Below are 144,179 nucleotides of genomic sequence, written 5' to 3' on the forward strand. Positions count from 1 at the left end.
CGGTGGACAGCATTGCAGGCATCTCTATACGAGTGAATCCCGAGACAAGAACTGCAAGAAGGACAAACGGACGTATAGGTGGATGGAAAGAAAATCATACTATATGTGCTTTTCGATTTTAAAATGTGTTTTGAAATATTTTTAAACTTTAGAGGGGTGCCGGGGTGGCTCAGTTGGTTAAGCGTCAGCCTTCAGCTCTGGTCGTGATCCTGGGGTCCCTGGATCAAGCCCCACATTGGGCTCCCTGCTCAGCGGGGAGTCTGCTTCTCCCTCTCCCACTCCCCCTGCTCATGCTCTGTCTCTCTCTCTGTCAAATAAATAAATAAATATTTTTAAAATTTTAGAATAGTTTTAGATGTACAGAAAAGTTGCAAGGGTAATACAGAGGGTTCCCTTATACCCAGCGTCCAGCTGTCCCCACTGTCAATATCTCCCGTGGGTATGTACATTTGCCAAAACTAACAAACCACTACATTATTACTAACTAAACTCCACACTTCATTCGAATTTCCTCAGTTTTTACCTGACATCCTCTTCTGTCCCAGGATCCCATCCAGCATACGTTACATTAAAACATCCTTTCTCCTTAGGCTCCTCTGGCCTGTGACGGTTTCTCGGAGTTGGCTTATTCTTGATGACCTTGGCCGTTTTGAAGAGTATGGGTCAGGACACTTTCTAGACTGGCCCTCAGCTTGGGTTTGTCTGATGTTTTGCTCACGATTGAGTTCAGGGTTCTTGAAAGGAAGAGGAAAAGGTAAAGTACCGTTTCCTCCCCACAGCATATCTGGGGTACATGCTGCCAACTGACCGCCCACTGAGGATGTTAAGCTTGATTGCACACCCTTGTCCCCCTTTCCATGCTTGCACTCTGGATGGAGGTGGCTACGCACAGCCCGTGCTTAAAGGATAGGACATTTTGAGAGGATTAAGAGTACGGGACCGGGGGCGGAGCAAGATGGCGGAGGAGTAGGAGACCTGGATTTCCTCTGGTCTCAGGCATTCAGCTAGATAGGGATCAAACCATTCTGAACACCTACGAACTCAACAGGAGATCGAAGAAAAGAATAGCAGCAACTCTCTGAACAGAAAAGGGACCACTTTCTAGAAGGTAGGACGTGCGGAGAAGTGAATCCGAGGCGATATTTGGGAGGATAGACAGTGGGGGAGGAGCCTCCATTGGCCGCTTCTGGCAAGTGATAGAGCCATGGAGCACAAAATCGGAACTTTTAGAGTCGGCTCCACTGAGGGACGTCACTCCAGTGGCTAAGCGGGGGGTGGAACCCTCCCGGGACAGTGTGGTCTCAGGACCCTCGGGGTCACAGAAAGACCGGGGGTGCCTGAGTGCGGCAGAGCTCCCAGGTATTGGAGCAGGGAAGCCGGCTGCAGAGACGGAGCCGAGGCGCGGGCTCTCAGCTCAGGGTTGTCATAGACCGTGATCCGCGGCACAGTCGGGCCACTGCTCCTCCAGCAGGGACCCAACAAGCAGCAGATCTGGGGAGACTCCCCTTCCTCCCCCCGGAGGAGAGGTGCAGGAGCACACCGCAGGGATCTGCTGGGTTTGGAGACTCCACACGGGGTCAGGTGCCAGAGATAGAAACGCTCGGTCACAGGCCGGGTGAGCACGGAGTGCGGCCAGAGACCGGGGAGACGGGAGTGACTGATGGCTTTTCTCTGGGGGCTCACTGAGGAGCGGGGCCCCGAGTTCTCGGCTCCTCCGAGGCGGAGATTGGGAGGCCGCCATTTTCACTCTCCGCCTCCAAAGCTGTTCGGAAAGCTTGCAGGGAACAAAAGCTCCCAAGAGCAAACCCGAGCAGATTACTTAGCCCGGACCGGGCAAGGGCGGGGCAATTCCGCCTCCGGCAAAGACATTTAGGACGGCAACAGGCCCCTCCCCCAGAAGATCAGTGAGAACAGCCAGCCAAGACCAAGTTTACCGATCAATGAGAACGGCAGAACTCCAGCGCTAGGGGAATACTGCACATAGAATCCATGGCTTTTTTACCATGATTCTTTAGTCTTTCAAAGTTGATTTTTTTTAACTGTCTTTTTTTTTTGAATTTTTCTTTTTCCCTTTTTCAACCAACATCTTATCAATCCCTTTTTTAAAAAACATTTTTATTTTTCATTTTTAGAGTCATATTCTATCCCTTCATAGTAGTTACCCGTATTTTTGGCATATATATATAAGTTGTTCTCTCTTTAAAATTATGAGACAGTTTCTTCTAACAGATCAAAATATACCCTAAATCTCTAGTGTATGGTTTTTTCCTACTTCCCTGCCTGATCACATTCTCTCCCTTTTTTTTTTCTTAAATCCTCTTCTTTCTTTTTTCAAACAACTTCTTATCAATTCCTTTTATAAAATGTCTTATAATTTTCATCTTTACAGTCATATTCCATCCCTTCATCATATCAACCCTTATTTTTGTACATATATAAGTTTTTCTTTCGTTAAAATTTTGGGAGGCACTTTCTTCTAACAGACCAAAATACACCCAAAATCTAGTGTGTGTCACTGATCTATGTACCAGCCTGATCATATGTGATCATAACCTTTCTTTTTGTTTTGTTTTGTATTGTTCTGTTTTTGTTTGTTTTTATCTTTATCTTTATCTTTTTCTTTTTTTTTTCTTCTCTCTTTCCCTTTCTTTTCCCCCTGCTTCAGGTCTTTTCTGATTTGTTTAAAGTATATTTTCTGGGGACGTTGTTACCCTGTTAGCATTTTGTTCTCTCATTCATCTATTCTACTCTGGACAAAATGACAAGATAGAAAAAATCACCTCAACAAAAAGAACAAGAGGCAGTACCGACTGCCAGGGACCTACTCAATATGGACATTAGTACGATGTCGGATCTAGAGTTCAGAATCATCACTTTAAAGATACTAGCTGGGCTTGAAAAAAGCATGGAAGTTATTAGAGAAACCCTTTCTGGAGAAGTAAAAGAACTAAAATCTAACCAAGTCAAAATCAAAAAGGCTATTAATGAGGTGCAATCAAAAATGGGGGCGCTAACTGCTAGGATAAATGAGGCAGAAGAGAGAATCAGTGATATAGAAGACCGAATGATGGAAAATAAAGAAGCTGAGAAAAAGAGAGATAAAACTACTGGATCACGAGGGCAGAATTCGAGAGATAAGCGATACCATAAGACGAAACAACATTAGAATAATTGGGATCCCAGAAGAAGAAGAAAGAGAGAGAGGGGCAGAAGGTATACTGGAGCAAATTATAGCAGAGAACTTCCCTAATTTGGGGAAGGAAACAGGCATCAAAATCCAGGAAGCACAGAGAACCCCTCTCAAAATCAATAAAAATAGGTCAACACCCCGACATCTAATAGTAAAACTTACGAGTCTCAGAGACAAAGAGAAAATCCTGAAAGCAGCCCGGGAGAAGAGATCTGTAACCTACAATGGTGGAAACATTAGATTGGCAACAGACCTATCCACAGAGACCTGGCAGGCCAGAAAGGACTGGCAGGATATATTCAGAGCACTAAATGAGAAAAATATGCAGCCAAGAATACTATATCCAGCTGGGCTGTCATTGAAAATAGAAGGAGAGATAAAAAGCTTCCAGGACAAACAAAAACTAAAGGAATTTGCAAACACAAAACCAGCCCTACAAGAAATATTGAAAGGGGTCCTCTAAGCAAAGAGAGAGCCTAAAAGCAACATAGACCAGAAAGGAACACAGACAATATACAGTAACAGTCACCTTACAGGCAATACAATGGCACTAAATTCCTATCTTTCAATAGTTACCCTGAATGTAAATGGGCTAAATGCCCCAATCAAAAGACACAAGCTATCAGATTGAATTAAAAAACAAGACCCATCGATATGCTGTCTGCAAGAGACTCATTTTAGACCAAAAGACACCTCCAGATTGAAAGTGAGGGGGTGGAAAACCATTTACCATGCTAATGGACACCAAAAGAAAGCTGGGGTGGCAATCCTTATATCAGACAAATTAGATTTTAAACCAAAGACTGTAATAAGAGATGAGGAAGGACACTATATCCTACTTAAAGGGTCTATCCAACAAGAAGATCTCACAATTGTAAATATCTGCCTCTAACATGGGAGCAGCCACTTATATAAGCCAATTAATAACAAAAGCAAAGAAACACATTGACAACAATACAATAATAGTGGGGGACTTTAACACCCCCCTCACTGAAATGGACAGATCATCTAAGCAAAAGATCAACAAGGAAATAAAGACTTTAAATGACACACTGGACCAAATGGACTTCACAGACATATTCAGAACATTCCATCCCAAAGCAACGGAATACACATTCTTCTCTAGTGCCCATGGAACATTCTCCAGAATCGATCACATCCTAGGTCATAAATCAGGTCTCAACTGGTACCAAAAGATTGGGATCATTCCCTGCCTATTTTCAGACCACAATGCTTTGAAACTAGAACTCAATCACAAGAGGAAAGTTGGAAAGAACTCAAATACATGGAGGCTAAAGAGCATCCTACTAAAGAATGAATGGGTCAAACAGGAAATTAAAGAATAATTTAAAAAATTCATGGAAACCAATGAAAATGAAAACACAACTGTTCAAAATCTTTGGGATGCAGCAAAGGCAGTCCTAAGAGGAAAGTATATAGCAATACAAGCCTTTCTCAAGAAACAAGAAAGGTCTCAAGTACACAACCTAACCCTCCACCTAAAGGAGGTGGAGAAATAACAGCAAATAAAGCCTAAACCCAGCAGGAGAAGAGAAATAATGAAGATCCGAGCAGAAATCAATGAAATAGAAACCAAAAGAACAGTAGAACAGATCAACGAAACTAGGAGCTGGTTCTTTGAAAGAATTAACAAGATTGATAAACCCCTGGCCAGACTTATCAAAAAGAAAAGAGAAAGGACCCAAATCAACAAAATCATGAATGAAAGAGGAGAGATCACAACCAACACCAAAGAAATACAAACAATTATAAGAACATATTATGAGCAACTCTATGCCAGCAAATTAGATAACCTGGAAGAAATGGATGCATTCCTAGAGATGTATCATCTACCAAAACTGAGCCAGGAAGAAATAGAAAACCTGAACAGACCTATAACCATTAAGGAAATTGAAGCAGTCATCAAAAATCTCCCAACAAACAAGAGCCCAGGGCCAGATGGCTTCCGAGGGGAATTCTACCAAACATTTAAAGAAGAATTAATACCTATTCTTCTGAAACTGTTCCAAAAAATAGAAATGGAAGGAAAACTTCCAAATTCATTTTATGAAGCCACCATTACCTTGATCCCAAAACCAGACAAAGACCCCATCAAAAAGGAGAATTACAGACCAATATCCCTGATGAACATGGATGCAAAAATTCTCACCAAAATACTAGCCAATAGGATCCAACAGTACATTAAAAGGATTATTCACCACGACCAAGTGGGATTTATCCTTGGGCTGCAAGGTTGGTTCAACATCTGCAAATCAATCAACGTGATACAATACATTAACAAAAGAAAGAACAAGAATCATATGATCCTCTCAATAGATGCAGAAAAAGCATTTGACAAAGTACAGCATCCTTTCTTGATCAAAACTCTTCAGAGTATAGGCATAGAGGGTACATACCTCAATATCATAAAAGCCATCTATGAAAAACCTACAGCAAATATCATTCTCAATGGGGAAAAACTGAGAGCTTTCCCCTTAAGGTCAGGAACGCGGCAGGGATGTCCACTATCACCACTGCTATTCAACATAGTATTAGAAGTCCTAGCCACAGCAATCAGACAACAAAAAGAAATCAAAGGCATCCAAATCGGCAAAGAAGAAGTCAAACTCTCACTCTTTGCAGATGATATGATACTTTATGTGGAAAACCCAAAAGACTCCACCCCAAAACTGCTAGAACTCATTCAGGAATTCAGTCAAGTGGCAGGATATAAAATCAATGCACAGAAATCAGTGGCATTCCTATACACCAACAACAAGACAGAAGAAAGAGAAATTAAGGAGTTGATCCCATTTACAATTGCACCCAAAACCATAAGATACCTAGGAATAAATCTAACCAAAGAGGCAAAGGATCTGTACTCAGAAAACTATAAAATACTCATGAAAGAAATTGAGGAAGACACAAAGAAATGGAAAAACGTTCCATGCTCATGGATTGGAAGAACAAATATTGTGAAGATGTCAATGCAACCTAGAGCAATCTACACATTCAATGCAATCCCCATCAAAATACCATCCACTTTTTTCAAAGAAATGGAACAAAGAATCCTAAAATTTGTATGGAACCAGAAAAGACCCCGAATAGCCAGAGGAATGTTGAAGGGGAAAAGCAAAGCTGGCGGCATCACAATTCCGGACTTCAAACTCTATTACAAAGCTGTCATCATCAAGACGGTATGGTACTGGCACAAAAAACAGACACATAGATCAATGGAACAGAATAGAGAGCCCAGAAATGGACCCTCAACTCTATGGTCAACTAATCTTCGACAAAGCAGGAAAGAATGTCCAATGGAAAAAAGACAGTCTCTTCAACAAATGGTGTTGGGAAAATTGGACAGCCACATGCACAAGAATGAAACTGGACCATTTCCTTACACCACACACAAAAATAGACTCCAAATGGTTGAAAGACCTCAATGTGAGACAGGAGTCCATCAAAATCCTAAAGGAGAACACAGGCAGCAACCTCTTCGACCTCAGCTGCAGCAACTTCTTCCTAGAAACATCGCCAAAGGCAAGGGAAGCAAGGGCAAAAATGAACTATTGGGACTTCATCAAGATAAAAAGCTTTTGCACAGCAAAGGAAACAGTCAGCAAAACCAAAAGACAACCGACAGAATGAGAAGATATTTACAAATGACATATCAGATAAAGGGCTAGTATCCAAAATCTATAAAGAACTTATCAAACTCAACACCCAAAGAACAAAGAATCCCATCAAGAAATGGGCAGAAGACATGAACAGACATTTTTCCAAAGAACACATCCAAATGGCCAACAGACACATGAAAAAGTGCTCAACATCGCTCGGCATCAGGGAAATCCAAATCAAAACCTCAATGAGATACCACCTCACACCAGTCAGAATGGCTAAAATTAACAAGTCAGGAAATGACAGATGTTGGCGGGGATGTGGAGAAAGGGGAACCCTCCTACACTGTTGGTGGGAATGCAAGCTGGTGCAACCACTCTGGAAAACAGTATGGAGGTTCCTCAAAAAGTTGAAAATAGAGCTACCATATGATCCAGCAATTGCACTACTGGGTATTTACCCCAAAGATACAAATGTAGGGATCCAAAGGGGTACGTGCACCCCGATGTTTATAGAAGCAATGTCCACAATAGCCAAACTGTGGAAAGAGCCAAGATGTCCATCGACAGATGAATGGATAAAGAAGATGTGGTATATATATACAATGGAATATTATACAGCCATCAAAAGGAATGAGATCTTGCCATTTGCAACGACGTGGATGGAACTGGAGGGTATTATGCTGAGTGAAATAAGTCAAACAGAGAAAGACATGTATCATATGACCTCACTGATATGAGGAATTCTTAATCTCAGGAAACAAACTGAGGGTTGCTGGAGTGGGGGGTGGGGTGGGAGGAATGGGGTGACTGGGTGATAGACACTGGGGAGGGTATGTGCTCTGGTAAGTGCTGTGAATTGTGCAAGACTGTTGAATCTCAGATCTGTACCTCTGAAACAAATAATGCAATATATGTTAAGGAAAAAAAACAAAGAAGAAGATAGCAGGAGGGGAAGAATGAAGGGGGGGAAATCGGAGGGGTAGACGAACCATGAGAGACGATGGACTCTGAAAAACAAACAGGGTTCTAGAGGGAGGGGGGTGGGAGGATGGGTTAGCCTGGTGATGGGTATTAAAGAGGGCACGTTCTGCATGGAGCACTGGGTGTTATGCACAAACAATGAATCATGGAACACTACATCTAAAACTAATGATGTAATGTATGGTGATTAACATAACAATAAAAAAAAAAAAAGAGTACCGGACCTTCGTTAATTATGTGAATTTCTTTGGTAACAGAGAATTCTCTATTCTTATTTATTTATGTACCCACTCATTTGGGTTGGAGACAGACTCAGAGATATTTATTTTATACTTTGGGGTTATAATCCAATACTCTGTTATTTATTTTGTTGCTCAAGCTGTTTCAGGTTTGGCCATTTGGAGTTATTTCAGTTGGCTCTTGAGTCCCCTTGACTCACACCCACCATCTTGTTTTTTGAGCACTTGCTTACTTCCTGGCCCCACAAGATGCTCCGGGAGCCCCACCCCTAGGACCAGCCATTTCTCCAATGGCCCTAGGACCAGCCGTTTCTCCAACATTCTTCATTATTGAAGAATGGTGTTTAGAATCCACGGTCTGGGTGCTGGGTATGCTCACTGCCACCAGCATGTGGCACTTCTTTCCTTTTGCTTCTTCTGGACCCTCTTGGCTGATAAAGAAGTATGTAGGTATGCCAACCAGTGTATACACAGGCCTATAAATAGTACTATATGCATCCATCTTTATGAAGCTAAATGTTCATACTAAAGTCTCGGAATTCTAATCCACTGTCACACGTTTTATAGATATTGCAACTTTGGAGAAATATAAAGCCAGCCTGATTTTCCCCTCTCCACAGAATTCACTTTGCCTAACAATTTTGCTTATCTTTGAAATTCAATAAATTCACCAGGCCATATATTGGAGTTCATCATTTTCACTGGACTCTGACTCCACGAGACGGACAGATGTGTTCAGAGGACAAGCCCAGAGAGCCACCTAAATGTCATATAAGTGAACTCACACAGTCTGCAGGCTTTTGGGTCTGGCTTATGTCACTTAGCAAAAATACATTTGAGATTCTCAATCTAAGAAATTGAGATTCAATCCCTTGAATGCCTGGATTAGTTTCCTGTGGATACGATAACAAGTTACCACAATCTTAGGGACTGAAGACAACACCGATCAATGAACTCACAGTTTCCAAGGGTCTGGAGTTGAGGCACATCTTGACTAAGTCTCCTGTTCAGAGTCTCACAAGGCCACAATCAACATCTCATCTGCTATCTCCTCTGAGGCTTACGATCCTCTCGGAAGCTCATGGGTTGTTGGTAGAACTCAGTTCCTTGCAGCTAGCTATAGGACTGAGGTCCTTGCCCTGTCAACACTTTGACTTCAGGGCAGTGAAACTGATTTCGGATTCTGACCTCCAGAACCGTAAGAGAATAAAGTGGTGTGTTTTAAGTCACTAAGTTTGGGGTAATTTGTTACAGCAGTAATGAAAAATGAATACATTGCACATTAGGAGTGAAGTAAACGTTCATAGGTTATGTTAAAATAGAATAGGGATTCTCAAACTCTTTAATTGCCAACTCTTGGTAAGAAAAACATTTTATATCAATATCCAGTATGAACAAGCATACACAGTTGTATGCACAGGAATACATAATTGAAAGTTTTGCAAATCATTTATTTTACAAAGTATACTGTGATATTTTTTATAATGTTCTATTCCATTCTTTCTTTTTAAACAGAAAATGCTGGTTAGGACCCACTAAATTGATTTCATATAATCTCCTAATAAGTATTCTGAAAAACACTAGAGCTCAGGGAAGAGTCTAGACCCAAAGGTGGATAGATGTGGATACATTTGAGGTGGGATTTAAATGTCTAACTGTTTTTTTTTTTAAAGATTTCTTTCTTTTTTTAAAAAAGGATTTTATTTATTTATTTGAGAGAGAGAGAGGGAGAGGGAGCATGAACAGGTGGAGGGGCAGAGGGAGAAGCAGACTCCCCGCTGAGCAGGGAGCCTGACTCTGGGCTCAATCCCAGGACCCTGGGATCATGACCTGAGCCAAACAAAGGCAGACGCTTAACCGACCGAGCCACCCAGGCGCCCCTAAAGATTTATTTCTTTATTTGAGAGAGAGACAAAGAGAGAGAGTGTGCCGTGTGCCGGGTCGGGGGGGTGGGGAGGGTGCAGAGAGAAACCTAAGCAGACTCCACACTGAGTGCAGAACCCGACACGGGGCTCAATCTCACAACCCGAGCCAAAACCCAGAGTCAGACGCTCATCGGACTGCGCCAGCCAGGCACCCCTAAATGTCAAACTCTCGGCAGCGTATGACAAATACTTCTTAGTTGCTCATAGTTGTGGCAGTGCCACCAGGGACCTAAACAAATAACAGACAGTGCAAAGTTTTTCTCCGAAACTCAATTTTCTACTTCAGTGGTTCTCAATTGAAGGTGATTTTGCAGCCCAGGGGTTGTTAAGCAATATCTGGAAACAGTTCTGCTGTTACAACTGGGACACAGGCTGCTACCGGGACCAGACCAAATGCGTAGAGGCCGGAGATACATTCTACAACGCAGAGGACAATCCCTACGATGCTCAATTATCCAGCCCCTAATGTCAACAGTGCCCAGGGTGGACAAACCAAGCTCTGACTTCATCTTCTCTTCGTCAGCCATATCCAGACTGACTGGGTCGGTCTCTCCGGCTTCCCCGGGCTTGTCCTCCCTTACTGTGTCCCGTGGTCCAGAATTAAGCTTTTCCTGCATAGCATAGAACATTCACAGGCTCTTGTGAGTTAGGTTTGTGTTCCAGTCCGTTCCGGCTGCTGTAACAAATACCACAGATTGGGTGGTTTAGAAAGAACAAAAATTTCTTTCTGGAGGCTGGAAGTCCAAGATCAGGGTGCTGGCGGGCGCAGGCACGTGGGGGCCCTCCTCTGGGCTGCAGACTTCTCGTGTCCTCCCATGGAGGAAGAGGCTAGCAAGCTCTCTGGGGTCTCTTCTATAAAAGCACTAATCCCGTGCATGAGGGCTCGCCCCTTGGGGATCACATCTCCTAATGACATCGCTGTGGGGGTTTGGTTTCAACATAGGACTTGGGGGGAGGACACAAACGTTCAGACCACAGCAGCTTCTGATTAGTGACAGCTACCTTTTTCAAAGTCTGTTAATGGATCTGAGAGCGATGACTGGTGGAGGCATGCAGGAGAGCTTCTCGGCACACAGTGTCTCCAGCGTCTGCTTCCAGGGAGCGAACTAACCAGACCTGTGGATTGTTTCAAATTTCCAAAACTACCAAGTACCTCCTCTAGTCATCTGAAATCTACGGCTTTAGGTGATCAGAGTTTACCACAGTCCGATCTGAAGGACGTTTGGCGATCGCAGGTAGCACCGGTCCCTTTGAAAACTGAAATGATGTTGATTTCCACATGACAAAGCTGCTTAGGAGCCTTCTTCACACTAAAAGTAATGTTACCGGCGTCCCTGATCCTCTGTGTTCCCTCGGAGGGCACTAGAGAACTGAAGGAATAGTCAGTAACCAGCTTCTGCTGTTTCTACAAATAACTGGTATAAAAGATACCATATATTTAGGAAATGACATCTAATTAAAGCCAACACAGGACAACTTTCTGAGGGAGGCCCAGGCCACATTCACCGGGCCAGCAGACTAGGGTACGGGTGGGTGGTGGTTCCCTGAGGGAACGGAGTGCGCTTAGTGTCCAAGGGTGGAGTGTGAAAATAATCTAGTTTAGCCCCCATATTTGGTGGTGGTGGTGGTGGGGGATGTGTTTGGAAAAGAAAAGTCACATGTATTGTTGTTAATTCCAGAATGAATGGTTTTGTGGTTTGGGTATTATTATCTCTTCTAGTTTCACAGGAACATGAAAGCACCTATAAATAAACTCCAGGAAGTGAAAGATACATTACATCTTTGTAGGTTTTCAACATAATAATTAGAATTCCTGCCTCCTGAAACTAAGACAACTTGACAGTGGAAAGCACTCTGATCTTAATTTCTGTGTTGCAATGTGTAGTCCCTCCCCAAGCCCAGGGGTTGGGGGTTTGGTTGGAGTAGTGGTGACAGGAGGTTTTAGCAAAACCAGAACTCAGGAGCTTGAAGAGTGAAGGAGGGTTGTCTGAGTGAAGGAGGGTTGTCTGAGAGAGAAAGGTTCCAGAACGGCAACGTTCCAAGCAGAGCAAACCCTTGCAAGTGAAAAACATTCTTGACTAACCAGTCCGGCTCCTTCCGGATTTGTACGTAGCTCCCTCTGGAGCAAGGGCACATAAATAAAAAAAAGAAAAAAAGAAAAAAGGCTTGATTTCATTAAATGCTGACCTTGGGTTTGGCACTGTGTTAGGCACACCTCATAGATTAGTTCATGTGGTCATCACGGTAATTCAATGAGGTAAATACCATTGGTATTCCCACTTACACAAGAGAAAACTGAGGCTTAGAGAGAGTGAGTATTTGGATTAACAAGGGGCCTCGCGGGAATTAGGAATCAGACCATTTGACTCTAGAGGCCGTGCAGTTAATCATTCTGGAACATGCAGTGCATGTGATTCTTTCGAGCACTGCCCAAAGTTTATTTTGCAGTGGGCTCCAAGGGGAGGCAATGGCTAGTTGCAATAATGGACGGTTGAAATGCGAGGGGTCTGTGAGTTGCTTTTTCCTTTTTCCAACCCTATCCATTTCTTAAAAATTGAAATATATTTGACATATATTTGCTATTGTGCAAATTTAAGGTGTACTTGTTGACTTCATGCATTTACATAATGCAATATGATTGCCAAGGCTGTTAGCACCTCTGTCTCATCACATAGCATTTGTTTTCTGTGGTGGGATTAACTAAAATCTTGTCTCTTAGCAAGGTCGATTTTTATAATACAACCTTGTTCTCTGCAATCATTACACTGGTACATTAGATCTCTAGGACTTCTTCTGTTTTCTTTTTTTCTCCACCACCCAAGTGTCCTTCTTCCTATTAATTTATTTAATTTTTAAATTTAAGTAAAGTTGACAAAATGTTACATTAGTTTTGGGTGCACAACCGTGAGTCAACCTCTCTATACATTAAGCTGTGCTCACCCCAAGTGTAGCCGCCATCTGTCACCATGCAGTGCCATTACAAGATCACTGACTCTATTCACTATGCTGTGCCTTTTATTTCCATGACTTATTCATTCCATTCTGGAAGCCTGTATCTGCCACTCCCCTTCACCCATTTTGTCCATCCCCCCATGCCTCTCCTCTCTGGCAACCGTCAGCTTGATCTCTGCATTTATAGGTCTGATTCTGCTTTTTGTTTATTCATTTGTTTTGCTTTTTAGTTTCCACATATAAGTGAAGCCATATGGTATCTTTCTTTCTCAGGCTGACTTTTTACTTAGCATAATACCCTGTATGTTCATCCATGTAGTCACATATGAAAAAAAAAAAAAAAAAATCTCATCCCTTTTTATGGCTGTGTAATATTCCAGTGTGTATGTATCTATATCATTTATATCTATGTCTATACACACACACACACACACACACACTCATACAGTTGGGTTGTTTCCATATCTAGCTACTATAAATAATGCTGCAATAACAGGGGTGCATATTACACAGTAGTGGAATTATTGGGTCATACGGTATTACTATTTTTAATATTTTGAGGAACTGCATATTGTTTTCCATGGTGGCTGCACGAATTTACATTCCAACAGCACACTAGGGTTCCTTTTTTCCCACATCCTTGTCAACATTTGCTATTTCTTGTCCTTTTTATTTTAGCCATTCTGACAAGCATGAAGTGATATCTCATTGTAGTTTGGATTTGCATTTCCCTGATAATGGGTGATGTTGAGCATCTTTTCATGTGTATGTGGGCCATCTGTATATGTCTTCTTTGGAAAAATGTCTATTTGCGTCCACTGCACATTTTTTAATTGGATTGTTTGGTTTTCCTGGTGTTGAGTTGTATAAGTTCTCTATATATTTTGGGTATTAACCCCTTATTGGATAGATCATTTGCAAACATCTTCTCCCATTTGGTAGGTTGCTTTTTAGTTTTGTTGATGATTTCGTTCACTGTGCAAAAGCACTTTTAATTTTGATGTAGTCCCAATGGTTTATTTTTGTTTTTGCTTCCTTGCCTAAGGAGACATGTCTAGAAAAATGTTGCTATATAGTCAATGCTAAAGAAATTACTACCTGTGCTCTCTTCTAGGATTTTTATGGTTTTAGGTTTCACATTTAGGTCTTTAATCCATTTTGAGTTTATTTTTGTGTATGGTGTTAGAAAGTGGTAGAGTTGCATTGTTTTGCACATAGCTGTCCAGGTTTTTCCAGCACCATTGACTGAAGAGACTGTGTTTTCCCCATAGTATATTCTTGACTCCTTTGTCATAGATTAATTGACCATGTGTTTATTTCTGGGCTCTATTCTGTTTCATTGATCTATGTGTCTTTTTTTGTGCCAGTACCGTACTATTTTGATTACTACAGCTTTGTAGTGTATCTTGATATCTCAAATTGTGATACCTCCAATTTTGTTTTTCTTTCTCAAGATTGCTTTGGCTATTTGGATTCTGTACAAATTTAGTATTATTTGTTCTAGTTCTGTGAGTTGGTACTTCGATAGGGATATCACTGAATTTATAGATTGCTTTGAGCAGTATGGACATCTTAATGACATAAATTCTTCCAATCCATGAACATGGACTATCTTTCCATTTGTTTGTGTTGTCTTCAATTTCTTTTATCAGTGTTTTATAGTTTTCAGAGTACAGCTCTTTCACTTCCTTGGTTTAATCCTAGGTATTTTATTGTTTTTGGTGCAATTATAAATGGAATTATTTTCTTAATTTATCTTCCTGCTACTTCATCATTAATGTATAGAAATGCCACTGATTCCTGGGTACTAATTTTGTACGGGATTTATTTTTCTACTAGTTTCAAGTTTGTATCATTAAACATCTCTCCTATTCCCTCACCATTCAGCCCCTTATAACCACCACTCTACTCTCTGTATTCATGAGTTCAGCTTTTTTAGATTCCATATATAAGTAATGTCATACAGAATTCTCTGACTTATCACACTTAACATAATGTCAATGTCCATCCATATTGTCACAAATGGCAGGATTTCCTTTTTCTCATGGCTGCAAATATTTCACTATATATATATATATATATATATATATATATATATATATATATATTATCCATTCTTCCTTTTATGGGCACTTAAGTTGTTTCCATATATTGGCTGTGGTGCGTAATACTGCAATAAACATTGTAGTGCATATGTTTCTTAAATATCCTGTTTTCATTTCCTTTACATATATACCCAGAAGCGGAATTGCTAGATCATATGATAGGTTTGTTTTTAATGTTTTGAGGAACCTCCATACTGTTTTTTGTAGTGGTGGGGCAATTGTATATTCCCACCAACAGTGCACAGGTTTCCTTTTTCTCTACATCCTCAGCAACACTTGTTATCTTCTGTCTTCTTGATGATGGCCATTTTAACAAGTGTAAGGTGAGATCGCATTGTGGTTTTGATTTACATTTCCCTAATGGTTAGTAATGTGGAGCATCTTTTCATGTTAGTCATTTGGATGTCTTCTTTAGAAAAATGTCTATTTAGTTCCAATGCCCATTTTTAAATCATTTTTTATTGTTATTGAGTTGTGAGTTCTTTATATATTTTGAATATTAGCCCCTTGTCTGACACACGGTTTGCAAATGTTTCACTCTGTAGGTTGCCTTTTTCATTTTGTTGATTGCTTCTTTTGCTATGGAGAAGCTTTTAAGTTTCATGTAGTCCTACTTGTTGATTTTTACCTTTGTTGTTTGTGCTTTTGGAATCATATCCAAAAAATCATTGCCAGTAAATGTCAAGGAGCTTCATCCCTGTGTCTTCTTCTAGGAATTTTATGGTATCAGGTCATATGTTTAAGTCTATGATCCACTTCAAGTTAATATTTTTTAAGTTTTTGTGTAAATTCCAGTTATTTAACATGCAGTGTAATATTAGTTTCAGGTGTACAATATAGTGACTCAACACTTCCATACAGTCCTGGGTGCTCATCACAAGTGCACTGCTTAATCCCATCACCTGTTTCATCCATCCCCCCCACCGACCTCTCCCCTGGTAGCCATCAGTTTGTTCGCTATAGTTAAGAGTCTGTTTCTTGTCTTGCCTTGCTCTCTTTTTTTCCCCTTTGCTCATTTGTTTTGTTTCTTAAATTCCACATATGAGTGAAATCATATGGTATTGTCTTTCTCTGACTAACTTATTTCGCTTAGCATAATACACTCTAGATGCATCCACATCATTGCAAATGGCAAGATTTCATTCTCTTTGATGGCTGAGTAATATTCCATTGTATATATATACACCACATCTTCTTTATCTATTCATCTGTTGATGGATACTTGGGCTGTTTCTATAATTTGGCTATTGTAGATAATGCTTCTATAAACAATGGGTTGCATATATCCCTTTGAATTAGTATTTTTGTATTCTTTGAGTAGTGCAATTGCTGGATCATAAGGTAGTTCTATTTTTCAAAATTTCTGAGGAAATTCCATACTGTTTTCCAGAGTCACTTCAAGTTGATTTTTGTGAGTGGTGTAAGCTACAGGTCCAATTTCATTTTTCTGCATGCATTTATCCAGTTTTCCCAGCACCATTTGTTGAAAAGACAATCCTATCCCCATTAGGGGTTCTTGGCTCCTAGTCAAATATCAGTTGACTATATATGTAGGGGTTTAATTCTGAGCTCTCTATGCTGTTCCATTGGTCCATGTGTCTATTTTTATGCCAGTGCCATACTGTTTTAATTACTATAGCTTTGTAGTACAGTTTGAAACCTGAAAGTGTAATACCTCTGGCTTTGTTTTCTTTCTCATGATCGTTTTGGATATGTGGGGTCTTCTGTGGTTCTATACAAATTTTAGGATTTTTTTTGTCTTTCTGCGAAAAATGCCATTGGAATTTTGCCAGGGATTGTGTCGAATCTATAGATGGCTTTGGGTGGGATGATGTCAGCATCATGGCAACATGAGTTATTCCTTTTTCCTTTCCCCTTTTATTTGCAACTGATTGGTCATTCATAATGAAACAAAAGTGCCTCTGCACTTTAAACCAGAGCACACAGATTTCTACCAACTGTGATTCAGAAAGTAGAAGCACTGAAACCTGAAGGGTACTGTGGATTTAAGGGAGTCAGTGAGTCTGCCCCATCCTCACTTGACACAATAAGGGGGGTGGGGGGGCGGGAAGCAAAAAATGGAGAGTACCAAACAGTGCAGACATGCAAGGGACATAAAAAATGTGTGGCGGTCTAGCCAGCCTGATGGAGAAGCAGGCATGCCATCGGAGCAGAACAGAGATGAGTTTGGAGACAGAGGAGGAGGAGGATCTCAAGGAGTCAGTCCGATTGCCCAGGGTGACACTGCAGTGCCCTTGGATTTTGCCAGCAGCAACAACAGTGACCTCCCACACAAAGGAAGTAGAAAGCAAAACAGGTGTGGCTGACTGACCACCTGGCTGAGTAGGTCACAGATGGAGGAACCTCTTTCTTTCCAGCAGTGTAGATTTCTGAAAATGGACCTCCATTACTGGGGGGTAAGGAGAAGAGTGAAAAGGGAAAGACACAAACAAGATTAACCAAGACTTTGAAGGAGGGAGTTACCCATTGCCTGCTTCAAGGTTTCAGCAGAAGGTCTACCCATAAAACTCTGGCAGTACCCCTGCTGGAGGATCCCCCTTTCAGGCAGTGGGCACCCACAAAGCCCCAGCGGCTACGTCCACACCCTTCCCCACCCCACCCCCCTCCACCACTTTTCTCTCTACCAGCTTTTTTTAAGTGTGCCCTCCTCAGTGCAGCCCCAGAGCCAATCAGGTAAAGAGATACCAAAAACTTGAGATATACTGCCATCTCGTGGAAAACAAGAGTTTCGAGCTGCTAGTCTGTTGAATCGGAATGTCAAAGTGAACGAAGACAAGTGTGTGCTATATCAGAGGCAACAGCAGAGGCACATTTCATCAAACACTATGAAAAATCACGGTAGTATGGTATAACAAAAAGAAAATGATAATTCTCCAGCAGCCAAACCCAAAGACACAGAATATTGCAATCTAACTGTTAAAGAATTCAAAATAGCAGTTATGAAGAGATCCAACAACTCACAAGAAAATGCAGACAGGCAATTAAATAAACTCAGGATTACAAGCAATGAGTTCTTCGGAGGAGTTCTGCACCAAAGAAACTGAAAATTTAAAAAGAACCAGACAGAAATTCTGGAGCTGAAGAATTCAATGAATCCAGTGAAGAATGCATTAGAGCTTAAGAAATAGGGCAGATCAGACTGAAGAAAGAATTAGTGATCTGGAGGATAAGAATTTAGAAACAATTCAGTTAGAAGAGGAGAGAGAACTAAGAGTTTAAAAAAGTGAAGACACCCTATGAGAGCTATTAGATATGATAAGAAATACAAATAAAACAACAACTGGTCTACGAGATGGAGAAGAGAGGGAAAAGGAAGCAGAGAGTATATTTAGAGAAATAATAGCAGAGAACTTCCCAACCCTGGGGAAGGAATTGGACATACAAGTCCAGGAACCTAATAGAACACCTTATATCAATGCAGAAAAGACCTTCTCCATTACAATGAAATGGTCAAAAATCAATGATAGAAAATCATAAAGGCAGCAATAGGTAAAAAGAAAACAACCTACAAAGAAACCCCCCCCATTAGACTGTCAGCAGATTTCTCAGCAGAAATGCTACAATCCAGGAGAGAACAGAATGACATTCAAAATGTGATGAAAAATAAAAATTGCCAGCCAAGAATACTTTTATGGCAAAGTTATCCTTCAGACACGAAGGAGAAATAAAGGTTTTCCCAGATAAAAACTGAGGGAGTTCACCACCACTAGACCTGCCTTGCAAGAAATGCTCAAAGATGTTCCTCAAGCTGAAATGAAAAGATGCTAATTACTTATATAAAAGTAAATGAAAGTGCACAATACTCTAGCAAAGGTGAAAATAAACAATAGGGTAGTATGGGTAATGGGACTTTGAGTAGTTTGGACATTTTAACTATATTAATTCTTCCAATCCATGAACACAAAATGTCTTTCCATTTGTTTGAGTCTTCTTTGATTTCTTTCAACAAAGTCCTATGGTTTTCATTGTATAGATTTTTCACTTCCTTAGTTAAATTTATTCTTAGGTATTTTGTTGGTTTGGAGTGAATGGGATATTTTTCTTTGTTTGCTTTTCCAAACATTTTAATCCAACTGATTTCTATGTTGATCTTATATCCTTCAACCTTACTAAATTTGTTGATTAGTACCAGTAGTTTTTTCGTTGAGTCTTTGGGATTTTCTCTATGGAAAATCGTATCATCTGCAAATAATATCAATTTATCAATAATACCAATTTTACTTCTTCCTTTTCAATTTGGATGCCTTTTATTTATTTATTTATTTATTTATTTATTTATTTAGTCTTGCCTGATTACCCTTGCTTATGCCTAATTACCCTGGCTAGGACTTTCTGGTACTATGTTGAATAAGAATGGTGAGAGTGGGCATCATTTTCTAGTTCTCGATCTTGGGGAACAGCTTTCAACTTTTCTCCATTGAGTATAATGTTAGCTATGAGGTTGTCATACATGGCCTTTATGTATGTTACTTCTATACCCAATCTATTGAGGGTTTTTCTCATGAAAGAATATTGTATTTTGTCAAATGCTTTTTCCGCATCTATTGAGATGAGCATGAGATTTTTATCTTTCATTCTATTAATGTGGTGTAAAACGCTTACTGATTTGTGTATGTTGAACCCTCCTCACATCCTACGGACAAATCCCACTCGATCATGATGCATAATATTCCTAAATTAAGTTTGTTTATATTTTGTTGAGAATTTTTGCATCTACATTCATCAGGGATACCGATCTATAGTTTGTATAGTTCTCTTTTCTTGTAGTGTCCTTACCTGACTTTGGTATCAGGGTAAGGCTGGCTTTGCCTAACGGGTTTGTAAGTGTTCCCTCCTCTTCAGTTTTTTGGAAGATTTTTGAGAACGATTGGCATTCATCCTTCTTTAAATGTTTGCTGTTATTCACCAGGAAAGCTGTCTAGTCCTCTGTGTTGGAAAGTTTTTGATTACTGATTCCATCTCTTTTACTTACTGGTCTGTTCATACTTTCTGTTTCTTCCTGACTCAGTGTTGTGTGTTTCTAGGAATTTATCTAGGTTGTTTAATTTGTTGGCATATAATTGTTTATAGTAGTCTCTTATGGTTCTGTATGTTTTTGCAGTATGAGTTGTAATGTGCCCTCTTTTGTTTCTGATTTGAGTGTTCTATGTTTTTCCTTGGTTAGTCTAACTAAAAGTTTGGACATTTTTATCTTTTCAAAAAGCCAACTCAGTTTTGTTGGTCTTCTCTATTGTTTCTCTTTTCTCTATTTCACTTATTTCTTCTCTGGTCTTTTTTAAAAAGATTTTATTTATTTACTTGAGAGAGAGAGAGGGCATGGTGGGGGGGGGAGGGTCAGGGGGAGAGGGAGAAGCAGACTCCCCGCTGAGCAGGGAGCCTGACTCTGGGCTCAATCCCAGGACCTCGAATCATGACCTGAGCCGCAGGCAGTCACTTAACCAACTGAGCCACCCAGTCGCCCCTTCTCTGGTCTTTATTATTTCCTTTTTTCTACTAATTTTGGGCTTAATTCTTCTTTTTCTAGTTCCTTGAGATGTAAATTAGGTTGTTTGAAATCTAATTTTTTAATGGATGCATTTAACACTGTGAACTTCCTTCTTAGAACTGCTTTGCCAGCATCCCATAAATTTTGGTATGTTGTGTTTCCATTTCCATTTGTTTTAAGACATTTCTTCTTTGACCCACTAGTTGTTCAGAAGCGTGTTTAGTTTACACATATTTGTAGATTTTCCAGCTTTCCTCTTGTTATTTACTAGTGTCTAGTTTCATATCATTGTGGTTGGAAAAGATAGCTAGTATGATTTCAGTCTTCTTAAATTTGGTACAACTTGTCTTTTGCCTTATCATATGATCTATTATGATGAATGTTCCACGTGCACTTGAGAAGAATGTGTATTCTGCTGCCAATATTGGATAGAATGTTCTACATAGGACTGTTAGGTCCATTTGGTCTAAAGTATGATTCAATTCCAATGTTTCCTTGTTGATTTTCTATCTGAATGAATAATTTATCAATAATTTATCATTGCTGAAAGTAGGGTATTGAAGTCCCCAACTCTTATTATATTGTTGTCTATTTCTCCCTTCAGATCTATTAGTATTTGCTTGATAGATTTAGGTGCACCAATGTTGTGTGAGTACATATTTATGATTGTTAGATCTTCTTGGTGTATTGACACTTTCATCATTATATAATGACTTTGTTTCTTGTTTCCATGTTTGGTTTAAAGTCTGTTTTGTCTGACATAAGTATAACTACCCCACTTTCTTTTGATTTCTACTTGCATGGAATATCTTTTTCATAAATTCATAAATTCAATCCATTTAAAGTAACTATAGATAGGTAAGGACTTACTATTGCCATCTTATCTATTGCTTTCTGGTTGTTTTGTCTATCCATTGTTTATTTTTCCCTCTGTTTATGCCTACCTTTTGTTCATGGATGGATGTCTAATTAGTTATTGTTATGTAAATTGGTGATCTATTAGGTTCATGAACTTGGATGCCCAAGTCTTTTCCCAGGTTTAGAAAGTTTTCAGCTATTATTTATTTTTTAAAATATATTTTTAAGGATTTTATTTATTTGTCAGAGAGAGAGAGAGCACAAACAGGGGGAACAGCAGGCAGAGGGAGAGGGAGAAGCAGGCTCCCCGCTGAGCAAGGAGCCCGATGTGGGACTTGATCCCAGGACCCTGCGATCATGACCTGAGTTGAAGGCAGACGCTTAACCGACTGAGCCACCCAGGCATCCCTATTATTTCTTTAAATAAACATTTTGTCTCCTTCTCCCTCTCTTCTTCTAGCATCCCAATTATTCTCATATTTGTCCTTTTGACTGAGTCCCATAGATCACTCAGGCTTTGCTCTTTTTTATTCCTTTTTTCTTTGTTCACTTCTGAATTATTTCTAAATTCCTATCCTCTAACTCTAACTCACTAATTCTAGCTTCCATTTGCATGACTCTGCTGCCATGCTACTATATTCTTCGTCTCACTCATTGAATTCTCCAGCTCCAGACTTTGATTCTTTCCTATAATTTCTATCTCTTTGGTGAAGAGTTCATTTTAGTTGTTCAGTTGTTTAGCTGTTTTTTTCCCTATTATCATTGAACTGAGTTTTCTTGTAGTTCACTGAATTTCTTCAAAATAACTATCCTGAATTCTTCCTTTACCAGTCAAATCACAGTATTCTGCAGCTATGCACTGAGCTGTTGGGAAATTATTTATATCTTCTTGGGTTGACATATTTTCTTGATTTTTCATGTTCCTTATATTTTTGCATTGCTGTTTTCCCACTTGAAACCCACACCTTCTTAAATCTTTATTGATTGCTTCAGATTGGGTAGTGATCATTGGAGTTGCTATAACTGGGGTTTCCTCAGTTTTTTTTTTTTTAGGTTTTATTTAAATTCAAATAAGTTAACATATAGTGTATTATTAGTTTCAGGTGGGGTTTCCTCAGCTTTTGAATGGGTTGACCTGGCTCCACTATCCTTCCTCCCTCTTGTGGCAGAATTCTTAAGCTTTTGCATCGTTTCTTAGGCTTATAACTCAACAAGCCTCTCTTTCGTTTTCCAGAAGATGACTTTACAGTTCCAGTTTGTGGTATCGCCCTTGCCCACAGATCCATTTTTTCTGAGAGCACTGCGAATACTGGACCTGCTCTCACCAACCCTGACTTGGAAGCACTAACAAGGATCAGGCCACAGAGTGGGGGTGGGGTGGGGAGGTTAAGCGGGATGCTCCAAAAGGTTGTGGACCAACTTCCTGGTGAAGTCCCAAAGCAGTCAGTAGGAACCATGTTCCTTCAATGCCCTTTGATATTCTTACCTGTTTCCTTCCCTTTCTCCTCCCTCCCCCCACTCGTGGATGTCCTGCCTCTGGGTGCTACTGGAGGGAAATGCGCGCCATGACCCGCAAAACTGGGGTAGTCAGGCACTTACAGCTTTCTGTCTTCTCCACAGGAAAGGCCGCCAACACTTGACAGCTTAGCCCCATGTGGGCTCTGGTGGAGCTTCTCCCTCTCCGCTGTGTCCAAACTCATCCTTCCTGTTCCAAAGGTGTGCTGTAATTTCCCCACAAGCAGGCTGGATTTCTACAAATTCTTTCTTGCCTGTGTGTATCTGAATAGGCCAGCACACTCCAGGTTTTTTCCCTTGCTGGGGCAAACAGGGGTCCACAGGACTACCTTGGATCCACAGCCTTTACCAGGTGTTTGTCCATCTTTGGAAGCATAGGTAGGTTGAGAGTCATCTCTTGGTGTAGGGTGCTGGGTCCAATAGCACCCAGCGAGGCACTTTTGTTCGTGCACAATTTTCTAATTGTTTAAAAAAAGGGTTGGTGGCGGTGGCGGCAGAGGTGGCGGGGAGAGAACAAGGAGGAACATCCCACCCCCCTCCATGATGCTGACATCTCTCCCCACTTATTTTTAGGGAGCAACCTATCAAAGGTAATTCTGACACAGAAATTCTGTGATCAGGCATGGGTGGGAGCCTGATAGGTACCCTCACCTCTTCACCTGCAATAATCAATTTCTCTCTCTTCAATTTGATATCTCCCCCTCTCTCTCCACACCCCTCCCCCTAGTATATTTTAACATCTGGGTTTGGAGTTGCATTGAGTGAGCTGTGCTGTCAGCAGCTGGAAAGCCAGCAGCTGGGTCCTAATGAAATCCAACAATCTCCCAAAATAGTTGTGATTTTCACTGGTTGAGTCATGACAGTTATTACTTTTGGTGCTCTGAAAGACTCTTTTGGTCAGACGTCAATGAGCTGTGGAGGAGTGGTGGACAGGGACTCTTTTCTTTGCCAACTGGTTGTTTGATATGAGGAGCCTGGAATGAATGGGAGGCAGCTGTAGATTGAAGTTTAAAAGACTCTCGTTGTGCCCCTGGAGGAAGGGTTTCCTTTTTGGGAGCCAACGAGACCTCTATATCCATAGATCCTAGAGTTGTGAGAAGAGGAAGCAGAAATTCCCCTGGTGGGTCACTGGGAGTGCTATGCTTACTTCCACCCCTTGGTACCTGGACCCATGTGGTATACCTATTGAGAGCAGAGTACCATATAATGATCGTTGATTCAGAGTATATGTTACATCCTGGAGAACGTCGTCCCATCTTTGCAGGATTATCTCCAACCTGTTGCCTCCTGTGTGCCTTTGAAAAAAGCTGTTCCATCATTCTATCAGTCCAGTGGCTTCTGAGTTTGGTAGCAAATGACAGGATCAGTCCGTCTCATTGTTCTGTGCTTAACTGCTGTGCCTCCTTTGCTGTAAAGTGGATTCTTGGGTTCTTTACCATGGTACGTAGGATCCTATGTAGTGGACCAATCAAACCCTTTGTAAGTCCTTGGATAGTGATGTTGGTGGAGGCCATGGGGCCGGGAAAGGTAAACTCATAGCCAGAATGTGTGTCAATTCTAGTCAGGATTAATTCACTCCCTTTTCTAAGATGGAAGGGTTCCAACGTTACCTGCCACCAAGTGTCTGCCTGGTTTCCACAAAGGAAGGTGCTGTTATCAGGGGCTCAGTGTTGGTCTGTTACTGGCAGGTAGAGAATTTGACACAAACGGTAGCTAAATCAGCCTTGGTGAGAAGGAGCCCACACTGTTGGACCCATGTGTAACCTCCACCCTTCCACTACTCTGTTCAAGCTCCCATTGTACCAACACTGTAGTGGCCAGGAACAGAGGCACACCAACACTTTGCTGAGTCAATCTGTTTGGTAGTACAGTGTCTCTTCTGTGACAGATGATCTCTGATGGCTAACAGGATTCAACAATCTTCGTGTTTTCATGCTCATTCCTATGGAGCTATTCACACGCCTTTTCCCCAAACGTCCTCATCCCTCATCTTCCAAGCTTTCTCTTTCCAGGCCTTTGGCTAATCAGCCAAACCATCAGCTACTGCCGGTGAATCCTGGGCCACTTTTCACATAGTGGATGTCCATGTATACAACCCAAAGCTTTGAGCATGGGAAGGATTTCTCCTCACCATTATCTTTCCCTGGAGCTGATGGAGAGGCACTGGTCAATAGCGGAAAATGAAATTGGGGCCAGGACTTGTGCAGCTTATCTGTGCCCTCTGACCCCATCCTTTCCCACGTACCACTTGCATCTTCCTACACATTGTTGCTGGGTCCACCTAACCAGACTTCTGTGAGTCTGGCGGATCCTAGCTCCATTCTGGATGTATGATCATTTCCCAGATCAGATGCTTATCTCAACCAGGGCCCAGTAGCACCCAAGGAACTGTGTTTCAAATGATGTGTAATTTTCCAATGCAGGGGGCAAGGTATGGTTGCAGACTCATAGGAAGTTTATGTTGTAATTCTCCAACTGGGTCATGTCACAGACACCACACGGCATCTTTTTCCATCGCTGACACCTCCTCTATCATTGGGTCTGTCAGGCAATGTGGTCCAAGAGGAAGGATCACTTGCATTGCAACCTATGGCAGATCCCTCTTCTGTTCTGGGCCTCACTCAAAGCTAGAAGTTATTTGTGTAAATTTGCTGGAACAGTGTTTCCAATATGAAATATGCTGCCTCCAGAGTCTGAAGAGGCCTACCAACCACTGTGCTTGCCTCAGAGTGGGGGAGTTGTTAAATACTTTTTTACTTTGAAAGGGGTATCCTGGAATATCCTAGATTACTGGATCCCTAAAAATGTTCCTGATATGGTAGGCCCCTGATTCTTCATAGGGCTCATTACCAGGGAGGGCATGTATCTTCAAGGCCTTCAATGTGCTTGCAACTCCTTGTTCATCCAGCTCAAGTAACACAATGTCATTGGTATGTGAACCAATGTGATATAAGGTCAGCTGATGATCCAGATCCTTTGTGACTGTATTATTATTGAGGGCAGGTGAGTTAACATTTATGGTACACTGTTGTGTATCCATAACATCAACTTTCTGTCCCTCCTAACAGGGGTGAAAAAGAAGGCATTTACCAGATTGGTGGCCATATTCCACCAACATGAGGCTGTGTTAACCTCCCCTAACAAAGTTACCACATCTGGTACAGCAGTGACAACTTGGTCAAGTTTGCAGTGGCCTCGTCATCCTCCAAGATCCATTTGTAGGGAACAGACTAGACAATTCAGGCGGTATGCAGTGGAGACCACCATTCTTGCCCCATTGAGGTCTTTCTCTTCTAGATCTTTCTCTTCTACCCAAGATATAATATTTCTATTTCCTGTCATGGCTGAGAGTATGGAGGCAATTTCAAAGCTTCCACTTAGTCTTCCTTTCTACAGTAGCTCTTACTCCACAGACTAAGGAACCACTAGGAGCATTTTTTCCCCAAACATTGTGTCGATGCCAGTCAGATATAGTCAGGGATTGGGAAAATGACTGCTAGGTGGATTTTTGAATCCAGTAGACTAGGAGCTAGACCTGGGCCAGGGCTGAATTTATTACCTAGCCCCTATATGATCCCATTGTAATGGGGGCAAGGGCATGTGATGTCTGATCCCGAGTTATCACTGTCACCTTGGAAACTGTGCCCAATACTACTCAGAATATTCGGTATATTTTCCATTTCCCAGGGTATGGTTACCACTAAGTTCCTTTGGGGAAGCACACCATAGGCACATGCCATGGTAATCAAGGTCTTTTCCTCCTGGAGATTTGGTGTTTCTGTCAGGGAGTGAGCTCTGGGTCTGAGAACCGGCTTAGGATCAGAACCTGGATAAGAGTTCATGGCTTTTTATTGTGGTGGGTGCTCCCGGCCTCCCGATCATTTTTTTTTTTATTTCTTTTGGCTATACAGATTGGCCAATGCCCTTACCAAGCTGACCATCTATCTTGTACCTACTGAAGCTGTGCCCCGCTAACTATCTCTACAGAGAGGTAGATCTGCTCCCTGCAAATCAGGACCTTTGGCTGCCAGCCACCCTGACCTTGCAGTTAAGATAATTTACCCACGTTGCTCCTGATGGTTAAGTGCCACAACCTGGAATCTATTATTGCAGGATCTCATCATCCTCATTGCTATCAGGGCTCAACTCTGTAACAGCATTTCCCACCATCAGCCCTGGCCTTCAGAAGACAGCCTGTACTGAGCTTCTAAATGATAGCGTTCCTTTAAACAGAACATTCCTTGTTGCTATGGTAAATGGAGAACCTCTGTGTTGTCTTACATTACAGTATATTCAGTCTAATGCACATACCTCCTCAAGCTTCTTGATCCCTTTTTCCCTTTTCTGCCTTGGAAGTTCTGTGATACTTAGCTGGGCCAAGCTAGGTGGCTAAGGCTCTCTCCAAGTTTCCAAGAACTACCCTAGCCATGTATGGGCACTGTCTCCTTGGGTCTCTGCCAGAGCTAAATCTTTTATAATTGGAAAGTGCTTACATATAAATAAACTCTCTCTCATCCAACTTTATGTTCCTTCCCCCCCTTGACCCAGAATGCTCAGGATCCAGGCTCATATGTACTCTCTCTTGGCTCCTCTGAGTTTATTTGGGCAAAGTTTTACAGCAACTTTGGCAGGCCCAGCACCGGACTGAGCCTTGTGTTGGGTCTTCTGCACCCTAGTTATTGGCTTAGTGTCAGAGCAGGTGAGGCAATCCTGAGGAGGGTACATGTTATCCTGCGAGGTAGAAGTTAATGCATCCTCTTCAAGCAAAGAAGAGGAAGGCAGTGCGTAGAAGCTTAACAGGAAGAAGGGGGCTACTTTCTGCAGGTCCATATCCAAGATTTTCAGGTGCATTAACCCAGATGTCCTCATCCCAAGTTTCAGGTCCTACTTCTTTCCAACCATGTCCCTGACCTTGGCTTAGCAGATATGATGGTGCTGGAATCCAGTCTTCTCTTGAAGACTGCCAGTCTTCAAGTCCTGGCCCTGATCCTCAGCATTTTCCATCCTCCAGCTGCAGGAGATGAGAGTCTTTGTATGCTGTCAAGGAGACCCTCTGGCTTTCATACACAGCCTTTAATTGGTGATTAATCACCCTCAGCATTTCTCGAATGCACTGACTGCCCCCAACAACCAACATCCAAATCCACACTCTTTGTAATTACTACTTCTCTTGAACTTCTCCGAGGCCTGAGACATTGTCCCTACCAGAGCATTCCCAGTATCCCATGCCAGTTAAGCACCAGTGAAAGTTTCAACAATTACATTGCTATGGCATGCTGATGGTGATCCATGCTCCATGTGCCACCGGTAACGGGAACCTCCACTGCCAGCCTGCCAGTGGGTGATCCAGCTCCAAAATTTTAGAATCTGCTTCCTGAGACCATTCTTGGCTATTGCTGCCTTAGATGGGCTTCCCTGAAAAAACAGACTGAGATGGAGATTTGCATGCAGGACATCCACTGCGGTATGCCACCGGGATCAAAACCTGTGAGTGTCTGCAGGAAGTACGATGAGGCAGACAAAAAGAGTTAAGTAGCAATGCAGTCACAACAAAGGCCTCAGCTGATTGCATGGGTAGCACTGAAGCTGGGATGGCCTTTCAGAGTTGTCCCGCCTTAGGCAAGGGGTCTGGGCTTTTATAACTTGGATGTGGGATGTCTTCGGAGAAGAGTCAGGACTTAGGTGAGTGAGCTCTCTTCAGTTGGTGGATATTCTAATGGCAACTCTGCTGAATGTGCTCAGCCACGCACTCCACCAGGCGTGGAGGGAATGAGTGCTTCGGCCCTAAAGGATGCACCCGAGAACCTTCTGAGAAGTCCAGTTTCCATCCCCAAATGGCTGCCCTGTTTCCTCCCTCTCACCATAGATAATATTTTTAAAAATATATAGTGTATCCTTCCACTTAAAAATATAAACAATACATGCACACACCACATACACACACACACTCATTCTTTTTCTTAGGTAACTGGTAGCCTATTGTGATGGTTAATTTTATGTGTCCACTTGACTGGGCCACAGGGGTGCCCAGACATTTGCTTAAACATTGTGGGTGCTTCTGTGAGGGATTTTGGTTGAAATTAACATTTAAGTCAGTATACTGAGTGAAACAGAAAGCTCTCCCCAATGTGGGTGGGCCTTACCTAAAGACATGAATCAAATAAAAAGGCTGACCCTCATCCAAGTAAGAGAGAGTTCCTCCTGCCTGTCTTCAAACTGGGACATTGGCTTTTTCTGCCTTCAGAATCAAACTTTTATAATACATTTCTTATGTTATTTAAAAAATATCACCAACACCATGATTTTATTTAAAGAGATTTATTAAAAGCAATTGGCCTATATGATTACAAGGGCTGACAAAAGCCCCAAGATCCTCCGAGTGAGTCAGCAATCTGAGATTTAAGAGAGCTGAAGATGAAGTTCCAGTCCAAGTTTGAGGGCCTGAGAACCAGGAGAGCCAAATGGTGTAATTCCAGTCTAAAGGCTGGCAGGCTTGAGACCCAGGATAAGCTGATGTCAGTTTTTCTGAAGGCAGGAAAAAGCTGATACTCCAATTTGAAGACAGTTAGGTAGAAGGAAATCTCTCTTATTTGGATGTGAATCAGCCCTTTTATTCTATTCAGGCCTTCAACTGATTGGACGAGGCCCACCCACATTAGGAAGAACAATCTGCTTTACTCAGCCTATTGATTTAAAGGATGTTAATCTTATTATACAGAAAGTCGCCAAATTATAATGGCACAACTTACAAATTTTCGACTTTATGATGGTGCAAAAGCAATATACATTCAGTAGAAACTATACTTCAAATTTTGAATGTTTATCTTTCCCCTGGCTAGTGATAGGCAGTACAATACTCTCTTGTGATGCTGGGCAGCAGCAGCGAGCCCCAGCTCCCAGTCAGCCACGCAATCACGAAAGTAAAACAACCAATACACTTAGGACCATTCTACCCATATAACCATTCTGTCTTTCACACTCAGTACAGTATTCAATAAACTACATGAGACATTCAACAGTTTATTATAAAATCACCTTCGTGTGAGCTGATTTTGCCCAACAGTAAGCTAATGTAAACACGCTGAGCACATTTAAGGTAGGGTGAGCTAAGCTTTGATGCTCAGTAGGTTAGGTTTATAAAATGCATTTTTGACTTAGGATATCCTCAATTTATGACTGGTTTATTGAGGAAGATCTACAAATACACAGTCATCCTATTGACTCGATTTCTCTGGAAAACCTCGACTACTAAAATAATACCATACGTAAGTTTTTCCATCTTGCTTTTTTCACTTAACAGTCTATTCTAGGGGTCAATTTGTGGCAATGTACACAGCTATTTCTCATTTGGATTGTTCCATAAGATTCTGCAGTGTGGATGTAACCTAGCTTTCCAACCAATCTCCTTCCAAAGGATATCTGGGCCATTCCAGTCTTCTGCTATTACAACTAGTGTGGTAGTTACTACAATTTTACCAATTCCTTACTGGTAGGTATTTAAGGTATCTCCAGTTTACTTTTTGCTTTATAAAAACTGATGCAATAAATACTTTGTATGTAAAGATACCAAGGATGCTGTATAAGTAGAGTCCTGAGAGTGGGTCATGGGTATGTGAGAAATGTATATTTTTAATTTTTAAAAATTTTCACAAAGTTGGGGTGCCTGGGTGGCTCAGTTGATTGAGCGTCCAACTCTTGCTTTCGGCTCAGGTCAGGATCTCATGGGTCATGAGACTGAGCCCCACACTGGGGTCCGTGCTCAGCGAGGAATCTGCTTGGGATTCTTTCCCTCTTCCTCTCCCTCCCCCTTTACCCCTCCCTGTGCTCGTGTGCTCTCTCTCCCTCAAAAATAAACTTAAAAAAAATTTTTTTTCACAAAGCTTGGCATATGCTTTTTATTTTTATGTATTTTTTTAAAGATTTTATTTATTTATTTGACAGAGAGAGAGACAGCTAGAGAGGGAACACAAGCAGGGGGAGGGGGAGAAGGAGAAGCAGGCTTCCCGCTGAGCAGGGAGCCCGATGCAGGGCTCGATCCCAGGACCGTGGGATCATGACCTGAGCCGAAGGCAGACGCTTAACGACTGAGCCACCCAGGCACCCCAGCTTGGCATATGCTTTTTTTAAAAAAAAGTTAATGATACGTTACATTCCCACCAGCAACATATGACCATTCTCATTCCTCACATCCTCTTCAGCATTGGATATTGTCACCTGTTTTAATTTTTGCTCATATGATATGAGTGAAAATAAAATCTAATTGTCCTTTTAACTTGCATTCTCTGACTACTCGTGAAATTAAGCATCTCTACCTATTCCTTGGCTACGGAGATATAGTTTTCCATGACTTGCCTATTTTTGTAATTTGTACAATGTTTTCTTTTTCTTACTAGAATATATTGAGAGACAAAAAACCTTTTAATTATTTCTTGAGGTAAAACCAATAACTGGCCCAGAAGTTTTCCTAATTTTGGCACATCTTAGTCAAACCCAAACTTAATCTTCTCACAATTGTCCCCCGTAAAACAAAGGGAAGAGAAAAAAAGTAGAAATACTGCCAGGCACTCTGTGTGGTACTGTTTACAGCTCCACAGGAGCTGCCACAGTAGGCACTCAAAACACATTTGTCAAATGACCGAAGACCAGGGACCCCCCTGAATGCTCCGCTTTGCAGAACTTTTACACATCTCTGAACTGATGGAAATCCTAATAATCACAGACTGGATTTCTGTGGCCTCAACAGAAGGAAGCTCAGAGTTAGATAAATATTATTTAGAAAAAATAAAGTGACTTTTCTTACCTCCCAGAGCCCATGGAGTAAAATTCATAAATGCCACAAATCTAAGGAAATGTGTCAAAGAGAACATTTGGGGAGGACTAGAACCGTAAAACAACAACAACAACAACAGAAATACCCACCTTGGTCTAACTGGAAGAGGAACCTCGTTCATGGTTCAGAAGGTAAGACCAAATAAGAAAATGTGGGCCAATAATGGGAAATCAGAATAGGAGATTGTTAAAACTTAAGCAAACACTTTAGTTTTGACTTTGGGATGGAACAGTCAGGTGGAGCCCCACAGGGTTTTGTGTTCAAAAGCAACTAGGTATTTGCCAAAATTATTTTTCATCAACTGAGCAAGAAGGGACCAGATGAAAAACTTACACCTATCTGTGTGTAAAGTAGGCGTTGTAATTTCTCAATATGGATTTTAGAAAAAGATCTGTCATCTCCCACCTCACATCTGTACACAACACTACCCGATACACTCCTCTTGACTTGTGAAATAACTGAGTTTTAGAATAATTTAGTAAGTTTTTGAATATTAAAAACATAAGTACGAATTAAATAAATCAACATCAACAGCTGTTTAACAGTGATAAAATATACTTTTATTTACTTTGTTGAGTCAGAAGGTCGTAAAAAAATTATTGCTAAAGTAGATATCAGGCAAACAGAAAGGTGCTTTAGAAGTCCAGTTACCTTGGAGTTTATTTAAACTAAGAGGAAAAGGTCATAATGTTTTCATGCAATACATACTTGGTTCTTTAAATAACAATTGTGACAAATAACAAAGAATTATGGAATGCTGCACTTGAGATCCATACAAAACACCAACATTTTGGATTGTACATAATTTAAAGAAATGTCTCAAACACTTTTTGAAATACTGTAGCAGCCAATACATAGAGGCATGCCTTAGGTGGGCATAGAAATGCAGTTTAGAAAAGAAAAAGAAATATCACACTGGAACTACCCAATTTCTTCAAAATCACTGAGCAAGAAAAGCAACATTGAACTTCCATACCGATTTTACACAACTTTTATACAGTACCTTGACTTAAATCCAAGAGCAAAAGTTAAGACTCTCCTCCTCTATTTTTGGTAAACAACTGCATGGTAAACTTAGATGACTTTTCCCCCTGGATTTTACCTGGGAGTGGCCTTTTTAATTTTTTATTTAAAAGAGGGCAGGTTTGGCACTTTTATACTGATGTCACCAATGTTAATATTTCTTGGGATCTCAGGAAGATTCATATTCTTTACAGCTGATACAGCACGGGCTGGAGCTCCCGCTAAGCCAGCCTGTATACAGAAGCAAATAAAAGAAAAGAAAATGTACAACTCAGGTGTAGCTCATCAAAAAACACTAAAAATGGAGGACAATGATAAAAGATTTTCATATAACAAGCTTAGAGACCAGATGGTAGTTTGAATTGGTATGGGATGGGTACTTTGAAATTCTAATCTATAAAGAGAAAACAGTTGGCACATTAAAAAATACAGTGAATACATGCAATGATAAGAATGTAAAAATTAGACACAAATTAGCCTGCACTACTTAGATGTCACATCCAATATTCAAATGACAAAAACTAGATCTTCACCTATATCTTCACTTACTGACTTATGATATAAGCACGAAGCATAGTTTACATTAGTTTCCTTTTAAACATCTCTTGCAACAATCATGATAGATTTGGGGGTTTTTTTTGCTTTTAAAACAGCATTGATTATCAAAATGTGCTGTGAAATAAAAACTGAAAGTAATAGATCATACTTGTTTAGTTTCTTTACGTAGGGCCAAACCCTTAAAACATTTCAAAACAACAAATTTTTAATATTATTTTAAATTGTGGAGGCTCTTCTAAACTTTTCTAGGGAAGTTCTAAAACACCGGTGGGCGGGGAGGGGGGCGGGAATCAGGCTTTTAAAGTAAAGCCTCAGTCCAAAGAGAAAAGTTCTGCCTAAAAATTAAACTGCAACAAAAGGATCTTTCCAACCTTCGATGTGTTAGAAAAAATACAATGAATGATTAAAAATACTGTCACATAAAGTAGATCCAACAACATTGGTTCAGTTTACAATATGCAAATTTGGAGAAAGAACAGCATAAATGCAAAAGATAGTATTTATATAAATAAATGAATTTTAAAACTTCTAGTAGCATTAGTGTACAATATTTCACTTTCATCTTAGTAGGGATATTTATATTTTGTGAAACAATTTTGAAAGAAAATATGATTAAAAATAAAAGAAAAAGGGATATATATCATCTTTCTCAAATAGCTACAAGAGTCTTCATACTTTTACGGTTTAAGTTAGATTTAGATTTCATCAATTTTTATTCAGGTGATATAATAAAGTCAACAAACACATCTGAATTCAGTGGCATACATCATCTTGACAAAAGCAGACAATTAGGTAACAAAAACAAATCTTCCACTTTGCTTAAATCACATATATGAGACAATGTCTGTGTAATTAGAATTACTAGTTTTAATGTCCCTTTTTGAAATTTTAGGTTTTTTTCTCTTATGTAATCCTACCTCTTTTGTTAATTAAAATAATAATAATAATAAAGCTGTTACCTGAGAAAAATCTTGACTGATACAAAATAGGCCAGTGTAAACTATTTGCTGAATAAAGGATACAAACATTGTTAAGCAATGAAATAAAAGCCACGGATTATCAACTCAGAATTGGAAATAATAGAAAAATCAGTAAAATATTATTAATAATAGATATGGTCCACACAGGCAATGACATAAATGAAACACTCCATATCCAATTAAAGAATGAATAGGGCTGGAGTATTCAATTTTTATAATTTAATGGAAGTAAGTTGTTTTTGATTGACCCCTACATTTATACCTACCTGAAGCAATGCAGTTATTTTTATACCCCCCAAAGATGTTGGAGATACGAATAAGTATTGTTTAGGGTAGCATGAATCATATTCAAAAGGGTCTTTAACCTGATTATTTCAAGTTCAACATCTAGCTACCGAAATTTAGAATGGTTTAGGATCAAAGAAAGATCCAGTTTAAAGAGGTTTACCATCTTGTCAAGGCTCTCTTCCTTTTACCCAAAAGTATGTTGTCGGCCAAGGAACAAAAATTATTTTACAAAATTATAGACATCCTGGAGCTAGTATCAGTTTTCCAGATAGAAGGATTTTGTAATTTTTCTAATTAAAAAACCAATTTGCCACGATTTTTACTTGGATGTGTCTCTACAGGGTACAAATGATGAGTAGACTATAAAAAAAGTATTTATAAGATATTTGAATATAAATATTTTAAAAGGCATGAACTATTAGAGGATTTTTATTATTGAGATAGAGAGAGAGAGAGAGAAGGTAGATATGTGTGTATGTTTTACTGGATGCTATGATTTTACTTTTATAAATAGTAAAAATAATTTTTTTAGTATTAAATTAAATGTCATTGTCAAGAAGCCTTCTTTTCCATAATACCCTGTACCATGAACAGCTAAACTGAACTTGAGTAAAGAAAATGAGAATAAAAGTGCATCCTGTTAAATTTCTTTAGATTAATTCGTTTCTTTGTGACCAAAGATGGTGTCGACTGTTGGCTGCTAATGAGAATACATAAAGTCAATATAGCAATTGATTTAAATAGCATTTATGTGCCAAGTTCTTATTACGTAAAACCAAAAGAAGTTTCTAAGTACAACAAACTACAATTCCTCTAAACATAAGCAGCAAGCCATAGACATGCAAAGGATGGCCACTATTCAGAACACGCAAATGAATTAAGAGAATCAAATTATTTCTCAAGCATGTTCAATACTTCTGTGTAGTATGTCATGAATTAAAATGGTAGGAAATAAAAAAATTGTAATGCGTACTTCAATTTTTAACTAAACTAACATTTTAAGAAATCAGATTTTGCAGAATATAAAACATAAAAAAATATAAAAAGAACTGTTGATCAGTAACTAGGTGCTAAAATGAGTTTTATATAAAAACGTAGGGCTTAAAAATAAAAGACTTCTCAGGTAGTCAACACCAGAACTGCTATAAAACAAATTTCATTTTCAGACTTCCATGAAAGTTAAGTCTGAAACATTTTTATGAAAGAATAAAATGTAAAAGAGGTAATTTGCCATTAGGAGATCAGTTTGCCAACAGAAAGGTATAAAATAATTTTCATCTTAGTTAAGATTTTTTTTTCAGTAAGATATATTCAAAGCAACAAGATAACTTTTACTAATTTTTTTGAACACTAAAATTTACAGAAATTAAGCTTGCCTGACTTGTTAGTATTATGTACAATTTAAAATGTAAAATTAAGATATTTCTGACAGTACAACATAGCTCTTAAAGATTTAAGATTACACAGCTGACACAAAGCAGAAATAAAAAGAATGAAACCCTACTGGAGAAATAACTTGCTTCCATCTATGTTGTTATATTCGAGCACCACCATGGCAGGTAAACTGCAGCAACTCCACTAACAAAAATAAATATATGAATCCAAAGCAGTTAAGAGTATGAACTGGATGAAAGAATGAAGTACAGTATATAAAAGAATGGTCATGTTTTCTCTCCCATGAGATTAAATAAATTAACAGAATTAAGAGAAAGAAAACAAAATGAAGTCTGCAAGTATACCAAAATGAGGCCAAACAGATAGAAGACTTATACAGACATACTCTCAGAAATTTCAAGCACTTGAATCACAAAGATAATAATGGATGGATATGATTTGTTTTTGATTTTGTTTTTAAATTGCCAGACCCAAAAATAAACAAAATATGTGCAAGCAAAAGTGAAAAAGCAGCATTACTAAAATATATTTCAAAGAATCGGAAGGCTCCCTTTTCCTTATCATGCAATAAGCAATTAACTTTCTCGAGGGGAAAAGGAAAGAATCTAAATATTTATTTAATCTAAGACATAAATTAGTATCCTACCATCTTAAAATATTTTTTCAAGCTTGAAATGCAGAGTAAGATGGTAGTGGGAATAATTTGTACATACTAAAACTTTACCCACCCTTCCTGCTGGAAGGTGCTATATGCACATTCATAATTTTGACCTAACAGCAAAGTGAAAGAACATCAACATTAATAAACACAGTATTAAATGGTTTCAGACTCAAAATCATTAACAAAATAATGGCAGCTTTTGAATTCATGTTTTGAGCAAAATAGAAAATTCACTATTTTAATTTATGAATGTAAGGTAGAATAGCTTTTAATCTGGGAATTTGTAATAGGCTTGCTCTTTGCTTTAAAGGCAGTGCTTTAATATTTCAATTCCAAGGTTAGAAATGCTAATGACAACCCTCTAGTAAGTAAGAACTATAACATTTTATAAAAAATTATATCAAAATTAGAATATTTAAAAATTTAAAAGCCTTCCAAATTATATAATCCATTTAATATAATCTTCAGTTATAGTTTTAATTTCTAGCACAGCATTTGCCTGTGTGAAATAAATACAGCAGACTAATGCCCAATTCATGGATTTAATGTAACTAATTCCAACCATTACAAGTGGAACTCAGGGGTCCTCACCATAATTTTGTAGAAGAACAGACTAAACAGCATGTCAAGGTAAGAAGCAGAACCAATTCACAAGCTGACTTTCCAGTATCATTGTATTAGGGCCACTTTTCTTATTCTCTGCTCTTTGAAAATAGATATTTGATTTAAAGAAAGAAGAAGAAAGCTAACTACTAGTTCTAGTGATGGAAGTTAAAGACCCAAGTGGTTCTTTGCTAGAAAATGACAATTTAACATAAATTAAAGACTAGACCACAGAAATTGGCAGTGATTTGGATCAGTGGAATAAAGGAAACAATTATGTATTTTCTATTCCAGGGATAAAGTAACACAGACCTAAGGACCACAAGTGGTACTCCCAGCTTCATGAGAGAGCCTACCATCTTGGGATAAGAAATTAAAAAGCCACCTGTATGTTGCCACTTCTCAAACACATCCAGAAAGATACTTTTAGTGGCTAAAAAGCAATGCCAAATTCTCAGTGGCATTTTTCTAATTAGTGAAGTGGGTAATCCAACTTGTTGAATTTACAGAATTTTTTTTCCGCTTTGGGACTCAATAAAGTATTTTCACTTTGAAATTTTTTGTTTGTTTTATTGATTTTATTTATTTATTTATTTATTTATTTGTTATGTTATGTTAGTCACCATACAGTAGTACATCATTAGTTTTTGATGTAACGTTCCACGACTCATTGTTTGCGTCACTTTGAAATTTTTAAATGGAGGCCTATAAGCATTTTCATTTTTCATTTTGGTACAATATTGTACAAAAAAAAGCTGTTCATCACCATTTAGATTGAAATTTTTAAATAAAAATTTACACAATTAACTTAGGGTGTAAAAAACACATAGGAAATGCCAGAGAAAATTTAGTTTTATAAAGCTAGGAGTCTATTAAAAACATTTTCAGTAAGAGGCAGTATGCTTTGTAAAAATGTCCAAGGTTAACAATATTTTACTGAGTCTCACTTATTATGGTGTTTGGATGTCAGAAGGTTGCTACCCTGGAAATCCGTTTTATTTTGGTCAAAATATTTAATTCCAATTTTTAGAACTTTTAATTCAATTTTAGAAGATTTGTTATCTTACACTTTTTGTTGGCCACTTTTAATATGCCCTTGTTAGTCAAAACCATAAAAGCAATTCTGTTAAGACTTTGGACCTGAAAACCATTATGTGGGGAAAAAAGCACTATTTAAAAGTCACTATTCTAAGCCTTCATTGTTTCTCACTTTGTATGCAAAACTCTAAAGGTTCAGCTTTTGGTTTTCAAATGCACAGCTTCCAAAACCCACCAGGGATTTTATGTTAGAATCCTAATTTAGAAAGACAGAAAAAGAACTGTGAGAGTTAAATTAAGATTAATTCTAACATATGATTTTTGAAATAAACTCTACATTTTTATATACAAAGTAAACCTGCATTTTTACAAATGTAATTTGTCAGTTAAATGACAATGTTTAAAAAAAGAACAAAAAATTTAAACTTTCCTTTTACAATGCAGGCAGACAAAACAGAACAAACATGACATCAATGAAACACTAGTAAAATACACTAAGTCCAATAAAAGATGAAGAAACTACAAGGAGAAACTAGAATGAAAAATAGGCTACAGGGACTACATGGGTTCATTAACACAAAGAATTTTTGAGTCTGGCCTAAATAATTAATTGCCTTTGACATCATTTTGCTTTCCCTTTGTTAAAGTACAGTTTTCTCAAAGTCAGCAATACCTTGTCTACCTGTCCTGTCTGGGAGATTGAAAGATAAAGGTCTGTAAGAGAGAAGAATGGAAAGAGCTAGAAAGATCAGGATGTTCGGAAAAAAAGAAGACTGACTTTTAAAAAAGTAGTGACTATATTCAGACCCATTTATGCATCTTAAAAATAACATGACATACACAAAAGCTAACAAGTCTCCCCAACCCCACCCCTCTACCTCCACCCCCAGGGAGTCCTTTTATTCCTTGGAAGATTCCTGAGTGCCTCTTACACTTCCCCCAAATCCCACCATCCTCCCACCCAGCTTAAACCCTCCTTTGCCCAGACCCCCATGTCACAGCAAACCAGTTTTCTGTCAAATCAGGATAGATGGGACATACATTCAGAGCATATCTTTGTTTGTCCTCTCTTTAAAGATCTGGGAGATCTTTGCTTCTACCTGTCTAGGTTATTGGGAATTAAACTGGTTCACTTTCCATTGTCACTGGAAATATACTATCTTTAAACCAAAATAATAAAGTCTTTGATTTCTGACAAAGTAAAGGCAACTAGATATATCCATGCTATATCTTAAAAGTGGTATCTTCATTATACCCAGACTGATTTTTAAAAGATAAATGCTATTCTAAATACCACTTAATCTTAAAAGTATGATAACCAGGTCTTTTCATCAATCATGATATTCTGGATTTTAATTATTTCTTGACAAGTTTTTGCTTGCATAATAAATTTTAACTAAAATTTAAGGAAGAGTCAGATTAATTAAAGCTTATAGTGTGTTCTCAAATAATTTTGGATTATTCTGCAGTCATATATTTGATACATATATCCAGTTTAAGTAACATGGAAACGGAATCCATATGAAAACTGACATTTCAATGTGTCTGGAATAAAGGTGGTAGTCTTCCAGATTATGAAAATTACTGAAGAATTACACAAAGTCAACATTTTTGGCATAATTTCTTAAAATATGATCAGGACTAAATGGCTTCATTTTGACTCAAAATCCTACTTTATAACTAAAATATTAGCAGACATCACATATGGAGAAACACTTGATGAAAAACATAATGTTGTGGTCTACTCCCAGATTTAAAACCTATTTTCTAGTAAAGGAGAAAAACTAATTTGTAGCAGATAACTGCTGACTGTACAAGTTAAGAGATGATCAGCAGATGAAAAATAGCAGTACCTCTTTCACCAGTATTTAAAACCATTTTAAATAGAAATGTTTCTGTGAAGAGATTTTAAGTTACAGTATTCTATTTCCATTGAAAATGTAAATTTTGTATTTTACTGCTCTTTCTTTACAGATAAGGAAAAATTGCCTCATTAACAAAGTTATACTGGACAATCAGAAAGCAAATATCCATTATGCAATTATTATAGGTCCTTCATGACTTTTATCAGTATTATAAATAGCAAACCAAGGACAAAAAGAAAAAAAATTAAAAAGAGGACACCATCAATGAAGTTAAAGAACCTGGAATATGAACATTCCAGACAAAAGGTCAATATATTTTTTACACATGATTACACAGAAGTCATATATTACCACATATCCATTCATTTTTGACATATTATTAATGGATTATGTCATGTCTCTTGGCATTTAGAATCTATATCCATAGAGTTTTGTAAAGCAAGTTTTAACAGATTACATAAAATTTGAGTTATCACTTAAGACTGTATAGCTCAGAGGTTATAGTAAATCTTTTACCATACTAAATAATATAAGGCAAACCAACTATACTAAATAATATTCTGAGTTCTTTTCCTTGTCCTAAAACAAAACCTTCTGTATTAATCGTTTGTTTTTCCTTTTCAAAAACCAGTATTTTAAAAATTGGCTGTAGAACACATAAAATATAAGTAGTTATTTAAAAGAGTCATAACTATAAGCTCTTCACCATTACAAGCCTCTCCTTTGGGCAACTCATAGGGATGGTAAATTGAGATATAGAGAAATGCAGGGCTATTTTACTTTAAAATAGAACACTGGAAAATGCTTTTATATAAAGCTTTAACTGTTTCTAACCCTCAGATTTTGGATTTATCCATCATCCTGTGTTTCATTCAATTCCAGTGAGCATAGCATTCCATTAAACCGATCCTTTAAAGTGCCAACAAGATAAAAATTCTTTAGAACTCACCTGTTGTAAATTAATGCCAGCATATTTTTAATACTTTGCTGCTTTTATAGTAATGATTACTTTAAATCAACCAAACACCTGAGCTTGTATTAATAATTATAAATAAAATTTATTTTTCTAATCTTAGTTATGACTATAAATACCAAAGGTAACAAGTATAGTGTTGAATGACATGTCAAAACTATTCATCTTTCTAAACTTCTGCCAGAGTAATAAGAAACCACCAAAACAATGTGAACTTCAGTGGCTCAGCTACAGTGCTTGTTATTGATATTCAGCCTAATACTTGAGGAAAGAGTCATGAAAATTCTAAAGTAGGATTTTATACAATGCTAAAGTGCTGGTTGATCCTCATGCACCTAATCTAACAGCACAAAGCTAAGCATGTGTAACTAACCAAATCTTTCTCCTATAGAATGCAGAAAAAGCCATGAATTCATGTATCATTGTATAAAATATGTGACTTAGCCAACTTGTCAGTGACCTCTGGGAAGGATCCAGAATTAAAAGATTAAGGCAACGAATTTCTTTTTTCAGTGTTCACTCAGGCTTGCAAAGCACCAATTATAACTTACAACATTACTTCCTCATGAGAATTCCATTTCCTCTCCTCTCCTTTTTCAGAAATAGTTCTGTGACACTAAATTTATATATCTTTAAAATATCAGGTCTAAGATTTCCTTGATGATTACTAAGGTTTTGTAAAGCAAATACTGATTTCATTATTCAAACATATAATTTCTTTTTTAAGCTGTTAAGAATCTGAAATTGTCTTTATTACCCAAGGCAGTTAACAACCATGGCTAAAAAAAGAGAACATGAAACTATCAGATAGATAGCAGTCACAAAACATTGAACATACTAAGATATGTATATTCCATTTTTAAAAAACTGAATAAGCTATCAGCTGTACTTAAAGGGTGATACTGAAGGACAAACAGTGAAAGCTACACATCATGCAAATTTATGATCATGCTTACTACCTCCATTAACCAGAGCGCTTTCCATTCTTACCTCAGATTTCTCCAGTTTATTTTGTGCATCAATTTGAGTAACAATCTCATTCATGTTGGTCTCCAATACCATTCCCCCCATCACCATTTCTGCAAGAATATTGTGAACCTAAAGGGAAAAATAATACACGTCCATAAAGAAAATTCACTACAAAAATGTTTCATCATTCCAGTAGCTTTCGTTTCAAACACTGCTGTGACTATTTCGTAAGTATGAAGTTTAAAATAAAAATAATCTGGAGGGCCCCTAATCCACGTTTGCTATTACAATGCAGCCTGAGACAGAGAGCCTCTTCAAATCTTAGTTTAATGGGCTGTAAAACAGGTATTAATAGTGTCTCCTTCCTAGACTGTTGAAAAGATTAAATGAGGTCATCCATGGAAGTGCTCAGAACAAAGTAAATGATCAATAAACACTACCTCTTACTGTAACCAGTTTAATGCTAAAAAAAAATTATCTACAATGGCCTTTTATGACAGATTCTTAGCCAATAATTATTAAGTTGTTTTATGCTCAAGGCATTTAATGAAGCTATGTGGCACTGTAACAAGCTCCTGATTGAAATAGAGTAAAATTTCTTTTTATTGTAGGTACTTTAATAATGTTTTTGTCCCAAACACATCCATATATGTAATACTTAGATTTTTTTAATTATCAAATATACATCTTACAATCACTAAAGTAGCATCTTCCACTGGGGAGAAAAAATATAATCCAGGTGTTTTTTTCATAGGTAGTTACTGAATCAAAAATCACCAACTCAAAGCTGAATTAGGGTATCACAGAATAGCATACTTTGCTATAATTTTTAAAAAAACAATGTGGTGGTATAAAGAATGGAGACTCTGAAATTAGGTATGAATACTGACTCTAGCACGTATTGTATGTCCTTTAGCACACACGCACCTGTTACCTTATCTGTAAAATAGAGATAAAAACAGTATAGACACCTCATACGGTCATCAGAAGAATTAAATATTTCATGCCAAGTATGTAGCATAGTACCTAAAAGATACTATAAAGTAATTTTAAGATTTATTTATTTTAGAGAAAGAGTGTGTGAACATGGGGGTAGGAGCAGAGGGAGAGAGAGAATTCCAAGCAGACTCCCTGCTGAGCGTAGAGCCAGACATGGGCTCCATCCCATGACCCTGAGATCATGACCCGAGCCAAAATCAAGAGTTGGCTGCTTAACCAACTGAGACACCCAGGCACCCCAAGTAATTTTATTTTAAACAAAAACTGGTCTTGGTTAAATATGTAATTATATGATTCAATTTTCATTCCTTTATAAGACTGCACACAAATGTATTCATGATTTTTAAATCCTATCATTTACTAATTTTTCATTTTGGAAAGATGGACATCTCATGTTACAACTCTTGAAGAAAAAGGATTAATAGAAATTACTTTTCCTAGAAAACAAAACAAAATCAGAAGCCACAACTGTTTTAAAAACTAGTGCTAAAAAAATAAAAACTAGTGCTAAATATCATCACTCCTAACTGCTATCCCTTTTGTGACTAAACACCACTTATTGAAATGATGTTTTGGTGCTGCACTTATGGTATGTATTTAATTCTCACATTAACCTTTGTTACAGTTGAGAAAATAAACCAGCTTGCTCAAGACCACATAAATGAATATGTAGCAAACGATTAAATTAAAACCTAAGTCTGAGTGACCCAAGTCCTATTCCTTGCTTTCTTCTGTTAACAACACATGAAATTGGGCGCCTGGGTGGCTCAGTTGGTTAAGCGACTGCCTTCGGCTCAGGTCATGATCCCGGAGTCCCTGGATCGAGTCCCACATTGGGCTCCCTGCTCAGCGGGGAGTCTGCTTCTCTCTCTGACCCTCTCTCCTCTCGTGCTCTCTCTCACTCTCTCAAATAAATAAAATCTTTAAAAAAAAAAAACCAACACATGAAATTGATACAGCAAATTAATTTTTAGTCATAATCTATGAAGGTTCAATTAAAGGTCAAGAAGGTGATTGGATGATAAAATATAATTACCCTACAACAGCTAACAGGTATCATATGGAGGAAAAGTGTTCAGAAAGAAAGGCCATGGCCAGTGGACGGATTCGTTAAGACTTGTTTTAGCAATGGAACCTCCCCTCTTCTTTTTAAAACAAATTCTCATGAGAAAGCACAATTTGTAATGCTGATAAAAATTCAGCAACTCCACCAGCCCCACTTTGCTCAGGCTTATTCATTTACTACTGCCTTTCCAGAAATATCTCAGAAACACATGCAGATTAGTGGAAGACATAGATTTCAGTATTATAGAAATGTCTACCAAGGTTAGAGGTATTAAAATATGAGTAGTCTGCAGATATGCAAGAAATTCTAAGGACATATGTCAACTTAATAAGGACCTGGATGTAAATTTGTCTTCAAAGTAAAAATAACTCCTATGAAAGCAAATTCAGAAATCTTGAGAAGATAAAAATACAAATGAGAGCCTGTGAGCTAAATCCTTAAGCATAACCTCATTAGAAATATAATAAATGCCTGAAGAATATATTCTAGGTGAGGAGGTACTATACATTATGTAGAAATTCCAGGAGGTAAACAGTATGGGAATGAGAATTACTAGCTGGGAGAGGAGTCCAACATTATCAAGGTCATAGTGTTCAAATAAGGTATGGAGGGATCATTTAGAAGCTGTCTAGTGACAGAAAATTTCATGTTCCAAGAACTGGGAGGAATTTTCGGCAGACTTAGTAAGAGAGAGATGATAAAAGCTTTGTTTTTAGCTTAGCCTTAACACATATGGCTGACATGTTCTAGTATTTTGTTTTACAAATTTTACCTAAAACAACTTTTTTTTTTTTTTTTTAAGAGAGAGAGTACGCAGGAGGGGGGTAGGCAGAGGGAGAGGGAGAGAGAGAATCTCAAGCAGGCTCCACACGCAGCACAGAGCCCAACATGGGGCTGGATCTCACAACCCTGATCATGACCTGAGCTGAAATCAGGAGTCGGACGCTTAACCAACTGAGCCACCCAGGCACCCCTTACCTAAAACAGATTTTAATGGAAATAAAAGGGTGACATTATGTTTGAAATATAACTCATCTACTAAACTGCTTTGATGTCCACCTAACATAAAGGTTCAATGAGTTTTTAATCCCCTTTTCTTGAATTTTTATAGGTATTTAAGTGTTTTTTTAAAAAAATAGCAAATACCACATTATTAATGTATTTTTGCTTGTTTGTTTTTAACTATATATGCCCTATCTACCCAACCACATAGCTTCTTCTATGTCCCTCTATTCAAAGATAATCACAATTAGATCTTAAACAGGTTTCCCCCACTATCCAAAAGTTCCCCTTACACCCTTCACTTTTAAAAAAGACCTATGTTCATACCTGCTTTTTGCCAACTGAAAGAAATCCAAAAAGAATTTTCACATCTATGAAAGGGTAATTGCTTCTTTGCTTTAAGCCATTTTGGCTTACAAAATGTTTCAAAGGAACACTCTGCTTTTGGACAGCAAGGGAAACCTGCATAGCCTTCATGAAAACTTCTTACGCATATACTTGTTATGTGTGCGTAAATGTATGTCTAATTTACACAAATGAGATCATGTAACAAACACATAAAGTCACAGTTCTGCAAGAGACTTATGGACTGAAAGAGGCTGCAGAAAATAAGGGTGTGAGTTAAGAAAATAATAAAAGATACTGGTGCCAGGTCTATGTACAAGAATGATCAACAAAACTTTGTTGGTAAGAGTAAAGAAACAAAAACACAAAACTGTAAAATGGTGAATCTACACTACTTGTTTTACGTTTTTATTCAAATTCCAGTTAGCATACAGTATATTAGTTTCAGGTATACAGTATAGTGATTCAACACTTACTTAAAACAGCCGGTGCTCATCACAAGTGTACTCCAATCCCCATCACCTGTTTCCCCCATCCCCCCATTCACTTCCCCTTTGGTGACCATTGGCTTGTTCTTTATAGGTAAGAGTCTGTTTGGGGCACCTCGCTCAGCATTCAGCAGGGAGTCTGCTTCTCTCCCTCTCTCTCTCCCTCTGCCCCCACCCCAAATAAATAAATCTTTTAAAAAAAAAAGAAAAAAGTGTGTTTCTTAGAATGTACACTATTAATTACCACACACTTAAAAATGAGACATCTACAGTTTCCTCAGTCACATAGATTATTAGATGAAAAATGAATGGGACAGAATAATATCTATAATATGGTCCCACTGAGATTTACAAAAAAAAAAAGAATTACATACACATACACACTTAGATATACCTAGAAAGTTCCTGGAAAGAAATGCAAATACTTTTCAGCCATTTACCTACTGAAGAACATCTTGGTTGTCTCCAAGTATGTGCAATTATGAAAAAAGCTGCTATAAACATCTGTGTGCAGGTTTTTTTGTAGACTTGTTTTCAACTCCTTTGGGTAAACACCAAGGAGCATGACTGCTGGCTTGTATAGTAAGAACATGTTTAGTTTTGTCAGAAACTACAATACTGTCTTCCAAAGTGGCTGTACCGTTCTGCATTCCCACCAGCAATGAATCAGAGTTCCTTGCCAGCACTAGATGTTGTCAGTGTTCAGGATCTTCGCCATTCTAATAGGTGTAGAGTGGTATTTCACCGTTGTTTTAATTTTCTGCAAATATTTTTAAAGTATAGTAGTTACCTAAAGAATGGAACTGGAGGACTGAGGAAGAATAGAGATGTGTCTTTCACTTTATAGTTTTTGTTTGTCTAGGTTTTGAAAACTTTTAGCATGAGTATATATTAAAAAAAAAAAAAAAAAAGCTTGGTAAAAATAAAAGAGTGACCATGCAGTAATTCAGAGGAATAGTATTAAAGGCTATAGTTATGCGTATACTGAAGTTATTTAAGAGGTAGCACAAAGGTGAATATTTGTTAGTGATAAGACAAGCATGCCACTTTTTTCATGCTTTTTTTTTCTTAAAGATTTTATTTATTTGAGAGAGAGAGAGCACACAAGTGGGAGGGGCAGAGGGAGAGGGAGAAACAGACTCCCGGCTGAGCATGGAGCACGAGGCAGGGCTCGATCCCAGGACCCTGAGATCATGACCTGAGACGAAGGCAGATACTTAACTGACTGAGCCACCCAGGCGTTTTATTTTTTTTAACGTTTCAAGTTTTTATTTAAGTTCTAGTTGGTTAACATACAGTGTAATACTGGTTTCGAGAGTAGAATTTAGTGGTTCATCACTTACATGTAACACCCAGTGCTCATCACAAGTGCCCTCCTTAATGCCCATCCTCCACTCAGCCCATCCCCCAGCCACCTCTCCTCCAGCAACCCTGTTTGTTCTCTATAGTTCAGAGTCTCTTACGGTTTGCCTCCCTCTTTCTCTTTCCCCTATGTCCATCTGTTTTGTTTCTTAAATTTCACACATGGGTGAAATCCTATGGTATTTTTCTTTCTCTGAATGACTTATTTCCCTTAGCATAATACTCTCTAGCTGCATCCACATCGTTGTAAATGGCAAGATTTCATTCTCTTTGATGGCTGAGTAATATTCCACTGTATATATATACCACATCTTCTTTACCCACATGGACACGGGCTCTTTCCATAGTTCGGCTATTGTTGATAATGCTGCTATAAACACCGGGGTACATGTGGCCCTTGGAATCAGTATTCTTGTATCCTTTGGGTAAATACCTAGTAGTGCAATTGTTGGGTCATAGGGTAGTTCTTTTTTAACTTTTTGGGGAACCTCCATACTGTTTTCCAGAGTGCTGCACTTTGATGCATTTAAATAGTAAAAATTCTATCTCATATACGTGTCAGTGCAGAACTTGGAGACTTTTGCTTAGTACTACTCTAACTTATTTAAGATTAAATGGTCTCTGTATTATTTTATTATTATTTATAAAATATATTGCACACTGTGGGTATCTAATAAATATTATATGCAATTTTTTCTTCAAAATTATTTATCTCAATAATCTCAAAGTTCAAAAGTTAAAGAACAAACCACGTGTTTTTTTTAGCAATTTTCACTACCCCATTAGTAAACCATATTTATTAAATATTTTTTTAAGTTTTTATTTAAATTCCAACTAGTTAACATGCAGTGTAATATTAGCTTCAGGGGTGCAATATAGTGATTCAGCACTTTCAGACATTACCCGGGGCTTAGCACGCGTCTATTAAATACTTATGTAACGTGCTTACAGAGAGCCGCATCCTGGTGTGAGTGAAGCAAACATAATCATTGAAGAGGAAAAGGAAGACTAAATCAAACACATTTCACCTTTTAACAATAACAAGCCCTCTATGAGACTGAAGCAAATATAAAAAAGGATAAAGGAAGGAAAGGTCAAATTATACAGATTCCTTTCTACAGTCACTTGTTTGCAAAAAATAAAAGTTACTTTGCTGTAACTTATGTTAGAAATGAAGTTCTCTGCACCAAGTATTTTTTACTTTGACTATATTAATATCTGACTATAGGGGTGGTCAAGTAAAATATGGCATAGCATTCTGTTTAATTCTTCACCTAAGAATAAAGCTAGCATGTATGTATTGATATGGTTCATCTAAAGACCGATGAAGTTAATAAAGCCAGGCATAGCACACTGTACGAAATAAAAACAAACTCGCCTGCGTGGCTGAGTCGTTAAGCATCTGGTCATGATCCCAGGGTCCTGGGACGGAGCCCCGAGTCAGGCTCCCTGCTCAGCGGGGAGCCTGCTTCTCCCTCTCCAGCTCCCCCCTGCTTGTGTTCCCTCTCTCGCTGTCTAAAAAATAAATAAAATATTTTAAAACAAACAAACAAACTCGATCACTCACTAAACCAAGAGAACTATGCATATCTCTGAAAATATATAGGAAAAAAGTCTAGAAGCCTACCTAGTGAAATTATTAAAAGAAATTACTTTAGGGAAACAGTGTAGGATGGGGCTGAGTGGGTATAAGGAGGGGGACAAGGTAAGAAGAACTTTAATGTTTAATCATACAGTCTTTAGTATTGTTTGACTTCTCTGTTTCTAAAGAAAGATAAGTATTATTATTGTAATTTTAAAATAATAAAATATTTTACTATGGATAACAGTGTAATGTCCTTTAATGGTTGTACGTCTGTCAGACGGAGACACAGATATCACATATCCTCCTAAAATAACTATAAACTTCTGGAGGAATGGGATAAGGGCCTATTCTTCATATAACCCTGCAGAGTGTTAAGCACTCAATAAATATTTTGTAAAATGTGTTTTGCAAGGAACACCTCCTTCCCCTCTGCTTGCAGAAAAAGATACCATAAGACATGATTTTTTAAAAAGATTTATTTATTTATCTTAGGGATATATATATATATATATATAGAGAGAGAGAGAGAGAGAGAGAGAGAGAGAGTGTGTGTGTGTGTGTGTGTGTGTGTGTGTGTGTGTGTGAGCGCACGCACAAGCAGGACAGGGAGAGGAAGAGAAATCCCAAGCAGACTCTGCACTGAGTGCAGAGCCCCACACCGGGCTGGATCCCACAACCCTGAGATCCTACCCCAGCCGAAACCAACAGTGAGATGCTCAATCAACAGCACCATCCAGGTGCCCAAGACACCATTTAAAAAAAAAATATTTTATTTATTTATTTGACAAAGAGAGAGAGAGATAGCGAGAGCAGGAACGCAAGCAGGGGGAGTGGGAGAGGGAGAAGCAGGCTTCCTGCTGAGCAGGGAGCCTGACGCGGGGCTTGATCCCAGGACCCCGGGACCATGACCCTAGCCGAAGGCAGACACTTAACCGAATGAGCCACCCAGGCGCCCCTAAGACAACATTTTTTAATTATTAAGGATAGCCACTTACGATGAAATGATCAACTATTTTCTTTTCTTGAACACAGGTTCTTGCTGGCTGTTTTGTGTGTGTGTGTGTGTGTTTTTAGATTTATTTGAGAGAGAAAGTGAGTGAGCCAGAGTGAAGGGAGAGAGAGAGGGAGATGGGAGAGAATCTCAAGCAGACTCTCTGCTGAGCATGGCTGTGGAGCTCCATCTCACGACCCTGAGATCACGACCTGAGCCGAAATCAAGAGTTGGACACTTAACTGACTGAGCCATCCAGTTCCCCCAATGATCAACTATTTTAAATTATGTTAGAAAATTTCAATTTATATACTTCTGTTGGTCATGTTGTTGTTACTAATTTGATAATAAAATTTTAATACATATATTTGCTAATAAAAATTTTAAACAATGTACCTAAAGTAATCTATTAATACCTGTATTTATAATTCTAATTGTTGTAAATAGATCTCTCTTCACATTTTGGTATTTCTTCAAATCTAAACTAAAACTGATTATTTAAAAAACTATTATTTTACATACTACTGAAAAGGAAAAACACTGCCAATTAAATTATGACAAGCTATAGAATGTAACTTGAATCCCAATCTCAAAAGTGTTACAATGTGAGAGAAAGCTGTAATTTTAGAGTCAGTGAAATATGGTATTTTCTCATCATTTTTAGCCCCACACAGGTTGCTAAATAAAATAAAAGCTATAATGAAAAAACTTTAGTAAAAAAATGAATGTTTGGGGGGTTTACTGGTGTCACTGCCAACAGTAAAAAAAAAAAAGCTTAGCTTCAGAAATATATCCTCTCAAAAGATACTTATCACAATTTCATTAAATCAAAAAATGTTTTTAAATTTTGCTGTAATTATTCTCCAAATAGGATATCTGACATATCAAAGTGTTATACAAATCAAAACTTTGAGTTGCTAATGTTATTAACCTTAAGAAAGTGTTTGCTAAGAAAATAATCAGTTTTAGAGTCATCTGGTTAATATTATCTTGAGACTGAGTCAGTTGAGCAGGTTCTGCTGCTTAAGTACTATTCCCCCCAAACTACTGATTTCTTTCCTAGTATGTTGTCAAAATGACATATAATTATAATGTACCAATATATCAATATAATATATATATCATGAAAGAAAATCCTAAAGAATGACAATTTTGAAAATAATTCTGAAAGGAATTAGTAGTATATTTTGTTACCCTATCAAAATTTTGATACAATTTTCAAGACAAAAATAGAAAGGGGAAGTATATAACATATTAATAATAATGAAGTCATTTGTTAATTGCTGATCAATGAAAAGCAACAGGGATATAGTAATTCAAAGTAATAAGTAAGAGTAAATCATTGGCTTTTGGTACACAATGCATTTTATACGAACATTGAATACGAATGTCTCAAAATCTGAAAATTCAAAATATTCAAGTCTGATTAAAAAATTACAAAGCTGTTCTACTTTCTATTCTATATTCCAGGCTGAGTGTCAAGAAATCCCTTTTAAAAGCTGCTTATTATAAAAGTCAGAGCTGCTCATTAGAAGATCCGAGAATACTCCAACTTTCTTTTATCCTTATCCACAAATTTACATCTTTATTTGTTCTTCTTCCTTCTTTAACTCATTCCTTCTTATATCTCATATTTCCTTCTGTGTAATGTACCTTCCTTTAGAATTTCCTTTAGTAAAGGCTTGCTGGTAGCAAATTCTCACATTATTTTTCTCTGACAATTCTTGTAAGATATTTTTTTGACTTGAGATTTACAGTTGGACAGTTATTTTCTTCCAACACTAGGTTTTCTAATTTCTGTGATTGCTGTTGAGAAATCATTTCCCAATTTAATCACTGCTCTTGTGAAGGTAATGTTTCCTTTATTTCTGGATGATTTTAAGAGCTCTTTCTCTGCTCTTCAATTGTACTATCATTAGTCTAAATGTAGATTTATTTTTATTTATTTCGCTTGTGATTCTTTAATCTGATTGGTATCTTTCTTTAATTCTGGCAAATTCCCAGACATTAGATACCCAGATATTATGAATATGCCTTGTTCTTTCTCTCCTCTTCTTCTGAAACTAAGAATAAATGTTCATTAGACCTTTCTTGCTCTATCCTCCCGAGTGACCTGTAAACCATCTTCCATATTTTCACTCTTTCTTGTCTTTCTATGCTCCATTATGGACAACATGTTCTACCTTTCCTTTTACTCAGATATTTGTAATCTACGTTTATATACATATTCATCCACTGGAATTTTCCATTTTGACATTTTTTTGCCTCTTCTAGAAATCCTACTGAGTTGTTTTTCAGATCATCTGGAATGTTTTTTGTAATACTTTATTCATTGCAAATTTTTATCAGAATTGACTTTCTAACAACTTGCTCAGTTGATGGGGACAGGGGCTGGTATGTCTGGGGCCAAGATTTTGACTGGTGCTGACAGGCAAAGTAGAGACTGGCATGTCTGGGGTTTAGCTTTCCAATGGCCCAGCTAGGAGTTTGGTTAAAGAAAGGAAGAACTGAGCAAAAAAATAAATGCATCAGGAATAATGAGAACAGTAAGAGTGAGAATAATCAGAATAATCTTTCACTGTCAGAGTAGCAAGTTGCAAATACGGAAAAGGAGAAGGCTAGAATAAATTCTGTAGTGTTACACTACACTCTGAGGTATTATGAAGAACTCAATGATTTTTGAAATATATACAGATATAGAAATAGGTTAGAGGGTGTGTGTGTGCACACACATACACACATACCTACATCTATTTCCCAGTTTAGTTCAGAGAACCAGGAAAAATATAACCCTGGTAGCAATGAGCAAAAATGGTACTGAGATTGTCATTTCTAAACATCATTGTCCGAGAAAAAGAACCAGGGTTCCTTGAAGAAATAGCTGACTCAGGGCTGGACAGAAAACATGTAAGATGCTCTGTCCATAGAAAAGGCCTAGAAACAATGACCAGCCTCATAATTATAAGCACCTCCAGACTGTGGTTTCCATATACCATTTCCCACTAAAAGGAATCAGGGCTCTTAGAAAAAGTGGCTGATAACATGCCTAGAGTAGGAAATGAAGACAATGGGTCTGCAACATCTAGTTGTACCAGAACACAAAACGGCTGTAATAGCCCACGGAGGGGAGGGAATGGCAAAAGGACTCAGAAGACAACCTGAAGGGGCTCCCCCCTGGCAAACACAGGGCAATGTGAGCATCCAAAACAAATCAAAGTATGTTAAAATTCCTATGTCACAGGGAACTAAAACAAAACCAAACCAAAAAACAACAATAATCATTTTTGGTGAGTATTAGGGAACTGAACTGTTAGGAAAACTGACAATATAGGAAATAATCTAGAATTTATCCTGCCTTTCCTATATAAACTGTACTTTTAAACCCATCATCTCTGTCTTTTAATAGATTGTTTCATTCAATTCACACTTAGTGTCCTGAATAATAACAGATCTACTTTAAACTGGTACTTTCACTTTTCATCATGAAGTTGGTTGATCAAATTTTATTGATATTATATCCACCATCTTTTAAATTAGAGATTCTACTGTTTATAATTTCATTAGTGATTATGATCTCTTTCCTTGCTCTTTTTTTTTTTTTTAAAGATTTTATTTATTTATTTGACAGAGAGAGACACAGCGAGAGAGGGAACACAAGCAGGGGAAGTGGGAGAGGGAGAAGCAGGCTTCCCGCGGAGCAGAGAGCCCGATGCGGGGCTCGATCCCAGGACCCTGGGATCATGACCTGAGCCAAAGGCAGATGCTTAACAACTGAGCCACCCAGGCGCCCCTCTTTCCTTGCTCTCTTAATCAAATAAATATGACTTTACTATTACTTATGAAACCTTTTTATGTGAGTGAGAAACCTTTCAGATCATATTTTCTTGGTGTATGTGCGCCATCTTCAGTCTCCACATCCAAACCAATTTTGCATAGGTAGGCTGTCCCACTACTTCAGGGTGACTTTGGGACTAATCTAGTCCATGAGCAGGCTGAGGGTTGTGGGCAAAATTCTATACCAGACCCTAAGGAAAAGTGAGCTGAGCCAGTTAAGAGATTCCTGACTGCTGGAAGGTCCAGGGCGGCTTAAGGGTTGAAAATAATCCTACTTTCCTAGAAGGGCTTAAAGTAAGACTAGTATTGTCCTGGACAGAGAATGTAGGCATAGGAAGGTCTATTTGACTGGTCTCTGACTCCTGCTATCCTAAAGCTTTTTGCCTCATTGCATTGGAAAAAATTAAAACAAGTACTTAGCCCAGAAAGAAGAGATATAGTTAATTTTCGCAGGTTTTATTTTTTTTTATTTTTTTTTAAAGATTTTATTTATTTATTTGACAGAGAAAGACACAGCGAGAGCAGGAACACAAGCAGGGGGAGTGGGAGAGGGAGAAGCGGAGCAGGGAGCCCGAGGTAGGGCTCGATCCCAGGACCCTGGGATCATGATCTGAGCTGAAGGCAGACGCTTAACGACTGAGCTACCAGGCGCCCTAATTTTGGCAGGTTTTAAAACAATGATGCACTATTGTGTAAAAGGAACAGGCTATACATACTCATACTGTATGATCCCATTTCTGTTTCTCTTAAAGACTTACTTGTTTCTGCACTTACTTGTACAAAAAAATCTAGAAATACACATACTCTAAAATGTTAACACTAGTGTTAATTAAACAGTTAGACTGAGGTGGTTCTAATACCTTAGCAGCTTAAGTAAGCAAACCAGAACATGCCTATAAGAAATCAAAACCTAAAGACAACCCATCAGAGCCAACTCAGCTTTCCCAAATAATACAACTGCTTAAATTGTAATCAATCAGAAAATCCCCTTGCTTTGCTTCTGCATCTTTTTTATAAAAGCCTCTCCCCTAGCTCCTGTTGGTGAAGTACTCCTAACTGCTTCTGGTTTGGCGTGGCCCGATTTGAATCAATTTCTGTTCAAATAAACGTAGAAATTTTTAATATACCTCAGTTTTTCCACTAACATTAGGCAATCTCTACAATTGAGATGACTTCCATTTATTTTCCACTTATGTGCATTTTCTGATTTTTCTAAAATGAATGCATATCAATGTAAAATAGAAGTCTTAAAATAACTGTGTGTCATGTACAGAAGCTGTACATGAGTGGAGCTTAATTTCTCTATTAAGGAAATCTTTTATTCTCTAGGAAAAATGTGAGAACTTTACTCTTACTACAACATTTACAAGAGATTCCTCAATTTTCTTAAGAAATTGCATGATTACATAAGCTAATGATCTCTGAACAGTCATTTTATTTTTTTTTTAAAGATTTCATTTATTTACTTGGGAGAGAGAGAGAGAGCACGCAAGTGGGGGGAGGAGCAGAGGGAGAAGCGGGTTCCCTGGGAGGGGCTCGATCCCAGGACCCTGGGATCATGACCTGAGCCGAAGGCAGACACTTAACCGACTGAGCCACCCAGGTGCCTTGAACAGTCATTTTAAAAAGACCTTTTTTAAGTATTTTAATCCTGTACCAAAACATAATTTTGAATACTGCAAACCCTAATGCCTAAAAATAACAGAAGTTTTTCTAAGTATGAAAAAGCATAAGATACAGTGATTAGAGAAAAGCAGTAGAAAACTAAAAATAGACTCTTAAAAATATCAAGTTTAAGTTCTCTGTCTAAAATGAGTTAATACATAAAATCAAATCATTTAGTAAATGAGAAATATAATCTAGAGGATTGGCTAATAACAAAAGTATTCTTTTGATGGTTCACAAACAATAAAATGCATTCCTTCCTTGTGCTGCACCTTGATTGTGGTAGCAGTTACATAACTCTATACATCTGCAAGACTTAGTTAACTGTATGCTCAAAACTGCTGAATTTTAATGTGTGTAAATTACACCTCAATAAAGCTGATTTTTAAAAATCACATTTTCAGCTAAAATTTTCAGCATATTATTTCAGACTATTTTATTCAATGGCTTAATCATTCCAAAACAATCCGTTATGTTATATAAACTTAATACAGAAAACAATCTGTATATGGTAAAAGTGGACTCTCTTCCAAAATTCCTTATCACCAGCACCCAGTAATAGTGGCTGGAAAGTTCAGTCATCCTTCCCTCCTCTCAACTCCAGCTTTCAGCAGACCATCACGTCCTGCCAATTCACTTTTTTTCATCTCTACTGTATTGCCTTAGTTCACTTCTTTCCAGACTCCTGCAACAGACCCCTAATTGATATCCCTGTCTTTAATCTCCTACTTACCAATCCACAATCTTTGTAGTGTAGAAAAAAATGATCTGGCAAAAAACAAAAACCAAAACAACCCACCAGTGTTCAACAAAGCAACAATAAATGCCAATAAACACTTGATTAAAAATATTAAAGTGCTTCAGAACGAAGTCTAAAATCCAAGGCACTGGGCGCCTGGGTGACTCAGTCGGTTGAGTGTCTGACTCTTGATTTCAGCTCAGGTCGTGATCTCAGGGTCCTGAGATCGAGCCCCACATCGGGCTCCATGCCCAGTGTGGAGTCTGCTTGTCCCTCTCCCTCCCCCTACTTGTGTGCGCACGCTCACTCGCTCGCTCGCTCTCACATGTGCTCTCTCACTCTCCCCCTCTAAAATAAATAAATAAGGGGCGCCTGGGCGGCTCAGTGGGTTAAGCATCTGCCTTCGGCTCAGGCTGATCTCCGGGTCCTGGGATGGAGTCCCACGTTGGGCTCCTTGGAGCCTGCTTCTCCCTCTCCCTCTGCCTGCCACCCTGCCTATTTGTGTTCTCTATCTTTCTGTCAAAGAAATAAAAACCATAATAAATAAATAAATAAATAAAATCTTAAAACTAATCCGTGCCACTAAAGGCACTTTAAACCTAGGCCGCCCGGATCTATACCAACCCCCCTCCAAAGTCTGTACCCTATTTCACTGCCTCTACAGCCATCCCTCTCCATTTCTGTCAGTGAGATACCTATAATCCCTAAAAAATCCAAGTTCAATGTAATTCCTCCACTCACAGCCTCCTAGACAAAGGCAGACAGAGCAGCTGTGTCCCCATTAACACTGAACACACGGCTACGTGTTAATGCCATGGTTTCCTCCTCTAGATGCGGGTCGTCTGGGCAGGGTCTGAACTTCACCAAGGGCAGTGCCTGGCTCATATGGAAATAAGCTATGAGTTATACTAAATAAATAAAGGAATAAAAATAGTTTTACTCACTAAATCCATTTTTACTTTGAGAAATAGAAATACAAATTACCATTTTTCCTCAGATAAAAAGTTTAGAAGATTTGACAATATAGAAAGTACCTTGTCTACATGGAAAATTAAATCCAGTTCACAGACATTTTCAAAACACTTGTCTAATGTTTCCACAAATACCTGAAGAAAAAGAAAAGAAAAAAAGGTTAAATGCTCTTGAGAACTGTATAAATTCATTCAAACCTATCATCTACAAAGGAGACAATTCTTAATTGTGAACTAACACTTTTCTAAACTCTTATTATCACATTTCTCTGTTTTAAATTAAATATTGTATTAAGTGTAACAGGAGTAATTACAGACTATTCTTCATGATAACTACATTTCAATACATTAACATACAAAACAAAATAAACTTTGCTGAAAATAACTAAGAACTAGAAATTCTTAGCACCACTACTTTAAAAAACACTGAAAAATACTCAAATCAGGCTCCTTATCTTCACGTGAGGAAAAAGAAAGCTTATTGGAAATATTTACCAGGATAGATGGGCATAGTCCAAGTATGTACCACATCTAATGCAGCCAGAATTTTTAATTAGCAATTCAGTATAAAAGATCACTCAAAATTAATTATGGAAAGAGCAAAGACTCTGGAATCAGACCTACCTGGGTTCAAACTTTGGCTTCAATACCTTGTAGGGCCTTGTGTGGGAAAGGGTTAACTCAGCAGGCCTGGGATGCTCAAAACCTACACATTCCCCCAAAACTGCCTGTTTACAGACTAGCCCTTGGCTAGCTCCTGAGAACTGAGCTCCTGGGAACTAGCTCCGAGCCCTTGCAAAGTTCTGTCCTTGGGTGGCACCAAATACCAGTCTGAGCAAACAGTTTATGCTAACAATGTAATTTATGATGAACATCTCCTTTTCTCTGAGGTTCTAGAGATTATGTACATAAGCAAGGTCAGTCACAATGGTGCTACGTGCCTATATGACTGACCACAACAAAAGTCCTGGGCATGCAGGCTAGGGTGAGTGTCCCTGATTGTGAACACACTGCACATCTCTCCACAAGTCATTTCTGGGGGAATTAAATACCTCCTGTGTGACTACACTGGGCAGGAACGCTTTGAAGCCTGCACCTGGTTTTCTCCAGACATCCCCTCATGTGCTTTTGCTTCTCTTACTGTTTCTTATCACTGTAATAAACCAAAACCATGAGCACAGCAACTTCTGAGCCCTTGAATCCTAGTGAATCAGTGAGACCGTCTTGAAGACCCCTGACACAAGCTTTCAAAACTTCATCTCTTACATTCCACCTTGCATAGGCTGTCACTGTCTCTTCTATTCCCACCACCCTTCTCAAAGTTAACTGTCACAGACAGAATGACCCCACAATTTATCCTACAAACTGGGGGCATGAAGAGTAAAAGGGAGCAGCTAAAATTGTGTGATTATTGTAATAGTATGCAATGGTATCAGAATTTCATAACAGCCTGGAACAAAAGATGCAAAGCAGGACTGTTCCTAGCAAAATGAAAATACGTTTACTCTATTCTAGGTGATCCTACAGGACCAAGAGTAAAATGGAAACAACAAGCTTCTTGCTAAACTGGTCCTACCTCAGGCCAATTTACACAGATCCCCAATCCAAGGTTCCTTCCACCAGTGCAGTTGGGGAAGAGGTGAAGGTGAAACAACGTAAACACAGAACTATATGGCCATAATCAATATTGTCTTAGACCAGGGGTTGGCAAACTTTCTCTGCAAAGGGCCAGAGAGTAAATATTTTAGCTTTGTGGGCCATACAGTGCAACAAAAAGCAGCTACAGATAATAAACAAGGAGCATAGCTCTGTTCCAATAAAACTTAACAAAAAGGTGTAGCAGGCTGGATTTGAGCTGTTGTAGTCTGTTGCTCCCTGGCTTAGACCAAAATCACTAGGAGAAATAAGAGCTCTGTAAGTAACCAAGAATATACAGTTTTACTCCAGAATTTCATTCATGAGAAGGCAAGTTCTTCAGATGACCAACTGTGGAGCATACACAGGTCAGCCTCAAGTGAGTTTCTAGTTTTTCAACTTTGAGGTAGGTAGAAAGTAAATAATATCCACTCAAACTCCCAACTTTATCTATTTCTCCTGAAGGTCTTGGTGACATGGACCCTGGAATGACTCCATTCAGTCTACTTGAAACTAAATCAGATCATTTTCCTTCTTGTTTTAAGATTCTTGTTGTAAGCACTGAATGGGATAATGCTGTTTGAACACAGAGTTGAACAAGCTTAACAAATAATAACTTCTTAGGGAAAGTAAGAATGTGAGAAGAAGAAAAAACCTTTCCCATTGAAAACAAAGAAAATACTTTTGAAACAGGGTGTTTAAGTTGGACATGGTCTGATTTCCAATTTATAACATCATAGTTAAATAAGTTACAGGAAATAATGCCATTTAAGTTCTGCCTCCCCTTCAGAAAATTTTTACTGAAGTATAACCTACATACAAAGAAGTACACAAATCACAACAATGTATAATCTGATGAATTTCACAAAGTAAACACATCTGTGTAACCAACACCCAAATCAAGTGTCGGAATGTCACCAGCACACAAGAAGCCCCTCAGACTCCATGAGCCACCACCACCGTCACAGGTAACCACTACCCTGCTTTCTAACACTACAGGTATGTTCTACCTATTTCTGAACTACATTAGATGAGATCATACAGTGTATAACCTTTTGTGAGTTGCATCTTTTATTCATCATTATTTTTGTGAGATTCATTTATTACATAATACAAAAACTGATTCATTCTCTTTTACAGTATGCTATTGTATGAATATGCCACAATGTATTTACCCACGTGCTGCTGAAAGGAGTTTGGGTTGCTTCCAGCACAGGGCCATTACAATCAGCACTGCTAAGAACACTCGTATCCATACCTACTATTGACTGTACGCACATATACCTACTGAGTGTATGCAGAGAACTGTGGAGTCACAGAGTCGCACATACTCAGCCTGAGTAGAAAGCACCAAACAGATTTTCTCTCTCTCTCTTTTTTAAAGATTTATTTATTTACCTTAGAGAGAGCAAGTGAGTTGGGGGAGGGGCAGAGGGAGAGAATCCTCAAGCAGACTCCCTGCTGAGCAGGGAGCTGGGGGACACAGGGCTCAATCCCACGATCCTATGACCCTCAGATCATGACCTGAGCCGAAACCAAGAGTCAGACACCCAACCAACCGAGCCACCCAGGCGCCCCTACCAACAGATTTTCAAAGCAATTATAAAACTTTATACTCCAAACAGCAGTATATGAGAATTCCCACAATTACACATCCTTGTTAGCACTTAATGTTGTCAATCTTTTCATTTTAACCATTCTTATTTGTGTGTGGTGGTATATCATTATAATATCAATTTGATTTTCCCTGATGGCTAATAAAACTGAGCACTGTTTCAAATTTATCAGCCATTTAGACAGCTTTCTTCGGGGTGTCTGTTCAAAACTTCTGCTCATTTATGTACCAGTCTGTCTTTTCCTTCTAGTGTCTAGAACTTCTTCACATATTCTAGACACAATCCTGCCATTTATACATATTACAGATATCTTCTCCTGCTCTGTGGCTTGTCTTTTTATTCTCCTAGCAATGTTCTTCGAAGTTTTCATTTTCAGTATTTTCCAATTAACACCGTTTTTCTTTAAGGTTAATCTTTTTTTAATGTCCAATTTAAGAAATCTTTGCCTACAGCAATGCTAGGAAGATATTCTCCCAGAAGAAAACAAAAGCTTTGTCGTCTTATTTCTCATGTTTGGACTGAATCTAGTGGAACGGATTTTTGTGTATGGTGTGAGTTGGTCTTCTTTAATTTAAAATCATTATTAGGGGTGCTCGGCTGGCTCAGTTGGTAGGGCACGCGACTCTTACTCTCGGGGTCATGAGTTCAAGCACCACGTGGGCATGGAGCCTACTTAAAATAAAAAAATAAAGTCATTACTATACTTACTCATCAGAATAAAGTTTCTAGTATGCCTTTACTTTTCCAAGCTTACTTTTTCCAAATCCACTAGTTTGATTATCCATATATGATAGCTATACATTCTTTTTTAACCATCAGAAGATAACTATCTTGGTGAAAATGCTGTCTAAATAGTTTCCTGCCACTTATGAATACTTATAAAAGATCAGGAGAACCCACTGAATCAATGTGCAGATGATGCTGGGCAAAGCAAAAAAGAATTTTCTTGATAGCTTTAAGTGTACCACTGGTGAACCATGGAGTGGCAAAAAAATATGGGTTGCCAAAAAGAAAGTATGGTCTAGTGGTGAGGAAACCAGAAAGACCTAGCTTCAAATTCCTACTCAGCTGCTACCTAGCTATGTGAACTTGAGCATCTACTCCTCCAAATCTTAGAACTATAACACAGTGATAAAACTACCTACCTTTCTGGATTATCTTACAGATTTAGTTAAATAATTTAGGGGCACCTCGGTGGCTTAGTAAGTTAAGCGTCTGCCTTCAGCTCAGGTCATGATCTCAGGGTCCTGGGATGGAGCCCCAAGTTGAGTCGGGCTCCCTGCTCAGTGGGGAGTCTGCTTGTCTCTCTGCCAGTCCCCCTCCCTCTGCTCGTTCGCACGTGCATCCGCGTGCCTCTCTCGCTCTCTCAAAAAAAAAAAAAATTAGATAAAGTGCCCAAAACACATCTAATAAAAGGGAACCAGTATTGTTTGTCCGGCTGTTCAAAACATGCAAGGTTTACAAAATTAAAATAGAAATAGAAAATTCTAATTCTGCTGATAAACACTGATAGAAAAGCAAGGTAACTACCTACTGAGGCTGCCAGGCCTTCATGATGTCCTCATTAATATAGAAAGGGGGGTGCCTGGGTGGCTCAGTTGGTTAAACGTCTGACTCTTGGTTTCAGCTCAGGTCATGATCTCATGGGTCTTGGGAGCAAGCTGTGTAGGGCTTCATGCTCAGCAGGGAGTCTGCCTGACAGATTCTCTCCCTCTGCCCCCCACCCCACTAACGCACATGTGCACACTCTCTCAAATAAATAAATCTTTAAAAATATATATATAGAAATTAAACTCTAAAATAAATATATCAATCTAAATCTATATATATATCTTTACCTACACACACACACACACATACACACACATATATAAATTAAAATGTTGCCTATATTTAAACCACAATAATATCTTTGGAAAACGTAAATACTAAAAAAAAAGGGGGGGGGTCCTGCAGCAAAATGTCATAACTACATGTTCTTAATTTAGGAAAAGAATTCTTAAGATTTAAGACATTCAAATGCTAAGTTTGGCCTAAAAAAACCAAAAACCCTCTTCAAAAAACGTTTTCATTGGGTGCCTGGCTGGCTCAGTCATAGAGCATGCAACTCTTGATCTCAGGGTTATGAGTTCAAGCCCCATGTTTGGTGTAGAGACTCCTTAAAAAATAGAAAATAAATCTTTAAAAACAAGTTTTCATTAGTTTTCTTTTGATTTAGCAAAAATTCTTAATATAATTAAAAATCCAGAGCTTTGTAGGTAGATACACACACTGATGTGCATATGGACAAGGCCAAGACTAATAATCTACAAACTGAAATAAGGAAATTAAGAAAACCAAATTAATGGGCCTTTGGGGTTCTAGCCAGAACAAAAAATAATAATAATAAAGTTGCTGTTATATTTCACAAAAAGAAAGATAAAAAGAGCAAAATACTAAAAGTGACATGGTAAATAGCACTCTCTTACGTTTCACTTTAAAAATGATATAAATTTCAGGGGCACCTGGGTGGCTCAATCAATTAGGTGTCTGACTCTTGATTTCACTCAGGGCATGATCTCAGAGTCCTGAGATCCAACCCCACATTGGGCTCCGAGCTCAGCAGGGAGTCTGGTTGAGATTCTCTCCCTCTTGTACTCCCTCTGCCCTTCCTCCCTACTCATGAGCACACACACACACTCTCTCTGTCTCTCTAAAATAAATAAATCTTTAAAAGAAGAAAGATATAAAGTTTAAAGTCAATTTCAATGTAACAGTTATCTACTAAGGAGCAACTCATTAACCTCTGGCCTCCAGAAATTCAAAAGTTAATGGGAAAAAATTAATTTCCTAAGAAAATCGTATTTTAAGTTTTCCTTTTTTTTTTTTAAATTAATTAATTTATTGGGGAGCCTAGGCTCAGTCGTTAAGCGTCTGCCTTCGGCTCAGGTCATGATCCCAGGTCCTGGGATCGAGCCCCGTATCAGGCTCCCTGCTCAGCAGGAAGCCTGCTTCTCTCTCTCCCACTCCCCCTGCTTGTGTTCCCTCTCTAGCTGTCTCTCTCTCTGTGTCAAATAAATAAAATCTTTCTTAAAAAATTAATTAAATTTTTTTATTTGACAGAGAGAGAGAGAGCGCAAGCACACAAGCAGGGGAAACAGCAGAGAGAGAGAGAGAAGCAGGCTCTCCTCTGAGCAGTGAGCCCGATGTGGGGACTTGATCCCAGGACCCCGGGATCATGACCTGAGCCGAAGGTGGCCGCCTAACCGACTGAGCCACCCAGGTGCCCCAAGTTTTCTTTTATTTCAATAATTATCTAGTTTTCCAAAAAGAAATAAAAAAGAGCAATATTCCGGGGGGGGGGGGGGAAGCCACATCCACATATAAACAGTCTCCCTTCCCAGTGCCCTTCTAACAACAAAACTTTGTGTTTCCTTTATCATTAATTACAGATCTGTGCATCTGGGCCAGAAAGGTAACAGGAATGTGTCATGAGGCAGCTCAGTATTTAACAGTGCTTAATACTTAAGAGCACAGGCTTTAGTAAGCATATCTCTATAAAATTCCAGCTTAGCCTCTATGAAATCTAGGGCAAGTTCTTCCACTCTAAGCCTTAGTTTCTTCATTTGGGCATAATAATAATGGTACCTTTACCATAGAGTTGTTTTACTGATTAAATGAATAAATATAAAGGGCTTAAAACAATGTCTCCCCCCCCCAAAATATATATGTTAGCTAGTATTATAAGTAGAAATAATTTTTGGTTTCCCACATATATATATAATATATATGTTGGCTAGTATTATAAGGAGAAATAAAAATATGCACTAGGTAAAACAGATGCCACAAAATATCCTTAAGCAGTATCATCTATATGGCAGACCCACCCCCCCTTTAGAGTTTCTATGTAAAAATATAATTTTTTTCTGGGTTTGGGGATTCCTATTAAATTTTAGGAGGAAATCTATAACATTAAATGAAATACATACATGCTAAATTGACATGGTTTTTTTTTTTAAGATTTTATTTATTTATTTGTCAGAGAGAGAGAGAGCACAAGCAGGGGGAGTGGCAGGCAGAGGGAGAAGCAGAGTTCCCGCGGAGCAGGGAGCCCGATGCGGGACTCGATCCCAGGACCCTGGGATCATGACTTGAGCTGAAGGCAGATGCTTAACTGACTGAGCCACCCAGGCATCCCTTAAACTGACATGTTTTAGGATAGAAAAAATTATAAGCCCCAAAATAGAAGGCATAAATTTAAAAACACTAATAATACACCAAGAGATCTAAAAAAAAATTGTTTTTAGTCAGCAGCAAGATGTTCTAGAGAGATACTGGTTTAGCTCAAGCCAAGACTCAAAAAATACCACTAAAAATGTACCAGAAGAACTAGGGAAGGTAAACTAAACTTAACATCAGATCAGCTACCTTTGAAGAACAATGTAGATTGTTCCAGACCAAATTTGGATTCCAGACCAAATTTCCACAAAACCTGACATGGAAACTAACAAGTCAATGATAACAGTCTTAGGAAAAACAGAGACATTTATTGTGCATTTATCAAGTACCAGGTACTTTACACACATTAAACTTTCAACTTCAGCATGAAGAAACTAAGAGTTGATGAGAGAACAATCTGTCTTCTATACTCATGTCAAAATGATTCAGAAAGAGTTCACATCAATGATTCTTTTTATGTGATTTCTAATTTTTTAAAAAAGGTCAATGATGATAATACCAGAATCTATTGAGTATATATTATTATAGCATTGCTATTGTTCCAAGTGCTTTAAATATATTATTTTATTTAATCCTTCATGGTAATCTCATAAGGCAGGTACTTTTATTATCAACCACCTGCAGAAGGGTAATCAAAAGCAAAAAGTCAACTAACTACTAACACAGTGAGGTAGGAGAAAGTCTCACTGCAGAACCCAAATTCTTATTCACTAGGCACACTGCCTCCAACAAAAGAAAATAGTACTTGATTTTTAATGTAGTAAGAAGTGGTTATTTAGAAATTTGGAAAATACAGGATATAAAGCAAAAATTTTAACTTTCCATACTTCCACCACCCACATGAAGACAGTAATTGTGCAAAGCAGACTACTTGTACTGTAAGAAATTTAATTACGTTGGAGCCCCTCCATCAAACGGACTTAGTATGATTTGTACGTTGGATTTAGAAGTCTAAGGAGGAATCAGGATTTTTAATGTACAAGGCTACTAAAACAAACATTAATTTTGAAAATGAAAGTAGCCTCCAAATTATTTCTGTGCACAAAAGCCACTTGTGAGATTTTTAAAAACTTGTATTGACACAAATTGCTAAAAATTATATTTCAACTTCCAAGCAAAAGCTAATTTTAAAAATCACATTTGGTCTTGAAAAATATTCTTCTATGTGTAACTGAAAAATATTCTTCTATGTATATGGTACAATTAATATTTTGAGCACTGACTTAAAACAAAAGAAAATAAATGCAAAACCCAGAAAGATTTTCCTTACATAATTATAACCAATCAATACAGAGGGCATAATGGAAAATCACCATTTGGCAAATACCACAATGGTAATTCCTTCAGGTAAGAATCATCGAGAGATGCTAAAATTAATGACCAAAATATGACTAGAAAAAGGATATGTACATGGCCTCAAAAATTATTCCCCATGAGATACTTTTAAGTAAAAAGAGATAACGTAAGTTCAGAGTATGCAGACCTGACAGGCACCGTCTTAACCAAGGGATCAGAATAAATATTACTAGTAACAAGACAAAATGAGATCACGTCCCTCCTGATATGTTGCACTGCGAAGGACATAAAAGCACTCCTGTGGTACACTCAAACAGAGGAATATTCTACAAAATAACTGGCTAGTACTCTTCAAGGATCATGGTTTGAAGGACATAGAATGCATGAAAGACAAAGATGAACTATTACAGAGTAAAGGAGACTCAGGAGACATGAAAACTGAATGCAAATGTGACCTGGATTAAACCCTCAACAAGAAAAACGACATCAATGGGACAACTGGCAAATTTTGAATTTTTTTTTTTTTTTTTAAGATTTTATTTATTTGCGAGAGAGACAATGAGAGACAGACAGCATGAGAGGGAGGAGGGTCAGAGGGAGAAGCAGACTCCCCGCTGAGCAGGGAGCCCGACGCGGGACTTGATCCCGGGACTCCAGGATCATGTCCTGAGCCAAAGGCAGTCGCTTAACCAACTGAGCCACCCAGGCGCCCCACAACTGGCAAATTTTGAATAAGGTCTGCAGATTATAGTATTATATCAATGCTGATTTCCTAATTTTAATCATTGTACTGTGGTTACATAAGTTAAATTTAGGGAATATGGGTGAAGGTATGAAATGCAAGAATTCTTTGTATTGTATTGCTGCTCTTTTGTAAGTCTGAAATAATTTCAACATAAGTCTTAAAAAATTTTAAAGAAAAAGAAAATCTGAAAAACCAAGCTCAAAGGGTCCTCGTCTCCTCTATGCCCAATTCCTCCCTAAAAACTTATCATTCTATACTGGGAAATAAGGAATTCGTCTTAAATCAAAGAAAAATACCAACATAAGTTGAGTTTTTCTCTCAAACCTGCTTTAAAGGAGGAACAATAGGGGCACCTGGGTGGCTCAGGTGGTTAAGCATCTGACTCTTGTTTTCAGCTCAGGTCATGATCTCAGGGTTGTGGGATGAGGACCCATGTTGGGCTCCACACTCAGTGTGGAGTCTGCTTGAGATTCTCCCTCTCCCTTGGGGCGCCTGGGTGGCTCAGTCCTTAAGCGCCTGCCTTCGGCTCAAGTCATGATCCCAGGGTCCTGGGATCGAGCCCCGCATCGGGCTCCCCGCTCAGCGGAGAGCCTGCTTTTCTCCCTCTCCCACTCCCCCTGCTTGTGTTCCCTCTCTCGCTGTGTTTCTCTCTGTCAAATAAATGAATAAAATCTTTAAAAAAGAAAAAAAAGATTCTCTCTCTCCCTCTGCCCATCTCCCCCCTACTCCCACAAGCACGTGCACTGCACGCTCTCTCTCTAAAAATAAATAAATAAAATCTTTTTTTAAAAAGGGAGAAAAAATAAATTTTAAGTTACTTCCAACTCCAAAATTCTGACTTTAAGTACCTGAGTTCCAAAATACTTCATTTCACCACTACCAATTAAATAATACCATGTCTCCTGTATTCTAGGCCCTATGCTAACTATATACATTAGCGCTAATTCTTACGACAGTGTTGATAAGGTAGCTATGCGTATCAGCACCTACAGACCAGATATTGGGAATGGACGTGGGTAAGTAGTTTTCTCAAAGTAACTATCAGGCGACGGAGCCAGCATTCAAACCCACCCCATCTGACTCCAAACACCAACTGGGCTCTATGCCGCCTCCCAAGAGGGCAGCTGAGATGTGAACAAACATGTAAATTAGAACAGTATCATCAAATTCAATACCAGGATTTATCAAGAAGTAGCAATGTAAATAAGTGAAAAGTGAATATTAAATTTGCAGTTATTGGAAAACAGACTTCTCAACGAAAATAAGACAGGAAAAGAATTTTAGGAATGCTGAATCACTCTTAACAGTGTCTGACTCAAATTGTAGAAATAATTTTTGGTTTCCCACATATATATATAAGAAGTGAATCTTACTGAAAACAGAAAGTTGTAATACTCTGGTAACAGTATGGTGTAGCAGGTAGAAGTTTCCTGAAATGACCCTGAGCATTCACCCTGGACTGCCTGGAAAATGAGCCAACTGGGCCAGGGCTCCCTCTTTCTCCAGCAAGAGGAACTGCACCAGAACTCACCCTCCCATGGGACCGGGGGTTATTCCCCATGGTCCCCCAGTGCCAGTCAGCTGGTCCTCAGCGAGATAATTCTTAAAAATAACCTATATAGCCCAAATTTTAAGCAGTGCCCTACTTAACAAGGCACTTTCAAGCCTACCCTTCTAACAAAAGAGAACAATGACACAGAGTGGAAGGCAGTGAGGCACCAGTCCACATCCCGCAGCACCCACCTAGCATAACTTCCTCTGCAATAAAGGGAAGATCACCGGATCTTTCTTCACTTACGAATTCTTGGCTTACAAGTTCCTCCAATTAGGTCACTCTCTTAGCAGATATCTCTATCATCATACAAAATTCATCTTAAGCCATTACACAACATAGAGGATAAAAAGATTAACAAATTCTCATAAAAATGAAAAAGAAAGATAAAAGGACTTCTTTATCCAATTAAATTTGCATACTAATGAAATAATACTTTTATGTGCCTTCCTTATAACATGCTTTAATGATAATGTTAGCTAAAAACCACTGACAACTACATGTCAGTCATTTAGCCATGAGCTTCATGTACAGTAACTTTTTTAATGCTTGCACCTACTCTATGAGCGGGTTTTATTACTGTCACTCCCATTTTGCAGGTGAGGAAAATGAGAGACAAAGATGTAAAATAACTTGCCCAAAAGTACAAAGCAGAGGCTGAATGGTTTTAACCATGACTAGCTTGCTTTGATTCACTGATCTTTCTAACAACCCCATGAGGTTTATAGGCAGCATATTAAAACAGGCATAACTTGGAGCGCCTGGTTGGCTCAGTTGGTTAAGCGACTGCCTTCGACTCGGGTCATGATCCCAGAGTCCTGGGATCAAGCCCCACATAGGGCTCCTTGCTCAGCAGGGAGCCTGCTTCTCCCTCTCCCTCTGCCTGCTACACTACCTGCTAGTGCTTTCTCTCTCTCTGTCAAATAAATAAATAAAATCTTTTTAAAAAATTTAAAAAATAGGCATACTTTACACAGGTGAAAAAATTCAAGGTCTATAAAGATTAAATGACATGCTCAATATCATACTAAATTAGCATTCGCAGCCATTAAGTAAAAGTTTCATAAAAGCCAGTCTAATGTTCAGGACCGTAGGAACAACAGATGCCATGCGTGGAGCTCTAGTTTACATACATATGGGAACACCATGGTCAAACATCTTTTTAAACCTAACGAAAAGTTCAGCTGTTGGCTCTCCATTTTTTCCTGACTGCAACTGAACAAAACATGCTGATGTAACTGCTACATGTGGTACAGAAAACTGTAACAGAATTTGGAATTATCTAGTGAACTTCTATGCCTCCCTTTATTATTAGCTTGGCATAATAAATTAATGGAGGACAATATGACTGCTTATAAATAACTCAAACAACCAACGTTAATATTCAATGAACTTTTCGTTCTCACTCTGTAAATATTTTAACACTTCCAACAAAGACATGCTACAGCAGAAAGACTAAAAAAAGCCAGCCACCAGCTCTGAAATACACTTACATGGCAGTTGATATCACATTAAAATAGTACATATCAGAAACAAAAAAGGATCACTTTTTTTTCCAACTTACAAAGAATTAAAAAAAGAAACAAAAGAAAACAAGCTGATTACTCACTTTGGTGACAGAGTGGTACAAATTCCACATGGAATTTACTAATGATGCCTTCTCTCAGATTTCACACAAGATATAAAGTCAAATCTGGGACAACATATGCATACCTTAGAAACATAAAACCTTTGCATAAAAATACATGCTTTCAATGATCATCTAAATGGTATTTCAATATTCAAAAAAAGCAAACTTAACATATGTTTATTAATTATATACTGATGTTTAAGTTTTCTTGATCCATTCTTTAAAGAAATGCAAGGCCAAGAGGTTTTGATCTAAACTCTCTTGCTTTATAATTTTCCATTTCTACTTCTTACATTATACTTGCCTTCCTCAAAGCTAGAAGATGGACAAAGCAAGAAAATCAGTTCTAAATAAGCTCTGATTAGCTGTTTCATGAAACCAAAGCAGAAATAATGAGCTAGTCCCTTCCATCTTTGTTCATTCGACCAGTATTTTTAGAGTGACTGACTCAGGCATGCTCAGCACTCCCTTGTAAGTACTGAATGATCTACGGTGGTCGCACGGGAGACAGCAACTACAGAACTTCCAACATGTTTGTGAGAGTGGTAGAATTAGTCCGTGCAAGGTCAATTACAGAACTTTCTTTATGACATGATATATCAACATGTGATAACTCTATTTCATCTTCTCATAAAAATACTTCTAGCCTACATTAGTAATGGAAGATGACACAATTCTCCTGAAAGCCTCTTTTCTGTGTCTTACCTAACATCAAGACCAGTTATCAACACTTGAACAGCAACGGCGAACACGTTTTACAAAACACAAGACCTAGTTTCCACTTTCCACAAACACCTGATGAAATCTACTTCAGATACAATGTAGGATATTTGTTCTTTGACAACTCCCCATGTAATTCTCTTCCGAGATGTAACAACTACACTATCTGCTATCATAACCATTAAGATCACCCACAGCATCAAAAAATAATCAACGATGGCTTAAATCCCAGGATACAAGCATAAAATACTGCCAATTTGTCTTGAGGAAAATTCACATTTGTTTTAGTCTTTCTTAAATGAAATCTTTCTCTTCAATGCAGAGTGCATTTTGAACAGATTACTTTTCTTTTTTCCTCCTGTAACATTAGTAGCTAGCTCAGAAAATAAAGTATATGCCCACCACTCTCCTCAGTAGTTGATAACTGAGAGAGAAACAGAAAGCAGTTTCATATTAAAAAACCATTTTCTAAAGAATACAAAGCTTCTATGAAATAACGGTGCAATGAATTAACTACTACTTACATGGGATAAACCAAGAAATGTGTTAATGAACAAAGATAAAAGGATGCAATATAGGGTTCTGATCAACCCTTAACTGTTACTAATCCATACTTAAGTAAAAGTTTGCTTCTCTTTTTTACTAGAAAAGCCTTTGGGAAAACAAAACACAGCTTAGCAGTGTTTCTCAAGGAGGCCTCAGGAAGAGAGTATCTATCCATGGGATCGTGAGGCATATTCATTTCAAACTCAAAATTTCTTTGATGGCTCCTCTTACAGGTGTAAATATTATAAAAATTTCTCTTCTACTTCATAATAAATACATATTTATCTTAGTATATATATATGTTTATCTTAAAGGTATTATTTTCTCACCACCAATTAAACAATGAAAAACATAGCAAGAATGTCTGCCATGATTACTTTGTGGTTTCTTTTTTTTTTTTTTAATTTATTCACGGGGTTCATGCATGTGGATTTCCAGTCATGTGACTCATTTTTTTTTTTTTAAGATTTTATTTATTTATTTGAGAGAGACAGACAGCAAGAGAGAGAACACAACAGGGGAAGTGGGCGAGGGAGAAGCAGGCTCCCCGCTGAGCAGGGAGCCCAATGTGGGGCTCGATCCCAGGACCCTGGGGTCATGACCTGAGCCGAAGGCAGATGCCCAACGACTGAGCCACACAGGTGCCCCATATGACTCAGTTTTAGGGAAGTTTTAATAATTAAGAACTCAGGAGTACCTGAATAAAGATCCAGCTTTTTGTAAAGAGTTTCTCCCTTTTAATTTTTTTTCATTTATTTATTTTTTTAATTTAAATTCAATTAATTAACATATAATGTACTATTGGTTTCAGAGGTAGAGGTTAGTGATTCATCAGTCTTATATAACGGCCAGTGTTCATTACATCACGTGCCCTCCTTAATGGGTATCACCCAGTTACCCCATTCCCCCATCTTCCTCCCCTCCAGCAACCCTCAGTTTGTCTCCTATGATTAAGTCTCTTATGGTTTGTCTCCCTCCCTGGTTTTGTCTTGTTTTATTTTTTCTTCTCTTCCCCTATGATCCTCTATTTTGTTTCCTGAATTCCACATATCAGTGAGATCATATGACAATTGTCCTTCTCTGACTTATTTCGCTTAGCATAATACCCTCTAGTTCCATCCACCTCGCTGCAAATGGCAAGATTTCAATTTTTTGATGGCTGAGTAATATTCCATTGTGTATATATAGCACATCTTCTTTATCTATTCGTACTTTGTGGTTTCATGTAGTTCAGATACCTACCTCCTCCTCAAAACCTAGTTTAAGAATTATAGATTGAGAGCAATCTGGCATATTGATAACTCCATTTATCACTTGTCTTTTTCTTTTCATTATTAACAACACTGGATGCCAAAAGCCTTAATCTAGCCACTTTTACTATTTCTATGCTTTGGTACTCAGAATTACTACCAAAGTTTTCTGCTTTAATTCCTTATTTACTCCATCATACTAACTAGATCTCAAAGCATGCCCCCTTCTTGCTGATTTCAGAACCATGAAACTTGTTTGGGACAAAAAACTTCCTTTTTATGTGCAGCTTTCTCCAGTCTGCTACAATGTGCCTACACCATGTGCCTGTTTTTGCCCTGTCTGGGGTCAAGAAAGAGAAAGAAAACAAGTGCAGAGCATTCCCTCATGATAATCTTAACCCAATACAACTATTTGTAGCAGTTACATTTGTTTATTGTGTCAGAATTAATTTGTTAACTTTTTATGGAAATATCACAAACAGAAAGCACAAAAATCTCAAGTGTATACAGAGCTTCATGATTTTCACCAATGTAACCAGTGCTCAGATAAAAACACAAAACAAAGTATTACTAGCATGTGGCAACTATATTTTATTTTTCTAACTAACTCTCCTGCTTCTACTCAGCCTTTAGGTTTTGTTGTCAGTTATTTTACATAGAATGCTAAATATTAGGCACTAAATACATTCATTCAACAATTGTATGTTGAAGGCCTACTACATGCCAGGTGCCTTTCTATGCCCTGGGGATAAACTAGTGAACAAAATAAAAAAACCTGGCCCTCAATGAGCTTATATTCTTGTAAGGGTAAATGACCATAAACAAGATAAACTAAGTCAAGTATATAGTATGTTAGATGGTGATAGGTACTAAGGAAAAGAAACTTTAAAAGCAAGAAAGGAGTTAGACTATGTCAGAGAGGGAACATTTTTAGAAAAGACCAAAGAAAACCATATTGAAAGGTGACATCCGGGTCAAGACCTGAAAGAATGATGGAGCTAAGGAACAATGGGAACACCAAACAGAAGAACAATTTAGGTACAAAGACCAGCAAATACAAAGGCTCTGAGGGAGAAGCATGCCTGATGTATCTGAAAAACAGCAAGCAGGCCACTGGGGCTGGAGCAAAAGGGCAAGGAGTAGAAGATGAAGTGAGATAAGCAGAGGGTAGTAGGGAGGGGACTCACAGCTTGTGGGGCCTCATGGGTCTTGTGTAAGGAAGTTGGCTTTTACTTTGAGTGAGAAGGGAAGCCACTGAAGAATTCAGAATGTGAGATATGACCTATTTCAACAGTATCACTGGCTGTTTTACTCAGAAAAGATGAAAGGAAGAGACAGTGGATGCAGGGAGAACAGTCGGGAAACTGCTGTAAGAGTCCAGGCAAGAGCTGGTGGTGGCTTGGACCAACGTGGTCACGGCAGTGCAGACCGCAGCATGCGGTCAGATCCTGCACCCCCGCTAGGCTGCTGAAGAAGAGGTAGGAGAGACCACAAAACTGGAACGAAGCAACTGAAGAGGTCCAAGAAAACGAGGCACGTACAGCGTCCTAGAAGCCAGGGGAAGAAAGTATTTCGTGAAGAGATGAATAAAGAATCTTAATCAAATAAAGAAGGACTGATGAGAACCTTTGGATTCAGCAACAACAGAGTGGAAAACCTGAAAGGAGTGTGTTTAAGAGCAAATGGGAGAAGAAATATTTGAGACAGTGTGTACAGACTTTTTTTTTTTTTTTAAAGGCATTTTGACATAAAGGGAGGGAAAGAAACGAGGCAGCGGCTGGAGAGGGAAGGACAGGACTTCTTTTAAGATGGGAGACCATACAGCAGCTAGAGGAATGACCAGGAAGCGAGAGGAAAAAGGATACAGAAGAAAGAGGGAGAACTGCCAGAGCCACGAGGAAGAGACTAGTACGTAAGTGGGTGAAGTTCTCTTCTGACAGCTTCAGTTCTCTCATCGAAGGAGGAAGCAAGATGCTAGAAGCATCAGAGCTTTGAGGAAGGAGAAAGCAGCTGTCTAGGAGTCTGGGAGGGGGATGGACCAGGGAAATAGGATTACTGGGGAGCACTAAGGACTCACTGAGGTTAGAGATCATAAATATAAGGGGAGACCTGTAGTCAGGTTGTTTTTTTTCCTCTAAGTACGTTTAGAAGTATGGGTACGATGGGGCGCCTGGGTGGCTCAGTCGTTAAGCGTCTGCCTTCGGTTCAGGGTCCTGGGATCGAGCCCCGCATCGGGCTCCCTGCTCTGCGGGAAGTCTGCTTCTCCCTCTCCCACTCCCCCTGCTTGTGTTCCCTCTCTCACTGTCTCTCTCTCTGTCAAATAAATAAATAAAATCTTAAAAAAAAAAAAAAAGAAGTATGGGTACAAGGAAGGAGCTGAGTGTATACAAGACTATGATTACCATGACTGCCAGTGGAATTTAGGCTGGGAAAGGAAAGTAAGACAGCAGGAGGATGAGGGACAGTGAAAAAATGCTAGATTCGAAAGACTGAAGGTCCCAACAGGCTCAAGGAATTAGTGGAGTAACAGAAATTGTGATATGAAAAGATAAGAGGTGGTAGACAGAGGGGAAACTGTGTAATTGAGACTACGGAGGGATGGCAGTTTGGATAAAAACAAGGTCTAGAAATGAGCAGCGAGGTGGGACAGAGGGCAAAAATACAATGAAGAGGAATTCCAGGTCTGAAGACACCAGGGTACTGGAAGAATTATCCCCATGAATACTGAATGTTGAAATCACCATGAATTAGAACACGAGTAGTATGGAGTGAGTGCCAGTGAACTAAGACTATAATCTGTTAGGAGCCAGTTCCCCATGAGTCTGCCAGTTCTGCACATCACGTGAGCAGAGGTGCAGGCTGTCATCACTGCAGACTGTCTTTGCAAGCAAGCTTGTATAAGCAAACAGCCCTGAAAAATAGAGCATCTCTCTGCAAAGCAAACGGCAGGTTTATCTACACCCATGGAAGCTATGCTCTTCCTCCAGGACATGGGCAGACATGATCTGTGTCCAATATAAACGATTCCAGTTCCTCTCCTACAACTCAATCCACTGTGCGTACAGGTATCACCTGGCCCTCTTCAAGTCACCCTTGGGTGACTGTGGAAATTGGGACTTGGGGAACCAGTGCAGTAAGCAAATGCTGTTACTGTGTCTACTGCTTGTGCTATTCGGGATAAGTCCTTTGATTCCAACCCAGAAGTCTCCTGTCTTCTGCCAGCATCCATGACACTGTGGTAGTTAATGTGCAAGTAGCCTGCAAGGAGGGTAAATCTCAGAACTTTGAAAGTTTTTGATAAAATCCCCAATGAATAGGAGGTGGGGATGAGAGATGACTCAAACAGAGTGGGTAGAAGGTGGTACAGTTTAAAAATAAGAAATAAAGTTTGGAGGCACTTTAAAAGAGAGAATGGTCTGGAAAAAGCAATGAGAAGCGAACACCTCAAGGCTCAGCAATTATGAAGAAAGCAGGAAAACTGCTACTACTTGAGATGGTTATAGGTAGTGTCAGTAGGGAAGCCCGACTCAATTTAAAGCAAAAAAGTAAAGGCAATATTAACAAAGGGGATGAAGATAAAGAGGAATTTGCTCATGATTGACCTTGAGTTCCAGGGACATTATGAAAGATTTTTGGGAGGCAGGGAGGGGTGGGTTTGGGGATCAGATGTGGATGCACATGGTAAGAGATCCATGAATCCTGGACTTTTTGCATGACTTACATGAACAGGAAAAAAGGCATGATGAAATTAGCTGTGATTAATTTTAATCAGATTAAATTTGCCAATGTGTTTAGTGTCTCCCTTGACCCTGTTCGACTCATCCAATATCTACTATGGAACAATTTATTTCTTACCAAACAGAACATCATTTTAGAAAATTTAGAACATACAAGTTTTAAAATATATAAAGCCACAACTGTTATTAAGACAGTGTTAACTTACTTGAATTAGATCTAAAATGCCAAGTTCACTTTCTGAAGAATCCACACAGAAGACAAAATATAATGTTGCATAATGTCTATAAATCAGTTTGTTGTCAGATCCTCCAATTAACCTAAATGACAGAACAAAAATTGGAACGTTATAGCAATAAAATGAAACACATTTTCATTACCTCAAGCAAACTGACAATTTGTTTAAAACCTTTCCTAAGATGTTTGGGCATAGCATTTAAAGGTGTAGCATTCAGGCGCCTGGGTGGCTCAGTCAGTTAAGCGTCTGCCTTCAGCTCAGGTCATGATCCCGGGGTCCTGGGATTGAGCCCTCCATTGGGCTCCCTGATCAGCGGGGAGTCTGCTTCTCCCTCTGACCCTTCCCCCTCTCGTGCTTTCTCTCTCTCTCTCACTCTCTCTCAAATAAATAAATCTTTTTTTAAAAAAATAAATAAATAAAGGTATAGCATTCAAGTGAAGTTAGAGACTTAGTGAATTAACAGGGCTGTTTTCTTCAGAGATAACAAATAAAAGAAGCTGGTGCTTAATTTTAGTTCATTAATTCATTAAACTATCTACTGAGTACCTACCATTTGCCAGGTACTGATAGTGGGTAAGGAACAGTAAACAAATAAATAAGAATGATCAGGGTAGAAGGCACTACATAGAGGCTGAAAAAAGGATGCTGCTGTACTGATGGATTTGCTACCTAAGATGGGTTCTTAAGAGTGACATTTAGGCTGAGAGTTAATGATAAGGAGTTAGCCTAAGAAAAAATTTAGAGAAGAGCATTTCAGGCAAAGGTGCCAGCTAATAAAAAGGCCAGGTCATCAGGAACAAAATATGTATGTCCAAGGAAGAGAAAGAGGGTGCGTGGACAAGAAAAGATCAGTAAACAAACAGAAGTAGGCAGGAACCAGGTCACAGGGCATTTTCAAGTGCTTATTAGATTTAACTCCGTAAGTCACAGTAAGTTATACAGCTTAAGACTGACGACCAACTAGGGAGGGAAAAAAAAAAAGAATGACATTTCTTAAGTTTTAGAGAAATTTACCATCAAAATCTCCAAAAATACATTTTATTTTGAAATATAAATGCGAAAAACTGAGATAAGAAATACTCAATTCTTTCATCAAATATTTTTATTTACACTGACTGGAATGCCAGCATTTTAAAAATAATTTAGTACTCATTCCAAACATCTTATATTTTTTAGTTTAGCTATTTCACGGTTACATTTACAATAATTAGTTTACCTTCTCAAAAGACTTTTAACACTAATATAAAATAAGAATCAAGGCCAAATATCATCAAAGTTAAGTGAAGACTCAAACAAGACAGGAAAATAGCACCTATTTCTTAACTCTGTAAAACTAACACTGAATTTACAGGTTCAGAGAAACAACTTCTGTAAGTACCCACTTCTTTCATGTCTTCTTATAGCAAAAGTGGAAATGATTTTTGACAAGAATTAAAAATTACTACTATGTTAGACATATTTCTAGAAAAGATATTCAATTAAAAATATGTATGTGTAATTTAAAGAATCTTTGAGATGATTTTTATAGACTATGATTCCAATTGTTCCTGGAAAGCCACAAAAAAGAGCACTAACAGCAGGATTCAGTTCATCCTGAATCAGCAATTTAGTGATTATCTTAAACTTTCGTTCGGCTCTAATGTAAAAGAAGACCAGGGCGCCTGGGTGGCTCAGTTGGTTAAGCGACTGCCTTCGGCTCAGGTCATGATCCTGGAGTCCCTGGATCGAGTCCCGCATCAGGCTCCCTGCTTGGCAGGGAGTCTGCTTCTCCCTCTGACCCTCCCCCCTCTCATGTGCTTGCTCTCTCATTCTCTCTCTCTCAAATAAATAAATAAATCTTTAAAAAATAAAAATAAAAAAAAAAATAAAAGAAGACCGAACTATTGAAAACTGTAAGTTTCAAAATGACTATCAATGCCATTAAAAGAAAGCAGATTTAATACATAACATGACAAGTACATACTTTGCCTTTTAAAATGTAATTTTATCTTCAAACTATAGTGCAATACTGATAAATACTGATTCAAACTCTTGTATGGAACGCAATATACCATATAAAACCACAGAATTTTAGAACTCCTCTTACTTTAAATATTTCATATTACAGGGGGGAAAACTTAGGTACAAGAAGTGACCTGACCAAAAAAACCAGCTTGTTAGTCACAAAACTAGGACTGAATCAGATGTGTAGCCTCATCTCTGATGCAATGTTTGCCTTCTACTTTTTGTAAGCCTGGAAAAGAATGATCACAAATTTAAGCCCTAATTTCTAGTTCACACAATGCCCTGCTTAGAAGAGCCAGGTTCTTGCATGACCACCACATATGATGCATTGTGCTAGGTGACAAGTTCCCTACGAGAGGTTAAAATGCTAAGATGAAGAAAAGTGGTAATGGCAAAACAACTCAACTCCTGCAGAAGTGTGACAGAAATAAAGTACAATTAAAATACAAAACACAAAGCAGGTACATCTGTCTCAACTCTTAAATTGGGAGTTCTGGAGTTAATAGCAAAATTTATAAATTTTAAGTGTGTATTTGCAAATTGAACTGCAGCATGATACCACCCTTTAAGAAATGCATGTAAACTTTCTACATGATAAACAGTAATTTATGGTCAAGTAAGAATGAATTTTCTCTTATCCAAACTATTTTTCATAATATACATCATACACATTAAAATACAGAAAAGTATAGGTCTCTCTGCTTCATATGTAATTTTTTATAATGGGGCTCAGCCAAAGTTTAGTTTTTGACTTGTCAATGAAGAAATATCTTATTAAGAAATTGATTACATAAACACAAGCAAAATCATTAATAAAACTATTTGAGAGCAAAATGTTTTCATGGAACCCACTAATTTAAAAGTATTTATTTAAAATAGTTGGCAAGCTAATTATAACTAATTTATATTTATTCATTTTAAAAATAGAAACTCTATTAGCTGAATTCTACCTATATACAGATATTCCTATATATAAATATATATACATGCACACAGATATTTATTTGAAAAGCAGATTTCAGTCTCATTTAAAATAATAAAATAAAGAATGTAATATAAATTTTTATGAACAGGTCCATTTAGCCCAAGGAATACTCTCTAGTCATTAAAAAGAATGAGGTAGCTCTAAATGTGTTTATATGCAAAACTTTTAAAAATATTAAGTGAAAATAAGCAACATGCAGACCAGCATACCTAGTGTGATCCCATAAGTAAAAATTTTTAAGGTTATATTTTTATATGTTAGTCAATGAAAAATTAATTTTCTAGAAGGCTACACAAGAAAGTGAGAAAGACTAAAGTCAGGAGAGGGACACTTAGTTTATAATTAATTTTACACATCTCTGAAATGTTTGAATTTTTGCCATATGAATATACAACCTTTACATAAAATGCTTCTGTAACATTTTTTAAGAAAAAAAAAAAAGACTGCATATCTTAAAAAAAATTCTTTAAGTTTAGATTTATAGCTAACATATGTGATAATTAATCTCCTAATCTAATTCATCAAAATTAGGAAATTTTTACCATAACCAATTAAACAGTATATATTTTAATCACATAGTCAAAGATTAGAATGTCCATGAAATGCTTTACTTACAATCCTCCTTCTAGGAAATTACAAACATTTTCATCTCTCTTAGATACCAAATGGAATGTCTCCCTGATGATTTGCTGTTGTGTATCTTCACTCTGAGAAAGAATAATTTATATATGTTAGGATTAAATTTCTAGGTTTAACAGCATTTTAAGAATTTTAAAAGTAAAAGGCAGTAATATCTGTCAGGGAAATTCATCAATGAGAGAGGTCCTTGGAGAGCTAACATATCACATCTCACAGAAACAAACCCAACATTTTTTGATGTAAAAACAAAAAACAAAAACAAAAGACCAACACTTTATAGTTTGCTACTACAATAAAACTAACATTTCTAAATTTCAAAAACCAAGAAGAAAAATATTAGACAGATGAATTAAAGACACTAGTAAAAGGGACACTAGATATTACCTAGTCAAAGGCCATTGTTTTACACATGAGTAAACTGAAACAGAGAGGTAAAGTTATAAATGATTCATGTAGCTAATCCATATTTTATTGGAAGGAAAATACCGAAGTTTAGAGCTTCCAGTTAAGTTTAAATACAAACTGAGATGAGTCCATCCGTATTAGTCATACAAGCATAGCCTAAAACCAAAAGTTTGCTCAATAAGTATCAAATTCACCAAGCAGTTCACATCCCAGTAAAAAAGAGTCAGCTTCTCAAACACTGCAATAGAAAACTGGGCACAATCACAAATAGGAATTTCACAGGAAAAGAAATATGATGGTCCATAAACAAATGAAACACATGGGGGGCCTGGGTGGCTCAGTCAGTTAAGTGTCTGACTCTTGGTTTCAGCTCAGGTCATGATCTCAGGGTCATGAGATCGAGCCCCATCTCAGGCTCCGCGCTGAGCATGGAGCCTGCTTCAGATTCTCTCTCTCCCTCTCCAGCTGTCCCTCCCCTCCTAAAAAAATGAAAAAATGTTAAACCTGCTGGTGAACTACCAATTCAAGTAACAGTAACAGTGAAATAACTCCACATGCATCACATTAGCAAAGCGTAAAAGTCTGACAATATCACATGTAGACAAAGATGTGGAGCCAAAGAAACTCATCCCACCAAGTGGGAGGGTAAATGGTATCATCACTTGAGAAAACAGTTTTATAATCCAGCATCTCCATTCCTAGATACTATACTAAGCCATATAAAACCACTGTTTTTGAAGATTAAAAACAACAGAATATTGGCAATTACATATACCTAATAAACTGTGTACCAAGAGATGTGTAGAAGAATGTACATCAAGGCATTGTAACAACAAAAAAAGCTAAACTTGCCCAAAGGTCCACCAATCACAGAATTGATAAATTATGGTATATTCACATAATGGAATCCTATAACAAATAAAAATTAAAGTAAATTACATCCATAAATATGAAGGAGTCACAAAAACTTTTTTTTTTAGGAGTCTCAAAAACTTAATATGAAAAAAAGAAGGTATCTTAGCTCGGGCTACCATAACAAAATACCACAGACTAGGTGGCTTAACTAACAGAAATTTGTTTTCAAGATTCTGGAAGCTAGAGATTCAAGATCAAAGTGCCAGCATTAAAAAAAATTTTTTTAAATAAAAAACAAAGTGCCAGCATAGTTGGTTTCCGGCAAGTGCTCTGTTCCTGGCTTGAAGACAGTTTCTTCTCATAGTGTCCTCACATGGTGGGGAGAGAGAACAGAACAAGTTGTCTGCTGTCTCTTCTTACAAGGGCGCTAGTACCATGAGGGCCCCACCCTCAGGACTTCACCTACACCTAAGTATCTTCCAAAGCCCCAGCACCAAATACCGTCAAACTGGGAGTTAGGGCTTCAACATATGAATTTGGGGGTGACAGGGAGACACAACTCAGTCTATAGCAGGGGGAGAAAATCAAGTATCAAAATGACATGTAATCATTCAACTAATATAAATTTCAAAAACATGCAAAAGTAAATATTATTTAATGATACACATATATGTAATGAAAATAAAATTATAAAGAAAATCAAGAGAATGATTAGCAAATTTCAAAGTACTGGTTTCATAAAGACTATATTCTCTAAGCACACAGCAATTAGGCAAAAGAATCAATAATTAAAAGGATTTTTTAAAAATCCCAAACAGGCATTCAAATTGGAAAGAAGTAAAACTATTTGTATTCACAGATGACATCTGTGACAGATTGATCATATATCCAAAAAAGTCTAAAGAATCCATAAAAAAACTGTTAAAGCTAATAAACAAGTCTACCAAAGTTCAAGATACAAAATTAACACTCAAAAATCTGCTGTATTTCTATACACTACCAATGAATAATCCAAAGGGAGACCTAGTCACAGATGCTGCAGAAATCTAACAGATAAAAAGTTAATATGATGAACATAATAAGCCAGTAAGTTTAAAAATCTAAGATGAAGTGGCAAAATTCCTAAAAAATAAATAAATAAATAAATAAAATAATAATAATAATAATAATAATAAAACGGTCCCAAGGAGAAAGAGAAAAACTTTAATAATCCTGTTATCACAAAGAGGATAAAGAATAATTTTAAATCTCTCCACCAAAAATAAATCAAGCCCTGATGGCTTTAACACCAAGCGTGTCCAGTGATTCAAGAAACAGATCATTCCAATCTTACACAACTCTTCCAAAGCACAGATAAAGAATTAACATCCTCAATTCATTTTCTGAGGCTAATAACATTGACACAAAATCAGACAAGGACTGTATGAGAAATGAACACTGCAGGCCAATCTCACCAAAAAGCATAGATACAAAAATATTTTAAAAAATTAATACATCATGACCTAAATGGGTTTATTCTAGTAATGTCAGGTTGATTTATTATTAGAAAACAGACTGACGTAATTCTCTACGTTAACAGATTGAGGGAGAAAACATAGGTCACTTCAACAGATGCAGAAAAAGCATCTGATAAAACTGAACATCAATTCTTGAATAAAAAGAAAAAAAACTCTTGGCAAATTAAAAAAAAAAGAGAGAACTTTCTCTAATCAAGACTATCCAAAAAACACCTTTTGCAAACATATTCACAAAATGTTTAAACAATTTCTTCCTTTTAAGATCAGAAACAAGATAGGTTAACTGATAATGCTTTTCCTATTCAGTGCCATATCAGCTGTCATCAGTACAAGAAAAACAAGAAAAATAAATAAGAGATAAAAGAATTTGAAAGAAATAAAACTGTCATTCACAGACCTCAAGATTTTCCATGTGGAAAATCTAATACAATTTACACAAATGTGTTAAAATTAACGGATATAACAAGACAGAGCCAGCACGCAAAACTGTTGCAATTCTAAACTTTTCCAACAGTCAGATGGAAGATAAAATTTTTAAAAGATACCACATACAATACCATCAAAAAACACGCAGTGCCTAGGAATAACTGAAACAAAAAATGCAAGACTTCTATGGAGAAAATCCAAAACTTTACTGAAAAAAATTAAAGAAGAGTTCAGTAAATGGAAAAATGCAGGGATTATAGATTGAATGACTCAATTTCTCTAAAATGCTCCAAAGGATCAAGGTAATTCTACTCAAAATCCCAAGAGATAGAAAGAGAAACTTAAAAACCTGAATCTGATTCCAAAACATATATATTAAATCAGAAGACAAGAATGACAAGACACTCTCCAGTAGAATGTAAGAGGGCCTGCTGAGCAGGTAAGAATTATTATAAAGCCACAGTAAATTAAGATAACATGATACTGAGGCAGAAATAGGGAAACTGACTGATGGAATTGAACCATAAACACACCCACACAAATACAAGGTAATTAAATTTAAAACACAGACTAGGCATTATAGAACAGTAGGGAAAGGAAGGACATTTCCGTGAATAGTACCAGAATAAAAATTGTTGTTTTTGTTCTGTTTTATTACAATAAACTTAGGCCTCTGACATTATACTAAAAAATCACTCCCAGGCTGGTTTAAAATGAAGTCAATGCTCAAACTATAAAGCTTTAAAAATATAATAGGAAAATATCTTTATGACCTTGTAATAGTGCTAGACTTTTAAATAAGACACAAAGTAAGGCTAACCATAAAGAAAAAGACTGGCAAATTTGATCACACCAAAGTAAGCATTCCTAATGCTCAAAAGACACCAGAAAAAGAAATGAGAGCTACAAACATAAAGAATATAGCTGCAGTACATAAAAACTGGCAAAGGAATAACATCCAGTATATATAAAAAACAGACGTCAGTAAGAAAAAGATAAACACCTCAAAATAAAAATGACTTGGCAAAACAGAACTTAGGAAGTCATCAAGAAAAGAAAATTAGAATGGTAAACTATGAAAGATGTTCAACTTCATACAGGAGAAAAAGAAAAAGAAAAAAGAAAAAAACCCTACTAGTTAAAAACTATGATGGCAACATTAAATATACTTAACTATCAGTGAAGATATATAAATACGTCTAACAATATCAAGTATTGGCAAGAATATGGAGCAACAAAGCACCCATACTATTAGAACTGTAAATTGGTACAACCACTTCTGGAAACACACAAGCATTACCTACCTAGTAAAGCCAAACATGAACATACCCAAGGACAAAGGTATCCATTCAACTCCTAGTTATACCCTAAAGAAATTCAAAAAGATGTTTACAAGAATGCTTATAGCAGCACTGTTTGTAACAGCAAAAAACTTACAATGTAAAATGTCCCATCAATACAAAAATGTATAAATAAACTGTGTTTCATTCCTGCATGGAATATCACAGAGCAATGAAAATGAATGACTAAAACTATATAAAACACCAGTAATGATCTTAGAATTGTTGAATTTTTTCTTAAATCAAGTCATAGAAGAATATAAATACTATGATTCTACTTTTTAAAAGTTCAAAAACATGTAAAACTAAACAGTGAACTGTTTGAGAACAAAAATGTGATAAAACAAAAATGAGAATGATTTTTAAAAATTCAAGGTGGTGGTGTCTCTCTTAAATACAGAGAGGACAGGATAGAATATGAGAGGTGCAGAAAGACTTCAAGGGTACTGGTAATTTTTTTTTGAAAGGGGATAGTGAACACACAGCAATTAAAGTATTAGTTCCTATATCTTACAGATATTCAATATATACATTTATTTTGTATCTATTCAATATTTCATAAAAATATTCAAAAGAACGAGGGAGGAAGGAAGAAAAGGCACTGTATCAGACAGCTACCCTCTTCCTTTCTTAGGTTTGCTTGATGATCTATCTCCACCACCTCCTTCTAGTCTTCATCTAGAGCTAAACAATGTCCCTTGGATGACCTTACTTCCTCTTGTGGCTTTGACCTTGCTATCTCCCTAATCTTTCATTCTCCTATATCCCTAGTGCTTAAGAGAAGCCTATCTTCTTTTCTGAGTTGGTAATAGGTATTTCCAGCTTACAGACATTTCCAGTTATAATCCATAAAGTGATATTAAAACTTACATGTGAAAGACCAAAACATACCATTTCTTCTAAAATCTGTTTTTCTTTCTTTTTTAAATTCAAGTATAATTGACATACAATGTTATGTTAGTTTCAGGTGTACAAAGTGATGACAATTCCATATATTGTTCAACACTCAGCACAGTAAGTGTAGTCACCGTCATAATGCAACATCATTACAATGTTACTGACTACATTCCATAGGCTATACTTTTCATCTCTGTGACATATTTACTCTAACCAGAAGTTTGTACCTCTTAACAAAACCCATTTTTATTACTATATTTCTAACCTCATTTAATGGCATTACCATTCATCCTGTCTCTTAAGCCAGAAATCTTGATGATTTCTTTCCTTTGACTTCCCATGTCTATTGGGTCACCAAGCCCTGTTAATTCAACTGCAGAAACAACAGTAAACCTGGATTCAAAGATACTATCTCAACTCAGATTCTTATTCTTACCCAGAATACTGTAAGAGCCACCTAAATATTAACTCTGACACCTGTCTCTCCACTCCAAACCATCTCACCTATGTCACCAGAATTACTTCCTAAATAACAGTATTTGTTACTTCCTTTCTTAAAGTCCTCTGGTTTCCATCTGACGTAACATCCAAACTCCCTACCAGGCCATAAACAAAACCTTCCAAAATCGAATCCTGACCTACCTCTGAGCTTTCATCATCTATTTCTTCTCTCCCACACAATCCACTTCAACCGCACTGAACCTCTCACTATGCACTCCCTTCCTATTTTCCTACTCTCACCCCATTATCTAGCAACCGCCTTTTTTAAAAAAATTTTTTATTGTTATGTCAATCACATACATTACATCATTAGTTTTTGATGTAGTGTTCCATGATTCATTGTTTGTGTATAACACCCAGTGCTCCATGCAGAGCGTGCCCTCTTTAATACCCATCACCAGGCTAACCCATCCTCCCACCGCCCTCACCTCTAGAACCCTCAGTTTGTTTTTCAGGGTCCATCCTCTCTCATGGTTCGTCTCCCCCTCCAATTCCCCCCCCTTCATCTATCTTCTTTTTTTTTTTTTAACATGTATTATTTGTTTCAGAGGTACAGATCTGTGATTCAACAGTCTTGCACAATTCACAGCGCTCACCATAGCACATACCCTCCCCAATGTCTGTCACCCAGTCACCCCATCCCTCCCCCTCCCCACCACTCCAGCAACCCTCAGTTTGTTTCCTGAGATTAAGAATTCCTCATATCAGTGAGGTCATATGATACATGTCTTTCTCTGATTGACTTATTTCACTCAGCGTAACACCCTCCAGTTCCATCCATGTCGTAGCAACAGCCTTTTAAGACTCAGATCAAACATGGGGCGCCTGGGTGGCTCAGTCCTTAAGCATCTGCCTTCGGCTCAGGTCATGATCCAGAGTCCTGGGATCGAGCCCCGCATCGGGCTCCCTGCTCCGCGGGAAGCCTGCTTCTCCCTCTCCCACTCCCCCTGCTTGTGTTCCCTCTCTTGCTGTCTCCCTCTGTGTCAAATAAATAAATAAAATCTTAAAAAAAAAAAAAAAAGACTCAGATCAAACATGATGGTTTGTCAAGTCTCTTCTTACTTTCCCAGGAAAAATTAGTTCCTTTTTCCTCAGGTCTTCCATGGTACTGTTTCTATTCCTAACATATACTTCTAACAGTGTGCTCAAATTTCCTTTGTAGATAACTGAATTCTATCAGACTCCGACCCCTTCCAAATCTTTAAATCTGAAATGCTGAACAGAGCGGCTGGCATAGAGTTGCCAATATAAGTACACTGAATAAATGAATATCAGATGTAGAAGATGGGATCCACATTCATTTATATTTTCAAACATCAGGGTTACATGACACACTCTGAAAGGGGGGGGCAATAAAGGAAAGGCAGTATGGTGTAGTAGTTAAAGGTATGAGCTCTACTCTAATTAAGACAGTAGATTAAATGCACAAAAACATCTATTTTTGTGGCCTTCTCAAACCCCAGCTAAAACAGTATCAAAATTTTTTCCTTTTTCCTTTTTTTTTTAAGGGCATAAACCATGAGGATGAGGAAAATGAGAAAGAACACAGGGCAACAGAATTTAGTAAGTGGCTGAATGAGGGGTCAAGTATTAAGAAAATCTCAGAAAACTTAACCCCAAATTGGTGACAGGGAAGCCCAAGAACTAACCCAATCTGTATCCCAAAATAGCCAAAGGCTCAAGAATTGGCGCTGTTAGGTACTTCTGGAAGAGAAGATGAAAAGGGAGTGTAAAATAAGGAGGACTGCTTCAGAAGTAGAAGGACCACTAAATTCCCTCTGCCATCCCCAAGAAAAGTCTGTAAACATATTTCAAGGAGTAGATAAAACAGAGGGTCTTTGGAGAGCAAGGGGTACTATGGTAGGCAGAATAATGGCTCACCAAAGATGACAACATCCTAATCCCTGGAACCTATGAATATATCCCCTTACATGACAAAGAGGCCTTTAACAGGGGTGACTAAAGTAATGACATGGAGTTGGGAAGATTATCCCAGATTATCTCATTGGACCTAAGGTAATCATATGGCTCCTTAAAATCAGAGAGCCTTTCCTGGGCTGTGGTCAGAGGAAGACGTGACCAGAGAATAATCTAAGAGATGCCATTCAGTTGGCAGTTCAATCTAAGAGTTGCCATTCAAGAATGCAGGCAACCTCTGGGAGCTGGAAAAGGCAAGGAAATGGATTCTCTCCTAGAGCCTTCAGAAAGGGATGCAGTGTTGATGATATCTTGATTTTAGACCAGTAAATCCCATATTAGACTTTAACTCATAGAGCTGTATGATAACAAGTTTGTACTGTTTTAAGCCACTAGGCAATAAAAAGAAAATACAGGGGCGCGTGGGTGGCTCAGTCGGTTAAGTGTCTGCCTCAGGCTCAGCTCATGATCCTGGGGTCCTGGGATCGAGCCCCGCATCAGGCTCCCTGCTCAGTGGGAAGTCTGCTTCTCCCTCTCCGTCTCTGCCCCTCCCCTTGCTTGTGCTCTGCCTCTGTCAAATAAATAAAATCTTTAAAAAGCAAATACAGACACTGTACTGAAAACAGGGAATTTAGGAAAATGTACACATACCTGATGCTAGCCCTTTTTTCAGTCAGTTCCCAGAATACCTAAGCCAGGCCTGCTTCACCCTCTAGGCAGGAACCTGGCACAAACTTCTCTGTCATTACTTTAGCTCTAGTTGTCATTATCAACTCCCAGATAATGACACTGGGAGTTCCAACAAAGGCAGAATCTGTTATTTGTTCACCAGAATGTAGTTCCTTTACTCCCCAGACACACAATTCAACAACATTTTTCATTTTTCCTTGATTAACGTAGACCCACCTAAACAGCTTCTGGCCAGTGGAATGTGGTTGGTAGTTGCAATGGAACTGAGCTGCCACAACTGAAAGACACCTGTGTTCTCTCTTCCCAGTTCTGCACTCTGTGACACCATGCTGACAGCGTGAAAACCGGCCAGGATGGCGGTACCGACACCATGTAGCAAATGCTACAAATTACAGCTCTTTCCTCCCCGGTGAACCGGTTGTTAAAAATATAAAAACTCCTGCACGATCTCCCATGTTAACTAGATGTAGAAGTTCCTTTGATCCCTTCCTCAAGAACAACCAAATGCCCACGAAGATGGTTCTAGCTCATCAGGATCACCAATATTGGACTTGATGTGAAAAATAAACTTTTATTGTGTTAAGCCACTAAGATTTGGGGGATTGTTAATAGCAATTGCCATTTTTTTTTAATTTTTTTATTGTTATGTTAATCCCCATACATTACATCATTAGTTTTAGATATAGTGTTCCATGATTCATTGTTTGTGCATAACACCCAGTGCTCCATGCAGAACATGCCCTCCTCAATACCCATCACCAGGCTAACCCATCCTCCCACCCCAGCAATTGCCATTTTTACACCAGCTAAGCTGCCTAGCCTGCTACTCTCAAGTACAGCTCATGCAGGCAACTCCTGATCATGGATTCAGAGTTTCTAACTAGCTTTTAGAATCCTACCCTTAGACAGGAGCAATCATGAATTACTGGACACCTGAAGACAGCTCTGACATTAAGACAAAATACAGAGTGAAAGTAACTCAGAGAAAACAAACCAAGTAGGGCAGAGAAAATTTTAAAATATTTATCATTAGTATCAGAGAAGTAATAAAGAAATTGCAACTATAAAACAAGAACAGCATACTATAAAATAACAACATTCAGAAATTTTAAAGGGAGCTCATGGAGATTAAAAATTTAAGGAGAAATTGTTTAACTCAGGGGAAACACTGGAAAATAAAGTTGGTAAACAAGTCAACCACAAAATAGAGCCAAAGGGCAAAATGACAGAAAACAGAAGAGAAGGAATAAGAAAAATAGAAGTCAAGAGGAATGCTGAATAAAAAGAGATTCAAAATGAGAAGAGAGAAAATAGAGAAATTTTTCAAGCAGAGAGAAAAAGAATTTCCAGAATAAAAGAGCTCGTCAAGTACTCAGCACAACTAATAAAAACAGCCTCAGAACAAGGGTCTGTGACAATTTAGAAATTGCAGAAAAACAAGAGTCTACATACTTGCTGGACAGTATAAATAGATCATACACAAAGAAAAAGTAATCAAAATTGCTTCAAGCTTTTTGATAGCAATACTGGAAACTAAAAGGTAATGGAGCAATGCCATCAAAATTCTGAGGGAAAGTTATTTCCAACCTAGAATTCTATAGAACAGACAGCGTGAAGTTACAGTAAGACTCTGCAGACAAGCAAGGTCTCAAATAATCTACCTCCTTATGGCCTTTCTCAAGAAGTTACTGGAGGACATGTTCCACCTCGGTAAGGTAATAAATCACGCAATCAAGCAACAAGAGGTCCAATATAAAAACAGGCTAACGATATTCCAAAGATAACAGAGACATCTGCCATCCAACAGGTCTAGATTGGGCCTCGTCAAAAGATTCTAGAAGAGATTTCTTCAGGAACATGAAACTGATGGAAGAAGGATGATTGAGACAACTGACAAAGATGTGAATTAGTGATAAGTAAATAAAAAACTAGATCAAAGAAAAAGGCGATTGTTTATTTCCAAGGAAAATAAACCGTGAGGAGAGAAAAAACTAAGCACAATTTACAACATGGTTCAGGGGAGAAAAGCATTTACACAGGAAATTAATGAAAACACCAGATACTGCTCTAACCAATATTATGAAATAACAGTGAGAAGACTGGGAAGGATATAGATGTTGGGGGGGAGAGGGTGAGGAGCTAAATAAACATTTTCAATAGCAGAAGTCAATAGATTATGCCAGCAACTGAAATAAATCAGGCAGCAAAATAAGCACATTATTTAGAGATATGTAAATACTGAGTAATCAGCTAAAAGTACTTACCTGTGGGAAGGGGGAAATGAAAGAATGTTATTTTTCATAATAAGCCTTACAGAAAAACTGTTAGATCCTTTAAGCTATGTGTCTGTATAACTTTGTTAAACAAAGTAAAAATAAAGAAGGAAGGGAGGAGAGTATGGAACCTGCAACCAGACTATATGGGTCTGTTCCTGGATATGCTCTTTATTAAATTTGTGACTTTGAACAAGTTACTTACCTTCTCTGTGCCTGAATAACATAACATTTATAGCATGAATAACATAATATCTACCTCGAACAGTTGTTGGGAGGACTGAGTTCAAATACATAAAGCTCTTAAAAACAATACCTGGCACATAATAAGCATGGATTAACAATGACTTACTTAAAACATCTATTTTTGGGATTGTCTATAAAATAAGCTCTAGAATTCTAATGACAGGTGTAAAGATCTTATAAGGAGTTTTTTTTTAAGGAAAGTTATCCTTTTTGCACTGTTATTGTTTATAAACAAATTACAGATTATGTAAACTAAACCTTAACTATGTTTTATTATTTTATCAGTGAAAATAATTTCTCACATAAACTTCAAGACTGCCGCTCATAATCATCTTTCTTAAAATGCCAGCAATACTCATCTAAGAAAATCACTATCAGAAAGAATGCCTTACAATATTAATCAAACATCCAAAGTCTAAGATTAAACAAATCAAGTCTCTGCTGACATAAGACAATTTCCCTTTCTTTATTAATCAATTTAATTTAATAGCTCTCATAAAGAAGCCTGGAGTTCGCTTCAGGCAGAACCGATTTCCTAACACTATAGCTTCATCACAGAAGTCAACAGACACATTTCAGTTGGTCACAACGCCTAGATTACATCAGTCTAAAGACAACTAGAGTTACATAAAGGCAACAACTTTTACTGTTTTAAATACTTCTCTTAAAAATAAATGAATAAATACTTCTCTTAATGTATTAATGAAAATTAATTTTAAACACTCAGTAACCCACTAACAAAACTTTTTTTCCTATGTTCCTTTCCTGTTTTTTTTTTTTTTTAAGATTTTATTTATTTGACAGAGAGAGAGAGCGAGAGTAGGAACACAAGCAGGGGGAGTGGGAGAGGGAGAAGCAGGCTCCCGCCCAGCACGGACCCTGAAGTGGGGCTCAATCCCAGGACCCTGAGATCATGACCGGAGCCGAAGGCAGAAGCCACCCAGGTGCCCCTCCTTCCCTGTTCTTATACATATGTCATAAAGGCAACTTTAAAACCAAAACGTCCCTCTAGTCAAATAGTAAATATGTCATAATCCTCCTCCCTCCTTCCCACACACACTCGGAGAATTTTTTCTAAAAATGCACTCACTGTCTCTGCTAGATGCTAGAATATCAAGGATTTCCAAGATGAAAGAGAAACAGATCCTTTTCTCTGAGAGCTTAAAACAAGAAATAAAATGAATATAACCATTTAAAACTTTTATTTAGTGTTCTGTATCTTGCCTTTTTTAATATTCCCAAAGAGAAATAGATGCATTGTAATAAAAGTTAGAGAGCAATTAATTCCTGACGTAAGAATTATACAAATAACATACTACAAGAAGTAAAGGGGAACAATGATTTTCAATAGCAAGATCATCATCTTCAAAGAAGAGACAGATTGTCTAGAAAGAGACTTACAGAATAAGTAGAATTTACAAATTCAAAGAATAGAGAATATGAAGTTGGATGGCATTCAAAGCTGGAAAAAAAAAACTAGGCAAAAGCATGGGATCAGGACAGCAAGGTGCATATATGAGAAACAATTAGTTAACTTTTCATTAAAAGTAAGAGAGGTATGAAGGCTAAGCCTCAGAACACCCCAACATTTAGAAATCATGAAAAAGAAAAGGTCCCAGCAAAGAAAATTCAGCAAGTGTGGGTTTTCTGCCAGATTCCCAAGCAGGAAGTCTGCACAGAGACTTCGTGCTCTGTGAGTAGGCCTCACGTTAGCCGGAGTGCATAAAGAACAAGCAATGAGAATGGGGCTACCTTAAATCCCAAACGCGGCGGAAAGAGTATTAGTACTTGGCCCAGATCCTTCATTAAATTTCTTTAGAGAAAAACCCTCTGGTATCTTCCCTCACAATGTATAAAAATGTATTAAAGCCGCTTAGCACAATAAAGTGCTCAATAAATGGTAGCTATTATTAACACTCTAAAACTACCACCCACTATACTATCTCCCAGTTTAAGTGGCAAAGACCCTATTTTTTTTTTTAATTTAAAGAACACATAGCTGAGAAGGTGACAGAGTTTAAAATATTTAAAGAGAGAGTCTGAACCATGGTGGCAGCTGAAAGCTCTGAGAACTCAAGAACAAGGAAAAATTGGAGGGGGGGGCAGGTAGCTAGAGTAAGAGACCAAGACAACTCAATGAGTAAAGAACAGTCATCTTTTCAACAAATGGTGCTGGGAAAATTAGCCACAGGCAAAAGGATGAAGTTAGACCCCTACCTCAGGTCATATATAAAACTAACTCAAAATGGATCATAGACCTAAATGTAAGAACTAAAACTACAAAACTCTTGGAAGGAAACACAGGTATTAATCTTCATGACCTTGGATTACACAAACCTTTCTTAGATATAGCACCAAAAGCACGAGTAAAGAAAATAAACTGGACACCAAAATTAAGAATCTTTGTGCTACAAATGATATCAGCAGGAAAATGGCAACAACCAGAATAGAAAGAAATATAAGCAAATCATATACCTGATAAGGCACTTGCATCCAGAATACATAAAGGACTCTTACAACTCAGTAATAAAAACACAACCCAACTTATAAATGGGCAAAGGATTTGAAAAGACTTTTTTTCAAGGAAGATATGCAAATAGCCAATAATCACATGAAAAGATGCTCAACATCATTCATCATTAGGAAAATACAAATCAAAATCACAGCAGATGCCACCTGACATCCCCCAGGATGGTCAGAATCAAAAAAGGAACAATAACAAGAGTTAGTTAATGAGGATATGGGGAAACTGGAACCATCATACGCTTCTGATGAGAACGTGAGATGGTACAGACAATTTGGAAAACACTCTGACAGCTCTTCAGACAACTAAAGATAGAGTTATCATAGCAATTCCACACCTAGATATATGCCCAAGAGAAATGAAAACAAATGTCCACACAAATATTTGTATACGAATGTAATGTTCACAGCATTATTCATAGTAGTCAAAAGTGGAAACAACCCAAACATCCATCACATAACAAAGAGATAAATAAAAGGTGGTCTATCTATACAACTGAATATTATTTGGCCATTCAAAGGAATGCAGTACTGATACATGCTGTATAACACAGTGAATCTTAAAAGCATCGTTCTAAGTGAAAAAAGCAAGTCACAAAAGACTACATATTTCAGGGGTGCCCAGGTGGCTCAGTCATTAAGCATCTGCCTTTGGCTCGGGTCGTGATCCCGGGGTCCTAGGATCAAGCCCCGCATAGGGCTCCCTGCTCAGCAGGAAGCCTGCTTCTCCCTCTCCACTCTCCCTGCTTGTGTTCCCTCTCTTGCTGTGTCTCTCTCTGTCAAATAAGTAAATAAAATCTTAAAAAAAAAAAAAAGACTACACATTTCATGATTTCATTTATATGAGACATCCAAAATAAACAAACCTCTAGACACAGAAAACTAGATTACTGGTTGCCAGGGAATAGGGAGTAGTGGGACCTGGGGAGTGACTGTTAATGGGTACTAGGTTTCAACTGGTTTGATGAAAATGTTCTAAATTTAGATTATGGTGATGGTCATATGCACAACTGTGAATACAATACACTGTACTGAACTGTACACTTTCAATGGGTGAATTTTATCTTTTATTTTATTTTTTTAAAGATTTTTAAAATTTATTTGACAGAGAGAGACACAGCGAGAGAGGGAACACAAGCAGGGGGAGTGGGAGAGGGAGAAGCAGGCTTCCCGCAGAGCGGGGAGCCGGATGCGGGGCTCGATCCCAGGACCCCGGGATCATGACTGGAGCCGAAGGCAGACGCTTAACAACTGAGCCACCCAGGTGTCCCATGAATTGTATCTTTTAAAGACTAGGTCATTCTTCAAAAAAAAAAAGCTAGGGCAAGTTTTATAACTAACTTTCTCCTAAAAAGTCTCCTTATGAAACTGTTCTCAGAAGAATTTTGGAGGACTTTGTATTCTGTAATAAGAAAGAAGTTCATTCCAAAACAAAGCCTACAAAGGGATAATTTATTCTGCAGAAGTGCAAAAAATACCTGAGAACAATCTCTGGAATATTCTACAATTCCTTGGCTACATAATCTTTCAACCAACAGCAGGAAGTAGAAAGTAGTAGTAATAATAAAGGTAACTGTTATTATTAATTTTGTTATTAGTCTGTATTATCTGTCAGTAAGTATTTTCTTATTTAATCGTCATCGAAAAAAAACCCACCTTACTCAAAATAAAAGTCCACAGTAGTAGGCTAGCTAGATAAATTATGATACATTATACAATGAACTATTATGCAATCATTACAAATTATTTTCTGGATATGACACCAAAAGCACCAGAGACCAAAAAAAAAGATAAGCTGGACCTTACCAAAATTAAAAACTTTCATGCATCAAAGGACATTATCCTTTGAAAAAAGATGCCATCGCTTGGGTGAAAAGGCAGCCCATGGATTGGGAGAAAATATCTGCAAATCATGTATCTGATAAGGGACTGGTATCAAGGATATATGAAGAACTCCTACAACTCAACAACAACAACAACAAAACAACCAGGTAAAAAATGGACAAAGAACTTAATATACATTTCCTCAAAGATACATAATCAGTAAGCACGTGAAAAGATGCTCAACATCACTGTCATTACACAAATGTAAAAGAAAATCACAATGAGATACTACTTCACAGCTGTAATAAAAAAATTGAAAATAACAAGTATCAGCAAGGATGTGGAAAAATTAGAACCCTTGTGCATTGCTGGTGGGAATGTAAAATGGTGCAGCTACTATGGAAAATGGTACAGCACATCCTCAAAAAAATTAAACACAGAAGTACCCTAAGATCCAGCAATTCCACTGCTGGGTGGAAAAAGAAGGAAAAGCAGGGACTTAAACAGATACTTGTACGTTTATGTTCCCATGTATACCTAATGACCCATGTTCGTAGCAGGATTATTCATAACAGCCAAAAAGTTAAAGCCATCCAAGTAAACAATATGTAGTGCACACATACATATAATGGACCATCCAGTCTTAAAAAGTAAGGAAATTCTGACACATGCTACAACATCGGTATATCTTGAAGATGTTCTACTAAGTGAAATAAGCTAGTCACAAAAGGACAAATACCGTATAATTCCTCTTTTATGATTCCTCTTTTATGACATTCCTAGAGTCGTCAAATTGAGACAAAAAATAGAACAGTGGTTGCCAGCCAACCACCGGCTGGGAGAAGGGGAGAATGAGAGTCAGTGTTTAATGTGTACCAAGTTTCAATTCGTAAAGATGAAGATGTTCCAGATGTGGATAGTGGTGTCAGTTGTACAACCATGTGAATGTACATAATGCCACAGAACTGTATGCTTAAAATGCTAAATTTTATGTATATTTTTCCATCTTAAAAAACCTGGAACTGTCACACTAAGACATACTAATGACAGGAAATAAAGTATGTGTGGTGGGATGAACTGGTACTCTTCCCCATTTAATTAGATAGCACACAGAAATCAAAACAATTCAATGGGTCTGACACCTTGAAAAAGAGCCCTTTCCTCCTGGGTAACAAAGAGAACAATGACTGACAGCCAGTGATTCTTGAATTACACCAGGCTTCAAACAAGGCAGGAAAGATGTAAACGCTTCTCAGCACAATAATAGAGGTGGTCTACTGGGCTTCATATAAACTGTGCTCACCTATAATTAAGGTTGTGAGATGTCTGAGAAAAATAAATGCTTTTCTTCGTGACTTCACAGGTGACTTAGGAAATGGAACCAGCTTGATCACAGGTCTCCTTAGTACCGAGGCTGCACAGAAGTGGGGTAGTCACTTTACCTTCATTTGCTGGGCTAGCACTCCCACTCTGTGGAGCCTAACGATAACTGGGGTAGAGAAGAAAATGATTGAGCAGAAGAAAGCACCAGTGCCTACCCTGTAGAGGCCAGAAGCACTGTTCAATTGTGCAAACTACACATGGGATTTGAGGCGACATACCTCTTCCTGCAGAGAGCATGTTGGGGATGATGTCATCAGACTGAGAGAGATGAGAAAGGGGCTGGCCCTGTCCTTCTCTCCAGCCTCATCTCTTACCACTCTGCCCTGTGATCACTCAGCTTGTCTTCTTGCTATTCCTCAACACCTACTTTGGTCCCATTGGAGGGATCCTGCACCATTTTCTGCCTGAAATATTCTTTCCTCAGCAGTTCTCATACACTCCCTTACCTCATTCAGTTCTTTTCTTAAATGTCACGTCCTGAAAGAGGCTTTCCTTGATGTGCTTATCTAATAGTTTCTCTCCCCCATCACTGTTTCATTTTTCTTCAGGCTAGTCACAATTTATACATAGTTTGTTTATTGTCTATGTCCTATCACTAGAATGTAAAACTTGTAGTGCAGGGATGTTATCTGTCTTAGTCATCACAACATTACCTGTGCTTTAGAACAGGGCCACACAAACAACAAATATTTGTGGAAAAAATACGGGCTGGGCACGAGAGAAAGGAGAGTACAACGGACAGGTCAGGGAGTATCCAAAAAGACCCCCCCTCCTCTCAAAGCCCTGTCTAGAAGTGCCTCCGCTTGAAGTCTCAGAACTTCCCATCTATTAGCCAGAATGCTGACCTTCATTCCTCCTACCCTGCAATAGCCTTCTGAGGGTTGTGTGATCTTTCTGTAAAAATAAATTTGTGTATCTATACGTCAGTTCAAAGGATTTGGTAAGGGGAAGGCTGATAAGGCAGAATGGACAAGGAAAGAACAAGTATAATTTATCCCAATGTGAGCGTTTTATGTGACAAGAGGCTGGAAGAAGACTGGCTCGTCTAGGTGGACTACAACTCACAATCACCTTGGTTTAGCAGCAATGGTGAAGACATTCACAACTCACAAGGACAAAGACAACTCCAAGTGCTCCAGACAAGAAAGAATTCTTTGACTTCCCAAAGAAAATTAGCAAAGATTTCCCTTCGGGATGAGAAAACGGAAGGGCCCTCATACACTCAGGTCACATATATAAGTTCAATTTTGTAAAAAGAAAGACATACACAGAGAAAACAATGAATGCAAATTACTAAATGCTATTTACATTAATGTATTTTTAAACATTTTAACAACAGAATAGCCAGACATTACCATATTTGTTTTGTTTTGTTTTGTTTTGTTTTTGTTTTTGACAGAGAGAGAGAGCAGGAGCAGGGGAGCAGAGAGAGAGGGAGAAGCAGGCTTCCCGCTGAGCAAGGAGCCAGACATGGGGCGCGATCCCAGGACTCCAGGACCATAACCTGAGCCAAAGGCAGACGCCCAACCGACTGAGCCACCCAGGTGCCCCCATATTTGGTTATCTTAAAGCCACAAATGTTCTATAAATCCACCAACATTTTCAATGCATTAATTTTATGCTATTAATGTCTAAAAGGTGTATATTCTTCACTGGGGCATTATGGGAGGAAATACAATAAATGTTAATAGTTAACTATGAATGGTGAAATTAAGATGACCTTAGCAATCTTAATACTTAAATATTTTCCACATAATCACAAAAAAGGAAATGTATTTAAAAATTAAGTAATTTAAAGTCGACAACTTTACTAAAGAAACATAATACAGCCACCCTACACAAGGCCTTCTGCTTCTTTGAAAGGCAGAGGAATGACCTCTAATATTGTCTTATTTATAACCTTTCCATGAAAATCGAAAATCACTATAATCCCAAACATTTTATTTCCTTCTTTACAATTTTCAACAGGTTTAATATTAATTTTTTAAAAGCAAGACTTCAAGGATACTTCCTACAAAAATTATGATTATATTAGAATTTGAATTTTTCAATGACCCTTTGATATAAGGAATACCTTGAACTAAGATCTTTTGTGGTACATGTTCAGAACCACATATTATCAATATGTCTTTCCTGGTATTAACCACCTCAGAAGCAATGTAAAATTATGGGAGAAGAAATAATAGTATCTATTCAAAAGAAATAATGTGCACTACTCAAGAGGGAACAGGGACACCTCTTTGCCTACCCAACATCCACTCCTCTCTTATACCTTTCCAACAGAATACTAAATTCATTCACGTGTCCACCCTCAGCTCCAAGGGTGGGTCCTGATTAGTGTAAGCTGTTATTTAATCTTGGGTAGAACTAACCAGACTGAAGGGGAAGATATACTCTAGGATGGCAGGAACAGATCACACCCTGCTTATAGACTGAATTGGTTACCACTAATTTCAAGGAGGAAACCAGCCTCTGAATAACAACTTTGGGAAGAGCAAGGCAGAGAAAGAAACTGGATCTGTGATGAAGTCATTAATTTGCTGACTCAAATAATTTTGGAATCTACTATTCTGGACTTCCTATTATGTATCCTAATATGGTTCTTTTCAAGCAAATTTTTTTTTTTTTTAAAGATTTTATTTATTTATTTGACACAGAGAGAGACAGCAACAGAGGGAACACAAGCAGGGGGAGTGGGAGAGGGAGAAGGAGGCGTCCCGCCGAGCAGGGAGCCTGATGCGGGGCTCGATCCCAGGACTCTGGGATCATGACCTGAGCCAAAGGCAGTCGCCCAACCGACTGAGCCACCCAGGCGCCCCTCAAGCAAATTTAAGTGAGGCTACGTAAAACCTTATTTATGCAGTCAAAAGCATCCTAATTAATATGGAAAGAAATCAATCATTTGGAATTCTCTTCTTAACAAAACAGCTCAAATAGTATATGTTAACATGTGTTAACACCTTAATGCTTAGAACTGTTTATAATTATATTTTGATCATAAAAAGAAGTTTAACTATCCCATCTGCCACAGTCTCAAGAGTCACTAAGAAAAGATATCAGTATACATGGATGCATCTTTCTTAAAAATTTAAAAAGGAAAAAAAACTTACATATATTTATAAATTTTGCTTTTTATGTCAACAAATTCAAAAAAGGAAAGAAAATCTTCGGTCCCTTCTAGGGCTTGCATTTAATTGACAATAATAATCAGATTTAGTTTATAAGAAAATTGAGGCAATTCATATATATAACAGTTTGTAACTCATGTATGAAGAGTGCATTTTATACACGCACAATCTTTCGTATCTGTGGAAACAACTACTATAATTCATATAAAAGAAAAACATGTTCACTTTATTTATAGTGACATGTCATGGTTTATTAATAACAAAGGAATCAAAACCCAAGGGTTTTGTTTGATGGCTATGTAAAAATAAATCTGGCTTATTAACTATACATCTCATTAGTTCTTTATTGTAATACACAAATATTGCCAAGCAAATATTAAAAGACTAAAGTTTATTGTTGCCAAGTTGCTGGGGCTAACCAACAATTAAAGAAACAATTAAACCAAGAAAAAACACCTGAACTTCTGCAGTCATAGCTCAAGGAAATAGAGGGCAAAAACAAGAGGTGACAACATTCTGAGTCCACCCTTGAATTCTTAATATCTGACTCTAGCAGAATGAACCAAACACTTCAGTTTAGCAAAACAGATGTGTGACTTCATATATATCACACCTCACAGCAGCTGGAAGGCACAATCAAATCTAAAAAATCTAATAATCTATTACAGCAGGAAACAGAAATCTGCACTTATTAAAGGGTAAAGGTGAACATATAAATTGTTGTATTAAGAGGAAGGACGGGGCGCCTGGCTGGCTCAGTTGGAAGACCACATGATTCTTGATCTCGGGTTGTGAGTTGTAGCCCCATGTTGGGTGTAGAGATTACTAAAAAATAAATAATAAATAAACTCTTTTTTAAAAAGAAGGATAAATGAGGAATGGAAATCCAATGCAATAAGGGCAACTGGTTGGCAAATGGTTCAACAGTTTTCAAATTGCTTAGTGCTAAACCATTATTGTTGGAATCAAATCTCAGCATCTTATCAGGACCACACCCTTAGGGGCTGCTTAATAAATTACATTCAAAACTGTCAGTCTTGTTGAATACATACTTCTTAGAAACTTCTTCAACTTAAAACAGAAACAGCTGAAGTAACAGCTATTCCACCATTGCTTTTATCCTGAAGGCATGAATTCTTAAAACCTCCAGTTAATGAAGGACAAAATTTTAAAAGGTGGAAGGAGCCTTAGGAAGTCACTTTTAACCCAAACTCCATATTAGGCTAGGAGAATCTAATGAATACATTAAGCAAAGACTTTTGAGAGCTTTCTATCTTCAAAATTCAAATGCTGATTGTGAGGGGTGACACAAGTATATCTAAAACCTGATACCTCCTCTCAAGGAATCTATAGGATGCCCCAAGGAATTACAGGATACGAAACCGAATACTGTACCATAATAAAGATAAAAATAAAATCCTAAGAACCAAGAGGAGTCATCCAGCAAGATAAAAAGCTTCAGGAAATGCTTAAGTGATCTTTGAGTTAAATGTGGAAGAGGTCAAATCTGGACATTTGGCAATGCAAGGGAAGGACATTCCAGGCAGTGAGAATAGAATAACTCTGAAGCCCTATACAAACAGACCTCATTTCCAAATACTCTTTCCTTACATAGTCTGCTTTGGCCATGCTGTTTCTTGGTGTTCTTCAAACAGGACAGGATCTGCAAATAGCCATTCCATCCTCAGGGCCTTTGCATCTGCTGCTCCCTCTGCCTGGAATGATCTACCCTCAGATCCCTGCAAGGCTAGCTTTCTTAACCTACTTCAAGTCTTTGCTCATATGTCACCTTTTCAGTGAGGACTTACTTGACTATCCTATTTTAAATTGTCATCCTCACATTCCCTTGTCACCCTACCCCACTTTATTTTTTCCACAGCACTTACTACTTACTATCTGACATGGTATATATATTTTTTACTTATTAGCTTTGTCCATCCCCCTGCTGAAAGAGCAGAAGTTATGTTTTTCATTTCTAGATTTTTAAAACACTGCCTGGACATGGTAAGCATGAAATGAATATATGCTGACAAACTGGCTGATGGCATAAAGGAATGGAAAAGATTTCTGCCCTGAAATAAGTTATGTTACAGTACTCTTGACCAACAAAAACAAATATATAGTTGGCAAAACCCAATTTAGGAAAGACTAATGCACAGATACAGTTCCTGGCATTCCCACTTCTACATGTCCAGTGAGCACTAGATTCTTCTTTTTACACCTCTTAGCTCCCTGTCCCCAGTAACACTGTCACTAACGCAATGGCCAAAAATGACACGAGAATTGCCAGTGATGCCAGGCACCAGTCAGTGCCTTCCCACAACAACCTTCACTGCTACCTCTAAGCAAAGGTAAAAGGTACTTCTACTCCCATTTCTGGACAAGAGAAAGATGTATTCCTGGATTTCCAAATTAAATACATCTTTCTGTAGATGCTTAAATTCTACACTACTTGAATGGTTACATTGATATCATGAATTAGCCAGGAAACTTACTATTTTGAATACTGTTATTAAGTGTAGCTATGAAAAAACACATCTTTGATTTCTGTTTCAGTATTGCAAAATACCTTTTCTATACTGCCAACAGATGACCTAGGGAATACGGTTTTAAGAAAAAGATTCCTCCAATAAAGACCAATACTGTATTTTAGGCAAATGGGTAACGATGTACAGCGAAGGGCATTTTTTTTTTCCCACTCAGAAGGATCAACTATGATTTTATTCTGGGTGAAAAAATGATATCGAGTTCGTAAACAAGAGCATTAGTGTTTGAATTATACTATACTAAAACCAAACAGGAACAGAAGAAAATATTCTTTATCACCAGCAGAAGCAAAACTATTAAGGAAATGAGGAATAAGCTCAAGATTTCTCACTTCAGCTAACACCTCCACAGACTGCATTATCATTTTAAGCGAAGTGACATTTTCACATTTAATTTGTAACGGCAGGCATCGTTTCCACGTGGGGTTCATCCGCACAGAAGTGCTAGCCTTGGCACAATTTCAATATTTAACTGAAAGTTCATTTCTGACTATAAGCAAAATGCCCCGATACGACCCAATAGTTAATACCTCTACATGAATCCTTAACACCGACAGCTCAATTTTACGTCTTACCTAGTGGTGAATTTTGCCTTCAGACAGACACCTGTGTCTGTAACCCTCCCTCAGTCGTTGAGAAATGACTTATCTTTACCCCCCTCTTAAAACCTCCTGCATTTTTTTTTTTTTTTTTTGCAACACCATTTACACTCCACAGAGAGTTTTACGAATATGACCATTCTTCGTAAGTAGAAGAACAGCTACAAACGAGACCCCATTCCCTTAGGGAGAGAAATGCCAAACCAGCGGCTGCCATCCTAACTTTCAGGTAGGGACAGTCGCAGCTGTCACGGGTCAAACGTCGCCAGTTATTACTGCAGGACCTCCTTCACGGCCACTAGGGGAAAAGCCCCATAAAACAATGTTCGGTCCTCCCTGATCTTTTTCTCTAATAAGGAGACACCTGAAAGTCACACTGGGCGGCCGACGGCTGTGACGGCAGCACCCAGGAGAGACCGTGCAGAGCGAGCGCTCAGGCGAAAGCAGGAAGCCCAAGTTCCTGCGCGACGAGAGGACTACCGGGAAAAACAGCAGCCCATCTGTCCACAGCAGGAGAGAAAGAAGTCGGCCGGGAGAGGCTGCGAGTCGGGGAGGTGGGGCGGCGAGCCCCGGCCGCTCGGCGCGCACCGAGCCGCGGGCGGCGGGCAGGCCGGAGCGCCCGGTGGGCTCGCGGGCGCAGGTGGGCTGCGGCCGCCCGACCGCCGAGGGCCCCCGGCCCCGGGAAGTCCCCAGGGCCTCGCCCGCTCCGCGGGGAAGCCGCCCAGCCCACAGACGGGCGCAGGAGCCGCCGGGGCAGAGCCACGTCGGAGGACAGAAGCGCGGCGGGAGGTGGGCATCCCGCTTGCCCCCGGCGGGAGGCTGACAGCGCGGGAGCGCGAGGCGGCCGGGGGCGCGCGGAGGGCCGCGGCGCGCCTGAGGGGGTCGCCCTGAGGGCGCTGCCAGCCGCCACCGACTCCCCCTCGCGCGGATCGGCAGCGCCGGGATACTCACGTAGGGCTGGTAGAACTTGGAGAGCCTCGGCTTCCCGTGGTTGTTGAAGATGAGGATCGCCTTGATCATGGCTGAGCCGGGCCGACCGGGTGGGCGCTGGGGGCCAGGGCGGGGGCGGGCGCGCGAGCCTCGCCTCGGGATCTCGCCGGCGATCCTTCCCCACCCGCCCCCTCCCGCACGCGCGCGCGCGCGCTCCCGAGCCGCGGGGCGGGGCCGGGGCGGGGCCGGGCCCGGGCCGGCGCGAAGGGAAGCGGAAACATCTCCAGCCCCGAGCCCGCTAGTCAGAGAGGCGCATGCGCACTTGGCGGCGCGCGGGTACGTGGTTCGCAGACTTCTTCCGGAGGATTGTTGCTGTGCAAAAGCGTAGTTGCGGTATTAGCAGTCAGGGCTCTGCGACAGGTTCCACGTAGAGGACCAACCGACAACTCCCAGCTTTCACCGTTGGGTTGGCTTCCCCCCCACCACCACTCCGGCACCTCCTTAGCGACGCCGCCGGCGTAAAGCCCGCCCACTGTTGAACTCGCCGAGCCACCACTTCCGCCCTCGCCTTCCACTGAGCAAGATGGCTGAGGAGCCGGAGTCCGCGTTGCAGCTACCTCCCTCAACTGCTGCTGATGGCGAAGGACCTACAGAGGTCTCCCCAGAAACAGCCACTCCGGAGCCCCCTTCTTCCGCCGCGGTCTCCCCGGGGACAGAGGAACCTGCCGGTGACACCAAGAAAAAAAGTAATTTTGAGAGCAGTTTCTTTCTAGGCAGAGGCGGGAGGTTTAGATTGCGTCCGACTAGGCCCCTGGCGGCCAATAAAGGAGCAAAATTTAGAGGAGGGCTGGTCCCAGTCGTGGCTTTCGACCAGTGAGGAGAGAGGAAGTGTAGTTTTCGGCTTTCGGGACCTTTGAGTTGAGAGCCTCGCAGGGGAGCCGTCTCTGGACGCACCTTCGCGGTGTGGCGCGGGTGCTTGGCCGCCGCAGTACTTGTTAGACTGCATTCCACGACTGCGGGCGCTTTGAAGGTGGGAGCTGAGTGGGATCTCGGGGGGCTCCAGGGACTTAATATGGGACGTAATTATGTGATTAATGACTTAAGGTGTTAGGGGTGGTCGGTAGCGAGACTGGGTTAGAATCCACGCCTTCCGGCAAGTTCGCTGTTTCTGACATGAACTGCGTGTGAATTCACTCCTTGTACCAAAAAAAACCCCTGAAATTTGACCAAGTATGAAGAGTGGTAAGAGAAAACCAAAGGCATAGGTATCGCCTTCTCCGCCCTACCCCAAACCACTTGGAACCTTTATAAGCGAGCCATTTCATTGCTGGAGTTAGTCCTCAATCCCTCATTGCTTGAGAATTGGTTCGCCATCGTAAAATATGGAGAATCCTAAGGAGGTCACTTGTCCTTGGGCATTCTGTGATCCTCACATCAGCGATTACGATTCGGATTGGTTGACCCCAGGCCTCGGTTTTCCTCAGTACAGAGTTTTAAAGTACGGGTATGGCACTCTCTACCTTTGGGGGAAACTTATTCTGCCATTTCCACATGATGCCCTAGAAGAGTAACAGAAACTTGTGATTATTTCTGTAAAGAAGCACTAGAGTCTTTCTGAAGAATTCCATGATTTTTACAGATTCTTGCTCTCTTTTTTCCCTCATTTTACTATAAGCAGAAACAGACTTTTCCAGGGTTTTTTGTTGTTGAGGGTTTTTTTGTTTGTTCGTTTTTTGGCGGGGGGGGGAGGGGTTGGCTTTGACAGCCTTAGTCAAAAGCTTACTACTTGACCCTGAAGATAGCTGAGTAAAACAGGCAAAAAAGTAATGGCCCATAACCCAGATACGGCCTCAGGTTATGTGGCGTGTTTTCTTTGGTCTGCGTAGTTTTCTTTTTCCTTAAACCACCATTGAAAAATAGTATTTTCCTTTTTTGGCCCTTGGGCATTTGAGTTTGCCTCTGTGATGAAAAACTTAGTTTCTAGCCATTGAATTTCTTCCCTGAAGTTACTGTCCTTTTTTGAGGACCTCTTCTGATGGAAGAAGCTTCAATATTTCATATGCTCCACCTTTAGTTTAAGCTACAGAAGAACAAAGATTCCTGAAGCTGACCAGGTTGTTGGTCCTTAGGAACTAATTAGGATTCCTTGGGAGAACTTTCGACCTTACTGATGCACTACTTCCAGAAGATTCTAATGTAATTGATGTGGATACCTGTATTCTTGTAAATGTTAATTCTGATGTATAGCTGTAGTTGAGAACTCTAAGCAAATCACCTTTAGAATTAAAAAAAAAGTTACATCTATAACTACAGTAAGTAACTTTCCTTCTCTAGCTTCTTGCCTTCCCGCTCTTCTCCCTCAGTGTATATATAACTCACAATATTTTCTGCCTCACTTGCTGAAATACCCAGGTCCCAAGGGATTAAGGGAGGTACGGAAGCTGAGTCAACCAAAATCATCTCTTGTCTCCCAGTTCATTCATATTTAAATAACTGAAGCTATAATTATTAAATGGAGAAAGGAAGATAAACTTTCAGGAAGATAAATTGCATGTGTCCTGTGTCCTAGGTACCTTCATTCCAGGGGCAAACTTAAATAAATTGATTGCACTGACCTGGTGGGAATCTCAATTTTTAATACCAACGAACGAAACAAGGAAGATGTAGTAGCATGGAGCTAACTTTAGGGGGCAGCAGTACACTATTTTGCTTTCAGTGTTACTTTTGATTGTAGATGTCTGATTTTTTTTTTTTTAAGATTTTATTTATTTGTCAGAGAGAGAGAGCACAAGCAGAGGGAGCGGCAGGCAGAGGGAGAAGCAGGCTCCCCGCTGAGCAGGGAGCCGGATGTGGGACTTGATCCCAGGACCCTGGAATCATGACCTGAGCCAAAGGCAGACGCTTAACCACCTGAGCCACCTAGGCATCCCTGTCTGGATTATTGAAACTTGATTTCTCTGTCTGATATCTTTTGGCTCCTAGTTGTATTTTCTTTTTAATACTTTTTATTACGTAATATTAAGTTTATTGTAGAAAACTTGGTGGTTACAAAAAGCACAAATAAAATCAAGTGATCGTCTATAATGTCACTACTGAGAAGTAGCATTTTGGTTCATATTCCACATTTCTGTGAACATGTGTTTGTGGTGGTTTTAATGAAATTGATATCCTATTGTACATTGATGTTTTGTATTTAGTACATGTTGATAACTTAGTCATACTGTTAAGTATGCTTTTATAGTATGTTTCTCTAGTGGCAGCTTAATAATCTTAGGGTTCAGTAAGTATGAGTTATTAGCTGATACTATTCTAAGTACTTTACATGTATTAACTAATTTAATCCTCACAACAGCCTTGTGAGGTAGGTGATATCCTCATTTTACAAATGGAGAAACTGGCACAGGGTGATTAAAAGCTTGTCCCTATATATATCCCTAGCAAGTGATAGAAGCAGGATTTTGAACCCAGGGAATTTAGAATTTTGTGCTTTACTATATTACATAAATTCTGTCATAGAGTGTAATATCCTTTATTTAACCAATCTTCTGAATATCCTTGCTGGGTATTTAGGTTTACCAAGGTTTTGTTTTTTTGTTCTTTGTTTTTTTTCCTGTAAAAATAAAATCTTCAACAAAGGTGAAAATCCTTCTCTTCACATCTCATATTTTCTTAGACTAGATTCCTAGAAGTGTTATTGAGCCAAAGTATATCTTGAAGTATTTGGATATCTATTACCATAATGTTCTCCAGAAAGGGTATACATACAGTTGTGCTTTCCCAACAGTAATATTTTTTTTTAAGATTTTATTTATTTGAGAGAGAGAGGGATAACAAGAGAGAGCACAAGCAGTGGGGGAGGGGACAGGGAGAAGAAGGGTCCCGATTGAGCAGGGAGCCTGACATGGGGCTCGATCCCAGGACCCTGGGATCATGACCTGAGCTGAAGGCAGATGCTTAACTGACTGAGCCACCCAGGCGCCCCTCCCAACAGTAATATTGTCTATACCCTTGTAATTTTACTAGTTTGGCCATTGAAAAAGAACATAACATTATCTTATGTATTTTTCTTTCTTATTTTCTTTTTACTATCTTTTCTTCTTCTATCTTTATTTCTTTGGAATTGCCTGTTATGTCCAAATGCATTTTAAAGGTCAGTTTCATGGGGAGACCTTTGTGGGACTGTAGAATCAAGGGAAAAAATCCACAAAAGCATGAGAAAGCATATTACCTAACATGTCTACATCTTGGACATGCTTCCAGTATCATAAATACATAAACTGTATATCGATTAAAGGTTTAAGTTTTCTGAAGTCTTTTATATCACATTTTCTTTGGATGGTTCATTGTAATTGCCAGTGTTTTTTTCTTTGACAGTTGATGTCCTGTTGAAGGCTGTGGGAGACACCCCTATAATGAAAACAAAGAAGTGGGCTGTAGAGCGAACCCGAACCATTCAAGGACTCATTGACTTCATCAAAAAATTCCTTAAGCTTGTGGCCTCTGAACAGTTGGTATGAAAGCAGCAGTGATCATTTCCCTGCATAAATTCACAGTGGTTCCTAGGCAACTATGAATAATTGTTGTACACAGAAATGAGTATGGGGCCACATATGTTCCTTTAGTAATGTCTGTATTTCTTTTGTTGATGGGATTTCTGTACTTTATTGAATTCTCTGTGGAACTCTGAAATGAAATGATTTTTAGATGCACTTTTATGGTGCAAACCACTTTTTTACCTACTGTATTGGTTTGTTTGTTTTTTCCTCATTGACTGACCATGCAGAAAGATCTCTCATAAAACATTGGTACAGAGAAGTTCTGGGATTTTTTTTTTTTTTTAAAGATTTTATTTATTTATTCATGAAAGACAGGGAGAGAGAGAGAGAGAGACAGGCAGAGGCAGAGGGAGAAGCAGGGAGCTCAGCAGGGAGCCGGATGCGGGACTCGATCCCAGGACTCCGGGATCATGACCTGAGCCGAAAGCAGACGCTTAACCATCTGAGCCACCCAGGTGCCCGAGAAGTTCTGGGATTTTTAAAATTTGTTTTGCTATCAGTGTTCCTTTCCAGTATTCTTGAGGTAAGCAATATATCTTTTGCAACGTCATGGAAGAACTAAGAGAGATGCCTATTTCATAGTACAGTACATGGTAAGCACTTTGTGGTGGTGTTTGTAAGGATTAATGTTTTAAATGCCACTGGTTTTTATCTTGGTATTTTACTACAGAATTTTAAATGGCTACATGTATTTAGTATTTTTTTTGTCACGTGTTATAAGTAATATATCAGACACCTTTATCTGCAGATCACAATCTTGGTCAGTACTAACACGGGTAGTATATGAGTAGTTAGGTAATGAAGAATCATTAAGTATTTTTAAAATACAAATTAAGATTTGTATGTATTAGTGTTGGGGAGGGATATAGTTGCTTATGAACTTAGAAGTAAGAATGCATAAAATGAGTGAATTAATTTATTAAAGTGGTATGTGTTGGAATTTGTTTCTTTCTGTCATTGAGGAGGAAGAAACTGACCTAAGAGTTTGGCTATAAGTAGCTCTCCTGAAAGGATTATAGGTACAAAAGTAAGTGCCTGGTAGGTCAATCACTAGAAGGTATTTGAGGCGGGAGTCGCATAGAGCCAAAGATTGCTCCAGAGGAAGTTGCCTTTGTGATCAACCAGAGTGAGAAAATCATGTTTTATAAGTGTGCCATATAGAATTTAATTAAAGAAATGCCAGAGATGGATGCATATGGTAGCTAAAAGCTCAGGAGCAGAGGACTTGACTAGCATCCAAGTCTAGATGGAAGAGTTAGGGGACTGAAGACATAGACTTGAGAGGAATGAGTGGAGGCCATCTGTACTAAGGGTGCAGCCTGAAGAGTTGGTGAAACAGAAAACCAGAAGAGTACCACAGAATTAAGGCGGTACTGTAAGAAATTTATGAAAAGAAGATGAAACGATGGTCTGTCCTCTGTTAATGTTAAGAGCCTTGACTCTTTGTGTTGCCTATATTCCGTAGTCTGAAAGGACTTGATGGATAGCAATTTGTATTAGGTTGAACCATGTAAAATTGCCATCAGTCAACCATTATAACGTAGCAAAATAGCAATTTCATGTGGTTCAACTTTATTTTTTTAATGGGATTTTTTTTTTTTTAAGATTTTATTTATTTATTTGAGATAGAGAGTGAGAGAGCACGAGCAGCAGAGGGAGAGGGAGAAGCAGGCTCCCCACTGAGCAGGGAGCCCGATGCGGGGCTCGATTCCAGGACTCTGGGACCATGACCTGAGCTGAAGGCAGATGCTTAACCGACATGAGGAGTCACTCATGTGGTTCAACTTTAAACCTTTGTAGTGAATCTGATTAGTTCTTTCCGTTTAAGCAATAAGAAACAAACAAAAGTAGAATCATTTTGTCACTTTCCTAGACTGAACTAGAACTCACATCTGACTTTCATCTAGCTGTACCCCACAGTATTTTAAGCAAAATGGATGTTAAGGAAAATATAATGCTAGGGATTCTGTGAAGATAGCAGTGGTGTCAGAGACATGATTGGATCTTCAGATTCCCACAAAAATGTTTTTGACTAGACAGCAAAACCAAAAAACAGTTGATCAGTATTTATAACAAACCTAGATAAGGGAGTATCCTCATGAACCCTAAAATGCATGGTATCACCAAATGTACTGAAAAAAGCAACAGGATTGGCACCCGGCAGCACTGAGAGAAGGAGAACCGAATATAGCCAGCCGGTATTCACTGGGAAGTAGAGCAGGCCAATTTAAGTATGGTAGCTGAAAATGAGAGGGTTTGCTGCTCTCTGGTAGCAGGTGTTTACAATGCATCTGCCGCAAGGAGGACTGAAGGGGCTGGAGCAGTCTAGCCCCAGAGGGTTCTCCAAACAGACTCAGTAGGGCTCCTTGCAGGACAAGACCCCACACTGAGGAGGAACTTCTGGAAGTGAAACAAAATTGAACAGGGTTAGGAACATGAGAGAAGGAAAGAGAAAGACCAGATAAAGTGGAGGGGAACAGGGTGGAAAGCTAAAGTTGAAGAAAACTAATTACATATAAAAATAAGCAACAGAGGGCCTCCAGGGTAGCACAGCTGGTTAAGCGTCTGACTCTTGGTTTCTGCTTGGGTCCCGATCTCAGGGTCGTGAGATCGAGCCCCATGTCAGGCTCTGCCCTTGGCACAGAGTCTGCTTGAGATTCTTCCTCTCTCTTCCTCAGACCCTCCCACTCGTGCTCTCAGTCTCTCAAATAAATAAGTAAATCTTTTAAAAAAAAAAAAAAATGGAGAAGTAGAGTGTTAAATCCCATACAATGTTACAAGAAAGAAAAATAACATTTCTAAAGACAATGAAGGCATGCCAGAAAGATGTGCCTGTGGTACAGGTCAGTAACTGTAACTTAATATTTCAAAACGAGCTAAAAGACAGTAAGAAAATGATACAAGATGTAAAAGAACAACAGAAATCAGCATTAGAAAAACTCAATTGAAGTGACAGAGCTCAGGGAAGGAATTATAAATAAAAGTTATTTCAGAAATGGAGATTCGAGGGGCACCTGGGTGGCTCAGTCGGTTAGGTGGCTGCCTTCGGCTCAGGTCATGATCCCGGGGTCCTGGGATCGAGCCCCACGTCAGGCTCCCTGCTCAGTGGGGAGCCTGCTTCTCACTCTCCCTCTGCCTACTTGTGCTATCTGTCAAATAAATAAATAAAATCTTTAAAAAAAAAAAAAAAGAGATTCAAGTAGGAGAAGCATAAGAGCAAATAACCGAGAATGCCTTAGGAAAAATAGAAGGCAAAAAACCTAATTTTTTTTTTTTTTAGGAGAGAGGCAGAGGGAGGGGGAGAGAGAATTTTAAGCAGTCTCCACGCCCAGTGCGGAGCCCCACACAGGGATCGATACCACAACACTGAGATGAAATCAAGAGTCAGACACTTAATTGACTGAGCCACACAGGAGCCCAGTAAAGGCCAATTTTTTTTAATCAAAAAGAAAGGTAAAAAAAGATTTCAGAAACGGAGGCAAATAACTGAGTATGAACAAAGGAAAGTGAACATACGGATAACAGGAGTTCCTGAAAAAGCAAAGGAACAAGACAAAAGTATAAATCAAGGGAAATTTCTTAATAAAATTTGAAACTACATAATGAAAAGTTACTTGAGAATATCAACAAAGAATAACAAGCACCAAGAAATACTCTGGTAAGATTAACTAGGCTTGAAATAAAAAGAAAAAACTTCTTTGGACATATAGGGGAAAAAAAGAGGACATGACTTTGAAAGAAAATTAGATTATCATCAAATGTTGATAGCAAAGTTATAAGGAAAGAAATTGTGAGATAAGAATTTTATATTCAACAAAGCTGACTTTTAAAGTTTATTTGAGAGAGAGAGGGCGTGTGCATGCGAGCCCGGGAAATGCACAGGGGGAGGGAGAAGGAGAGATCTCAAGCAGATTCCACACTGGAGCACAGAGCCCAACTCAGAGCTGATAGCAAGATCCTGAGATCATGACCTGAGCCAAAACCAAGAGTTGGATGCTTAACTGACAGAGCCACACAGGCACCCCAAAAACTGATTTTAATAGACATAAACTATTAGCAATGTGCAAGAACTTGGAATTGTTCCCATGAACCTTCCCTGAGGAAGCTACTACAGAAAGAGCTTCATAACGATGAAAGTAAAGACCAGCGGTTTAAAAACAAAATCATTTTTTAAAATAATTTTATCTTCCCGAGTTGTAGCGTTCAGCAAAAGATTGCATTGTGAACATTTTACTTTCATGGAATTTTAAATTAGGTGTATTGCTTTTTTTATTAGTTGCTTTCAATTGCTAACTCCTGTTACACGAACCACGTTGAGTTCCTGTAGTTCTCTACATCTACTCTACACTCACACTCCTTACTTTTGCCCCAGTTGCCTCCAGAGCCCTTATTACTCTCTTCACCTAGTTAAATCCTGTTTATTTCTCAGGTATCTCCTCCAGGAAACTTCTCTGACCCTTATGCTAGGCTGAACGAATGCCACATCTCTGTGTACTGTACACCTTGTTATGTGCACTTGTCCCATCTGTATTCTTCTCTGTTGGTGTGTCTGCCTCTCCGTTAGATCAACAGCTCATTGAGGGAAGAGATCATAATAATTTTCATAGTTCCACACTTTGTGCAGTTCCTAGCACATAGGAGACACTCGTTGACTATTTGCTGAAGTAAACTGTCATTGAGAGTCTTCATCCTAATTTAAAATGTACCAGGAGTAAAATCTCTGTCCACTCAAAGTGCCAGGAACTAAACACAAATTATTATGTATTATAGGAAATTCACATTAAAATGCACACTGATTTCTGTTCTGAGTTTTTGTGTTAGAACATGACTCAGTCTTAACAATGAATTGATAATTAAGCATGGACTATTTTGAAATAAAGTAATAACTAGTGTCTATTGAGTACATATACCAGGCACTGATACATGACGTGTCGTAATCTCATTTTATCTTTCCCAGCAGCCCCATGAAGCACAGGTACTGTTATTTTGTACACTTATAAATAAGGAAACAGAGTGAGAAAGGTTATTTGTATTTGGAGCCAAGATTCAAACCTAGATCTATCTCAGTAGAGCTTCTATTCTTAATTACCACACTGTATTGCCTCGGGGAGAAATGGAAGCAATATTTATTCTTGTAATAGCTGGTGACCCGCGTAGTATCTCTCAACTAACTATTGGAATACAGTTTTTTTTTCTTTTAAGACTATGTTAAGCCCAGGAAATTTTAGTCTTAGAAATTGATTACAAAGGAAAATTGAATGTTACCTGCAAATAATGTTTTTTTGTTTTCTAAAAAGAAAATTATCAAAAGCCACTTTGACACTGTGGCCTTTTGTTTCAGGATCTTCAGAAATGATTTTTGGGTTTTTTAAAGATTTTATTTATTTGAGAGAGAGAGTGCACAAGCAGTTGGAGGGGCAGAGGGAAAGGGAGAAGCTAACTCCCCGCTGAGCAGGGAGCCCCATGTGGGACTTGATCCTAGGACCCTAAGATCATGACCTGAGCTAAACAAAGGCAGATGCTTAACCAACTGAGCCACCCAGGCACCCCCAGAAATATGGTTTTTTTTTTTTTTTTTTTTTTTAAGATTCATTTGACAGACACAGCGAGAGAGGGAACACAAGCAGGGGGAGTGGGAGAGGGAGAAGCAGGCTTCCCACTGAGCAGGGAGCCCAATTGCGGGGCTCAGTCCCAGGACTCTGGTATCATGACCTGAGCAGAAGGCAGACGCTTAACGACTGAGCCACCCAGGTGTCCCCAGAAATGTTTTAAGTACTAGAAATGTTTTAGTAAAAATAGACTAAACTAAAACATTGAACAGTGAATCCTTTGAAGAATAAGGCTTTGTTACTTTTTTACTTCATTTATGTTACTTTGTTTTTTTTTAACCTCACATGGCTGAAAGTGACTTAGTAGTGGTACTCTGCCTGAAGTTCAGTCCCTTTGAGAGTTTTCAAAGGTGATAAAGGTAGGGGCGCCCAGGTGGCTCAGTAGTTAAGCGTCTGCCTTCGGCTCAGGTCATGGTCCCAGGGTCCTGGGATCGAGCCCCGCATCGGGCTCCCTGCTCCACTGGAAGCCTGCTTCTCCCTCTCCCACTCCCCCTGGTTGTGTTCCCTCTCTCGCTGTGTCTCTCTGTCAAATAAATAAATAAAAGTCTCTCAAAAAACCCAAAGGTGATAAAGATTAAAATATATATATATATATATATATATATATATATATATATATATATATCTCCAGCCATTTGTGTCATTCACCCCCCCTCCAAAAAAATGCACAGGTAGCTCAAATATTAAATTTCTTGATTTTGGACTATGTGTAGAATTTCATTAGGAGAAATTCTGTCGTTATTATGAGTAAGTGGAAAAATTAATATTTCCAATAATTACTTTCTTGAATAAACCTCCAAATGCTATTTGTAAAGACAATATTTAAAAGTTTCTTAGTTATAAAAAGTTAGGAACCACTGTTCTAGGACCAGAAATTCTGTTACTTTCAGTCCTCCATAGGAAAGATATGATTGAGCTTTGAGAAATCTCATTAGTTGAGTAAGTTATTAGAATTAGAAGGAGTCTGGGGAAGCTTTTTTTCAGTTCTGAAGACAAATTGAAATAGCTGACAACCCAGAAGAGTGCAGATTAATCAGGATACCATTAAAAATCAATCATCTTTTTTTCTTTCTTGCAGTTTATTTATGTGAATCAGTCCTTTGCCCCCTCCCCAGACCAGGAAGTTGGAACCCTCTATGAGGTAATACATCAGTACTTTGTTTTCTAATGGAGTATGCACATCTGTGTTATGTCATCATAAACTCAACATTTTAAGAGATGATATGCCATTCTTAGCTGTCATGAAAGAAGAGATTACTTTGTTATATCTAACACTTAGAACATAGTTGGATCTCAAATTACAGTGATGGAAGAATTAACAAATGAATAATACCAACAGAAGATGACTTTGAAGTACAGTAATCCAGATCTGCCTCCCAAGATGTTGAAAAGGAAGGGCTACATAATAAGAATGACTTTATTCAACATTCTTACAGTTTAGTGGCCATAATCATTTGAGTGTACACACTAGCACCGCTGCTAGAAAACAGTACATACCTTGTCATCAGAGATGTAGGAAGGGGACAAGCCCACCCATTCCTAAAATGCTAGTTTTTTGTTGTTGTTTTAAAGATTTTATTTATTTGACAGAGACACAGCGAGAGACGGAACACAAGCAGGGGGAGTGGGAGAGGGAGAAGCAGGCTTCCCGCGGAGCAGGGAGCCCAACGCGGGGCTCGATCCCAGGACCCTGGGATCATGACCTGAGCCCAAGGCACACGCTTAATGACTGAGCCACCCAGGTGCCCCAAAATGCTAGATTTTACTAAACATTTATGGTTACTGATGTGTCCAAGAGTAACCTGGATCTGTTGAAAGAGTCTTGTAGATAACTTACATGGATGAGGATATTTATGATATATGTAACATTTTTTTCCTTTAGTTTCATCTAGGAATAATAGAAATTATATGGAGTTTAATTTATTGCATTTTTTTTTTCCTTTTTGTAGTGCTTTGGCAGTGATGGTAAACTGGTCCTACATTACTGCAAATCTCAGGCATGGGGATGAAGTACAGAGAAAGCTCTTGCTAACCAGATGAATCTTCACAAAGCAAACAGCTCTGGAAAAAGTTGATACTTGTGACAAGAGACTTGTGTATGTGGTCTACACAGCATGTATCTACTATGAATCATGTTTATGCATAAAGAAATCCATAGAGCAGATGGACTTACAAAAATGTGATTTGTATTAATACACAAATCATCATAAAAGATTGGCTTTACAGTATACCCATTACTAGAACTATTGTTCCAGATCAGCCACCAAGGAGTTGAAAAAGGAGCCTAAGACTGTAGAAAACTTCTTTGTTACCAGTTCTCAGTGACTGAAACTGTTTACTTGTAGACAGAACACTCTGCTGCTTTTTTTCCCCACTGTGAAAGTCAGTTTTCTAAAGGATTCTTTTTGTGCGTATTCAGGGAAGTTCAGTCTGTCTGAGGTATGGGGTGTACAGTTAGATCTACAGTGTTAGGGAACTTAGTCCCGTTGATCTGCTGGCTTTATGTCCTACACAGTCCAGTAGGGGGCAGCCTAGCTGGCAGAAGGAGTTAAGCAGTTTGGTTTTACAACTTTGCCAGATGATAATGGAGGAAAATAGAGATTCCTGCTCATTTCTGGCAAACATCTAGCCAAGAGAGCACGCATGTTGACACACTGGAAAGCTGCTTTAGAGAATGTGTGTCGTTTAGAATTATTTTATTGAGAAACAGAAGGAATTTTACAACTTCTGGACAATTGAGTCATAAACTCTTTTCAGTCCCATCATTTAAATGATTGTGAGCCCTAATGGTTGTAACTGTGGTGTTATTTTGTGTCTTACTTTTACAGTGTCAGAAGCACTCAGTAAACCTGGCGACCTCTTTTGAGTTTTTTATAATCTGTTTTCTAACTTGAAAACACTCGAATAATAGGATAGCCTTAGAGTCTACATGTATTTCATGCTGTGACTGAAAGTCCCATTTTCCCTGATACTATTCGGCTGGTAATTGTTTGAAGTGAGATTCTGTATTGTATCATTCTCTATTATAATGGTAATGTAGCATTTCAAAAAGCATTCCAATAAATTGAATGGAATGTCCAAACAGGAACTAAAATGTATACAAGAATTCTTAGTGTTTATTTTCAAAGGTAATAGGAATGTATGATTTTGTCAAGACTTTGAACTACACTCTTGTCCCTTTAATCCCACAATGTACTTTATGGTTAATGATCTGCCCTATATTAGCCTTAGTGTATGCTAAGGAACAATTCAGTTTACAGTGATGAAATCACTGTTCAGTTCTCATTTTTCTGCCCAAGAATGAATTTTTTTATGAATTTTTTATTTTTTAATTTAAATTCAATTAGTTAACATACAGTGTATCCAGAATGAATTCTTAAGTTCCCTTATGCCGATGACCCTGTGTAATAAATCAGTATAGCTAGTAGTTAGCACTGGAATAATGCAGGTCGAATTCTGCAAATTAATCTTGTAAAACTAGGTAAGAAATTTGTATATAGGTTGAGAGCTGTGAAGTATATTTTGAGTCAAATAAGTTGGATATAGAAAAGATCTGTTCTCCAGCTTTGTCCACTTACAGTTTATTGAAGGGTGTGAATATATTTATTTATTTATATGCATATATATATTTAACATGTAGCAAAAATGTGTTTAAATTATATTAAATTTGCCACTAAGGTTTCAGGGGATAGGATACTACCTCAGCAATCAGAACTGCTTGAGTTTGAATTTATTTATTAGAGCAAAAGAGCATGAGCAGAGGCAGAGGGAGAAGCAGACTCCCCACTGATCAAGGAGCCTGATGCTGGGCTCGATCCCAGGACCCTGGGATCATGACCTGAGCCGAAGGGAGACTAACTGACTGAGCCAGGTGCCCCCACACCTTACCTGTTTGCATCTCTAATAACCTTGAAGAATATATAGGACTTCGCTACATTTTTTTCAAATCTTATTTACACTATTATCTCTTAAATCCTTACCCAAAGGATTTAATCATTCCATGCTGACTTTGCAACATTTACTTTTAAGCCTGGATCTCACAAGTTATTGAGTGACTAGAAACTAAAATACAGTTCACAGATATTTTTGCAGTTACCTGGTTTAAACTGTCTTAATTGCAATTGAACCCGGGCGTTGGGGGGCACTGAACCCTTCCAGTTATATTTTAAGTTTCCTGTGTTTTTTGTTTTTTTAAAGATTTTATTTATTTATTTGAGAGAGAGAGCATGGGGGGGGAGGGCCAGAGGGAGAAGCAGACTCCCTGCTGAGCAGGAAGCCCGATGCCGGACTCGATCCTGGGACTCCAGGATCATGACCTGAGCTGAAGGCAATCGCTTAACCAACTGAGCCACCCAGGCGCCCTAAGTTTCCAGTGTTTATGAGAAAATCGATGTCTGCAATGTCATGCTTTGTCCTACTGTGCAATGGTGGTGACCCAGAGCCCACGGAACATCTATAATGAGAACTGTGCTTCCGCTTTTGACGGTATCCGTGCCAAGGATTTCATCAAGAGTTACCCATATTTAGGGTGTAAGGTAAGCTGAGAATGTTTATCAGTGATCCAAATAAGTTTTGATACTTCGTGGCATCTATGATTTCCTAGATGTTTTAACCCTCAGGGGACCTTAAATACCTACTTAGTTTAGAGAACTGAAAGTGCAGACTATGCCTTAGATTATAGGGCCTTAGGCAACCTGATTCATCTGTGCGGAACCCAAAGTGGGCTGGTCTTTGGTGTGCAAGGGGTATGAAAATGAAAATCGCCCTTCCTACAGCTTCTGTTTCATTTCCCAAGCATTCTACTATTCTGGGTAATTACCACTTCTGGCACTGGGGGAGTCAGCTACAGACCACATAACGGATGGGAAAGTATTCAAAACAGTCCAGCAGGTGTAGTCATTCTCTTTCTCTACAACATTAGCCAACCCACGCTGGACTATCCACTGCTCCCTGAATGCGCCTCGTGCTTTGCGTCTTACATCTGCTCATGCATTCACTTGCGTAGACTTCCCCCGCTTCAAATCTTACCTCTCTGCCTAATTCTGATTTTAACTTTTCCTTAAAGCCTGTCTAAATCATTCAGGATACTCTCTCCCTCATAAGAGCACTCACAGCAAACTTCCACTATTACAGCCCTACTGCATACTGTATTATAAATGTGCATATAACAACCTTTCGTGATTGTAATGTGCCTGAAAATAGGATGCTTTTTGGTTTTTTATTTGGTACCCACACATAATATTTAGTACATTTTCTTATATATAATCAGTAATTCATTATATATTGAATGAACTTTTTAAATGTGACTTGCAAGATAATGTGGCAAAGCAACATTAAAGGAAATAAATCTTAAATTTTTATATGGTGGAAGATAAAGGAAAATATTTACAACGTATGTATGGTTTTAATACCCAGTGTGTATGAAGAACTCATTTCAGTTGGAGAAAGAAAAAAAAAACCTGAAAACTGAGCAAAAATATTAAAATGCAATTCATAAAAGAAAAAAGGTGGGTGGGGGGATGGGTGAAGTAGTGATGGTGATTTAAGGAAAGCACTTGTGATGAGCACCAGGGGATGTATGGAATTGTTGAATCACTGTTTTGTACACCTGAAACTAACATACCACTGTTAACTATACTGGAATTCAAATTTTAAAAAAATTTATAATAACATGCCTAATAAAGCACAAAAAGTGCAGAACCCCATTACTTACCCAAATAAATATGAGATGCTATTTGTCACCTACCACAGTAGCAGTAGTGGAAAGCACGGTGACTGTCAATATTGGCAAATTTGTGGGGAAATAAGTACTGTCATATTCTTGGTGCATGAAATATGAATGGACACTACATCTTCAAGGGGCAGTTAGGCCAAACCTATTGAAAGCTTTGAAACAACTCTTACTTGTACCTTCCATTTGTTGACTCACATACTAAGTGCCTTTTTTGCCCTCAGCTTTGGTATAAGACAAGATCCCTATTCTCGGCACTTTTGCTCTAATTAGGCAGGTTTTTAGATTTAAACTGAACTTGAATGTTTTTAACTTGAGTTTTTAGAAATAATGGAAAGTAAAAAGATTTGGTACCAGATACTAAATGTACCTCTGTTTTCTTACCTAAAGTTAATGAAAAACAAAACATGTATGTTCGAGCAAGTTAGGAGAGTCCTTATAGATCCGCAGTTCCTTCTCTGTCCTCACAGCGGATACACACGAAGCGTGTGGCCATCGACATAAAGAAGGCCCCATCGTTCTGAGATGGCTCTATTCCTTACACAACTGTCTTCCTGTCTTCCTCCCGCCTCTGCCAACTATTTACTGTTTGTTCTACTACCTAGATCTTTAAAGCTTATCTTTTGCCTCATCCCCACCCCCAGTCATGCTAAATCTTCTCTCAGTCAATGGCAAATCTGTTCCTTCCAGTCGTTGGGACTCCTTTTTTTTTTAAGACTTTATTTGAGACAGTGAGCGAGCAAGAGAGAGAACACGAGGGGTTGGGGGGGCAAAGGGAGAGGGAGAAGCAGACTCCCCGATGAGCAGGAAGCAGGGCTGGAGGCTCTATCCTGGGACTCCAGGATCACGACCTGAGTCCCCCCACCCACCCCTCAGGCGCCCCATCGTGACTCATTCTGGATCCCTCTCTAACAGCGCACTTCCAAATCTCTGCAAATTCTGACACCTTTACCTTCAAAACCTGTTAGAAAAGCAACCATTTCTCCTCTCTTCTGCCCCTACTCTGGCCAAAGCCACTGTTACCTCACTCAGATTGTTGTTTAATAGCCAACTAATTGGCTTCCCTTGATCTGCTTGCTCTCTGGCCAAAATCCCTCAGTGGCTTCCATTGTTCTGTGAGGGCGTATTTGATTTGTAGTCCCTACTTCCACGCCCCGCTGCCCACATCCACGTTCATCAAGCACTTAGTATTTCCTCCCAGGGCTTTTGCATTTAACTGTTTACTTGTAAACTCCCCCCCCCCCCCCCCAGCTACAAGTCTCACTAACTTCCTTCAGTCCCTGCTGAAATATTTCATCAGAAAAGTGTTCCCCTGAACTCCCCTAAAATGACAATTCCTCACCACCCTCTCCATCCAGCTTCTCCTGCTGTATTTGTCTCCATTATATATTTGTGTACATTACGTGCCCATTTCTCCCTGCATACTATAATATTTGTTGGGTGTCTACCTTCCTCACCCCCACCCCCACACCTCCTAAGAGCATAAGCCCTGTAAGGGCAGAGACTTCATTTTGTGAAGAATTCTTGGCATATAGCACATGCTTTTTTTAAAAACGTGTTGAATGGATGGATAGACCATTACTTCCAGACCTTTAGTAACTCTTGTTCCCTGCTGTGGATGTCTACCCTATGTCAGTGTCTGAAAATGTGCTAATCATTGCCCTGGGCAATGCCAAGTACTGTGGAAATACTACTTCCCTGATCCAGGTGTTCTATTTACGTTAATAGAGCCTGCAATGTCAATTATTTTCCTCTTCTAACTTCTTCCTCTTCCTCCTCCTCCTCCTTTTCAGCAGTGTAACTGTTCTGGGAAGAATTCAGGTGTCCTTTGCACAGAAACCAAAAGCAATTGAGAGAAGTCTGCTGGATTTGAACTCACTACCCCAGGATCCCTAAAGAAAACCTAGCTAGCAGTCAAATTAGCCAATTACCTCTGTTTTTCCTAACTTTGTCATTCATGCATACACAAGGCACAGTGTGCCGGGCACTGACGGGGATATAAAAATAAAATGTAAGCAGAGCCTGTCCTAAATGTTGTGCGTGTCATGTTACGATTCACGTAAGCAACAGCATTGCATGCTCTGACGTAGTACGTGCCCTAAGAAGGATACTGATTATCGCCCCTTTTCAGGGTGAGATACAGCTAGCTCACTTGAGAGAAAAGCATTTGAGCTAAGACTTAAGGTAAGATTTGGATATATGGAAATGGCCTTCTAGAGTCTAGTCACAAGGAAAAGCTTAAGCAAAAGAATGGATTGGGTAAACACAAGAGATAGTCACTAATTCACTGGAAGATAATATTTGTTTAAAAAAAAAAATGGCAAAAGGTGGAAAACTTCCAATGCCAGACTGACATTGTGTATTAGAAATAAGAGTTACTGAAAATACCTATGAAATGACATCATTAGTTGTTGCCTTAGGATAATGAATCTAGTGGCTGTGAATAAAGGATTCACCCCAAGGTCGGTGGGGGGTGGGGGGTTGCTGGAACCAGGAGTCCAGTTTAGGAGGTCTACAATAATCTATCCAAAATAGACGCTTGAGCATGTGTAGTAGCAATAGGAATAGAAAAGCAGGAAATCATAAAGGATACAGAGGTACAAAAATTGGCATTTGGTAGAAGGGTTTGAGAATGAAGCAAGGAAAGGGGTAGACCATGGTGGATGTGGTTTTTGAGCCTAGGTAGCCTCTCTGCAGAAATAGAAACTCCTGGAGTTGAAAAGCACACTTGAAAGGAGTTTCAAATATGTTGCATTTTAGGTGCCAAACCATGTTAAATAGAACTTGCTCTCAGTATATAAAATTAAGGAGAAGTGGGAGGCATCCACATAGAAATGACCAATGAAACTGTGTTTGTGGGAAGATGTAGAGAAGAGAGGCAATGAATATGAATGTGTGAATGCAGCTATATTAGGATTCTTGAAGTCTTTGAAGGTCAAGAAGAGCCAGTGAAAGTAGATTAGGATAGCTAAAATGAAGTAATTCGGAGACTCAATAGAAAACATAAGAATAAATTTTTTCGAGTAAACAATAAAAAGTGTACGAAGTACTCTGTCCCAGAATACTTCAGTTAACCACCTCTCAGCAACCTATATCACAAAAGGTTGGCTTCTGAGGCGCTCTATACCTCTTTTTGAACAATGGTGATTGCACTGTCATTTTTACTCCCTAACAACATTATTAGAATACTTACAGTGTAATCAGTTTAAAACAGAGATGTTTAAAATAAGACTTTGGGTGGCACAAGTAAATGTAGATATGTAGACACACATACATTGAAGCAAAATGGGGGTGGGGGAGTGGGGAAAGACTGGTCTTTGAGAAATTTAGGCTTTCAATAACCTTGAATCCGAATTATTCCCTGGGTCCGTTTATAATGAGACAGAATGAATCTATACTTGCAATTCTTCTGTCCCTCATACTTATTTTCATTCATACTTCGTGTCCTTCACAAACCGTGCTGAGTGCCCTGCACAGCATAGAAACACGTTTCCCTAACCAGTAGGCTCTTTCAAGTGCACTCCTCGATTTGATTTTAATAGCCTCCTTAGAACCCTTTAAATTACTGCTTTAGAAGCCATTAATGATACATCCGGTCTCTGCACCGAATACATTATTTTAAAGGCAATGTTTGATTTTAAAACTGAAGAGGGGGTCCCTGGCCTCCCAACGTCTCCCTCGTCTTGCTCGAGACCCGAGTGTCCTTTGTGAAAATTGTATTTTCGGTACAGTACATTTAGATGTTTTTTCCAAGAAAGACTTCCACTTTTTTTTCTCCACCTAGCCTGGAACATGTTCTGGATACTTTCAGTCGACGACACAGAAGCTTTCCAGCTAGGGAGTGGACGCCCTCGTCAACCTTCGCAAGCAATTCTCAGTTCCCACTTCTATTCGGAAGGGAGGGCCCCTCCCTCCCCTCTCCTCAGCGCCCCCCCGCCCCAGCCTTCTCCTGACCCCCTGCGGTCTACCTCCCCGCATCGCCGACCCGCGCTGCGGGGAGCCTCCCAGGGCGGCGGCGACGGGGGAGTGGAGGGGGGCGCGGAGCCGAGCGGCCAGGATGGGCGGACACAATGCGCCGCGCCGAGGTGGGCGGGGGACCGCAAGAAGCCCACCGAGGAGGCGGGGACGCGGAGCCGGGGTCCCCGGGAGCGCCGCCGTGCCGGGGGGTGGGGAGGGAGGAGGGGACCCGGGGCGGCGTGCGTGGACCTTGTCCGCACGCTCCCGCCGCCTCCGCCACGGTCCCCAGGTTGCTCCCCGCCTCTCCCCACCCCCCGAGGGCTGTTGGTACAGTCCCGCCGACTCCGAGAGCTTAAAAAGGGCCGGGCCGCCGGACCCAGCCGACTCGGTCCTGATTTGTGCGCGCGGCGACTTCTACCGCGAGCCCGGATCCGCCACGCTGCTGGGGGACCTGGGGGTGCCTCTTGATATCTTGGTGGGGGGCTCTTTAGCTGTGGCGCTCGAGAGTCTGGGGGTTGTGTGTGTGTGTGTGTGTGTGTGTGTGCGCCCGCGCGCGCAGCTGTGCAGCCAGCAGCTGAGGTCCCTCGCCCCCAGCTCCCCCGCGCTCAGCCCAGCAGAGAGCCGCGCGCGCCGCCAGCCCCGCGAGGGATGGAGCAGACCGAGGTGCTCAAGCCGCGGACCCTGGAGGATCTGATCCGCATCCTGCACCAGCTCTTCGCCGGCGAGGAGGTCAACGTGGAGGAGGTGCAGGCCGTCCTGGAAGCCTACGAGAGCGACCCCGCCGAGTGGGCGGCGTACGCCAAGTTCGACCAGTACCGGTGAGCGCGCCCTAGCCCCGGCCCCGAGAGCTCGGGCGCAGGTCTCCGACGCCCCGCGGCGCCCACCCTCCGGCCGCTCGCCAGCCTTTTTCCCGCACCCCCGCGCTGCGCCTTCTCGCCCTCGAGCCGCAGGGCTGGCGCTCGGCGCTTTGGCCCAAAGGCGGAGCATCCCGGCCTGGCCGGAGACTGCGGAAGGCTCCGGGCGCGGAGGCCACTGCACCGCTGCAAAGTGTTTTGTCCTCTTCTCGCCGGTCCACCCGGACGCTTCCAAACCTCCGCTCCTTCTCTCGGCCTCGGGAGCTGTGCTCTTCCCTCCGGCTTGCTCGCTCGCCTCGGGCGCGGCGGTGCGGGGAGACCCCCCCGCCCCCCGCGGTGGCCCCACGCGCTTGGGCTTTCCCCGGCCCGCCGCCCCTGGGGGACGGAGCGTGCTCCCTGGAGAGAACTCCATCAGCCATCCCGAGAAAGGGGTGGCGGTGGAGGACACAGTCCCCCGAGCCAGTTCTCCATCAGTCGGTCGCCCGCGGCCGGGCACCTGCCAACAGGCATTTTTGCCACGATAAAATAGCTGCTTTCAGCTCATGCTGACCCTCCCAGACCCATTTAACTTGCCGGGCTGTGGGGTTATTTCCACCCACTCTCAGGGTTGTGAATTCAAGGAGTGCTTCCCTTTCAGCCCCCAGGCAATATGCTTTCTCAAATCCTTAGTTCTGAGGCTCTGGAATGTAAATGGGAGACCGCTGCTTCCCAGATGTGCTGGAGTGAGATGGTCCTTTGCAGCTCTGGCTTCAATGAATCTCTCTACCAGTCCTCTAGCACCGGAAGTAAAACCTGATCTCCCCTGAAGGGTGAGGGTTTTCTGTTCTGAAGGGCAGCTAGCGATTCAGTCTTTATGGCTGGTTGGGCTGAGGGTAGGCAGAGGAAAACACTTGAAAGATAAGAATAAGCAGAGATTGTTTTCCTTGGGAGCAGTTCCTTTTAGTCACCCTACCTAAATATAGGTAAGTGTGTTTGTCGGCAAGGGCTGTTTCCTCTGTATTTTAGGATTTGAAATACAACAGCGAAGCCTGCTTAAGATCCCATTTTCCACTTGTACGTGGCTCCAGGAAATTCCTTTGGTTCCTATCCTTCTGTGGCTACCAGTAAAGCTAGCAGAGTTCACTTTTTAATTTTGCGGCTAGCTCCAAGTGAGGGCTTATTCTGGGCCAGGTACTCTTCCAGGCAGTTTAATACACCATATTAACTCATTTATCTCATGACACCTCTGTGAGATAGGTACAATTCTTATCCAGCTGTTTTACAGATGAGGAATGGTAGGCAATAAAAAGGTTGGATTACCTGCACTGGGTCAGACTTCTATCAGGTAGCAGCCCCGAGAGTCAAATTAGCATCATTATTCCGAGTCCTCACTCCAAACAACCACTAACCTTCCAGCTGATGCGTGGCACCATGAGTTTGCCCTCAGCCTAGATAGATCATTGACCAAGTGAAATTCACCAACCACGGTAGGCTGGAAGGGCTCTGAATCTTTAGAACAATGGCATTTCCAGGGGCTTTCAGTTCCTCTTGATTGATAAGCTCTGAGTCACTTGAAATGCAAGCATTTGTGTTGATCTATGCACAGGCATCCGGAAGTGCAACTAAAATAATGATGCAGTCCTGGGTGGGCAGCTGGGGCAGTGTGGAGGGAGAGATGTAGGACAGTGCAAATCATTTTGATAGTATTTTTTTTTGCATGGCATAGGTGTCCAGCACTGCAAAGGACTCTGATCTCTGACCTTGGGAAAGCCAGTGCAGACAAACCAAGACAGAATGTTCTAGTGTGAGCCAGATGGTAACGTCTCTGGAAATAGCTCCAGAGAGGCAAGGGGGGTGACCGCAAGACTGGTAGAGGGAGAAAAAGAGTATCCTGACACCAAAAGTGGAGTTTATTGGGAATTAAAGGCTGTGTGCACAGCCCCTTGCGAGGTCATCAAGGGCTACCAAGTAAGGATGACTGACATCTAAAAAGCACTTACTAATCACCTTTCTCTCCGTGCTCCCGCTCTGCCAGCACCTGGCCTCTTGCCTGGGGAGGAAAAGGGAGGAAGGGGCATTCAGGACATAAATGAACAGATGACTGTGTGATCAAACACTCCCCCAAATATGGGAGAAAGATTCCTTGTCTTAAAAAATCTAAGTGAATGTCATGATTTATATCAAACTTTGCTAATTAGATGGTGTGGATGGTACCTTTTCGACCAAGAGAAACTTTAAAAGTGGGTTTTGGTTTTTGTTTTACTGATGGTGTGCTTGTGGTCCTTTCGATTTGGGATTTTTTGTGGCCAGTTACTGGTTTCTCCTGGAAAAGGTTTAGAGTGTTATTTACTTCCCTATGGAGTGTCCTTTGTTGTATACTTAAGTCAATCCCCACCCTATTTGTGGAGGAATTTTCCATTATGAGTGCTTTTGAATGTGGTTTGTGTCTGGGTTATAGCAAATACTAAGGAGAATTCTAGAAACAGCTATTTAATGAAACCTTGTTTCTTACGTTCTGGTTTAGCTACAGGGAGGAAGAAAAAAAAAAAAAAAACAATAGCAACATTCTTGCCTAGAACGGTAATGTACTTTGTAAATACCTCTGTAAGAAACTTATTCTTTTTATCAGTTTGAGGCTGTCACGAGGAGAATCAAGGAATTTGCTTTTTTTCCCCCGTTACCTTTTTTGTGCCATTAATTAAAACAGAGCAGTTACAAACGTGGTGATACAAAATACAAAAATGTCCAAAATGACCTGAAAAAATGACTTGTTTTCATTTGTGCTGGATTTTTCTAATTAGAAAACCACATTTAAAGTTGTTTAGAGGTAGAAATGTTCACTTTTGTAAGTGAGCCATACTTTGTGACACACTTCTTTTTCCCAATGCATATTTCATCAACCAGATTCAAACTTCTGAATACCTTCCTTTCAGGTATACTCGAAATCTTGTGGATGAAGGAAATGGAAAATTCAACCTAATGATTCTGTGTTGGGGTGAAGGACATGGCAGGTAATACAGTTAATTCATTTGCAGATGCTTAGTCGATGATCTAGTCCAGCCTAAGAAAAGGCCAGTACCAGAATGGCTACAGGTCTTGGGAGCATTAACAAATTTCATGTTACACTTATTTGTTCAAAATGTCCCAACAGAAATTCTCATGGGAATTAACATCAGGGGTTTAGGCATACACCATGTATATCAAAACCAGCCCCCCAAATGAGTAGTAAATCGAAGGAGGTAGTAACCAGTTTAACTTAATCTCTCTCTCTCTCTGTGTCTTCTGTAGAGTTAAATGTATATGGAATTTTGCTAAAACTTGACCTTTGTGGTGCTTTGAAGTCTGTAAACAGTTATGGGACCAAAGACCAAAGGGTCCACATTTAGACCCAGAAGAGCAATTCACAAATTCAGAAAATTTCTTGCTACTTCAAGTTGTTTACTGTCTTTGCCTTTTTTTACTTTCTTTTTAGTTTTTTTATGTAGAGGGCAAGGCAGCTTAAACTAATACCATTTCTTTGAAACTTGGTTCCTTAATTTGTCCCTAGTTCATACACTTGTGAGTATTGTTATCTCTGTAAACAGATCCTTCTCGGGCTTTTGAGAATGGTAAAAACAATACTGGCAGACCCGTTTTTGATGGGAGAGAGGAGACCTGAATTTATGAGATTTGGGGGGAGTTAGGTCTATAGAGGATTTTACTCATACAGAATGGCATTGTTTTCATTCATTCTCTCAATATTTTTTGAAAGCAGATTATGTCAAGAGTAGGACTAGGCTCTGTGGGTTTAGGAAATGAGTTCTTACGGTTTTATGCATTCAACATAGAAGATAAATGCTAATAACATACAGGTTCATACCTTTTATTAGCCTAAGGTTACATGAATAAATATTTTCTGCAAATCCAATATACTTCCATTCTCCCTCCATTGTTGGGAGTTAATCACAGGTGGGGTACTCTAAATCTACAAAATATTAACATGATGGCAGTAAAACGTCTGGGTGTTAACACACATACACATACCTTTTGTCCCCCAAAGGCAGGAGAAAAGAGAAAAGGCCTGGGGGGCAAAAAAACCCACTATAAAGTGATCTTACAAGTGTGATGCAGTTATGAGAGATGATTATCTTTATCCTTTCTCAAATTTCTCTGAGGTTTTATAATCGAGTTGTAGCCCAGCTTAATTGAGTTCTTGAAAGCTGTGTCTTGCAGAAGATAAAAGGTTGCTGGTTTTGTATTTCTGTTATCAAAGTAGTCGTACAACCCGGTTTTTAAAAACGCACTGTTCTATACTTCGGTCGTGCATCAGCATTGCACCCCGTATATGCACTGATACGGAAGACATAGTATGTTACGTGTTGCCCTGAACGCTGTTAATTACAAATCGATGACATTTACAAAGCCAGCTGAAATGGTTTGTGACCCGTCCTCTCGACAGTATGCAGCAGGAATCAGCTCTGGGCAGAGTGTTATGCGGCTCTGGGTGCTGCTGGGCCATCCACTGAGTCCGTTGTCTTTTTGTGTCTATGTGTAGCAGTATCCATGACCACACCGACTCCCACTGCTTTCTGAAGATGCTGCAGGGAAATCTAAAGGAGACCTTATTTGCCTGGCCTGACAAAAAATCCAACGAGATGATCAAGAAGTCTGAAAGAATCTTGAGAGAAAACCAGTGTGCCTACATCAACGGTAACTAACATCGAATACCTTTTTCTAAGGGCAAGTGGGAAAAGCCTTGAACTCCCTTCTGAAATACTGCTTACTTGCCCACGTCCAGCAGACTTTGGTTCATGGAGTCATGGTTTCAGATACTTGGAAAATGATCTAAAAGCAGTAGGTTTTGGTTTTTTTAAGCTTTGCATCTGAGTTAGAATCACTTTATTCAAAATACGTGCAGTAGATGCACTGAAAAGTCATTTCCTGCCAAGTCTGAGGACAGTTAGCATCGAATATGAATTTACAAAAGTAGATTCTTTTATTTTTATTTTCGTTAAAGATTTTATTTTTGAGTGATCTCTACACCCAACATGGGGCTCAAACCCACAACCCTGAGGTCAAGAGTTGCACGCTCTGTGGCCTGAGCCAGCCAGGCACCCCAAAAGTAGATTCTCTTAATAAGGGAGTGAGGCCAGGTTGGAAATATTAGTCTTTGTGTTAGAAAATGTAAGGAAATGTTCTGGAAATGATTAAGAATGCTGGCTAGTCCCTGTTTTTATAAAATACATACAGCATACTTAAAAGCATGTTCTCAAGGGAATCTTTGTAGAGCACATTATTTACCAATGATTTATAGATCTCTACCAAGAATTCATTCTTTCTCCTAAATGTGATCTGGGAGAGCCAGATGCTTTTCAGAAGAGGCTGTGATTAACATCTGTATTTCTAAAGGAGATAGTAACTTTCCAAAAAGCCTGTTAAAGGTGGTGGGAGATCATTTTTGATTCCCATTTATAGATGAGATTGCCAACATACAGGAACAATAAATAACTCGTCTGAGGTCACTCAGCTTTTAAGTGCCCGTCAGGATTTGAACTCAAGCCATTTGATTCCAAAGCCCATACTCTTAATTGGGATGCCATCCCATTGATGTAAAATAAAATATTACAGAGATTTTTTTCTGGCCATGCAACTTTTTTCTTGTATCTTAAAGTCCCATATTAGTTTTGACACTTGGCCTGAATTTGTTCATTAGTTTAAGAATGTAAGCCACTTGCAAAGGTCAGTTAGTATGGGAAATTTTCTCCCCCATTCACAAAACACAAAGGGGTCCATTTCTTATGTGGCGGGAAGCTTTTATCTGAGGGTTGGTATATATAAGACATACCAAATCTCCTGGAACAATTTTGTTGCCTGTATTCCTCCCAGTGAAGCCAAAAAGCCTTTCAGAATAATTGCTTTCAGCTAGAGTCCCAGAGTCTTTGTGAAACTAGATTAGGTCTTAAAGAGGAGGTAAGCTTTTTTTCAAGGGTCTTCAGTGCAAAACCTATAGGAGCCAAGCAGGTAAGGTAAGTGAGTCATACAGGCCAAGAATAAGGCTGTGGGTCTTGGTGTGGGCAGGCCACGCTGTCTAAGGGGGACAGTGATGGCCACTCAGTTCCAGCCACATGGTTCAAATTCCTTTTCCACCGAAGTGGGAAATTCTGATTTTTCTGGGAAATTTTGCCAGTCAGTAAAATATTGGGTGGGAAAAGCTAAATTTCTGTAGACGAATTGCCCATAAGATGAAAAGCCTCGAGAGTTCAACTCTTGATTTTTACCGATGCGGGAGGGGTGCAGATGGGTACTGCTGGTGGGAAGGGTGTTTCGAGTACAGGGAAGAATGTGAGGGAAGGGAAGTCACAATCATTACAAAGAATGAAAAGTTCCGGAATGGTCTTGCTAGAGACAAGGGAGAATGGGCTTGGGCAGGAGTAGGAAGAGAGTAGAGTGAGATGAGGGCCTGGGGCCTCCAAAACCAGCTGAAAGTAAGAGCTTGCTCTGGTCAGTAGAGTTTTATTGGGAGTATCTTGATGGATTCCGTAGCAGTGTGCAACACGGGGTGGAGAAAAAAGAAAGTTGAGACAAGGAGACCAAATTACATAAAGGCAAATGGTAGACATGCCTAAAACAAACTGGCATCTGTAAGTATCACCAAGAAAGGTCCAAGGTTATCGTGAGAGATGGTACACCACGGGCATAAGGAAAGGAGGCAAAGACGGATGGATGGACGGATGAATGGATGGATGGACGGGTGGGTGGATGGATGGATGGATGCTGGGATTATTAACAGTAGATACCAGACAAGAGTTTCAGGGGCTTCTCTGAAGGACGATGACTAGGTTTTGTGGGGTCTGTGCCTGCAGGATTGTGCGGCAGGCATTGGGCAGTGTATGCGCTTGCAACTGGAGAAACCAATAATTTGTGTAAGGGTGGCCATCTCTTAAGAATGTAGAACTTAGGTTCAAAATTGTGCTTAAGCCGGTCTATTATGAGCAGTAAGCTATAGAACCAAAAAGTCTGCTTATCCGAGAATTACGTCCCATTTTGGGAAATGAGGAAAACGGCTAAAGATCCCAGAAGTTGTGAGTTGTTGGAAGGTGGTCTAACTATAGCTGGGATAGAACCTCAGTCTTCACCTTCTAGGCTTTGCTTTTGTCTTATACAAGCTCATGGAGCCAGATCATAAAGTATAAATCATAATTTGGTGCCTACCTTAACTACACTAATTAACACTGAATTCCTTCCTTGATTACACCTCAAACTCTCTCCTAACGAGAAATTTTTTCTCAACATATTTTTGAGTATTTTCTCTTTCCTCTCTTCCCTCCCTCCCCTCCTTCCTTCCTTCCTTCCTTCCTTTCCCCCAGGGCCCTTAGACTTACTTCAATGTGAATTGATCAGTCTCTCAGCCAGGGCTCACCTGCCATCCTGGGGTCCCCTCACATCGTGCAGGCTTTCCCTGTGCTCCTTCCCATTACTGATCCCCTTTTTTCCTGATCGCTTGTCTGCTTCCTTCTTGGTTTGTGCTCTTATTTTGGTGGAAGATATCTTCATTGGCTCTATGAGAAAGAAAGGGTTCATGGAAAGTAAGTTTTTGAGACCTCATATATCTAAAAATCTCTATTCCACCCTCGCAACTTGATTGATAAGTTAGCCTGATATGGAATTAGGGCCTAGGATCTTCTCTCAGAACTATGAAGGTAATCCCTTGACTTTTCGTTTCCAGTCTGTCTTCTTTTTGAAAGCCTGGTGCCATTCTGATTCTTGAATCTTTCTGTGTAATTATTTTTTCTTTCTAGAAACTTCGGAATGTTCTCTTTTGGTATCTTTTCCTATCCCCAGTATTACAGTCCTGTACCTTGATTCATGACGCTCATTCATTGTGTTGGGTAGTCTGTGGGTTCTTTCATTCTGGAAATCTGTGTCCTTCTAGTCAAGAAAATATTCTCAAGTTATTTCTTTGGGGTTTTGTTTGGTTTTGGTGTTTTGGTTCTGTTTCTGAACCTCTTATTGCTCAGTTATGAAACCTCCTGAACTAGCCGTCTGATTTTTTTTTCTTTCCTATTTTCTCTTTTTATTCCTCTGTTCTTTGAGTCTTTTCTAGCTTCCTCAGTTTTTCTTCCAACCTTTCTATTCAGGTTTTTGTTTCAGCTATTTCTTTTTGTTTCTGAAAGCTCCTTTTGTTCTCTGGTCCTTTTTGTGGTATTGAGCTTCTCTCTCTGAGGATATTAATCATAAAAATTTTTTTAAGTCTCCTGAGCAGTGTCTATTTCAAGGGTCTGCATTTTGGTGGGGGCGGGGGGTGCTCTGCACCCTGTCTTTACTACTAGAGGCCTTGCTCAGTTGTCTCGTGGCCCTGGCTGTATGCTAATATTTGAAACTGGGGACAAAAAAAAAGTTAACTGGTAGCTCTGAACACATGGATGTTGTGTGTCAACTAGACTTCCCTCCAGGATAATCTGGCAGACATTTCTCCTTGAGGAACAACCAGTAGCGATATCTTGAAGAGCTTTGTTCTAGAGCCGATCAGATCCCCTGAGAAGGTGCTTCCCATCTCCTGTCAGGCTGGGGAGGAGGGTGGAGGGGTGGTGGGGTTGGGGGGAATCCTGTCTGGCAGCATTCTGGCAGCTAGGTGGGGAAGAAAGCAGGGATTGTACCATTCAGTAGGTAAATGATCACTTACGTCACCTGGTAACATCACTTGTTTTTCACCTGGTATCCACCGGTCCTGAGTTCATGTGTTAGACTCTTTCTAGAGTATAGATCTCAGACTTGTACTCAGGGGAATGAGGGAGAGAAGTGGTAAAAGGGATCTGAGCCTCTACTTAATAGGCTTGCAACCAGTTCTTGGATTTTTCGCCCCATCTTCATCCTCATTTCCAGAAGCTGCCATCCCAGAGCTGTTGATATGTAGATACAGATATGATATCAAGATGGAAGTCAGGTTAATTTTGGGCTCTCCTCACGGGGAGCTAAGGATTGAGCTTTCTGTCCTTGGCAAAGCCATTCATCTACTTTCAAGCTCTCAAACTTTTATGCTTTCATTGATGTTTTCTATTTTCCCATTGGTGTTGGGTTTTTTTTTTTTTTTTTTTTGGTCTTTGTGGGTTGATGCCTTTTTAAAATTGTTCTAATACAATTGTAGGGGGGTTTCGGGAAAGAGTAAAGGACACATTGCTTACGATCTTTAACTGGAAAGTCCCTTCAAAGTGACTGCTTGTCTGTATCAGATTGATTTATGATCTCACGTGGTTGGCAAAACTTTAACCGGCACCTGTCAGTCATCTCAGCTCCTTTATCCACTTCTCCTTCTTGGGTATCATGTAGATTCCATTGGCTTACATCGAGTAGAGAACATTAGCCATACGGAACCCGCCGTGAGCCTTCACTTGTACAGCCCACCGTTTGATACGTGCCATGCCTTTGATCAAAGAACAGGACATAAAAACAAAGTCACCATGACATTCCATAGCAAATTTGGAATCAGGACTCCATTTGTAAGTAGAAGTTCTCTCTCCTGGAATTAAGTGCTTTGTGGGTCGGCAATGTGACCCTGTACGCATTGATTTTTTTTTTTGTCCCAGATACTATTCGAATGTCTCGCGGTAAGTATTCTTGAAGTGAAGAATGAGATGAACTTTAATGTGGGGGAGGGGACCCTTATATCCTAAGTCTTTTCTTTAATTTGGGAGAGGTTATTTTCCACTTATATTTTTTTAAAAACATAAATTAGATGCAAAGAATTATGTGTGGCGAAACTTAAAAGTGTATGCTCTTTCCTAAAGAAAATGTTCCTTCATTTCTTAGAGAAATAAGAATAAAAACTATTATTTGATGTTCACTGCTTCTGCTGTGACTTAATGTTCACAGGCCTATGAACTAGGACAACACAAATCACTCGCATAGTTAACCTTCCCAAAGTCAAGGCCCTATTCTGATGATATAAATACATTCACCTGTTTTGAGTGCCAGGCTGCTTTTTCTTGGAGCAGTGCTATTGTTTAGGCCACAAATCAGTGAGAGTAGACTCTGGTAATGTGTTCTCCTGGAGGAATAAGTGTTTCCTCCTGAAAATAATTAGGCAGCCAACAGTGATTGGGTATGGCCAGTCTTCTCCCGCTGGTGAAATACATTGGCCATTCAGGGGAACGGTCTGGAATTCATAACGAGAATGTCCAGAAATAGACAATGCCTGAAAACCAGTACTGGAAACTATCCTCACAAATCTTAAGAAAGTACCACCTCGGAGGGAAGCGAGGGCAGAATTTTCTCAGGTGATTGCCCAGCCTCGTTGTCTGCATTCCAATCCCCAAGAGATAGTCTTATCACAGGAACAAAACAACAGGGCTTCCCGGCCAAAGCCAAGTTTTCATACATGGCTAGAAAAGCAAGGACTCCTTAGGAACCAGCTGAAAGTTCTTGTGTAAAGATTCTTACACAACTTTCTTTGTCTCTTATAGACAGCTTCAGGATCCCTGGAGAACAACTAAGGAGCACCAAATCCTCTAAGGTTTTAGCTTAAGGTCTGCTAAAAGTTTTGCCCTGGACAGGGATGCCTCCAGCAGCTGCTGTCCATAATACACTTTACGAAGCCAATACTTAGATCTCCCGCAAGGCAGATGCTAATTGTCAAGCACTGAGCAAGCAGATAGTACTCCAAGCTACTGCAGAAGAAAAATCACACACTAAAGGAAAAACGGGCTCGTAATTTTAAAGGCCAATTCAAGTGCTCTCCTGGTTTTATCCTCTGAATTCAGTGGAACTGTATGGGGGGAATGTCAATGAATGTCAACAATTCAATGAAGATTTTTAGAGCTTCTGGAAACCCTTTGGTCTCTGAATTGTAATTAGCAATAAATAAAAACAAGAAACCACAGACATCAGATGCTTGCCTTGTTACTTGGAGGACTAAATGTAGGTGTCTTTCGTATCCTTTGTATGTTCTTAATATTTGCAGAGAATTTTTTGAATCTATGGATTTTATTTTTTCAGTCTTACTTGACAAATTCCCGTCCGATAAGTAGCAGGATATTGTAGACAGAGAAACTCAAGGCACTTTGCCATTTGGTAATGAAAGGGAGGGCAGAAGATTTTAGGAAAGTACCTGCACCCCTAAACCCAGGCCAAACCAAAAACACAAACTCATGTCTAATGTGTGCAGTGGTCCTAGTCAAAGACTTTGTATAACCACTAAAATTGCCAAATAATTTTAATAAAACTGGATTTGAATACAATTCAAAGTTGTCTTTCTGTTTAACTTGATTGGAATTCCATTTAATTCATACTTTCTTAGATTTCAGTGGGGTACCAAAAGCACTGCAAAAGATGCTTTTATGAGATAAGGTGTTGAGAGGGCCAAAAAAAAAAAAAGCATTCAAAGCAGCTTACCTTTTTGTGCTTCACATACATTCACTAAATGGCCAGAGATACCAAGTCCAGGGCCTCTGGCCCCCGTGTGGTTGGCCAATATGAGCAGTTTTGCCTGAAAATAATGTGTGGGTCTGTCTGTGTTTCAATGGGAATTGGTTCCCAGCATTTAAAAATAAGAGATTTCATAGAACAACGTGTAGATTTCTAGCTTCTTGAAAATTTGACGTCCCTGCATTGCATTTTCATTGATGTCAGCTGGGCTCAGATCTGCCCCTTCCAATGGGGCTACTGCTCCGGTCTGGCCCACCGTCCAGCTTGCTGGTTTGTCCTGTTGATGTTACCTACAAAGACCACATATGTATTTTGAGTTTGCTGCTCCGACTTCCGGCAGTCATTTTAGGAATACCTGTCATAATCTTGGAATTGATTATTTCCAGAAACTTACTCAGAAAGTAAAGTCCTTTGAAGATGGTTCTATGTAGATCGTTGCTTGGTTGTTGACACCATCTTGTAGAATTATTTATATCTTTATGACATCTTTGTTTCCCTCTCATCTTTGAGAAGGATGTTAACCACTTACTGAGTGCTTACTACATGGTAGGCATTGTTACAAGTTGTTTAGAGGTACTAACTTCTGGGAAATTTCTTCATGCATTAGGTCATGTGTTGGTGCTCCTTTACATACTGCTGCTTTAACACCTTTTACCACAGACTTAGTGGCTTAAAGCAACACAGATTGATTTTCCTGGAGCTCCATGGGTCAGAAGTCCGTTTCACAGCATTAAAATCAAGATGTCGGCAGGCCTGCATTTCCTTTCTGTGAGTTCTGTGTCGAATCTGGTTTTTTGGGTGTTTTCTTTTTTTTTAAGATTTTATTTATTTATTTGACAGTGAGAGAGGGAACACAAGCAGGTGGGGAGTGGGAGACGGAGAAGCAGGCTTCCCACCGAGCAGGGAGCCCGATGCGGGGCTCAATCCCAGGACCTTGGGATCATGACCCGACCCAAAGGCAGACGCTTAACAACTGAGCCACCCAGGCGCTTTCCCTAGCTTCTAGAGACTGCCCACATTCCTGGCTCGGGATCCCCTTGTCCATCTTCAAGCCAGCAATGGCAGGCTGAGTCCTGTATGTCTGCACTCGGAGCTGGTCTTTGCTTCTCTTTGCTCCTTGGAAGGACTCAAGCAACTAGAAACCATCTGTGTCTCTACACTCTACGCTTCGATCTGTAAAGTCTCGTGGCGTGTGAGCTAATATATCCGTAGGTTCTGGGGGTCAGGATGAGGATGTCTGTGGGGGTCATTCTACCACCGTCTACCCTCTTGCTCCCAGAGAGCCAGGTCCATCCCATATGCAAAGTAGATTGACCCCACCCCAAGGTCCCCAAAGTTTCCACCACAGTGTCAACTGAAAGTCCAAAATTTTGCCCAAATCTCAACTCAAGAAGTCTCAAGTCTCCTCATTTAAGTTAGGTATGGGTAAGGCTCTATTATAATCCATCTGGGACACCGTTGTTCCCCATATTTAGAACTGTTAAGCACTTACCAAATTTATCTGGCCAAGAATAAATGAACCTAGGATTTGACCCCAAGCAACTTCCTTTAGAACTCGTTCTCTTTATACTTAGGTCTTTCAGGTAAGAGCAATCTGGGCCACATCCAATTTTTGTGTTTCCTACTGTATTAAAAGAAAAAAGGTGGTAAATATTTTATATATATGATATAAGTGTTTAATAGATAGTAGTTTTAACACACAGTGTGTGGCAAATAATGGCCACATCTAAATTTGAGGATCGTTATGCATCTGAGGCTCAGTCAAAAAGGCCACTCTGGCGTCTGTGGCCGTCGTGGGCATCCTGCCCACCCTGATCGCTGAGGTTTGCCTAGTTGTCTGTCATCCACAACCATTAAGAAGGAGCAGACATGCTTCTCCTCCGGGAGCTCCAAGTTCTCTTGGCTCGATGACATGTTGACCCAGATGGTGAGGCAGTGAGGCCATCAAGGGCCCAAAAGGACTTTGTAGGAAGAGAAGGAACACTGACGGCTGGAATCGTGCTGGTTGCTGAAAGATGAATGGGATATGAAGACGGTAAGGACTTTAGTGTTGAAGAGGAAGAGGAAGGAGCCCTGTGTGAGGAGTCCATGAAAGGCAGGGCTGGCTGTTGGGCCCGTGGACACCCTCAGCGTTCAGGACCTTCCATCTCCTTGGCAGCTTGAGGTGCTGCACAGCCTGTCCCCTCTGCCCAGTGTGCCCTTGTCCCCACTCTTTCCATGGCTGCCTCTTCTTGGCCTTCAGGAGTCAGCTCAAGTGTTATCCCCAGAAAGGAATTCCCCAACCACCTTATAGAAAAGCAAACATCCGGCCACTCTCCATCCGATTTCACTGAAGCATTTAGGAGTATCTGAAAAGGGTCCTACCTCTTTTCACTCCTTAGTTGTCTAAATCTTACCAATAGGATGGGAGCCCCATAGGGTGGAGACATTGTTTCATTCACAGCCTTATCCTGAGCACTTAGACCTGAACAGAGCAGGTCCTCGGTACCGATTTATGAAGTGAATGAGAAAAGCTCTCAATCTCCTCATGTGACAATTCTACATTCATGTACCTTTGTGCTGTGGTCCTTTTCCCTTGTCACCAAATCACATGTGTCATATTATTTTATATTAAGTATGGAAATTCTGAGGATCATGTTTTTAAGCCAGAGACTTCTTTCATTGGGCCCATGTCAGTGGCTTGTCTTTTGGTGTGGGTTCATTCATCACGTATGTAGACAGACCAGTTGATGAAGGAAGAGCTTTTATATGTGTTTTGTGGGAGGGGGCAGCATTAATGATTCCATTTAGCAATGGTGCTTAAGACTTTTTTTTTTTTTTTTTTACTGGCTCAAAGAGCACTTTGAAAATCGGAATGCTCAAGTTCAAGGCCAGCACACCACAAATTGGCATACAATTTCAGAAAAGACTTCTGGACCCTCCCAAGGTCCCTGGGAGCCCCGGTTAAAGAACCCTGTCTTATGTGAGCCAAAGCACATGGACAGTGGTGGCCATTTCAGGTCATTTTTGGAGCGGGAAGGGCATTAGCAAGCTAGGCTATTAGTTAACCTTTTAAAAGTTACAAAGGGGTTTCCAGGAAACATCAGAAACTGGTGCTACCTTGTCCCAGGCACGTCCACCTATTTCACAAGGTCTGTTCTCTGTGTTTCTAACAACACAAAGGACACTTCAGACTTTCACAACTTTACGGATCCAGTTGGTAGGTGTGTCCTTTAGAAAGTGTGTATGGGAAAATAATACATAAATAAAAATTTTTTAAAAATTAAAAAGGGATACGGGATAGTGAAAGAAGACAGACACACAACAAATATTGTATGATTCCACTGTTATGTAAGGTACCTAGACTAGGCCAATTCATAGAGACAGAAAGTAGACTGGAGATCCCAGGGGAAGGGAGGAGGGGAGAGGGAGAGTTAGTGTTCCGTGGGTGTAGAGTTGGAGGTCATGAAAATGATTTGAGTGTAGATAGTGGTGATGGGTATACAACATTGTGAATGTTGTATCTGGTGTCACTAAATTGCACATTTGTGAATGGTTAAAATGATAAATATATATATTTTTCCATAATTCCGAATATTTTTCCTGGCAAAACTTATAAAATGCCCCATCATGAAATAGGGGAAGGGGAGTAAGAGTATACTTATCATGAAACAGAACAGATGAACATAGTGGAAGGGGGAAAAACAGAAAAAGAGAGGAAGGCAAACCAAAAGAGAGTGTTGACTGTAGAGAACAAACTGAGGGTTGATGGAGGGAGGAGGGTAGGGGGATGGGCTAGATGGGGGATGGGCATTAAGGAGGACACTTGTTACAATGAGCACTGGGTGTTGTATGTAAGTGATGAATCACTAAAGTCTCCTGAAACCTGTACTACACTGTATGTCAACTAACTAGAATTTAAGTAAAAACTTGAAACAAACAAAAAAGAGTATACTTATCATGGCAGACAGTGGAGAGGTTGTTGCTGGGGAGAAGACAATGAAGGAGTGGGTTTTAAAAAAAAAGTTACACTTATCATGATGAGCACTGAGTAATGTATAGAATTGTCAATCATTGTATTGTACACCAGAAACTATGTTAGTTATATTTGACTATACTGAACTATATGTTAATTATACTGATTTTTTAATTTTTAAATTATTTTTATTATTTTTTATACTTGAATTTTTTTTGAATTTTTTTAGATTTTATTTTTAAATAATCTCTAGACCCAACTTGGGGCTCAAACTCACAACCCCAAAGTCGAGTCGCATGCTCTACTGACTAAGCCAGCCAGGTGCCCCTCTTCTTGAATTTTAAAAAACCCATCACTTCAAAGATAGAAAACTTTACAGATAGACTCATGGGTGTTTCCCAAGGAAAGCTGCAGTATTTTTTTTTCATTCAAGATTTTATTTAAATTCAAGTTAGTTCACATACAGTGGAGTATTAGTTTCAGGAGTAGAGCAATTCATCAGTTGCATCAGTGCTCATTACATCACGTGCCCTCCTTAGTGCCCATCCCCCAGTTACCTCATCCCTACACCCCCCTCCCCTCCAGCAATCCTCAGTTTGTTTCCTGTAATCAAGAGTTTCTTATACTTTGCCTCCCTCTCTGCTTTGTCTTATTTTATTTTTCCTTCCCTTCCCTATGTTCATCTGTTTTGTTTCTTAAATTCCACATATGAGTGAAATCATAGGGTATTTGTCTTTCTCTGAAAGCTCCAATATCTTAAAAAATAAACCAAAGTGGGGGGGGGATGTGTACGTGTGTGTGTGTGTGTGTGTGTGTGAAGAGATGAAACATACTGTCATAGAAAACACAAACAACATAAAAAGCATATGGTAAAGACCATTCTTCCCATTCCTGCCCCCAGGCTCTCTCTTTCCCTTTCTAAAAGTAACCTATGTTACCACTCTCTGTGTTTGCTTATTTATTTATTTTTATCATTTATAAGTAGGGTAACAGTCTGAAGTCCAGGCTGTGCACTTACAAGGAGAGCTTTCCATATAAGAATGCCAACACTTCCTTCTTTCTTTCCTACTGATGGGGTCATGGTTTTCTATTGTATGAATGTACCATAGTTTAGCTCATCGTTGGTGGATTTTGATATGATTTCCAGACTTCTACAGTTACCAACAATTCCAATGAATAACCATGTGCAGAATGTCATTTCACAAGTATCAGTTGACACATTTTGTTTTTACAAAACCAACAAGATAACTCAGCCCCCCGGAAATGACAGAACAGCACAAGGTCAGGGTCAACTGCGCTGGCTGAAGAGTAACCCTCCCGTGCAGGACCTGTCACCTGATGTCACCGCTTTTCATTTTAGTGTTTCCGCCCTGTTCATTGGTCAGATGCATTCATGGGAAGCCTCTAGTGCTTCCAGAAGCTTGATGCTCACAGAGATTACTTATCACATGCAAGAAAGCCCAGGGAAAACCCACGTGTTCCTGAGAAAAATGAATGATCTAGTCATGGTCAATTTAGAATTCTGCTCCTGCTCCACAGGAGAGCTGATGCTTTCCTGATGTTGTCCTTGTTGTCACTGAGCTTTTTGGGTAGTGAAGATGGGAGAAGATGTGGTAGCTTCGAAACATGCCTCACAGATGCTTAATGGGGGGCATTTTGTTTTTCAAGTAATTCACAAAAAGACATAAAGGAACTGTGAGAGACTCAGATCTACTGAATGTGGTTCCAAACACTGATTTAAGCCTAAATCAGTGGTCTGAGGGACATCCTTAAACAAGCTCAGGAAGTGATTGTTTAAAATATTTATATTTATGTATCCATACACTATAGTGATATGTATGATGTTTACCCAAAAGTGCGATCAGAAAAATTCCTTGCATGGGAGTGGTCGAAATATTATAGAACTAGAAATTAATGCAGTTGAGGACTGGTCAGCCTTCAATGCCAAGAGCCCTCCCAGCCATGCCATACCTAAGACAAAAAGTGTCATTACAGCTATAGATCACCGCAATGCACCTTTCAAAAAGACGGCTCTTGTATGCTTGTAAGTTTATGCAGGATTCATCTAACTGATAAATATAAAATAATGAGATCATGCCATCACGAAGATAAAATGTACTGCAGTGAGCATTTGTCCAAACAAGTCTTATTATAAATGAAACCAAGCAGGTGAGGTTGAGGTTGACCAGTATGCCCGAGCAATGTCGTGCTTGTGCAGGTCCACACATGGGAGCTGAGACTCAGGAATTCTGTAAGCTGATTGGTAGATGAAAACCGATCAAAACGGGAGTGTTTACACTGTGGGAATCTGTCAGTGCCATAAATCAGGGTAGTTCTCTTCCCCCAGAGACCCTGTTCAACATTTGCTGACATACCACTGTATCTAAGGTCGTTCGGCCAATTCAAAATAAAGACGAGTTTTGCCTGGACTATGTAAGTATACATTTTCACCTTTTTGTTTTTATTGCGTTTTTAAATTTTTAAATTGCGTTTAAATGTTTAAATCAAACATTATTTTCACTTCAGAGAAATCCTTTAAGGTAAGGCAGGAATATTGTTTCTCCCCACCCCATTTCAGAGATGAGGACGTTTAGGCACAACGGAGATGAAATATTTTGCCCAAGGACGCACAGCTAGGTAATGGAAAAACTAAAACAGACGGTTCTGCTCAGGACACGTTGGACCTCTGGCAAAAGAGAAAAACTATTGAGCAAGGACAGAAAATCAACAAGGTGCCCCACGCAATGGTGACCCTATGACTTTCCTGTCTGAAATCTGTTAACTGGTTGTGATGTCGTAGTTTAAAAAAAAAAAAAATGCTGTTGAGGTGCTTAGTCTGGATGGGCCAGTGAAGGGTCTTCTCTGTCCCAAGTGGATCCAATGAGTTATTATGTCATAGCAAAGGTTGGGACTGGGCTGTGCTTTATTCTTATTTAGGGTTAGAATTTTTAGGGCTATGTTCATAATGAGACCCTATGGCACCAGATCAGGATTCCAGGTTGTTTCCATTAAGACTCGTTCAAACACAAAAAGTAAAAAAATAATAATAAATGACTAAATATATAAATAAATAAGACTCGTTCAAATGCAATTCCTAAATGTAACCCACACAGACTTGAATAAAACAAGGTCATGTAACTGTGAAGTCCAGGGGGTATTCAGGCAAGGGTGGATCAAGGGATCCAAACTGATTTTTAGGACTCTGTTTTGCACTCTCTATTTTGCACTCTCTATTTTTTAACTCTTAAGTCTACCCTTGTGGCATTAATATCTCCAGGCTTACAACTTCAATTTCAATTTCGGTAGGATAAAGGGTTATTTCTTCATAGTCTCTCTGTAGTAGTTAAGGGATCCAGCTACATGGGCTCTGATTGCATCATATGCCCATCCCTGACCCATTTGCTAGGGTATGATCTCTGCCCTGGCTTGAGTCATGTGTTTGCCTCTGGAGTCAAGGCTGGAGTCACAAAATCAAATGCATTGGTGTGGGGGTTGAGGTCACCAAAGAAAATTAGAATTCTGTTATGAGAAGAAAGAAGGAAGAGGAGACTACATGGTAGGCAGAAAATCAACAGATTTCCACCACATAGGAGCTCGATAAATATGTGTTGAATTTATGAATGTAAGAATGAATGAAAGATCACAGCTACTAAATCATCATCACCTTTTTACCCCCGATAATACCATTTTAAACAATGCAAGACTAGTCGTTTTTCTTTCTCTTCTTTTCCTGGTGAAACTTAGAAAACACTCCATCGCTCCAAAACAGAGGACTTTGCAAATAGACTCATGGGTGTTTTCCAAAGAAAGCTGCAATATCTAAATATCTTCCATCAAGCCCATAGCAAAATTATTCCACCAGAATTACAGTCTTGTGTAATAGGAGGTAAGTGGGCTTTTTTCCATTGTCCCAGAATCCGGCTAAGTCTTAAGGCTGAAAACGAAAGGTATCAAGTACCCTCATATTCTAAAGAGGACAGACACAAGTCACTAAGAGGTTGGGGTCAGGCATTTCTGTTCAAAGCTTGTCTGGGTTGGCAGATCCTGCTGTCCTAGCACAACCCTATCCCATCTACTCCCCAGTCTACATTATTTTATGTAAGGCGGAGGAGCTGGGAGTCTTTATACTGCCATTGTGAATTGGTCAAAGCACTCTTGGGAATGTTCATTGGAATGTTCAATGTTCTTTGGGAATATTCATTCCCAAA

General features: G+C 39.3%; 3 protein-coding genes and 1 long non-coding RNA gene across 12 annotated transcripts in view; 3 read left to right on the top strand and 1 right to left on the bottom strand.

Annotated features, from left to right (window-relative positions):
• Window positions 1-32,258: 32,258 nt before the first annotated feature.
• AP3S1 (adaptor related protein complex 3 subunit sigma 1) lies at window positions 32,259-104,145 on the bottom strand. Of its 7 annotated transcripts, XR_004913031.2 has the most exons (8): window positions 103,952-104,140; window positions 79,907-79,998; window positions 76,273-76,384; window positions 57,185-57,256; window positions 42,096-42,203; window positions 38,941-38,981; window positions 34,262-34,309; window positions 32,902-32,975 (listed from the first exon to the last, which is right to left on the bottom strand). XR_004913031.2 is itself a non-coding variant. In XM_036078977.2 (7 exons), exons 1-7 carry the CDS (start codon window positions 104,018-104,020, stop codon window positions 32,847-32,849), a joined length of 630 nt encoding a protein of 209 aa, XP_035934870.1. In that variant the 5' UTR covers window positions 104,021-104,142; the 3' UTR covers window positions 32,259-32,846. The 7 variants fall into 7 exon arrangements, 6 of the variants coding, with proteins under 6 accessions (XP_035934870.1, XP_035934865.1, XP_035934866.1 ...); XM_036078977.2 differs by lacking the exon at window positions 38,941-38,981 and having other exon boundaries at window positions 32,259-32,975; window positions 103,952-104,142; XM_036078974.2 differs by lacking the exon at window positions 34,262-34,309 and having other exon boundaries at window positions 103,952-104,139.
• Window positions 104,146-104,205: 60 nt separating this feature from the next.
• On the top strand, window positions 104,206-117,201 carry ATG12 (autophagy related 12). 2 transcript variants are annotated; one of them, XM_036078978.2, is made up of 4 exons: window positions 104,249-104,676; window positions 108,305-108,441; window positions 115,174-115,236; window positions 116,045-117,201. In XM_036078978.2, exons 1-4 carry the CDS (start codon window positions 104,514-104,516, stop codon window positions 116,102-116,104), a joined length of 423 nt encoding a protein of 140 aa, XP_035934871.1. In that variant the 5' UTR covers window positions 104,249-104,513; the 3' UTR covers window positions 116,105-117,201. The 2 variants fall into 2 exon arrangements, with proteins under 2 accessions (XP_035934873.1, XP_035934871.1); XM_036078980.2 differs by lacking the exons at window positions 108,305-108,441; window positions 116,045-117,201 and having other exon boundaries at window positions 104,206-104,676; window positions 115,174-115,235.
• A 6,935-nt stretch (window positions 117,202-124,136) lies between these two features.
• CDO1 (cysteine dioxygenase type 1) lies at window positions 124,137-135,829 on the top strand. 2 transcript variants are annotated; one of them, XM_078067602.1, is made up of 5 exons: window positions 124,137-124,601; window positions 127,550-127,627; window positions 129,151-129,305; window positions 133,923-134,092; window positions 134,180-134,436. In XM_078067602.1, exons 1-5 carry the CDS (start codon window positions 124,432-124,434, stop codon window positions 134,264-134,266), a joined length of 660 nt encoding a protein of 219 aa, XP_077923728.1. In that variant the 5' UTR covers window positions 124,137-124,431; the 3' UTR covers window positions 134,267-134,436. The 2 variants fall into 2 exon arrangements, with proteins under 2 accessions (XP_077923728.1, XP_035934864.1); XM_036078971.2 differs by lacking the exon at window positions 134,180-134,436 and adding an exon at window positions 135,056-135,829 and having other exon boundaries at window positions 124,147-124,601.
• A 5,916-nt stretch (window positions 135,830-141,745) lies between these two features.
• Window positions 141,746-144,179, top strand: part of LOC144381152 (uncharacterized) — a 2,658-nt gene continuing 224 nt past the window's right edge. The window contains exons 1-2 of the long non-coding RNA XR_013445861.1: window positions 141,746-142,703; window positions 143,716-144,179. The exon at window positions 143,716-144,179 is cut by the window's right edge and continues 224 nt beyond it. This is a non-coding gene — a long non-coding RNA (uncharacterized LOC144381152). The remainder of the gene's footprint in view (window positions 142,704-143,715) is intronic.

This window comes from Halichoerus grypus, chromosome 2, assembly GCF_964656455.1.
Source record: "Halichoerus grypus chromosome 2, mHalGry1.hap1.1, whole genome shotgun sequence".
NCBI classification, from domain to species: domain Eukaryota; kingdom Metazoa; phylum Chordata; class Mammalia; order Carnivora; family Phocidae; genus Halichoerus; species Halichoerus grypus.

Bases quoted from the DNA above. Each gene is read 5' to 3' on its own strand.
- CDO1 (XM_078067602.1), top strand. From the start codon at position 124,432: ATGGAGCAGACCGAGGTGCTCAAGCCGCGGACCCTGGAGGATCTGATC. The intron at 127,628-129,150 runs GTAATACAGTTA...GTCTATGTGTAG, and splicing joins TGGGGTGAAGGACATGGCAG to CAGTATCCATGACCACACCG. The intron at 129,306-133,922 runs GTAACTAACATC...GGTATCATGTAG, and splicing joins CCAGTGTGCCTACATCAACG to ATTCCATTGGCTTACATCGA.
- AP3S1 (XM_036078977.2), bottom strand. From the start codon at position 104,020: ATGATCAAGGCGATCCTCATCTTCAACAACCACGGGAAGCCGAGGCTC. The intron at 76,385-79,906 runs GTAAGTAAAGCA...TCTGTCATTTAG, and splicing joins AATTTCCTAGAAGGAGGATT to GTTAATTGGAGGATCTGACA. The intron at 32,976-34,261 runs GTAACAGCTTTA...TTCTGTATACAG, and splicing joins TCAGTCAAGATTTTTCTCAG to GCTGGCTTAGCGGGAGCTCC.
- ATG12 (XM_036078978.2), top strand. From the start codon at position 104,514: ATGGCTGAGGAGCCGGAGTCCGCGTTGCAGCTACCTCCCTCAACTGCT. The intron at 104,677-108,304 runs GTAATTTTGAGA...TTTCTTTGACAG, and splicing joins CGGTGACACCAAGAAAAAAA to TTGATGTCCTGTTGAAGGCT. The intron at 108,442-115,173 runs GTATGAAAGCAG...TCTTTCTTGCAG, and splicing joins TTGTGGCCTCTGAACAGTTG to TTTATTTATGTGAATCAGTC.